This window comes from Haemaphysalis longicornis, unplaced genomic scaffold, assembly GCF_048455015.1.
Source record: "Haemaphysalis longicornis isolate Haplotype H1 unplaced genomic scaffold, Haemaphysalis longicornis Haplotype H1 scaffold_3, whole genome shotgun sequence".
In the NCBI taxonomy this organism is placed as follows: Eukaryota; Metazoa; Arthropoda; class Arachnida; order Ixodida; family Ixodidae; genus Haemaphysalis; species Haemaphysalis longicornis.
In genome coordinates, this window is record NW_027526335.1 from 213715999 (window position 1) to 213834613 (window position 118615).

A 118615-nucleotide genomic window follows, 5' to 3' on the forward strand; every position below is an offset into this window, starting at 1 on the left:
CTTCGAAAGACGCTCCCCTCCGTTTTCTTTCTCCCGACTCCTTCATCTCCGGCCCCTGAAACGCGTTCGAGAGGACCCCTCAGTGCTTGAGAAAGTTATTGAATACGCACTAACCAGTGGTCTTAACAAGCTGGTGTAATAACCTGGACCGACACCTATAAAAATCGTCGCACCTATCTTTTCACGGTTTTTGCTAACTATATGTTCACGGACTTTAAAATGCTATTCACCATTTCAGGTGATTGAACTTGAACATTGTTCTTTTTTCAATTATTCCCTCCCTTCCTTCATGTCCGTTTCCTTCTCCAAAAGGGCATTCATGCCCCCTCTGATAATAAAGGCATTCCTCCTCCTCCTCTCCCGACTCGCGGTCGGGCTACAGCGGCGGCGTCCGCCGCTCCAGCCCGGCCGTGGCCAACGCTGCTGCTGCGTTTGGGACGCCGCTCCCACGAGTAACGGCTGGCAGAATCTCTGGTTTCACTCTTTCTAGAGCCACGTGTGTGAATTCAAGTGACGTCACACAGGCAATTGTTGTGGGTGTCGTTTGAGGTTTTGCTTTCCAAATCACTTCCACAGCGTGGATTGGAACCTTTTTTTTTCAGTGAAATAAAAGACATCAATAAAAGCCTACAAACTTCTCAAGCTAGCAAAACTCTTATTACTTCGAAATAATATTCCCACTAACAAAAAAAAAACAAATAGCGCGACACGCACACTTGCCTTACATTTGTCGTTCCTATTGCATCTATAACAGAAAAAAAGTATCTTTTAAAAATTCTTGACCACTTGCATTTCCGCGTACAATATTTGCAATATTTTGGCTGTACCAACACTACTTCCATGCCTTAGACCTGTCCAAAGTTTTGCGACCTAACTAGAGTTTTTGTGCGCGCGGGTATAAATATTTGTGCGGCTTTTGCCTCACTCGCTAAGTGAACCAAAACCAGCCTTGCTCGTGGTAACAAATACATCCGCACAAATAGTGGCCGTCTTCTTCGCGAAGTGCGAGAGCTAACAAAACTGCTCCTCTCATAAACAATAAACTTGATATGTTTTCAATTCCCAAATGAAGTATTTACTTTTGTAGAGCGCTAGATTTAGTTTACTAGAAAGTAAAATGCTTTCAACAGCACATGTATCTGGTGAAAGTAGAAAACAGCGGTAGATAGGTAATTCGTGTTTTAGTGCATCATTTAGCTGTGGAAGCCGGCTTATAGTTGCAGATCCCTTTTATAATTCGATTCTCGATGTGCAGCAAGGCGCAAAATACTGGGCTGACATTCACGAAGCTGTTTGCACGTGATGTATAGTAAAAATAGTGATTATAATCTCCGCCCACCTGCGATCTTCAAAGAGAGCGATGTCACAGCCGAGGAAGCTGCTTTTCTATATCGCACAGTGCGCAAAACCCTTGTCTATAACATTGAGTTCAACTTTAACTAGTTATCTCTCAAAACTGCGTACTCAAACTTTTCACAAAAAACATTGAGGCCAAAATACATGGTTAAGACTTCAGAAAGACACAATAGTTTCCTTCAAATGCTTTTCGGCCGAGGCAAAATAAGGATATAAGTACGAAACCTGTGTTGTAGACAAGTGTGTTGCCCTCTGTACGAGCGACTAGCTTTGTAAATCAGGGCCCGCTTTTTTTACTCGCAATGCCAAGGACTGCTGTATACAACGGCAGTTGTATAGCAGTCCTTTAACTGTCGCGCGGTCTACTTCATTTCGATTGATAGCAACTCTATTTCGGAATCGCACCTAACTCCCTTACCCTGGGCAAACGTTGGTGGGAGTTCTTCTGTGGAAATAACAGTGCGAAACGCGACGCTACCACGCGCATTTGAAGGCGGCTCTGAGCGGCCGCCGGTTTTAGCGCGACCGCTTCAGTCCCATCACGCGGTATTTCTGCCACGACTGGAGCGCTGTCGCGCTGTCGCGCGCTGCTCCGAAGAGGGGTCAAACATGACATATAACACGCGCTTTTTGCGTCACATATCAATTATTGTTGTTTAATTTGGTCTACCACAACGAAAACAAACATCATGAAAGTATTACTGTTGCAAAAAAAGATCATCCGTTTAATCACCAACGTGCCTTTTCTATGCCCAACAGAAAATTTATTTGCCATGTACAACATTGTGAAAGTGGACCACATGTATGAATATCGAATTTTGGGCTCCTTTGAATTTTCTTCCCCCCAATAGAGAGACTATATTACTCGCCGGGCTTCTTTGCGACAAAGCGAAAACTTGGCTAGCACCCGCAGTTCTGATCCTTGGTTCATTCCGCATTTCGGAACCAATGATAAATTACAATCGCTACTACACAATCTCCCGTCCCTTCTAAGCAGCTATAAGCACAAGGCAAACTTTAATTTCCGGGAGTTGCGAAAATATTTTGTGACCTTGTAGATAAATTTGTAATGATCATGAAAGTTGCACATTTTCTTTTTTTTGTTCTCTGCAAGTTGTAAATGTTTGTGCTGCCTGGTTTTTATTCCTTGCCTGTATTGTTCTGCTGTTTGAGAGCAATGGATCAGCGTAGGTGGGCAGCTAAAGTTTCCAGGCACCTATACCTGAAAAGTGTGGACACGCTGGGCTAAGGAAGATTAGAAGGCTAACGATGAAATACGGAGAGATCAGTGGAGAATTCAAAACAGCCAAGGTAATCAAAAAAGAGGCAAAGCAGACAGAAACGAATAAATGAAAAGAAAAAAATGGAAGCTAAATGTCGTTAGAGATGTACAGGGGTGAGAAATTAGACATCAGAAAGGAAAATTTCTACGATAATTCCAAAGGCAGTGCTTTGCTTTTTGAGGCTATAGAGCAGGTTGCTTGCGAACTAAGAGCTTTGTAGGGAAGTATTCACAAAATGGTGGGGTATACGTGGTCTGCGGAAAAGAAACAGAAACAATGCGCCACATAGTGTTAGAATGCGAGGGTATCCACCCAAATCTACATGAGGGGAATATTGGCTTCCAGAGGCCTAGGATTTAAGGGTAGCACAGAAGCAGTTAACGCCAAGGCTGTCGAGCCAACGAGAAGGAGATTAGAATGCTGGCGGACGAAAAGCAGGAAGGAATATTGCCTAGGACAGTTACCACCTGTAATTGATTGATTGATTGATTGATTAATTGATTGAACCGCGGCCTACGATCCCGAGCCGGGGCGCGCTTCGGGAGAGACTTGTGCTTGTGCGCTGAAACCGGCCCGGCGCTCCGCTGGTTCTTGGGCTCCCCCGAGAGATGGCACTACCGGTCCGTGCGGGCATAGGCATAGGAGCGCGGGCGGCGCGAACGTGTGCGCGCAGGAGACAAGGAGAGTCTCGCCGGAGGCCCGGTCGCGTATTCCCAAACCATATCCCGTAGGGGCCCAGGCAGACTACACCCCATTCAAACGGCGACGTCACAGCGTGACGTCACTTTCTCTTCGTGCGCGACTTCATGCGACGTGGATTACCCCGGTCAGATCTCCCTAACGCCATCCCGGCAAACCTGGCAGGTATGCGGACCGCAATTTGTGAACGCTGGATTTAGCGAATTTATGGCCCGAAACAGCGTGCACCATCTCACAACTGCCCCGTATCATCCACAGTCCAACGGATTAGCTGAAAGAGCAGTGCGTACCCTCAAAGAAGGGCTAAGGAAAAACCCTGGAATGAACCTGAAAACACGAATATATCGGTTTCTGTTGCGATATCGTCGAACGCCTATCAAGGATGGCAAGTCACCTGCGGAGCTGTTACTGGGATATCAGATAAGAACTAAAATGGACTACATCACACCGGACAAGGACAGGGCAGAAATGCAACCGAGAGCGAGAAAGACTGAACTTAATGCCGGTGACCCCGTCTGCGAAGTTTTGGGTCAGGTCGACGGTGGATTCCCGGAGTTGTGCACAGTCACCAGGGCTCCGGGATGGTTACGGTTGACTCGGGAAAGGGACTTCAGCGACGGCATCTGGACCAGTTGAGAAGTCGGGCTGAAGAACAAGACTGTCGCTCGGGAGACGTTAACAAGCGGGAACCAGCCGCCGAGAGTACCCCGTCCTCATTGCAGAATGTTTCGACTTCATCTCCCGGTACTACGGCCTCATTGCACGATAGCCCGGAAGCAGCCGAGGCGAGAGCTCACCCGCCAACTTTGCGAAAATCGACAAGGCTCCGACGGCCCCCTGACCGTTACGGCTTTTCTCCTGAACGTTTTAGCTGTTAAGGGGGAAGGATGGTACGTCATCATCATCATCACCAACAATCAAGGAATCATCATCATCGGGATTTTGCTGAGTGGAATAAAACCGGCTTCCATCTTGCCATGTCGTTCGTGGCTGGTGCTCTCAGCCACGCTCGGAAGTGATGTAGCAGCTTGCTTTTCATTATTTGGGAGTGCTTGCCGAGTGCTCCCGAGCCGTACCTATTCTGCGCCGGATTTCTCTCTCGTAGTTGTGGTCAGCACTAACCATCTGTGCGAGGTCTTCAAGTGTCTCGTTTCCTAAGCAGAATAGGATTAGCCGATCTGAAGAGCTCGGCTAATTCAATCCGATCCGCCTTGCTTAGCACTTTCAGGTTTTTACGTTTGGCAATTAGTTCCTTCGTTTTCTTAGTTAATTTTTGCGACGCTGTTAGCAAGTAGTAATTTTTCGTGTTCGCAGCTCGCCAAGCACACCCACAAGAGAGCCGCCGACCCGCAAATCATGCTCGCTGCACACTGCACTTCAGTGTTTTGCTGATTCCTATGACAGAGGAATCAACCGCAGTTTTTTTTAAACTGTCGAGCGGTAGCCGCAATCTGGGCCAATCTCCCTTGTGGGTATGCTTGGCTTCAGAAACGTGTTCCGGGGACGCTGGGTGGTCGTTGCCACTCACGCACACCCGAGCACTCGGCATTTTCTTGGTTTTGTTAACTTCCGAGCATTCACCGCGAGGCCCTCTCTCACGTGCGCGCTATCACGCACACCCGAGCACTCGGCATTTTCTTGGTTTTGTTAACTTCCGAGCATTCACCGCGAGGCCCGCTCTCACGTGCACTCGGCATTTTCTTGGTTTTGTTAACTTCCGAGCATTCACCGCGAGGCCCGCTCTCACGTGCACTCGGCATTTTCTTGGTTTTGTTAACTTCCGAGCATTCACCGCGAGGCCCGCGCACGTGAGAGCGGGCCTCGCGGTGAATGCTCGGAAGTTAACAAAACCAAGAAAATGCCGAGTGCACGTGAGAGCGGGCCTCGCGGTGAATGCTCGGAAGTTAACAAAACCAAGAAAATGCCGAGTGCACGTGAGAGCGGGCCTCGCGGTGAATGCTCGGAAGTTAACAAAACCAAGAAAATGCCGAGTGCTCGGGTGTGCGTGAGTGGCGACGACCGCCCAGCATCCCCGGAACACGTTTCTGAAGCCAAGCATACCCACAAGGGAGATTGGCCCAGATTGCGGCTACCGCTCGACAGTTTAAAAAAAAACTGCGGTTGATTCCTCTGTCATAGGAATCAGCAAAATACTGAAGTGCAGTGTGCAGCGAGCATGATTTGCGGGTCGGCGGCTCTCTTGTGGGTGTGCTTGGCGAGCGACGTCCTGCTGGCGGGTCGTTTCGGCAAATGTGCACTGGCGTCATTTCCGTGACGGATATGACGTCAGGGAAATATTGGTGTATACCGGCATAAAACACTTTCGTGTTAAATATAAAACCCGAAAACGAACAACCCTAAGTATATCGTACTCTTTAGTACTAAAGGTTGCTTCCCCGCAAGAAGACCCTGTGTTCAGGGGTGCACCCTTTACAGGCCGCTTTCTTCATTGTACTGGCGTCACTTTTTTGACGGATATGACGTCAGCAAAATCTTCGTGTATCCGGGAATAAAACACTTTTGTGTTAAAGAACAAGAAAATAATTCCAATGCTTACAGTACAGACACACGAAGGATGAAGAAGAACGTTACACCACAAGCGTCGACATTTTTCTTCCTCCTTAATTCGTGTGCCTGCGCTGTAAACATTTGACATGAACCAACAAGCCCGACTGGTTCCAAGAAAATTCCTAGCGCTCGTGTGTACGTGCCTCACGGCGACCACCCAGCGTCCCCGGCGCACGTTTGCAAGACAAGCATACCTCTGAGGGATATTGGCCCAGATTGCCCCCCCCCCCCCCCCACACACACACACACAAAAACTCCAGCGTTCGCCATAATTGTGGCGACCTTTGCTCGGAACGAGAAAGACACGGCATGGCGTACTCCCCTCCAAGGTGGTGTCCAATGATTATCACTACAAAAAAAAAAAAAAATGAAGCAAGCTCACGCTTATTGCAACAATGATGGAGTAAAGGTCGTTGTGGCAGCGAAGAAGAAGCAAATCGGCTGCATTGGTGGACTTGAACCTTGAACTCTCCGACTCGTTGTCCGTGTGCATGGCTCTCTCATCAGAAACTTTACATCCTATTCTCAAAACGTTTTACTCCTGCGTCCCCACTCACGTGCGGGAGATCCGGCCCGTTTGGCTGCCCGGTCACTGTGGTTTAACCCTCAACGAAACCGCTGACATATTAGCTAAAACAGCTTTGGCTTTACCGATCGTCGAGGTTCTTCCCCCGTTTTCTTGAGTGTTGTTGGCACGTTATCGCCAATATCTGTTCAATCAAGATGCCTCCGATCATGGTCTGAACACTTCTCCTGAACTGGAACACCTCAGGTACCGCTGGAAGAGAAGTTTATGCCAAACTCACTTGTGCGAAGTATTGCTGACTTCTTTTCGTTGTGGTGTGCCGCCACTTAATCGGTATTTATATAGGGCAAATCTGATAACCTCCCCCTTGTGCCACTTTTGCCAAGAAATTGAAACCGAAGAGCATTTCTTTTTTTTTTTGCCGCCGATTTTCTAACCATCGGAGAAGGCTGCTGGAGATTCCCCTGCTACGTCTTGGACTGCCTTTGACTGTACCGGTGCTTTTGTCCTTTCGGGGGACTAGGCTAGGTCGATGCCGTAGGGACGTGTGCAACGCGATCCACTCCTTCATTTCGGAGACAGCTCGTCTGCAGTGTTAAAAACATTCCGATTAGGCTGACTTTTACTATAGTTTTCCGAGTCTTAATTCTCTCTGTTGTTTTCTTTTTTTTTATGTTTTCCCTCTCAACCATTCACCTAGAGCAAATTCTCTCTTCTGCTCCATTATTTTGCCTCGCATAATTGATTGTAACATAACTCTTCTTGGCCAATCCCCCTAAGTGCACCATTTTTCGCCATTTTTCCGGCCACCACCACCACCACCAACACCACCTTCTTGAAGTTGTGAAGGCTGCGTTCAGCTTCGCTACCTTCAAGTCTTACACATTAAAGTGAGCTTCCTTAATTTTTTAGATAGATTCTTTAATGCAAGGAGGGCAGACTGAGGTGTTTGGTGCTTACGGAAAGCAAACTGGTTTGCTGTGATTAGTTTTTTACTGCTTATTACATAAATACTGACATTGTAGAAGCCCTGGAACGTATTACTGCTTTGGATTTTCGCGGAAAAGTGCAGTAACCACAACCGCACGTTAAAAACATTTGCACGGCCATTCTTGTCAAGTATATTGAGTCAAGGAGTGATGTTTCTATAGCATATGCTATGGAAACATCGCGCGATTTGGAGTTGTTATGGCGTTGAGGGGGCGATGAAGGACAGCGAATGCGGACCGCCGCAGAGAAAGAATGAGGGTGGTAGCGAGGAGTTGGTGAGGAGGAAAAGGAAGGGAGGCAGGCCGGAAGCACGAGTAGGAGAGCGTAGGGGAGCAGCGAAAGAGGAAACACCGCGCTGCATGAGCGGAGGCATGTCTCCGGCGGCTAAGAGGGGCCCCGTTGGTATCCCCTTCATGCTCGTTCTATTCATGAGCCGACCGCTTACCCAATGCCGTATATTTGTTTGCGGGGAGAGCGTGCGCTGTAGAGGTAATGTTGAATTCAAAAGGCAGATCCGGAGCGGTCACCGTGCTCCACCGCGGAGCGCGCATACTCCGCGAAGAGCAGGTACTCCGAAACTGCCTTTGGGACGTAGCAGCCGCTCCCGCCGGAGCAAAGTGCCGAACTGTGACGGGAACAGGAAATCCCCAGCATCCTTTGCGTCGCGCCCTCCCAAAATCGTCTGGCTCCCGCGGGCGCGTTCATCTCGCCCTGCGTAGCTGGAGAAGGCAGAGAAGGAGAGCACTGGCGTTGAAATTGGCAACGTTACGCCAAAAGTAAGCGCCCTAGTGAAATCATTCTGACGAGCTAGTTGGTCTGCAATGATGGAAATAAAATTTCGCTACAAGGACGGGGCAGCAGAAGAGGACACACCACACTGCGCTGTGTGGTGTGTCTTCGTCTGTCGCGCCGTCCTTGCAGCGAATTTTTATTTCCGCCCTAGTGAGTTCCAGCCGACTCCGCCGATTTCAGCGGAGCAACTTTTCTTACTCCACAGAGCTATCGCGGTTGCGACGGCGCTCCAAATCTGCCATTGGAACGCGTCTGCTCCAGACAGAACAGAAAAGTTGCTCCGAAAGTGGTCCGGATCTTCCATTGGAATTCAACATAAGCTGGCAGGGGCTAGCTGTTGTGGTACGAAAATGGCTCTGCGCGACGCGAAGCCACCTTCGTTGGTATGCTGGTACGTGAGCGCCATGCAATCAGTTGCCCCCCTCTCATGCTACAAAAATATGCCCAAAGCTAACTTTTCTTACACCATTTATAATTTTCTCAATAATATTTCCATACTTCCCAGGCTTGATTGCTTGAACCTCATCATTTTGCCAATGAACGGAAATTCATATGTGGCACTTCTAGATGAAACGTAATAATGATTATGGTTATTATAATAATTATTAGTCATTCACCACCCTGGCCAGGAGGAGCATCATAAATTTTTTTATGGCAGTGCGTTTTCCCCTCTGCTCATCATGATCATCCTCATGATATTGTCGTCGGCGAAATCCCGCTTCAAAAGAGGTACCAGCATGGCACTTCCGGCCAAATGCACATCGGTAAATAGACGGGGTGATCAGAACCCTTTATCTAGATGTTCATTCTGAGAGCCTATTATCCGAGCAAACACCAAACATCTATTAGAGGCGAATCACCTTAGGGGATCGGGCTGTTGGCTTCTCCTGTAGTCGTCGTCTCATGTAATCACAGTAGTAGAACACTGGGACATTCGTTTTCCAACGACTCGCCCTAGAACGTAACGTGTATTAAAAGAACACACCGGGACACCAGTTTTCCGACGCCTCGTGCTAGAACGATTCGTGCTTCAAAAACACGAGACTTTTACGGCCAACCTGTATACCTCCACCCCCAACGGGTTTATCTCCGTGGGCAACAGCGCCAAGGCGCCAAGAATACACTTATACACTGCATGCTTCGCCACTCCCCAGGTTTCACGTTAAGGGAGATGGCCAGGTTTTTTATGGGACTGTCCTCATTTCCCGAAGTATCGCTCAGAACATGAAACTCCCCCAGAAATGACGCCATATGCAATCCATTCGAAATCATTACTGTTACAAATATTTATAAATAATTACTGCTACAAAGGACTTCTTTCTGTAGAGAGGACCTGGCACTACCTCCCTTAATTACTCTGCCCGCAACGGTTTTTGACCTTCCGTTCAAATAAATGTTTACCGCGCACCCTCGATAGTGCGCAAAGCTGACCTATCTATGGGTGGCACTGGGTGCATACAAAAAATCGCGAGAGTTGTAGCTATTTGAGAACAGATTATTGCTCGTCGTCGTCACCACAACCACCATCGTCATCACCATCACCACCAACGAATCCTCGCGGCAGCACATTCAAAGCGAGAGCTCGCGGGTCGCCATCGGACCGCGGTGACAGGCAATGTTTTCCCGTTCGAGAACCACGGCCAGGCCCAAGGGCGAGAAAGAGGGCCTGCCGTCACCCAGCGGCGCGGCCACGTCGACGACGCCTAAGAGGGAAGGGAGGTACGCACGCGCCCACGACACGGCACACTCGTAGGCTAGGCCAGCTGTGCTGACGTTCGGGCTTCCTCTCTCGCGCACCATACGGCCGTGACCAACAGTGATGGAAGCGTCCTGACACAGGCGGTCCGCAGACTGGGCAAATGCCCTCATTTCAGCCCGGCCCAAGTTAGTCAGGTTCCGAGGAAAATTTTCACATGAGAGAACCCAGGAAAAATTGAGCCCGATAATGCAGTCAGGGCCAGGATCGGACCGCTACTGGAAACGATATAATAGGCAGTAGAACTATAGCGGGGAACCGGTCACGGTACAGTGCCTTTGCGCGTGCGCTTAACCAGTTTCTTTTGAGCAAGTGCAGTGGTGTAAGTTGCCTACCAGGTACCGCAGCAGGACCGATTCTCCGCCCTGCTATATCTCTTTGCATGGTTGCTTGCTTAACATTGATTTCATTAAAATACACGATTATTTAATGCAATCGTTCTGAATGGTGACATTAAGGACAATACTATTCTGCGAGCAGTGAATAAAATGCCAGCCGTAACGTGGGATGAGCAAGTGAGCACCGACGCACACATCGCCGCGTCCGTGTCAGCGACCGCACTAGTCGGGGAGAAAAGAGCTGCTGTAATCGATCCTACCATGAGGGTACTGGAGAAGGTCTTACGAAAAGCGCCTCCTGGACGCCGGACGAGAGCAGTCAGTGGTTGTTGTTGTTGAACACGTTTATTTCACATTTTGATGCCAATATAAGGCTGCTGTGAAAAAAAAGAAGTAAACGTTTTGTCGTTTTATCACTGGCTTTGGTCATGACAGGCTGTAGTTCTGGCAGTGTGTCCGAGCCGGGAACCGGTGGCAGGAGCTTCTGCGTCATCTATAAACTGCTTTAGCGACCGCTAAAGTTAATTAGCCACCGCTGCAGTTGTACAGGGGGTGGTGCAGCCCAGCTCTGAAGTGAGTTCGGCCGCCTTATCTCACTCGGGATTGAGGCCAGGGCCCGAGCTCTGGGATCCGAGTACAGTGGCCAGAACCACAAAAGGTGTTCCAGGTCAGCCCGGGTTCCACGTGGGCTGCACATTCGCGACTGCGCGAATAGAAGTAAAGCGCGCGCTAGTCGGTGGGCACGCTCGTTTCCTGGTATTCCGGAGTGTTCTGGGATCCAGTGTACATGAAATTCGTGTTCCAGAGCACGGAGGTAGCTAACGTGGAGACGAAGTTTCTTGACAACGACGGTAGTAGTGAGAGTGTTTCTGCAGGCACGATAGGCTTCCTGCGAGTCCGTGTAGACTCGGTAGTGATGGGAGCGATGTTCCCCCGTTTGGTGTTGAGTCAAACTGACGTGCTCGGCAAAATCTACAATGGCGTACAGTTCTGCAAGGGAGCTGCTGACGGCTTCATGGGTGAGGTGGAGTTTGTTTCCTCGCATTGTTGCGTCATGGCTTCTCCATGCCGTGGTGAACATTGGCTGCTGCTCCTGCTCACCGATTGCTGCATCTACATAGATGACATCGGTCTTGCGAGTAGGGTCGTTTCCATCGATGAGTTGCCTTGCTTGGGTGTCGTGTCGTCTTGCGAAAGCTTGTCTCCTTGCCGTTCGTTCCTGTCCCATGTTCTGCGGTAGCGTCTTGGAGTCTACGATGTCGATGTGCTCCCAGGGGGGAGATATTTCTGGGAGCGGTGGTAATGCCGAGAAATCAAAACCAAATTTTTCCAGAGTGAATCTGCCTGCTTTGGTGGACTTTAATCGCGCAATATGCGTGAGTTCATGAGTAGACATTAGGTCCGCTATGTCGCTCAACGCGCTGCAGCTTTTGAGAGCTGGAAGGGGCATATATTTCGGAAGCTCGGTTATCACCCTCCTGGCTTCATTATTTAGGCGCTCAAGAAGGCTTAGCTGCGTGCGCGTGATCGGATAAAACGGTGCTCCGTATATGATACGGGAGTGTACAAATGCACGTACAAAATGTCGCAGTTCGTTCTCTTTGACTCCTCTCGTGCGGCTGGCGATCTTGCGTAGGACTTGGATGACTTGTTTAGTGACACGAACTGTCTGGCCAAACCAGGTGGATGCTATGCACTGCTCGTCGAGAAACATCCCGAGATATGGAGCATTTTCTAAGGATATGCCTTTTCCCAATTGTCGTTTGGCATTTGCCTTGTCCTCATCCTTGGATAGGGTTTTCCTGCCACCGTGGATGACCACAAGCTCTGTATTCTCGGGTGCCAGCGTTAGCCCTATCTGCTGTGTGTAGCTTTCGACAGTATCCAGAGCCGCTTGTAGTGCCTGCTCTTGTGCACCTAAAGAAGCTTGCTTGGTCCAGAGCGTCACATCGTCTGCGTTAATTGCAAGTTCGACGTTTTCGATGTTAGCCAGTCTTCCAGGAAGTGCCGCCAGCGCTACGTTGAATAACGAGGAGCGATGACAGAGCCTTGAGGGACTCCTACCCGGTTGTAATGAAAGCAACTGAGGGAACTTCCAACTTGGACCTGGAAAGTTCGATCCCGAAGGAAGGCGGCAATGAAATTGTGCATGTATCCCTTGATGCCAAGATCTCTTACGGCTTGCATGATCAAGGTGTGAGGAAGGCCATCAAAGGCATTCCTAATGTGAACACTTACTACTATACGGGGACAGGTAGACAACGGGTCAAGAACGCCTTCTTTGAGGCGTAACATGATATCTTGCGTCGTCACACCGGAGCGGAACCCGTATTGTGTGGGAGCAAGAACGCTACGCTCCTCCAGCCACCATACAAGGCGAGCGTTAACCATGCTGTCCAAAAGATTAAACAAGCATGACGTAAGGGATACCGGTCGCAAGTTCCCCAGGCAGGTAGGTTCGTTGCCCGGCTTCGGTATTGGTTTTACAATTGAGTGTCGCCAGTCGTCGGGAATGGAGCCTTCTTGCCAGACGCGATTAAATTCCGCAAGGAGAGTCACCTTGCATTCTTCTGGGAGGGTCTTGATGTGCGATCCAGTGATACCGTCTGTGCCTGGCGCGCCATGCGTGTTAATCCTGCGTAGGGCATCTTCGAGCACTACCATTGTGAAAGCTGGTTAAGTTGGTCCTCCCCAGCTGGAGTGTCGTCCTTCTCGTAGGTTAGGGAGTTGGGACTCGATGATTGTGGAAATAAGACCTCAGCCGCTTTCTCTGCGAACGCTTCAGAGCCAATGCCTTCTTTGAGAGCCACGCGGGCTGCCCCGTCTGCAGTCCTACGTTGTCCCAGAAGGGATCAAAGTATGCCCCAAGCTTTACGACAGCTTATTGAACCGTTGATTTTTTCGCACATTCGAGCCCACTGTATAGACGCCAGTTCAGCGGTATACTGCTCGATTTCTCTTTGGACTGCTTTCAGTTTTGCTTTTAGTGTTTTAGGACGTCCCCTGGCTCGGAAGGCAGACTGTATTCGTAGTCTTCTGTTCCATAAATTAAGGTGTCGATCAGGATCGGGATCATCAAAAGGGACGCGAAGTGTTTTGGTGGATTTGCGTTTGGAATTAGCCATGGCTTCTGTAAGCGCATCTATGCTCTGTATGGAGTCACATTCCCTCAGGAGTGCTCGATATTTGTCCCAATGAGTGACCTTGCATTCCCTTTTAAGCCTGTTAGACCCTCGCGTTGACGTGGTATCTTTCTTCACAGTTATTGCTATGAGGAGATGATCACTACCCAGCGGATCCTCAAGAAGGCTCCATCGAAATTGACTTGTTCGCGAGGCCCACGTCAGGTCCGGAGTCGTGTCAGCTTGGCGTCGGTCCTGTCCAAGTCTAGTATGAGCTTGTGGTAAATTCAGAAGCGTGAGTCCGTAGTGGTCGAGATCGCCTAGAATGCGCCTTCCGCGGGTGTAGTTCCAGGCTATGTGCTGGGCATTAAAACCGCCACAAACAAGCACTACGGTAGACTTTCTATAGAAATGTGGTATGAAGCTGAGGTCTGCCGGAGTGCGCTTAGACTTGTTTCTGGTATTTTCTGGATTGAGGTATACCGAGAAAACGACCATTGTTCTTTTTGACGTGAGTTGAAGTCTACATCCAGTGACGCTAGCGCTGCTTGAGCACCAAGGATCTGTATCCAGCCTAGTGTGTGTCAGAGTTCTATCTACATACATGGCCATACGTGCTGGTGTGGCCGGATCTTCTGGAAAACCATAGCCTTCGTAGCCTGGAAGACGTGGAATGGGTCCGTTTCCCTCTTGTAAAGACAGAACAGCAGGTTTGCGCCCGTTGTGTGACACTCCCCACCGTAATATCATGTCCGCTTTCTTTTTCTTTAGAGAAGGGCAGTTCCACTGAGTCACGGTCTGCATGTCTCCCCCTGCATCCCGACCACGACCTGAGGCGCTACTTTGAGAATGAGAGCGAGCCATGCTTCATGTTGAAGGGTTGGCATTCGCAGGAGAAAGGGAGTTTCCGTTGGACGGTGGGGTGGCCATGGAGCCCCCAAAAGGAGCGTTCCATTGAAAATGAGACGCTCCATGACAGTGCGAACGCATGTTTCAATTGCGCGTTCAATGGAGAAGCTCTGTTTAGAGCGCGCAGGAGCTTGTATGCTACTGTTTGCTGCACAGATGACGAAAAGTACCAGCAAAGCGGACACGTCAGGCGTAAAATGACTCGGAAGACTTTTTTGAAGTGTGGCGAAAAAATATTGCGAGTCTCAGACGCGGTAGACTCGGGAGACTTCGAGGACGCGTGTAATGGGGACGAAGCCTCGGTGACAAGCCGTTTTCGAAAAACGATGATGATAAATGCGCAAGACAGGGTTTGCAAAGATGCTCCAGTGCTTGCGTGTGAGGCGATGAGGATAAGTTGCGGGGATGACCAGTTCAGCGGCAGTTTGAAAACGCCGATGATGCTGGCGCGCACGCTGTTTGTATGACTGGCACGTATAGAATGAAAAGTGCGTTGTGGTAGTTTCTCGACATGGTTACAGAAAATTGCTTAAAAGCAGCCTGAATTAACGCCCGAAGCCACATCTGGGCTATAAGAAACCACGCCGTGCAGTATAGAGGGTCCCAGAGCGACTTTTAGTGCGGGACTTCCTCGACGAAGAGGGACGCTCGGATTCCTCGCCTCCATAAACGACTAGTGTTCAAAATATGTACACGAAATGCGCCCAATACGCGCAGGCATGACGAGTCTTCGGCGGAGGTGTCGCTGGTAGGCAAGGTGCAGAACTCGGACTCCGCAGTCGTGGTCGTGCTCGGCGGCATCGACCTCCAGGAACCGGGCGACACCACAGCCGGTACGTTTCACTCGGGTGGGTGGAAAATGAAGGTGACAAATCGACTCAGGGGCGGCGATTTTCAGCTTTGGAAATTTCAGAGAACGTCTAGGTGAGTGTGTGCAGACATGCCGGTGTCATCTATAGTCATCTCGCACCCGTCTCTTAGACGAGGCTGGTGCTGATCATGGGAATCGTTGGTTCATCAAAACATTGCCGGTCTACAAGCGCGTGAGGTAGTTACCGTTTCTCTATACCATTTGGCCGCGCTCAGGTACAAGCCCAAGCGCAATCTTTCAAAAAATGCATTGGTTGCAAGATAACGGTTTTCAGCTGAAACATGCGTCGTGGGACACAATTTGAAATTAAACCTGCGCCTCCTTAAAGTGCCTTTCAAGAACCCTTTTTTTTTGCACTGTCTACAGTGAATTCCTGCCTGCCGCAGGACGGCCGTAGGAGACCAAAGCGTGCATGCTCATCCGTGCGCACACAAAGCCTAACACTTGGCGAGTCAATACGCAACGCAAATATGCAGAAATCGTTTTGCGTACGAATTATACGAGGCGTACCGCGTACCGACCTAGTATAATGTAGACTTTTATTTTTGGGGCGTGGCATTGCCTGATAAAAAATTTTAAACTCGGAAACAATATGCGAAGTCATGCGGACGCCCGATTACTGTTACAGTCGTTATAATATTTTATTATTAGTAATAATAAATAACCTTTAATACATTTCCCTGTGCAGGTACCTCTGCGTTCGTGTTCAAGCCCCAGCTGAACCAGTGGCTCAGCCTGCCGCCCCTGCCAGAACCTCGAAATTACCACGCCGTCGTCTACTACGACGGTTGCATCTACGTGCTGGGCACGAAGGGAAAGGTGCCCTGCGAGCAACAGCGATACAGCGTGTTACGTCGGAAAGTGGGGTATTCTTTATAGAGGCAGTGAGCAGTATACGGTGGGCGTATACTTTGTTTGTGAACAAGCCGAGGGAAAGTGTAACCTCTGGTATGACTTGCACCGGCGGCTATTTTGATGGCAGTCGCTACCGACTCCAGCGCCATCGCAGCATGGTGACAGTGAGCGCTTCTAGAGCAGCACTAGCGTCGGACGCATCTCAGTGCTCGCAGCATCAGTTCATAACTTGTTTCCTTTTTTTTAAAGGGGCACTGACACAAAAATTTTGCATCTTGTTTTTTTTGTTGCGATAAGTAGCTAGTGACCTACTTATAACCTGTAGAAACCTCATTTGCTTCAGCGTGCGATGGTTGTTTAATTAGAGGCATTTTCAATGCGGCCAGTCGCAGTTTCGGTTTCAGCGAGTGCCGCGAAACGATGGATTTTGTGTGAACAAAGCTGACCACGTGACCGTCGGAGGGATATCACAGAGCAGAGCCGCCGTAGCACTGTCGAATCCGCATCGCCGGCAGTTTCTGCGAATGCCCCCACGTACTGATCTCGTGAGGCACTTAATTAAAAAGCGACCGTGGATGTGACGTAGGCGCTGCGAGTGCAAATGCTACCACGGCTAAAGAACGACGCGCGACGCTCGAGACGGTGGGTGGCAAGACGCGCGCTGGGAGCAGCCGGCCGGTCTGCCTACAGGTCCGCCTACAGATGTGTTCGGCTCAGCACTGCGGCGGATATTCGAGCGCCGCTCTCGTAAGCGGTGCAGATGACAATTTTTAATGCAACCCGCCATCGCATCATTAACTCCTTTCTCATGTAAGCCACCATGGTCGGGACTTGGGGACAATTTCGTGCAGCGGTAACAAGCTATCACTCGAGCTACCTGCGCCGGCGTGGGCCACTTCGCGGCCGTGGCCGCCGCCTGCACAGCGACCGTGCGGCTAGCTCAGTGAGCTTTTCGTGCCTCCGGCGCGTTTTCGCATCCAATGGTAATAAACAGTAATAGAAACAGAGTGCCTGGAATCGCTGTAGAACTTTGGTCGCGGCCAGCTGCCCGATTAGCTGACGAAATCACGGCGCCTCCGCCGCCAACGATCGGGTCGTTCGTTCTCGAGAGCAGAAGCTCCGCCCTCCGGCCCTCCGATTGGAGCGGCGAGCCGGGCGAGCCGGCAAAAAACGCCGGTAGTGCGGAAGCGGCAAACACAAACTCGTGACGTGTTTGGATGTTGTTTATTTACAATTGCGCGTGGTCCTCTGCTGGCTGCTCGGTTGCGTTTCGCACACTTCAAAATTGATTTTAAATATGTTCTAGGCTGTATTCGCCGCTGATATTTTGCAGATGATGTATATGTGGTCCCACCAATCTATCTCCGAAGTTATCTCGCCTTCAAAATTTTGTGTCAGTGCCCCTTTAATGCGCAGCATTCTTTGCCGTGTGCCCCCACAGCCAGGACCTGCATTTTCACAAAAAATGCAGATTTCGCGGAAGTCCCACTTGTAATCGTTATAGCGTAAATAGAGAAAGCTGGTAAAAAGAAATTTTGAAAAACTAAACAAATAAAAAAAAACAAAATTACTGAAAATTGTGAACCGTGTATAGCCCTGCATTTTCCCAATAATGCAGATTTCGTGAAAGTTCCATTTGTAATCTTCATGATAGCGTAAATAGAGATAATTGGTCTGACAGTACTTGAAAAAAATTACACCATCTTCCCGTGGGGAACCCAAATGAGGATGCGAAGCATCATGGCGGTTCCGTGTGGTTCCATTGTGTTGCCGTTATGTTGAGTGATCTGGTTTTTACTAGCGCCAGAGGGAATTCCGCGTCCGGGTCCACACCGGTGGCAAAGGCAACGCACGTGCTGTTGTGTTACGGTGAGTATGCGGTGGTTCTCGAGGCGCCGAAACTCGTCCATCATGTTCTTGTCGATGTTGTCTCTGTGGTAGAATCGCCCTCCTCATCGCAGCTTTGTCTTCTCGTTCTTCTTCTTCTCCGGTGGTTCCCCTACGGGAAGATGACGACGGTGGTTGAACGCGAACCTATCTTGTGATGGATTCTTTGGTTGGCCAATCCCTAGGGGCATCCTGCCACAATCAGCATCAGAGGCGCTGCGGACGGGGCTGGTTGAGCTGCAAGGCGCGTCCCAAGCAGCAGAAATTGCCAATACCAAGCATGGCAAATCATCAGTGGCCAATGTATCCGAGCTTAGCAATACCTCGGCCGCCATCATTGGCTGGCGCTTGGGAAAGGTGACAAGCCAACAATTGGCCAAGCACTGGAAGGCCAATATTGGACAACGCTTGGCAAAGTATGTTGCCATGATATTGCCTATAGGTGGACCCCAGGCTATTTCCATGCACATTTTTGGCTTTGTGGCCAGTCCTTATGACCAATGCATATTTTATGAGTTGCCTGGAGGCCCGATTTCTGCTTTATGCATGCCATTGTACAGGAAATTATTTAACGGGTGCGCATTGTTTATTTATAGCGCACTCGTTAATTTTTTTTTGTACAATGACATGTATAAAACAGACATGGGACCGCGAGACACAATAAACAAACTGCATCAACTTTGCGAAGCAATTACGTGACTTGTCAAAAACAATTGAGCAACACAACACGCCGAGTCTCTCTCTGTAGTTTTTTTATTATGCATATCAAATTTACAAGAAACCTGGCTTAACAGTGGCAAGAATACGCACACAAACACGAAAGCAAGCACACACAATAGTCGAAAAAAAATTTTAAAAAGCGCTGCTCATGAAGCGCGAACCGATTATGCTTCGTTTAACTGCTTGAGATGCCTACAAAACAGAAGCATTCAGGTAAATGAAAACAGGACCATTATCCCCGGTAATTCTCCGACCTGCCAAGATCACGATATGTTGTTCAACAGCACTATTGTAGAATAGGCCAGCTTGGAAAGCTTGTCTCGGCTGCATCCGCCACTTGTCCACGGTAAACACCTTTACGTCGTAGCGCCTGTAATAAGTAAAAAAATAGTTCACTACAATGCTAAATGCACGCTGCTTACTAAATACAGCACTTTGCACAAGCCTTACCACGTACATGTCCGTGTGAAAATATGTCCGTGCCTAAAGTTCTAGCTTGTTAACACTCGCTATGAAACATAAAACGTACTGCACTATTCATTTCTCAATACGTCGTTTTACGGTAGCAGTTACTTGGCTCGTTCTTGAGAAAGCAGTCCGGAATTTCACCGAAAATGGGCTTCACTCTTGTTGCAGTCACGCAAGGTAATTAAAAAAGTCCAATACACAAAGCAACACGACAGCGGTTCCGCGAAATTTTTTTGTGGCTACTGTACCCCATAAACATTTAATCGCGACTGAAATGTCGTGCCGTCAACGTTTTATTAGCGTAAGTTTTGTTCGCTAACAACGCGGGACCCAAAGACTACAAGGCAACGCACTATACACAATGAGTTCGGAACGCACGAACGTTCAGTTTTTTTTTTGCAAGGCATTTATGCCAACTTGGAGGTTGAATACAAACCTTGTGACCTTTGAATGCGTTATATTTTCAGGGGTAACAAAACAAAGCCACAAATAAAGTATTAAACTGGTTACGGTGTTGCTGTCGCCGTCGCTCACATCTGCCTCGTCAGACGCGCCAGATGCGAACGCAACCGACGGAGCCCAGCGGCAGTGTAATTACTTCGTCGCTCGAAAATATCTTTACTTTGCTCAAGAAAATAATGAAACGGAAGCTTCATTTATAGCTAGAGTTTAAGTAAGTCAGCTTAGAACATCCGCAACTCACTGCACACGAGTCTTGCTTCAGTGCAGTGCAGTGGGAGCAGTGGGAGCACGGCCGCTTGTTCGGAAAACACAAAGCCGGAAAAAGGATAGCTAGAACTGCCGTCACACAAATGGAAGTACGTGTATGTGACTGCTTTTTTCTTCGCAAGAACCAACAACGCTAAGCAGCACTCACGGGCGCCAGTTGTTATAAACGACAGCTGAAGTTTTAGCGGGAACGAGCGCGAGCTCTCCCGCACCGCGCAAGGAAAATGAAATGGTGACTTACGTTTTCAGCGGCGGCCACAGCACGCAAACGATGTTATTCCACCAGTCAGGTATACTTCACAGAGCCACCGACACCAAAACGCACCTCACAGACACGTACAGGAGTACTACCGCAGTTTCAATGCCACAAAAGAGACGGAGCCATCGGTGCAACGCGTCCGTCCACCGGCCCCGCCGCGGGTTCAAAGAACGCGCAAAGGCACAACGCTGAAGTAGTTCGACGGTCACCGTTGCGTTAGGTCACACAAATGACCCATTCCTACTGAACGTGTAACACTATCTCACGCTTTTTTGAACCCGCTGCACTTTAGTTTAAGTACGCTTTGTTTCATGGCTCGGTGCTGTGGCTCTTTAGGTAACTACGTTTTGCTGCGTGGTGGCCTGTTCACCCGCTCTAACCGTCGCCGTCACGGGCTCGGCAAGCTCAAGGCCAAAATGCGCTTTTATCCGTCAGCTGAAGCTCGGCTTCCGATGAGCCTTCCGTGTGACGTTACTTCCGGTCGCCGTTTGCTTGGCGCTCACTTGGCTCACTCAATCTTTCAGCCAAGTTACCGATGAGTGGCCGACGGCTCGGAAGCCAATGGGGACCCATGGGGGTTCCAATCATTGGCAATCGGCCTCGGCTGCTTGGGGTGGGGCTTCCCGCCACAGCTTTCCCACGGAAAATTCAGCATCCCCCTCTGAAGCTTTCAGTTCGTCGTTTCCGTTGACGTTCAGCTTGGCGTGCCTTCGTTGTATCAGTAGCTTCTTGACGTAGTTTGAATGAGTCAAGGACATAAGGCGCGTTCGTAGCACTTGCTCCTGTCCCGGATTTGTAGCGTAGTGGGAAGAGCACCTCGTACCTCCCGTTGCGGCCAGAGAGTCGTGGGATCGAAACCGGGCGCCGCTAACTATTTCTTTTTTTATATAGTGTAGTATCGCGGAGCTGTGGGTGTAAGGAGGAGAGTTGCGCATGCGCAGTGAGCGTGTGGATGGCGCCACCATCAACGACGGAGGACCAGGCGAGCCTAAGAAATGCTCCGCATTTAAAACCAAAACATCTGGCTGGCATAAGACGAGCGGCATAAGAATGCGACGCAATCGCTGATAATTCTCTGAATTTCGCCGGATTGTTTTCACACTGGCAAGTCTTCTGTGTATAGTAATCATGTCAGAATAATGAAAGTTCGAACAGTTACAAAACCTCTAAAAACCCGATTTTACGATTTCCCCTATTTTATAAACATTTCGATACCTCACTATTAGCGGGGCAGTTTTTAATATTCTTCTACAATTTTAGAAAATACTCGATTTCACAGAACAGCTAAATTGCTCTGCCCGTCAACTTTACGAAGAAATAATTTTAACTTTAGTAGCTGTATGAATTAGAAGCAACGGCAGAAACGGACATCTTTCCTACAAAATAAATTCGTGGTTCCAGTTGTGTAGAATATCGCAGCTTTTCTGGGTTGAGGCATTCGGCTTTGGCCGTTTCAAATTCTGATAGGGTATCGCGGAAAAGAGAGCAGGGAAATGTTTTCTCTCCACGCTGGTAAACAACTATTCGGGAAAGGACTTTTTCCCCCAATCATCAGCTTGCCGATCGACAGCTGCAACTTTGGTTTGCACATACTGAAATTTGGATTTCTAGCGCGAACCACGAGTGACACGCGTATCGCCTTCGTAGTATAGCAGGACCTCTGTGAGTGGAGGTCCCTTGAAAGGAGTTTGTGCTTAGTAAGGAGAGTGGCTGCATTGGTATTGTTAACGCGAAGCTTTCTTCGACTCTCATCTCGGTTTTCCTGGCTGCTGCTGCTGCTTTCCGGCATGTAGTGCCATTGGGTCTTATCTCGCACATCTCTTGTCTCTAACTCGCCCCAGGGCCTTGGAAGACGCAGGGTAGGGGGGTGGGGGAGGCGACAGCCGCAGCATCCGGGGATATCACTGCCCTCCGCGCATCGCGTCCGCGGGTGGTATAGTAGTAGTAGTAGTACCACCTTATTGTACATTGGGTTCAGGGTAGGGGGGTGGCGGAGGCCGACGTCCAGGGCTCTGTCCGTGACCAAAAAGCGACCGGCAGAGGGGAAGTTGCAGTTCATTCGTGTATCGCGTTCTCTGCCCTTGGACCTGGTGGCGACTTCGCCATGCAAACCGCTATTGTGGACGTGACGATCGAGGTGGGCAGGTGGACCGCACGGTTACGACCCTTGCGCACGACGTTTCCGCCTACCCGCAAGACTTCTTCCACTGTAAAGATTTGTCCGCATATCCGCTCACTTCGCTGCATATGTCGCTGGCAGACGATATTGCTTTTTTCCGCCGCGTGAATGCCTCTCCCCCACGCAATCCACCCCTCGTTTCGCTCCTCCCCCGATAACGACGGAGGAGATTTGCTAAATTCAATGCAATTCCCGCGGGTTTCATTGCTCCAGCGCCATCTATTGGAACATTTCATTAATGTTGCACTTGGAATGCCGCCTCACGGTCCAGGCTCGTCGAGTTCTGTCTTTGTATTTTTGGCTCAAAATATTTTTAACGCGTATTTTTTTTTTTTTATTATAGAAGTGCGTTTCCCGGTTTAGGGGTTTAGGAAAGTTTTGCCAATGCGAAGCTTCCGTTTAGCTATCGCGTTCACATTCTGCCGGAAGTCTATAACGGAGGGCCATACAGACCAAAATTTTCGGGTTTATACAGCCGAAGGAAGACTATCGCCTGTAAAACTTGAAGGCGACGATGTCAGTGAAAAAGCGCAAGTGTGAAGCTTCGCCTTACTATCCATTATCACCTCTGTGTGGGATCCGTCATTTTTTTCTATTTTGCGTTTATGGGATAAAGTGTAGCTATATATGGGGGGTTTGTTAGTTTGAAATATAAGGACATCGGCCTCATCTCTACGTCACAGACTAATGACACACATGGTTGTTGGGTAGAGACAACGATGTACTCTCATAGCGTAGCTACGCGAATCACCGCGCCGTCTCTAGTGCGCCGCAGAGGTGGCCGTTCAGGAGCGCGTAGCATTGCGCAATGGCCTTGGGGAGGCAGAAAGCGCGCGTGGCGAGCAGTACGCAAGACTCGGGAAAGAGGCGGAGGGGTTGGGGGCGCTTATGGTCAAAAGATCCAAAGAGTCAAAAGGTCCAAAGAGTCAAAAGATCCAATAATCACGTGACAGCCGAGTCAAAAAATCCAACGGGTCAAAAGGTCCAATGTCCGTCAAAAGGTCCAAAGAGTCAGAAGATCCAACGAGTCAATAGGTCCAAAGCGAGTCAAAAGATCCAAGGAGTCAGGAGATCAAAAGGGTCAAAAGGTCCAATAATTCGGAAACCACGTCAGAAGGTCCAACGAATTATGGGAACCTTCGAAGCCATGGCTGGGCTATGCAAGGTATAGACTGCGTCATTTTATTGTAGTTTTAGTGTTGTTTTGGCTCCCATATCTGAACTTTCACTTCTAAATGTTGAAGCTATGCACTTGGTGCTCCTGATTAAACCGTGGCTAATTTGGACGTTATGAACAACACCATTCAGCAAGCTTGTTTTTATTTCTCATTATTTTCTCAGGTTGTTCTCTTTTCTCGTTCCTCTGTCGTTGGATACTATTACATTAGAATAATTTGGTAGTTCTTGCTTGTGTAGAATGTGAGCTTCAGTGACGTCAACGAGCCACGACCCCACGTCGCTCATATTCGCCTACACCGCGCTGACTTGTATGATTGCTGCTGAAAAGATTCCGGACATATTAAATGTTCTTGCATCTTGTTAATCAAAGTCAACATCCATCAAATAAATGACCATTATATGGTTCATGATTATACCCACAAAAGAAATCAGGACTTCGAATATCAGTGCTACTATGCTACACCTTGGGAAGCTCGCTACTAGATTTCCAGGCGATCTGAGTTGAAACACGTCATGGTAACCTGAAGCTGCTAGTTGCTGTCCGCGTGCCTTTTTTTTGACACTCTCGATAATGTATTGTTAACCCCTGCTTGTGCGCCTTCGCTTCCATAGGGGATTTCTCCCTTTTGTACAGCTAAAGGGGTACAGGCGGTGGGGAACTGATGATGACATTGGTCTCGGATAAGAACAAAGCCACGGCCAAATTATGACCAGTATTCTTTGAGGAAGAATGCCGAAAATGACGAATCAGCTCTCCTTTCAGCAAATTAAATCTATGTATGTTCCAGAGAGCATTAAAATGTCTTTGGGTATTTTAAATCACAAACAGACTACACACACCGATTACCTGGAAACGGGGGTGGCGTCGGGACGGTAACGTCCGGTGGGGTAGAGAAAGTGCCCTTGGTAACGCATTGCTAATAAGGCATTATGTCCGTTGCGTTAGCAGTAAAAAGAAGAGCACATGGACGCAGAATGCCAAAACATTAACAAGCTCTTTGTCGTTGATTTAGAAAGCGACTGGTTGCTTTCCTCAGCGAAGGCGATCAATTACGCAGCTGTTATCACTGGTGCTTGAAAATGAGAAAAAATGTAACCTTCATTGATATTTAAACAAAGATATGGTGATAATAGGTCACTAGAAAGAAAACGATATATGCAACAATAATATCTCAGATCTACGGAAATTACGGCAATTATTCCGCAGATTAATAGGACTTCATTTGGTAAGGCCGCATAACATTTTCACTGCGTCAAAATAACGCACAATTACGAGCAAGAACACGTGTAATAAATAAGTACGATTTTTGTGCCTGCAACTGCCACGACGCACACATGTTGCTGCCTAAAACGCACGCTTGAATTGGTTTTTTGTACCGAAAGCTCCATGTACCGAAAGGCCCTGAAACCGAAATGCCCTATACTGAAAAGAGCGGAGCCGGTAAACGGCATTGTTAATGTGCGCTTAACCACTGCGATAATTTCCAATGCCCGTGACGCAAACGTATTTTTGTAAGAGAAAAACATGCATATACTTGAAAGAAAAACTACCATATGACTCAGAAATTGGTGCTTAGAACGAATGAATACGCTCCTTGTAGGGAAAACGAATAGGTAACGGAACTAGATTTGACCCTTAGAAAACAAAAGTGAACCCAGTTGAGGCCCGTACAGAGACTAGATCACTTGACTGGCCTTTGCCGCATCAAAAGATACAAGTCAGAACGTCTGATATTGGACTTCTTGACCCGTTGGACCTTTTGACTCGCCTTAGCCGCGTCAAAAGGTCCAATGCGAGCCAAAAGATCCAACGAGTCAAAAGATCCAACGGGTCAAAAGGTCCAATGCGAGCCAAAAGATCCAACGGGTCAAAAGATCCAACGAGTCAAAAGATCCAATATTGGATCTTTTGACTCGTTGGATCTTCTGACTCTTTGGATCTCTTGACTCGGAATCGGTTGGGGGAGAGGAGTATGAAGTGGGGCTGTCATTATGCTTCCTTCGTAGAGGGCCATGCGTCACCGCGCAGAACACGATGTGGGAAAGCCAGAAATACATTCATTATTTGCACGTCAGTACCACGTCTCTCCAAACCACTTCCGTCTTTTGGAGAATTCGCACCCTGGTATCATGCCACGCCCCTTCCGGCAGAGGTTTCTCCGCCCGGAAAAAACCGTTTCCCAGTATAGCAAAAATTTACGAAAGAATTAAAAAAACCCTAAGTCATCCATAGAAAATGGCTTCGATTGTCCCTGCAGGAATCTCTTCCCAGCAATGCATGCGGGTTTAGAAGTGAAGCTGACTTTAAGGGGATTGGTGGAAGCTTGCTCTCAGCAAACGGGCTTTTCCACATTGCCTGTTGTGCAGTGAAGCGTGGCCACCTGCCGAGGGAATGTGATTGCCGGGAACGGCTATAACTTGTTTTACGGGAAATATCCGGAAACAAATTATATGGCAAGAAGCTGCTAAGATGACTCTAACCTTCACGAGCTTGTAGGTAACGGCAAACCGTGCCGAGTTCTTCGCGATTCCGCAGCAACGATGGACGTGGTCCACCCGTCCTACGTCGAACCGCACCAATTCACGGGTGATTGCGCGTGGATAAAGCAGGCTGTAGAAGCGAAAAGCGTGTGTCTTCCGATCGCCAGGGTAACCATCGATGGTCCCTTCCGAAAGCTCGAAACAGAGGCCGCTGTCTCTCCCAGCCTTCCGGCGCAGTATTTGTATCTTTTCTCGAACAGGTCCGATCAGCTGCTACGCGAAAGGGGACTCGTTTTCGGGGAAGGGATAGTGTTCGCGCTGACGCGCTCGAAGGCTCGCGAACTCGGAGCAAAGGCGGCGGTTGAAAGCAGGAACGATTCGCGAAGAGGGGAGGTCGGGAAGCTTGCTGAGACTAGCGCCGACGTTGGTTCCGATCGCGGCCAGTTTGCCTCCTTGCAGGTTCAGATCGCAGGTGTCGAGCAGCAGCAGCAGCCCGCCGAAACAGATGACTCTCTGGCAGAGCTTTTTGTAGCACCGACGTCGGAAAGTTTATAGCGGTTGCTGCACGTCGTTAGTACGGCACTGAGCGCGGAGCAAAGAAAAGATCACACGCTGGAAAAGTTACTGGACAATGTAACTGAAGGAGTTGCGAAAAAGAATGCAAGGTTCCAGACGAGGGAGGAGATACTTTATCGCAAGTATCGAGACCGGAGAGGGGTGGAGTATGACCAATTAGTTGTCCCGCAGGTCTATCGTCAGGATTTGTTGCGTCTCGCACACGGCAACTCGTGGTCAGGGCACCTAGGCATACGAAAAACAAAAGACCGCCTATTGCAGGAGTACTACTGGCCAGGATGCTTTCGCGACGTCGAAAACTTTGTGCGCACTTGCGATGTGTGCCAGAGAGTGGGCAAGCCGGGAGACAAAACCAAAGCGCCCATGAAACTTGTGCCGGTTATGACGGAACCCTTTCGCCGTCTCGTGATCGACACGCTTGGCCCACTGCCCGCGACGACCTCTGGCTATCGTCTCATCTTGAAACTGCTACTAAGCTCCCCGAGGCCGTACCCTTGAAGGAGTTGAACTCAGTGGAAATTGTGAACGCCCTACTGTCAGTGTTCGCGAGGGTTGGCTTCCCGGCGGAAATTCAGCCAGACCAGGGTACAGTTTTTACGAGCGCACTAACGACGACGTTTCTCGAGAAGTGCGGAGTAAAGCTCATTCATAGTTCCGTGTACCACCCTCAGTCGAACTCTGTCGAGAAGCTGCACTCAGTAATGAAGCGCGTTCTAAGAGCCATGTGCTGCGAACGAAAGGCTGACTGGGACCTGTGCTTTCCGGCCGCGATGTTTGCTTTGAGAACGGCTCCTCACGAGACGACCGGGTTCACGGACGCTCGTTACGTTCCCCCTTCCGCATCCTCCGGGAATCGTGGGAAGATAGGGGCAAAGACCCGGTGGTTGTAGAATACGTATTCTCGCAGATGGACCGCTTGCACAGGGCACAGCAGCTGGCGGGCCAGAAAAAGTCAAAGCCCTACTATGACAAAGGAGCCAGGGCACGTCAGTTTGAGGTTGGCGACCACGTAATGATTTTGCGGCCGTCTCAACGCCATACACTAGAAGTTCAGTGGGAAGGCCCGGCAAAGATCCTTCAAAAATTATCTGATACAAACTACGTTGTGAGCGTTCCTGGAAAGCGCAAGCTCCAGCAAGTATACCACAGCAACCTACTAAAGCCCTACAGGCAGCGGGAAGCGGTGGTGCAGATGCTAGTTAACATACCCGAGGAGATTCCCCCCGAGATTCCGGAATTGGGGCCGCTTACCCATGACGGCACGAGTAGGCTCGTTAACGACCTAGTAACGAAGGCGGAGCTGGAGCCTGACCAAAAACGTGAGTTGCAGGCACTGTTAGAGGAGTTCTCGGACCGGTTTTCGGATAAGCCAGGCAGAACTTCCCTCTTAAAGGAGTACTGACACGAAATTTCAAAGCTGAGATAACTATGTAAAACGCTTCCTTTTTATCAGGAGATATCTCCCAGCAAGTTTCAACAGCAACCGTTCAGCGAAACATATTTAAAATCCATTTTAATCTTCGCCCGCACGAGAAAGCCCAGAGCGGGCCGACGTGACATCATCTGCTACGTGCCCCAAATGCTGCTGGCTGTGGTTGGCGCGCGCTGCTCGGGCGTGTGTACACGTCATGGTTTTGGGACTGACGTCATGCTGCCCGGGCCTGTGGGGACGGCGAAAACCTCGGCCGGTCTGGGCGCGCGCGTGCGCTCGCTCGCGCGCGCTTGCAGAGAGGCAGCGATACGGCAAGAATGGTGACGCCATGTAATACATGCTGTCATGGCGGCCGCTCGGCGTTTTTTTGTCGAAACTGAAACTGGCACGAATAAACGACGCCGTAAATGAGTGTTTACGCTGCGCTCGACCGTCTAATCTGTCATTCTATGATTAGTGGGCTGGTAGGCACGCATAGCAGCGAAAAAAACGTAACATAAAAATTTCGTGTCAGTACTCCTTTAACGCATGACATCGAGCTTACGTCCTCCCAGCCCGTGCGTTCAAAGGCGTATCGAGTGTCACCGCGACAGCGCGAAATTTTGGAAACTGAAATGCAGAAAATGTTGGCTCTGGATGTGATAGAGGCTTGCGAAAGCGACTATACTTCACCCCTGATACTGGTTGAAGTTCCTGGCAAGGATCCGCGACCATGTATGGACTATAGGAAGTTAAACCTTATCACTAGAGACCAAACCTACCCGATACCGAACAGAGAAGAACGTATCGAGAAAGTAAGCAGCGTTTGCTTCATTTACACTTTTGAATTAGTGCGAGGATACCGGCAGGTTCCGCTGTCGAGGGAAGCTAGCCGATACGCGACGTTTATTTTACCCATGGGGACCTTCCGAGCCAAGGTTTTGAGTTTTGGGCTGAAAAACGCGCCATACTGTTTTTCAAGCCTCATGGAAAAAGTGTTACGGGGGTTCGACGACTTTGCGTCGCCCTATTTAGACGACGTGGCATCTATTCCGCCTCGTGGCCGGAGCATTTGGAACACCTGCGCTCCGTGCTTTCACGTTTGCGTGAAGCTGGCGTAACAATCAAGGCACCTAAATGCCTAATGGCACGCGCTGAAGTCACTTACCTTAGTCACGTGATAGGTAGGGGTCATCACCGACCTTCTGAAGTTAAGGTAGCAGCAATCCGAGACTTCCCGCAGCCCCGAACCAAGACAGACATTAGGTCGTTCTTGGGAATCGCAGGTACATTCCGAGGTACTCTGAGCTGGCTAGCCCTCTAACAGATGCGCTTCGGAAAAACGAACCGCTAACAGTCGCGTGGGACGAAACAAAGGAGCAGGCGTTCGCCGACCTGAAAAATGATCTAACCTGCCACCCTGTACTGAACTCGCCAGACTACTCAAAGCCCTTCGTGGCCCAGTGTGATGCTAGTGACCGTGGGATGGGCGTAGTTTTGTGTCAGAAAGCTGACGACAATGAGGAGCACCCAGTATTGTACGCAAGTCGTAAGCTGACGATTCGTGAAGAAGCGTACAGCGCCTCCGAAAAGGAGTGTGCTTGTCTCGTCTGGGTGGTGCAAAAACTGGCCTGTTACCTCGCCGGCTCGAAGTTTATAGTAGAGACCGACCACTGCCCTCTCACGTGGCTGCACACGATGTCCTCAAAGAACGGTCGCCTCCTGCGCTGGAGTCTGGCTCTGCAGCGGTATACGTTTGAAGTGCGGTACAAAAAGGGGAAACTGAACGGCAATGCTGATGGCTTAAGTCGGAGTCCTTAAGGAAAGAGGTGGCCTGTAGACGGCTGACTTTCTCAATTGCATTATTTTTCCTGAAGCAGGTTTCGCCCTTTACACATGATTGCATTTCTTTTGTGTGGGACATTTCCAATCACCCGAAATGTCACCTTTCAGGTTTGTGTACTTGTCTAAAGTACTGCTGGGCTAAAATATAACTAGTGTAGTTAATTATTCGCATATTTTTTCGCAACTAAAAGCCTGTTAGAGCTTCAGTGTGGAATTGTCTTCGCACTTGCCAGCAACGATGCGGTTGTGTCTTCCTGTGTTGTTCTGTTGCTTGCCTGACCAAGCCAGAGACGTTCTTGGGGAGTCCAGTGACCGGCCCCGGTGAAGCTCCAGCCCGGTGTCGTACAGCCCAGGCCTGGAGTCGAGCATCTGGCGAGCACTTCTCTCCGAAATCATCCCTCCAGACAACGGTTGAAGAGCCTTATCCATCGGGATCTCGGACCCCCAGCGGAAAAGCTGTTACGATTCGGCCCGCAACCGTACTTTCCTGCAACACTCCTCGGCTGAGCGGCGATGCCTCCATGGCGTGCCGACGCAACAAGCAGGGACCTGTCCCAAGGACACGGAGGCCCCGCGTCCGCAGCGGAGTCCTCCTCTCTCCCCTCTCTTGGACTCAGCGTGCGCCGCTACTACCGACTGCTCACGAACTCTGGAAAGTGTTGCGTGTGTCTGTGACGTTCGTAGCGTGTGCACGATCTAGAGGGAACGCTTGTTTTGACCGTTAGCGCTTCGGGTAGAAATAGACCCCGCCCAAGCGCTGTAGTTTTATTCCTGTTTGAGCAGTGAATCAATGCTGTCACTGTGCTCGAGTCCTGTACTGTAACCTCGCCCGTCGGGGCATTGTCCTTTCGCTTCGGCTCATCTCTCGCTATGAAGTAAACGAGTTACGTTTTCCCTGCGGCTTCTGGACTTCTTCACGGCTGCAACATTGGCTGGCCGCTCGCTTTAAACCACGCTACCACACGTATGTCGGAGGCGACGGAGCTCGGCTCGGGTCGGCCTTCCCGTACGCAACAGCACTGAGTCTGCATTCTATGTGGGAAAACTTGCATGTCGGTTCAAAATGCCGAAGAGGATGCTCGCACAGTGCGAGAGTACTTTATTGAAAGCGTTGCTTATATAAGAGAATTTTATAGAATCATGCCGGAACAACCTGAGTGGTTACCCATTCTGGATGTTCTAGGGCAATTTGAGATGTTTTAAGCCACTCCATTCAGCCGATTGGTGGCTGGACCTACTAATTTATGTACTGGGCAGTGTGTTTTGTGTTGTCGCCAAGGAGGCAATAAAGAAAAACGCTTGTGGCCGAGTGGTCTGAGGCGCTAGGATTATTGTTTTGCAAGTCGCAAGTTCGAATCCCCGAGGGCACTTTTTTTTTGTAAATTGATTTGTTCCTTTACGGCCGATGTTTTCCAAACTGAGTTCACCATTTTTGGGCAGCAACGTTCACTGCTCCACGAGCGAGTTCGCAGAAAGCGCGCAGACTGACACTGCGCGCTAGCGACTCCTCGTTGGCGTACTGTTGCCATAAAGCACCGAGCGGGCAGAGGGCACAGGCCAGAATCAGCAGACCCTTGTCCTGGTTCGAACACGCCTTTTACGATACTGGCATGAGTGAGGCAAGCTCCGAATATGCGGGAAAAGCTCATGGCATTTGAGCGTCTGCGCTGACGCGAAGGGCGTTCATCCACTGCCTAGGCCTCGGCTAGTGATTGCTGAATTCCAAGCCGTCTTGGGAGGCTTATCTTAGGCATTTTACAGCCGACAACATGGCAGAAGCGCGCTACGATGATTACTGATATATCGAGAATGCCCATCCAACGATGCCGCGGAATGTCAAGCATGTTGTTTTACAGAACCGAAACCGAAACTTGTTTGAATGCTAATCTTGGACATCGTCCAATCACGGCGCATCTCCTCCCGTCGTCACAGCCTTTAGTTGGTGCGGCCGCCACAGACCACGCATGGTAGTTTTTCTTCTTTCCCGCTTTATAAAATAATTAGCGATTTGTCAACCGAATAAACCGTGAAAAGTGTGGTAACTTGAGCTAGTCTACGCAGTGCAAGCAAAACCGGGAGATTGACAAATTCACTTCAGTGTCCCTTTGAAAAAAGCGAACCGCTGTCCTTTGAGTTAGTATATAAGATTTTGTTGTCGATGATAAACCTCTCTGCCCTGTACCTATGTGAGAACGTTCTCGGGTCCTTCTTTTTTTTCGGAAAGCGGGAGCGAGGGCTTAAACACTCGAACTGAATTTTTTTTTCGCCACACAGTAATGTGCACCCGTGCATGTGAATTCCTATATCAGGCGGACCTTCTGTCCACTTTGCATTTAACCGAACTCGCTGGTGATGGTTAGTTGCTGAAACAGCTTGCGTGATTAGCAAACTTGCTGCCTTTGCGTACACCAAACGTTAAATTTTTGCGTCTCGCTACGCTCGTGCAGCGAGGACAGTTTAAGTAGAGCCAGAGTCCTTCAAGCATTGAAGGACTCTGGTAGAGCCGAAACGCCGCGAGCGTACTCAAGCTCCCCGGGGCATTTTCCGAGCCTGGCCACCTTGCGCCGCAGGCGGCTGCCGTCCCGACGGCAGGGGCGGGGCGCCGGTGCAGCGGTCGGTCTTCAAATTCCACGTGCGGGACAAGCGGTGGGAGCGGGCCGCCGACATGCTGCACGCCCGAACCTGCCTGGGCGCCACGGTGGCCCTCGAGAAGATCGTCGTCGTCGGGGGCAAGGACGACCAGGGAGAGTGAGTGGGCAACGAGGGAGGACCTCTGCGCTTGTGGGGACTGAAATGTGACTGTGAGAGCGGGCTGCTGCGATATGTTGCTCAGTTCTAGTCAGAATCCGAAAGTTTGATGGTTTCGAAGTGTCGTTGCGGCGAGGCCGCCGCGTGGCCGCGTGGCGCCATCCACCGTTTCACAGACACATTGCAGCGGTGACCGGCTAGGGAGATTTGAGGAGTAACCTGTAATTAAATAACACGGCAACAGCGCAAAAATGAGGACAAGAATTGGAGGGGGACACAGAGATCGCCGCCTCAGGGGCTAAGGCATTGTGCTGCTGAGCACGAGGACGCGGGTTCGATTATCAGCGGCGGCCGCTTTTCTGATGGAGGCAAAAAGCAAAAAAGCCGCCCACAGGGGGAACTCGAGTAAATGCGTCGCGTCTACTCGAGTCAAGCAAAGCGTCACGTCAAGCGAAAGCCAAGCAAAGACGCCCTTGACTGAATTCCGAACGCGCGCTCCGCCGCTTATATACGTTGAGGGGACTGCGTAAGCCGGTCCCAGTCGACGACGTCTGCGTACTTGTAAAGCGGCGTGGACTCTAGGTGTTTGAGCCAAGAGCGGATGTTGCTTCGCCGGAGAACGGCACACCGGTTATATGCGCACCGCGCCCGAAGGAGAGGAAACCGCGGAAGAGAGAGTACTGCACATGCGCCAGCCCCAGCGCGTCTGCCGCGGCTATGACGCAACGTGCCGCGGCTATGACGCAACACAATCCAACACAATCCACTTTAATCCAATCCAATCCGAATCCAATCCAAGCCAAGCCAAGCCAAGCCAAGCCAATCCAATCCATGCCAATCCAATCGAATCCAATCCAATGCCCCTCGCGAGAGAGTGTTCGAATCCAATCCAATGCCCCTCGCGAGAGAGTGTTCGCTATCGCCTCGACTCGACGCGCATGCGCAGTGAGCGTGCGGACTACGGACGCCAACGCGGGTGACATCGTGAGTTACTGAAATGCTCTGCATTTAAAACGCCCGTGTGTACGAGATTTCGGCGCACGTTAAAGGTCCCCAGGTAGTCAAAATTAATCCGCGGCCCTCCACTACGGCGCACCTCGGAGAGCGCCGCGCGTGTCCTTCCTTTTCTTGTCTTCACCTTCGCGCTGCATCGCCCAGTTGTATGTTTACACTATGCTGTAGCGTAATTGGACGCTGATAATGAGCATAAATCCTGATTAGGACACAGTTTAGTCACTGTCTGCGTATAATCCAAGCCTTCCATTTGTTTTGGCAGCCTAACGTCAATTACGCGGCGCAACGTTTTCGCCTCCCTGACCTGGACTTAGGTCGGTGACTGGGCAATAAATGTTTTCTCTCTCTCTCTCCCCTTCCGGCGACGGCAGCCACGGTCTGCCGAGAAACAGTGCGAGCACTGACGGGAGTAGAGCGAACTTTACTGCGCAGGTGCGGCCCTTGCTGACCCAACGTATCGTTTCCTTCGTATCCGCCGTAGTGTCATTGTAGGTGAGTCGCCCGCGTCCCCCTTTCCACACACTATTTGCCGCTGCACCCGATCCCGGCTTCAGGTGAACGCTCGCCCCTGGCTGCCACCATCCTAGTTTTAAGCGCAAAGCAATTCAGGGTCCCGCCTCGTCGTCGCAGCTCGTTCGCTGTGAGCGCGAACACAGGCGGCGCTGCGAAGCGCGCCTCCGTGACGTCAGCTTAGGGATTCTCGCATTTGTCGTCTGCTTCACTCAGGATCGCTCTCCCTGCTGTTTCTTTGCGCTCGGTCAACGTCTGGTGCTTGTCCGCACCAGAATTGGCGTGTGGGTAACTTTTTATCATAATAATAGGCTTAAAATCGCATACACTAGCTCATGGTGTCAATTAAAGTATAGTTTTGGATACCGCTACGGGAGAAACATTGCCGGCTCCACCCATTCCTTGCGAAGCCGGTCCTGTGCGGAGCGGGAAGAGTCGGAGCTAGGCGTCAGCTTCTCATGTAAGCATTCGAACAAAAGGAACAGTCAGCTGCTAATAACCGACAACAGCGAAAATGGAAGACCAAAACAAATTCTGGGCCTTCAGGGCTGTCGGCTTTGGCAGAAGGCATCACGATTCCCGGTAATCATATGTAAGGTAAAACAGTTTTTGCAACCTTGCCGAACGCTCGAACACGTTTTGTCACATCACTTTACGTTGTCAAGGCATGAAAGTTTGCCGACATGCACTATAGACTGCAAAAACAGTAGGTTGAGTTCCAAATAACCCAGTGTGTATATACGCGCGTGCTGATTCTATACCAGGCATCTAACCAGTATGGAGGTTTATTGAGAAAAACGAGTCACGTCTTCGTTAAATTTATAGTAACACATGTATGTTTGTTAAGACCCCGAGGGATATTTCGGAACATTTTGCACAGCCATATCTTCCCGATATTCGGATATGCGTTAAAGGAAAACTGCACTCAAGAGGAGGAGGAGGAGTAAGGGGAGGAGGGGAAAACTTTGTTTAACAATTAAATCGATCTGGTTAGTGGGCCGGGTCCTCAGTCCAGGACAAGAGAGTAAAAGTAATTTTCTTCAAATCGTAGAACGCCATCCCGAGTAGAATAGGATTTGTTCTTCGCGCCTGGAAGGGTTGAAAAGCAATAAAGAGCTACTTAGAATTCTTCGGTTTCGAGTCTTGTAATATATGCAGGTATACTATTTATTACGTTAGTTAGCGAGTATATCATGCCTTCAACACCGTAATCATGTCACCATTGTTCGAGTTGAGAGTCAGTTCGTTATGATAACGATATAATTACGATAGAAATTCGGAGCACAAAAGCCGCCTTCGAGTACTGTGGACCACGTTGTTTAGGGCGCGATCGCGGTGGCGTAGCACAAACCTTCTCATTGTATTTGCATGTGAATAAACAAAGCACGCTGCGGATATGCACCTTCTTGCACGCAGCCGTAATGAAAGCCAATTTGTGAAGAAGGGAATGTATGCCATACAAAATGAAGGAAATATCCACACGACCCTTGTGAGGCTCCCAAACATCCCGAAACCTCCTAATAAGAAGCTGGCGACGGCGCAGAAAAATTAATGCGTTGGGCAGAAAAAAAAAGCAAGAAACATTAATCCGATACAAGAAAACAACGAAAGAAACAGAAGAAAGCCGCTTTATTTCCTGCTTTGCGATGAGCGTGTAGAGGCCGCTGCTTGGTACGTAGTATTAGACTTTTGAGTCTTCATAGGAGCATCTCAAAAATACTGCAGGGAAGCCTACGCATTTTGAATACTTATCGAGAAGCTCTGATCGCTGATCCTCGCGAATAAGCAAGAAAGGGCGAGTTACACACGACCTTCTGACCGATACTCTGAAGAAAGTTGTTCTCTATCTCTTCGTGTGTTGCAAACTTGTGGGGGATACAGCTTCAAATTATTCAGATGCGTCAGAAGCTGGCAAAATAACTGAGTCGCTAGAAATACGCTTTTTAACGCACTACAGCAACGAAGCGGGCGATTTCTAGCCCAGGCACTGTTGCCCCTCACAAGCGGAGTGTAGCAGACGACAGCGGCACGAATCCCTAAGCCGACGTCAGAGCCAGGGGGCGCCACTCAAAGATCTCACCGCCAATACGCCTCGAGCACGGTGTAGGAAGGAGAGGTGACTCAACGCGGCGAGCGAGCGCGGCGAAACTTGGTTCGGCGCGGACGTACGCGCTCGTAGGTGGCGCTACTCGAACGAGGGCCATGCACTGCGGGTTTTCGGTAGCCACAGTGGCCACGGGCATGGAAACGCGCCTCGTACTGCGCCGTATAGAACGCGCGCTTGGATTTCAGTGGCATGAATTTATGGTCGCTTCAAACGAAAATACCCTTTCGAAAGAACAGAGGTTCTTAGGGACGTCTCGGGTTAGTATGTGAATTTTAAGGCCGAAGCGCATGCACGCTATTTGGGGCGCGACAGCGACCGTAGCTTCTACACTTCTTTGCGAAGACACAGCCACCTCTGCGAGTAATTTAAACAGCAGTATGGGCAAAAAAATGTTGCGGTGCACGGTGACGGTGCACGGTGCACGGTGCACGGTGAAAAATGTTGCGGTCACGTTGACTACGGCATACGAAGGCAATTTGAATTTCGCTGAACTCGGGCACACATGAATCAAATATCTATTTTAGTTTTGCGTTGTTACTTTTTGCAACGTGTTTTTACAAGCTTAATAAGCTTTTTCGAACATATATGCATGTCTATTGCACTGTTTTACACAAAATGTCCCCAACAAGAAATATTGAGGAAATCACACACCATCAAACAGCAAACTCTATTTAGGACGCTTGTGCCCATCAAACACCAAACTCTGTTTAGGGCGCTTCCAAATTTTCCAACTTTTGATTCATAAACACAATAAACCCGCCGCAGTCTTTGCTAACTATACGAATAAATCGGGACGGAAGCGTGCAGCAAGATATAATTTTTTATCACTTTGCGGAGTCCCTGCGATAACGGCTGCGTAAATGAGTGCCACCGCACGGGGAAAGGAACCTGTGATTTTATAAAGTAATGACGAAGACGTTGCAATTTCTAGGTATTCTGTGTTTGTGTGCGTTGCTTACGTGCCTTCCATAATGCATTGCTAATAATGCATAAGTACTTGCGTTATCAGAAGAAAGCAACGCACACAAACACAGAATACCTAGAAATTGCAACGTCTTCGTCATTACTTTATAAAATCACAGGTTCCTTTCCCCGTGCGGTGGCACTCATTTACGCAGCCATTATCCCAGGGACTCCGCAAAGTGATAAAAAAAATTTCTGATCTCACTGATTTTGGAAAAAAAAACAGGGGATAAGAAGTCATCAAAAACGCGTGAAAAACACAATGATACTTTCACTGATTTGTTACATAAGATATTGGTGATAATAAGTCACTAAAAAACGAAATAATGAACAATTATGTTGTTTAAGTGCTACAAATATCTCAGCCAATATTTAATACATAAACAATGTTATTTTTTCTAGCAAGGCTACAAAACCATCGCCTTGCCTAAAATAACGCAGAATCGCGAACAAGAACATCTGTAATAAACAGGTACGAATTGCGTGCTTGCAACCACCCCGTAAACAACGCGCTCCGCCTAAGCGCTTGCCGAAATTCGTCTTTGTGCCGAAACACCCGTACGTATCCCGAAAGGTCCGTGTCCCGAAACGCCCGTGTCCCGAAACGACCGTGTCCCGAAACGACCGTGTCCCGAAAAGACCGTACCGAAACGCCCCGTACCGAAACCTCATGTACCGAAAAGACCGGAGCCGTCCTAGCACGCACCGTTTGCGGCTCGCATGGCCCCGATACTCCCAGCGCCCTCTGGTAGAAAGAAGGCGAACCCGAACAAGTTCTCCATGGAGCTGCTCTGCTGCGCCACCGAGGCGATCAGTCACCTCTCCTTCCTACCATAGAGTTTCTTAGTAAGTATACTGTAAGAAACTCTATGCTTCCTACACCGTGGCCTCGAGCTTCGCGATCGCTGCGCCGCCTGCCACCGCTTCTCCGCAGCGTTGACGGGATTTGCGCTGCGTGGCTGATAGGGGCTCGTGCAGAGTTTTGGTTCTATTTCGTTTCTTTTCACATTTCCGCGCCCTAAAAAAACTTGTTATGGTGACGTCTATAGGCAAAGAGTACGTTTAGGTCCTTTAAGGAGCAGCTGCGTCTTCGTAGAGTACGCGATCGCCCGCAAGAGCTACCCGGGGACGCGGTTCTGCGCGCTTCGTCGCCGCTCTTCCGAGCGTCGGCGACGGCAGCAACATATCACTCATGTCACCTCCAAAACATCAGGCACAAATGAATTCTACTGACGCCTCGTTTAAACCTGATACTGGCAGAATGAGAGGTTGGCTTCATTTTGCAGCGTGGACAACGAATGCGGCTTCGTTTCACATATATACGACGCAGAAAAATTTGTTTCGGGGATGTTATTACCCAATCCCGGACAATAACTTACGCCTTTTATAAGAACATAAACAACGCGAAAATGTAAACTATATTCCAAGTGTGTGCGTCGTTAAATATGTGCTCACACACGCCATATATCAAGAACCAGGGAAAGTAATCAATGAAACCACGGAAAAATAAATGCTGTGCAAGTGCGGAATTAAGAAACATAATAGCTTTAAGGGAAATGAAAAAAAAAAACAGTGCAGCTTCAGACATGCTAAAGCCGTTCGTCTAAACTTAAGCCAGGTAGGTTTCACTGGACCAACTATACGCGGAATGCACTACTATTTCGCGAGACATCGGGGGGGGGGGGGGGGGGTGGAGGAGAACGCTGTGTACAAATGCGGAGCGGAATCAAGCAATGAACGTTTTAGTAATCCCACACACAAATCTCGCGTTCACTTTCCTTTTGTTTTTCTACTTCAAGGAAGAGCTGATCGTACGGCGGACGCATTTTTGGAAGTATACAGGGTAGGCTCTTCAACAAGCGGTGAAAGGTGTCGTTGGAAGAGTGTGGTATGGGATAAAACCCTCTGATTTCAGTTTCTGGTTTTTTCTGCAGGCTCCGTGTGCCACATGACGATATTTCGAAGAAGCATTTATTCGCGGACGCGGATTATATTGTAAGCCCGTCTCCGCGCAGCTCGCAGAGGATATATGTAGCAGATGAATGTCTGCGGGCCCTCACCTCACGACAAGACGACCTGATCCCCGAGTATAATTATGCATTGTCCATCGTACTTTTGTTGAGTATTCCCGAAATTAAGACAGACTGGCTTGTAAATGGTGGTGATCAATATCTGAGGTATAATATTGGCAAACGTAACTGGCGTGCTGTCAGGTATGAGTGCTCCGCTGATTATGTAAGCGCACAAAACCGATTTAAATCGTAGTGTATAGCCGTAGCATGAACATCTGAGGAACCGGTGGTTACGGAGACACGGCTAGTAAATTCAGGTCAATGTAACTACAATCGGCTCCATCATACGCCGGTTCCGCGACGCTGGCCTGTGACACATACCTGGCGCTTATACAGACCGAATATACCACACTAACATCGCGTCAGAAACATTTACACTCTCGTAAACACATCCCATTTGCGAACAGAGTGACTGCTCTACATAAACATAGATTTCAAACGCCCGCAAACGATAAATCTCAGTCTTGAACGTACCGCAAAAGCAGCGGCGGCACTGGGGAGCGGGGCGCGGACTCCCGCGGCTGCTTTCGAAACGGGCCGCTAGGGGTATTTCAGTGGCGCCCCTACAGGCCGCGCTCGAGGCGTATAGGCTCCGGACAGCGAAGTTTGCCGCGCGAGCGCAGCGAGACACGCGCAACTCCGGGCCGGTCCCGCCGCGCCGACCGCCTTCAGCGCCAGTGAACGCAACTTAGCGAAAAACGTTTGTTATAACGTTATTTGCGCGTATATGTACTACATAGTGCCACAAAGTCATGCAAAATGTTATGAAGTCAGGGGAAGCCTCCAAATAAAACGGGGCACTGATAAAATGCTGTCGCCTCGCTGCCGAGCCGTAGGCTAGCACAACTGGGAAGCATGTGTTCAAGGCTTTGCATTCTCCCGCTGATTCTTCTTCTCTGTTTTTTTTTTCGCAGATACCGAGCATGGTTACTGAATCTTGAAAGGCCCACATTAAGTGAGCGGATTACATGCTGCCGTGGTGTACGATCAGCTTGTTAGTAGGCTGGTTAGCAGGCGGTCAATACGCGCTCTGAATTTGGTAACAAAGAGGGCCCCCAAGCACAGTTATAGCATTGTAGCTTTATCACCCAGCGGTTCTACTCTGCTTCATCTAATATTCCCCGTGCTTACACCGCCGAATTCAATACATATAACCACATATGGGGCGCGGACACTTATAGGCGTTAATGTTCCCAAATGTTTCGCGAGCATTTGGATAGCATAAAATCACCCCCTCTTCTTGCAAAATAAACAATGAAATTGTTGTCTATGTCATGTGTCAGGGCACCCCCCAAAAGGGGATGCATGAAAACCCCCAAAAATGAGGAAAAAGAACAAAGCAACGAGAATTTTGAAGTGCGCGCCAAGAGAGCGCCAATCAGCAAGCGCCAGCGCCGACGCACCAAGGAATCCTGGGAAAAGGTGGCAGCACACTGGTCGGCCAATCAGGGAAGGCCACGCAGATGACAAGTGGCGAGATGGCCATATAAGGACAGGGAGGAAGCAAGAAGCCAATGGGAGTGCGCCACGGGAGAGCCCAGAGGGTATAAAAGCGGGGCGCACAAGGAGAAGGGGGAGGCAAGAAACAGAAGACAACCAGGAGGCGGCCGGAGCACGTGCGCTTCAACGAACGAGCCAGGGGGACGCGGCCAGGCCATCGACCACGCCATCTGAGCCTGGGCGGGAGCGGGCCGACTGCGCATCGGCACCGTCATCCTCGGTGCACCACGAACCTGTCTTCGTGGCCCCAGCGGCATCGGTCGGGCACCAGCGGCCAGCGTCCACGCTCCGTCGACGTTCGTCTCGACGGCCCCGAAAGGCGACGTTCGTGCCAAGCCTACCTGAGACCTCCAGCGGCAGCGGCTACCAGGGGGTAGCCACCGAGGAAGCGCGCCGCCGAAGGGATGACCGCGCGCGTCGAACGCCGGCATCAAGGACATCCAGCGGGAGCGGCTACCAGGAAGTAGCCGCAGAGGAAACGTCAGGACGCGCGGAGCCCACGCCGTCCAAGTAGTGACCGCGCGCATCGAACGCCGGCACCTAAGCGAGAGGAGGACGGCTACCACCGGGTCGCGGCCACGCAACGGGTGCGACACGTCAGCGCCGACGACAGCGGGGTAGGCCAGTCCATTAGGGACATATTCGTAGGATACAACTAGGGAGTTGTAGTGAGAAAGAGATCAAGTAGGACTTGACGTAATGAGTGAATTTAGACTGAAGGTGTAGGACGGTATTGTAGAGACTGTTGAGTTTTGATTTGAATTGTATATTGCGCTGTGAAGTTAGGGGTTTGTATGAGTTGTGTTTTGGGTTAGTTAGAGATGTGGGTGTTTATCGTTTGTGTGTAGTTTAATCATTGAGTGCTTTACGTGAGGGTTTTTTTTGTGTGTACATTAAATGTGTGTTATGTCGAACTCACCAACGGCCTCCCCGTGTCCATTGCTCCGAGCTGGTTAAGACCACCCCACCATCCGTTCACGTGACAGTCTAAGCCACTGAAAAGCAAGAAAAATAGAGCTAAGACGTGCCACAATCAAAGTTGGAACAATATGTACACAGGAAAAAAAATTTCGCGTTCGGGGAGGAGGAGGAGGACAAACTTTATTTATCCCATCCGTTGTGATTGCGGTCACTCCGGACCAGTGAGGGGTGTACTCAGGGAACTAAATGTTTTCTCCCGTGACTTTTGTTGCAAAAGTGTTGACGGTAATAAAAGCGCTACTATTCCTTCCTAACGGAGGTCTCCTGCCGAACCCGTTGGCGTGGAGAGAAAAAAAAATGCCCGAATATGAATATTCCGTAATTTATTCCGATACGCCTATTAGATGTTCTGCTTACCCCTCCCCCATCCCATCCCTGCCCAAAGGAATTTCTTGTGATAGCCTTCTCGTGATAGATTCTTTTTTGGGGGCATGTTTACATATATGCAACTAACGTACTGGGCTACAACTGGAAGCCCAAAAGTTTCTCGGCGAAGCGGGCACTTATTAACGTCCGCACTTTCGCTATACCTCAACAAACGTGAATTTTATACTGTTACATGTATGGGGCATCACATTCGGATCAAAGACATATATATGTAACTCCCGTGTGGTTTAGTTAGTATCTGCAGTCGCATGCAAGTGCACTCACATGAATGGAATACCCCGCGCGGAAACATCGCGCAACGTCTGATATATTTGCAGGCAAAGCCTCCTCTTTTGTGGAGTGAACAATATAAATTACGTTTTTTTTTTGTTTTTTGAAGGGAAACATGCTGATCTTGAGAAAGGTTTGCCCAGCAGGCAGGAAGCGTTTCTCTTCTGGGCATCACGGCTATGCGGCCTTTATATGCCTTCTCATACCGAGTTCGACCGAATAAATCCTTCTCCATTCACATGCACTATGTGGCAGGATTACTTTACAATCTCTTACTTCGTTTTAAGCCCAAAAGGGGCGACTAATATGCTTAATCCGCGCTGCAAAAAGAAGAGCGCCCCCGAGCGGCTTGCGGGGACCGACCCAGTGTTGCGCATACTGCCGAAGGGGGCGCTGGGTGCCGCGGGCTCCGTGTCGCCCTCTGGGCGCTGTCCGGAGCCTATACGCCTCGAGCGCGGCCTGTAGGGGCGCCACTGAAGTCCCCCTAGCGGCCCGTTTCGAAAGCAGGCGCGGGAGTCCGCGCCCCGCTCCCCAGTGCCGCCGCTGCTTTTGCGGCACGTTCACGACTGAGATTTACCGTTTGTGGGCGTTTTAAATTCATGTTTGTGTGGAGCAGTCACTCTGTTCGCAAATGGGGTGTGTTTACGAGAGTGTAAATGTTTCCGACGCGATCTTAGTGTGGTATTTTCGGTCTGTATAAGCGCCAGGTGTGTGTCACAAGCCAGCGTCGCGGAACCGGCGTATGATGGAGCCGATTGTAGTTACACTGACCTGGATTTACTAGCCGTGTCTCCGTAACCACCGGTTCCTCAGATGTTCATGCTACGGCTATACACTACGATTTAAATCGGTTTTGTGCGCTTACATAATCAGCGGAGCACTGATACCTGACAGCACACCAATTACGTACGTTTGCCAATATTATACTTCAGATATTGATCACCACCATTTACAAGCCAGTCTGTGTTAATTTCGGGAATATTCAACAAAAGTACGATGGACAATGCATAATTATACTCGGGGATTAGCACACGACAGAGTCGTCTTCTCGTGAGGTGCGCGCCCGCACACCTTCATTTGCTACATATATCCTCTGCGAGCAGCGCGAAGACGGGCTTACAATATAGTCCGCGTCCGCGACTAAATGCTTCTTCGAAATATCGTCATATGGCACAGGGAGCCTGCAGAATAAACCAGAAACTGAAATCAGAGGGCCTTATCACGTACCACACTCTTCCAACGACACATTTCATCGCTTGTTGAACAGCCTACCCTGTATACTTCCAAAAATGCGTCCGCCGTACGATCAGCTCTTCGTTGAAGTAGAAAAACAAAAGGAAAGTGAACGCGAGATTTATGTGTGGGATTACTAAAACGTTCATTGCTTGATTCCGCTCCGCATTTGTACACGGCGTCCTCCTCCCCCCCCCCCCCCCCCCGCCCACCGATTTCTCGCGAAATAGCAGTGAATTTCGCGTATAGTTGGTCTAGTGAAACCTACCTGGCTTAAGTTTAGACGAACGTCTTAAGCATGCCAGAAGCTGCACTGTTTTTTTTTTTCGTTCCGTTAGAGCTATTATGTTTCTAAATTCCGCATTGGCACAGCATTTATTTTTCTGTGGTTTCATTTCCTTGGTTCTTGCTATATGGCGTGTGTGGGCACATATTTAACGACGCACAGGCTTGGAATATACTTTACATTTTCGCATGGTTTATATTCTTATAAAAGGCATAAGTTATTGTCCGGGATTGGGTAATCACATTCCCGAAACATATTTTTCTGCGGCGTATATATATGCGAAACGAAGCCGCATTCGTTGTCGTAGCTGCAAAATGAAGCCAACCTCTCATTGTGCCAGTATCAGGTCTAAACGAGGCGTCAGTAGAATTCATTTGTGCCTCATGTTTTGGAGGTGACATGGGTGTTATGTTGCTGCCGTCGCCGACGCCCGGAAGAGCGGCGACGAAGCGCGCAGAATCGCGTTCCCGGGTAGCTCTTGCAGGCGTACGCGTACTCTACGAAGACGCAGCTGCTTTTTAAGTGACCTAAACGTACTCTTTGCCTATAGTCGTCACCATAACAAGTTTTTTTTAGGGCGCGGAAAGGCGAAAAGAAGCGAAATAGAACCAAAACACTGCACGAGCCCCTATCAGTCACGGAGCGCAAATCCCGTCAACGCCGCGGAGAAGCGGCGGCAGGCGGCGCAGCGATCGCGAAGCTCGAGGCGTATACGCCTCGAGCGCGGCCTGTAGGGGCGCCACTGAAATCCCCCTAGCGGCCCGTTTCGAAAGCAGGCGCGGGAGTCCCCGGCCCGCTCCGCCCTGTCGCCGTTGCTTTTGGGGTTCGTTCAAGACAGCGATTTACCGATTGTCCGCGTTCGAAATACGGAATAACGTGGAGCAGGCACTCTGTTTGGAAGCGTGGTGTGTTCACGAGAGTATAAACTTTTATCACGCGATCTTAGTGAGATCTATATGATCGCCGGGCGTGTGTCACAGTCCGGCGTCCCGAAGCCAGCATTTGCATGCAGCTGGTTGCAATTCCGCTGCCCTGAAATTTAGTGGCAGTGTCTCCGTAAGCAGTGTTTCCTCCGATGGTCATGTTGCGGCCATACACACTATGATTTCAATCAACTTTGTACACTTACAAAATCCAGCGGAGCACTCATACCTGCCAGCACGCAAGTTACGCCTGCCGATATCACATATCAGATATTGATCAGTACCATGAACAAGCCAATGCGGCATAAATTTCACAAACATTGTACCAAAGAAGTACGATGGATAATGCAAAATTACACTCCGGAGTCAGCACACGACGACAAATTTAATGCTGGGTCGTCTTGTCCCGAGGTCAGCGCTCGCAAAGATTCATCTGTTACATTTATCCTCCACGAGAAGCGCGAATATGGGCTTATAGAGTAATCCGCGACCGTGACCAAACTCTTCTTCGAAACATCGTCATATGACACAGGGAGACTGCAGAATCTAGCATAAACCGAAATCAGAGACCCTTATCAGATACGACACTCTTCCAACGAGCCTGTGTGTGCGAGATTTCGGCGCAGGTTAAGGATCTCCAGGTGGTCAAAATTAATCCGGAGCCCTCCACTACGGCGTGCCTCACCGTCTCCGTTGCGTCGGCGCGTTAAACCCTGCAATCAATCAATCAACTCTTCCAACGAAACCTCGTATCGCTTGTGAACTGCCTACTCTGTATTCTTCAAAAAATGAATCCGCCGAGTGATCAGCCGTTCGTTGAAGGCGGAAAACAAACGAAAAGTGAACACGCAGCTTGTGGTGTGTGTGTGATTACTAAAACGTTCATTCGTTAATTTCGCTCCGCATTTGTAAACAACGATAGTTGAGCGTCCTCCTCCTCACCCCCCCCCCCCCCGTGTCTAGCGAAATATCAGTGCATTTCGCATCTAGTCGGTCTGGTGAATACTACCTTGCTCAAACAAACGTCTTTAGCATTCCAGAAGCTGCACTCGGTTTTTTTTTTTATTCCCGTACGACTATTCTATTTATTCCTGACTTGCAGACCATTCATTTTCCCGTGGTTTCATTAACATATACCTTGGTTCTTACTATAAGGCATGGGTGGGCACATATCTGACAATGCACAGCCTTTGAGTGTACCTAACATTTTCGCGTGGCTTATATTCCCATAAAAGGCACAAGTTTTTGTCAGCTATTGGGTTATCACATTCCCGAAACATATTTTTCTACGACGTACATATTCGAAGCAAAGCCGCATTTGTTGACTGCGCTGCAAAACGAACCAACCTCTTACAGTGCCAATATCAGGTCTAAACGAGGCGACAATAAATAGAATTCACTTGTGGTGACGTGTTCGAAGGTGACAGCGGTGATATGCTGCTGCCGTCGCCGACGCCCGCAAGGGCGGCCAAGAAGCGCGAAATACCGCCTCCCCGGGTAGCTCTTGTTGGCGTTAGAGCGCTCTACCAAGACGCAGCTGTTTCTTTTAAGTGCCCTAAACGTGCAGTTAGCTTACAGACGTCACCATAACAAGTTGTTTAGTGCGCGAAAAGGCAAAGAGAAGTGAAAGAGAACCAAAACACTGCATGACCACCTATCAGCCACGCAGTGCTAATCCCGCAAACGCCGCGGAGAAGCGGCGGCAGGCGGAGCAGCGATCGCGAATCTCGAGGCGTATAGTACAGTGGCTACTATTCTAGCCACTGTACCTATAGCCACTGCCGCAATCAGGCCCACGGCGTCTTCGAAAGCCAAGCGGTTTATATAGACATAAGCGTTCGGAACTCCTCAACCGCTGGCGCTCGTCACACATCTCCCCGTTGTTTAGGGCAGAGAAAGCTGCAGGAACATTTGAGGCAAAATCTTTGCAAATAACCGGCAGGCCCCACGTCCATTTAGTTAGGAACGGCCGTTGGGTTGGTTTTTACGATACTAAGCGAAAAAAGTGGCCGCCAAAAAACAGCGCGTTCTAAAGTCCGCAGTTAGGCTCCGGCACGTGCGAGGTGAAAGCAAGCACAAAAAGAACGGAACTCCTGGCAGAGAGCTCGCTAGCACTGTGAAGACGGTAAAGTTGAATTGCGTTGGACAAAACATTTGTTCAATTCATCTAGATGGGAGTGATTAAGGAGGGGGGGGGGGCGTGAAAGGTGATAGTAACGAGCCGATAACGGCACCACAGCGTGGCGGATTAATCCCTGCTGTGCACTTCTGACCGCTTTCACGCTGATTGGAACTGCTTCAATTTTTGGTTCTCGGCGACGACGTGTTCCCGCGAACGCAATATTGGATGGTTAGCGCACGCGGAAAGTCGCTGTAAGAGCCTACTAACGCTCTTGCGTTAAAAGCTGCCTGTTCACGTGGCTCGCAGCAGCAGAAGGAAGGGGGTATTTCCTTCGCGGGCGCAGGTGACAGAGAGAGAGAAATAACTTTATTATGTTTGTTGGGTAGTTGGACGTTGTCCAGGGCTCCAGTCTCCAAGGCGCCGGTGGCTGCTCTGGCGATCGTTCGGCACTGCTCGTCGTAGTCGGCGCTAGACAGTGCCTCACTCGACTGCTCCTCTGTTAGAGGGTGTTTGTGAATTTTGTGGCACCCTGCTGCCGTATGGTAGAGGGTGGCTACTTGGTTGCACTTGGGGCACAGCTTCGGGTATTGGGTTGGGTACAGTTTGTGTAGACGGGAGAGGTGAGGGAAGGTGTTCGTTTGGATTGAGCGGAGTGCTGTTTGATCCTGTCGTTGCAACTTGGGATGAGGATGTGGGAATTTAATTCGGGTTGCTTTGTAGTAGCTTAGAATTTCGGAATATATGGGCATAACAGGAACAGGAAACTCTGCTTGGAGGCTGTCAGCTCGGAGAAGGGAGGTGCAAGCCCAGGCGTGAGCCTGTTGATTGCCCTCTAGAGTTTCATGGCCAGGGGACCATATGATTTTGATTGGATTATTTGATTTGTAGCCGATTGCTAATCTGTGGGCTGTTTTGCCGATGCGCCCTCTCGCCCACTGCCTGCAGGCGTTTTGGGAGTCAGAAACAATGTTAATTCGTGCATCCTGCTGACCTGAAATGATAGCTAGAGCGATTGCCGCTTCTTCTGCTTCAATAGGTGATGATGTCCGCACGCTAGCAGTTATGGTAGGTTGCTGAACTGGGCTGTGCGCACAGATGGCGGCTATGCCACCGGTACTCGCAAATTGTATGGCAGCATCTGTGTACCACGTGTACGATGGATTCCCGCATATTCTTTCGATATTACAGCATCTGTCCAAGCTTCTGCCGCAGTGGAGTGTAGGGTTCATGTTTTTATATGGGTGCTACTTTCAGGGCCCTGGATATGCAATCAGGAACTCGTGGGTGGTTGCGTGCATGGTGTCATGTACACGGTAGCCCAGTCGCTTTACGGTTACCCTGCCAGTGTGGCTGGTTTTTAACCTCTGAAACTGGCCTATTCTATGTGCCTCGAGTATTTCTTCAACTGTATTGCTAATTCCGAGTTCATTTAATATCTGTGTCGACGTCCTTTGGGGTAATCCTAGCACCATTTCGATTGCCTTCTTAAGTACTGCGTTGAGTGTTTTGATGTTAGTGGCTGTTAAACATAAGTACGGAGCTGAGTATGAGTATGCGACTCGTGAAATTATGAGAGCGTTGACAATTTTTAGAATGTCCCCTTCTTTCATCCCGTGTCTTCTGTTGGTTACTCGGTTGATCATTTGTAGTGTTTGTTCTATTTGTTTCATTAAATGGTTTAGGGCTGTTCCGCAGCCATTGTCCTGCTGTAGTCTTACCCCAGCACTTTTAGTGTCTTTACTGTTGGGATAGGCTTCCCGTCTATGTTGATTTTCATCGGAGTGGGTGGTACGCATGTTTTTCCCGGTGTTCTTTTTAGGTTTTGGAGTAACTCTGATTTTTCCACCGAGCATTGTATTCCGCACTGGTAGGCATGCTTTTGCACGGCCGTTGCTGCTGTTTGTAGGGCTTCTTGCTTTTCTTCGTCTGGCCCCGTGGTTGTCCATATGGTTATATCGTCGGCGTATATTGCATGACTGATATTGGGGATTTTGTTTAAGGTTTCTGGAAGCTTGTGCATTGCTACGTTAAAAAGCATTGGAGATATCACCGAGCCCTGTGGTGTGCCTTTATTCGGTGCTTTGTGTGTGTCTGTGCGTATATCCCCAATTCCTATCGTGGCCGTCCGGTCCTCTAAGAAATAACACACATAGTTAAATATTCTAACTCCGCAGTTTAGGTCGTTAAAGTTGGATAAAACTGTTTGGTGGGTGATATTGTCGAATGCGCCTTTTAAATCAAGAGCCATGATGACCGCTTGATTTACACAAGAAGCTGCATCTAAAACTCGTTCCTTTATTTGGAGTAAAATATCCTGGGTTGACAACTTTGGCCTAAAACCGTATGTTGTGGTAGGGAAGAGATGGTTAGCCTCTATGTAGTTCTGCAGTCTATCCAGGACTACATGTTCCATTATCTTACCTACACAGGAGGTTAGCGATATTGGCCTCATGTTGCCTATTGACAATGTTTTGCTCCACAAGGGGAGAACGTGGCGGTTGCTCCGTCACCTCCTGGACGAGACCGGCACCAAGGGTTACCAGCAGCATCGCCTCGCGCAAGTCATGCACACGACCACCAAAGCGCTGGGAAGGGAAGAGACATGCAGGCGCATCGACGCGAAGTAACTCCCGAGCACCCCCAGCGAACGCCACGGAGAGTACGCGGGCGCAGACAATCCCGTTCTCGACCGCGACATCGAGGAGTGGGAGGCAGGGCCGTGCTGCAGACCATCAACTGCAAGTCGGCGGCCGGGCCGGACCGGGTGACGAACAAGGCCCTGCGGAACCTCGGCGACGGGGCCATCGCATCCCTGACGAGGTACTTCAATCGTTGCTGGCGAGCGGGAGCGCTGCCGCGCCAGTGGAAGACGGCGAGAACGGTGCTGATACCGAAGCCGGGCAAGCCGCCCAACATCGAGAATCTGCGCCCGATATCCCTAACGTCGTGCGTGGGGAAAATTCTCGAACACGTGCTGAACAACAAATGGCAACGCTACCTCGAGACGGAAGGGCTATATACCCGACACCATGTTGGGTTTCCGAGAGAGGCTCAGCACTCAAGACGCCATGATCCAGCTACAACACGACATCCTGGACACGTCCGTCCGCACCCAAGACAATAGGGCCGTGCTTGGGCTGGACTTGCAGAGCGCGTTCGACAAAGTCAAGCATTCCGCCATCCTGGAACAGGTCGGCAGGCTCGGCCTGGGCAGAAGATCCTACAACTACATCCGAGACTTTCTCTCGGAGCGGACCGTCGAAATACACGCGGGAGACCTCCAGCTGCCGCCGAAGAAGCTCGGGAGCACGGGAACCCCTCAGGGCTCGGTGATATCGCCGCTGCTTTTCAACCTCGTGATGATCGGGGTGGCGCGCAGACTCTCGGGGATCCCACAGGTCCGCCACACCATCTACGCGGACGACATCACGCTGTGGGTCCCCGGGCAACGGCCACATCGAAGACGGGCTGCAGACGGCGGTGGACGCCATCGAAGACCACCTCGACGGTACGGGCCTGCGGTGATCGCCGCAAAAGTCGGAGCTGCTGATCGTCCCGCCGCCGAGCAAGTACCGCAAGAGGGAGGCCGAGGACTCGGCGAACATCAGAATCAGAACGAGGGACGGCGCCGTCATCCCCAGGGTAGCCACGCTCCGGGTCCTCGGCATGTACCTCGAGGCCAGCAGAAGTAACAAGACCACGGTCGACCGCCTCGTCACCAACATCGGCGCGGCGGCCAGACTCGTCCGACGTGTGGCGACGCGGCACAGCGGAATGAAGGAGGCCAGCCTCCTCCGACTGCTCCAATCTTTTGCGATGAGCCACGTCGCCTACGTCGGCGCGTTCCACTACTGGCTACGGCAGGAGCGGGACCGCATCAACGCAACCATCCGCAAGGCTTACAAGACGCCCCTGGGCTTGATATGCAGCACCAGCACGGCCAGGCTACTCGAGCTGGGGGTGCACAACACCCTCGAGGAAATCAGCGAGGCCCAAACGACGGCGCAGCTCGAGCGCCTCGCCTCCACAAGAACGGGCAGGCGCATCCTGGAGCGCCTCGGGATGGGACCGAAGACCACGGACTCGCATCGGCACGAGACGACGCAGCTCCAGCCGGAGGTGATGCAGCGCCTCCGGATCCTCCCGCTACCCCGCAACGTCCACCCCGACAGCAACCGCGGCCGCCGAGAAGCGAGGGCGCGCGCCCTCACCGCGACGCACGCAAACGACACGGGCGCCCTGTACGTGGACGCCGACAGACCCGACGCCTACGTTGCGGTGGCTGTCCGCGCCACCACGGGTGAAGTGTACAGCGCCTGCAGCGTCCGGGCCCCGTCCGCCCGCCAGGCGGAGGAGACGGCGATCGCGGTGGCGCTGACGGACCCGCGATGCACCACGGTGATCAGCGACTCGCGCTCGGCCATCGCGAACTACGCCAAGAACAACGTGCGTGAAAGTGCAGTGCGCGTTGTGAGGTGTCGTGCAGTGATCAGTGAAGCGGTGCCGGCCACCCACCTCCGGTGGTTTCCGGCGCACACGGAGATCAGAGACGTGGGCAGCGGTCTCCCCAACCGCAAGGCCACCGAGCTGCCGGCGGGGCCCCCCCACCTCCTCCGAGTTCCGCGGCGGAAGGCCACCGAGAAGACGACGACGACGACGACGACGGGTGGGACCCGGAGCCCCTCCTCACGTACGGGGAGGTGCTGGAGTGGTACCGGCTCGGCCGCCGCACCGCGCCACCGCCCCACCCGGGACTCACGCGTTCGCAGGCAGTGCTGTTACGCCAGTTACAGACACTATCGGTAATTACGCCGGCACTCGCACGCCACGTGTGCCCGGACGTCTACGTCAGTGACGTGTGCAGTGAATGTGAGCGCGAACGCGCAACTTTGACCCACATCCTGTGGGACTGTGCAGTGCATCCTGTAGAAGCAGCCGACCTCTACGGCCGGTTGCCGGACATCATCGTCAGTGCCGCGAACTCACCGGACCTGACATCACAAACCTTCGCCGTCCAGCAGCTCGAGGCTGCTCTCGCCAGGCAGGGGTGGAGAGAGGCGCCGACGGGGGGGAAAGGGACGAGTTCCCGAGTACCTTTCGCGCGCCGCTCTCGCCGACGCCGGCGGGGCCAGGCGGGGCCTAGTCCCGAGTGCGACGTAAACGCGTCGGGGGGAGGGAGCGGCTCTGCGTAGCCCGGACCTCCCCTCTGCTGGCATTGAATAAAGTCTTTCTTTCTCTCTCTCTCTCTCTCTCTCTCTCTCTCTCTCTCTCTCTGTTTTGCCCGGTTTGGGGACAAGAATCATTTCTGCGTGCTTCCATTCTGGTGGCATCGTTCCTTCCCCGAGTGGCTATTGTAGTAGTTTGCGAGGGCTCCTATAGATCTGTCGTCTAGGTTTTTCAAGTATTTGTAGGTCATTCCGTCTTTGCCGGGTGTGGTGCTCTTTGTTATCTTAGTAAGGGCCCTTCTGATATCCGCTTCCGTAATTGGCCTGTCTAGGGTTGGGTTGGCGTCGCCGCTGTACGTGTAGGCTTGCGGCCCAGTCCGTGTGGGGTTTCGGAGATATTTGTCCACGAGTGCTGTTTTTACTTGTCCCTGTGTTCCCGGGAAATTGTGTATAATCTTGTTTACATTGTGTTTTTGTTGCTCGTTGCTTTCTACTGGGTCTGCTAGTTGTTTAATTAGTGCCCAGGTTCGAGAGAAGTGCAGCGTACCTTGTAGGTTGTTACACATGTTTGCCCAGTTTTGGTTGTTTAGTTCTCTCGCGTATTCATTTGCTTCCGCTGTTATCTTCGCTATTTTAATTTTGAGCTTCCTGTTGGGTCTTTGCCTATTCCATCTCTTCTTCAGGCTCCTGCATGCGTCCCACAGATGGAGTAGTCGTTTGTCAGCTGCTGGGATGTCTTCCGCACCCACGATCTCTCTCGTGTGCTTTTTTACATCCGAGACTAGTTGCATTGTCCACTCCTGTATGGGTTCACTATCGGTGGATCGATCCTTACGGACAGTGTCCCAGTCTGTGATTTTGTTAGTTCGGATCTTTCGGTTAGGTGCTGTTTTCTCTATGCTAGTAATTAGTATGTGATGGTCGCTACCGAGGTTTTCCCCCGTGTTTTACCAGCTGACCTGAGTTACGTTTTTAGTGAAGGTAAGATCCGGACACGTATCCCTGGTTATACTCGTTCCCATTCTGGTTGGGAATTTGGGATCGGTATGCAGTGTCAGATTGAGTTGACTGGCTGCTTCATATGTCTTCCTTCCCTTACTGCATTGTTTGAAATATCCCAAACCCAAGTGAGGGTGTGCGGCATTAAAGTCCCCTAATACAATTAGGGGGTCTTTATTTGCTATTTTGGCTGTAGCCGTCATTAATTGGTGTATTTTGTAGCTTTTCTTCTTGGCGGGGGGGCTATAAAGGTTAAGTATCCACGTCCTGGGTTGGCGATTGTTTCCGGGAAGAATTTCGATTAGTGAGTCGATACCTGCTGAGTCGATATTGTGCTCAATTGCTGTGTGCGTTTTCTTTACGAGAGTAATGACTTTGGTGGGATCTGTGCCTGGAAAAGACTAGAATCCAGTTATCGCCACTTCGGCATTGTTTTCCTGTAAGGAGATAATATCGGGGGTTTAGCGTTTGTTTGGGCATAAAGAGAGAGGGCGCTTCGTTGCACTGCCATATGTGGAACATGTTTATTTCCTTTCTTTTTTTACGTTTGCCCATTATGTTGATTCGTTTCGGTTTCCATGGTGTTTTCGTTCGGGGATTTGAGTTTCTTTCTTTTTTGGTCATCGTTCTCATTCAGTTTGTCCATGATGCGTTTATACAGGACGAACAACTGTTGGATTTGCTCTCTGAACTCGTGGAAACTCTGTGCCACAAAGACAGGGTCAAGAACAGCTGGGGTTTGAGGTTAGGGATTGAGCGGGATTTCCATGTGCGGTGTTTGTGTGAATGAGGTTGGCACGGCTGGTGTGTGAGGTTGGGCAGCGAGTGGGATTTCATGGATTGGTTTTGTTGGGATGAGGGGGGCAAGGTTGGTGTGATGGGTTCTGGTTGGTGATGGTTCGGTTTAGCCATAAGCTGTGCCCTAAGTTGTTCGTTTTCCTTTAGTAATTGCTTGTGAAAGTCTTTGGTTTGCTGCAGTTCGCTTTTGAGTTGTTTGATTTCTGCTAGAGTTTGACTTAAAGTTGGGTCGTTTTTGTTGGCATCATTTTTGAGAGCAGTGGAGATGAGGCGGTCTGCCCAGCTTACCGATGATGATCGCTGCCCTTGGTCCGCCTTCGGGCCGTGCCTGGTTCCTGACGGGGATCTTGGTATGGATCCGACTCGCCGTCCGTTGTCTCCATCCTGGGCCGTCCCTGGTGGTGCTGTGGTGGATGATGGGTTGGCTGGTTTTCTTGTTTTAGACCTGAACCGGTGTCGTTGTCCGGTTTCTGTCTCCAGTCCTGTTTTCCGGGTGCCGGTGGTTGAAGTCTTGTCGTCAGTGGTTTGTTTCGATTTTACAGGCGGTCTGTATCGCTGGTTGCAAGCCTTGAACCCCGTTGAGTGTACTCCTTGACAGATGGCGCATTTAGGAGTGCACAGCTGTTGTGGGTTGTGTTTTTCTCCACAGTCACCGCATGCCCCCTCTGATGAGTTCGGGCAGACATTCGCCCGGTGTCCCATCTTCCTGCACACGCGGCATACAAGGGTGGATCTTCTGTACGGGTAGCATCGGACGTATGCACCCCAGTAGCAGATGTGGTGGGCAGAGTTTTGCCCTGGAATGTGATCACTGCTGAAGTGGAGTGTCCGAGCATTCTCGCTTGGATGACGTTATATCCGTCCGCCCGTATCTGGCCTCGGAGCTCTTCCTCTGTGGTCCTTTCTGGAATCTGCTGAATAACTCCCTTAATTGAGTTGTCTGGAGCCGCTAGATAGGCGGTTACTTCACACATTTTCCCATTGATGTCGACAGCTCGGAGGTTTTTCAGGTATAAGGCCGCTTGAGCGTGTGGTGTGCTTACAATGCCGATGTTTTGGTTTGGCTCGATGATGACTGTCCAGGCACTTGAAATTTCTTTCGGTGCTTGCACCGTTTTGCTCAGCGCCCTCGCTAGTGCTACCGTTCCAATGGCATTTAGTTGTAGGCCGTTGCGTGGTCGTGACTTTGTGTTCGTCTCGCGGTAGCAGTGGCTGCCGGCTAGACCTCAGAGCGGCTCCCGCGTTGGACGTGTTGAGCTTGCTGACCGGGATGTATTTCCCATTCACGACGGTGTGCCATTCGTATGACGGGTTTTTCGGGGTTTCCGGAGGCGCCGCGGTTTCGTCGGGAGGTTTGCTTTGGTCCATTTCCCCGTCCCCAGGATCTGGTGGTTGCAACATCCTCGCTTGGTTCCCTGGTTGTGGCCAGGCCTTATGTTAGGGCTAGCAGGGCCGCCACCTTTGTGAGTTTTCGGTGCTCACGGAATTCCAAAAAAAGGTGGCTCACCGAGCTAAATGTGGTGTCAGCAGGTTCCGCAGGGAGAGTTCTCTCCGTTGGCGTGGATTCTTGCCGGCTTTTGAGCGAAATTTGTTGCTGTGATGGCCTGAAGCAGAGCCGACGTGGAGCGCCTTCGCCCTCCTTGGCCCCCTGGTATGAGCCGCCGTAAAAGTTATATTTTCCTCAACAATTTTTGGCACGTCACGGTATTTTTCCCGCAAGTTCCAATAAATGGCCTGTCTCTGGCGTTAATGTCATCACATAATAATCACATCGGGAAGGTTTTTAAAAATCTAAAGCACATTTTATTAGACTGACTCCGGATTGTTTCAAATTGTCGTTGTCTAAGGTTAAAGGAGCCATGAAGAGAAAATACAACTTCGTTTACTTTAAAAGTACTAGGATTCAATATCTCACTCAGCTCCATTAGAGCACAAAAGATGTTTTTTAACGAAAAAAAAGCAAGAAGTATTCAAGAACTTTCAAATTTTGCGCCACAATGACGTGTTTCGAGCAAGAATGACGTCATACGGGCCAGCAATAAAATCTAATTTTCAGTGCATTAACTGCAAGTTAGCATTCAAGTGATGCGGTCAAATGGAACTAGAGGCCCCATTATAGACGTCCAGTCATGTGTCGTCGTGACAGGTCAGTTAGGCGGCCGCCAATCGCACAAACAAGGTTATGTGACGTCATAGAAAAGTTGAGGGAAATTGGCTAGGGGGTCGCCACGGCTTCACACGTTTTCTTTAATATCTCCGTTATTTGTTCGAAGATTGAGATGATGTTGGTATCATTGTTATCGGGACTAAGCAGTCTTTCTAATAAACCCAACTTGTATTTTGTCTTCATGGCTCCTTTAAGGTTGTAAACAGGCTGTCGGTACCACCCCTGATTAACCATTTCTTGAGGTCAGTGAATCCGAAATTGTCAAATATGCCAGTCCACGCACCCGTGCGAAGAGTTCTGATACGATTCGCGGACGGCCGCTTCGCATTTAACGCTGGTAACAGTGAAACGCTTCTGCTGTATCTCATTAAACGTTCCGAAAGGCCTTGGACGTTCCTCCAGCATGAGTGCCTTTCGATCCTTCTCTTTCCCTCGCCTGATTTTACCCTTGCACACTCGCCAGGATCCTGTCCTCGGTGGAGGTGTACAACCCGGCGACGGACTCGTGGGTGCCGTACCGCAACCTCCCGCTTCCCCTGATGGGCTGCGGGGTGGGCTTCCTGGACGGCATGGTGTACGTGGTGGGGGGCGTCACCACCAAGAAGCAGGTCTTCACTGGCATGATCCCCAACGAGGTCCTCTCCGAGGTGCACGCCACGGACCCCGAGGAGCGAACGTGCGTACCCGATGCGCAGCCGCTGCGGCACCGACGAGCGGTCCATGTTGGCGCCTCTTGGCGATTGATTCGAGCCGTCAGAGAGAGGGCAGCGGCAGATGTGGCGCGTTGCTTGCGAAGTGGCGAGATGGCTGAACTGGCAGTCGTGTTTACAATTCATAATTTAGTCTCTGCTAAGCAGCTCCGGGCCTCAGCGGCGTGTGGGAGGCGCTTGGCCGACACGCTCTCTTCACGCCGTCCGAAAAAAGAGCGAGAACTGGGAGGGGGCGAGGAAGTGCAAAGTTTTGACATTGCGGCACTGATTTTTGTGATAGAGATACATGAACGATGTAATTTTTCACCTGAAACTGAAAATTTATTCACACTTTCGTGAACCTTTAGGAATACAGACGTTTTAACCTATTTGGAGAATGACCGACGCTCTTCGCGGCACAGTGGACACGCAGTGTCCGAAGTACGTGCTGCAACATTATTCCGAATGGCGTCTTCCCAAATATGTGCGTACACAAACATGTTTTCTCACCGTGACCTGTGGTCCTTTCAGGAATCAGGTTTTCAGTGAGTAACGATAATCGGAATGTCCGTGTGCATATCCTGTACATTTCACCCATAATAACCGGTATTTTAGCTCCTTACCTCCCCTACCCGAGTGTTCTCTGCACGTGTCGCGCTTCTGCTCAAACGCATTGCCGTGGCCGGCGGCAGGTGGGTGCGGCGACCGAGCCTGCCCGAGCCCCGGGCCTACTGCACGGCCCTGGTCATCCACCACGAGCTGTGGCTGGCGGGCGGCCTCAAGCCCTCGGGCAAGGACCCCACGGGCTTCTCGAACGTCGGCGACGTCCTGGCGTACGACTCGCTCAGGGGCCGCTGGGAATTGCGCTTCAAGCTGTCACGGCCCCGACACGGAGTGGCCGCGGCCAGCGCCGACGACCGCGTCTACGTCATCAGAGGCATGGCCTGCCTGACCGGCGCGTCGGTAGACGAGGTGGATGTATACCACCGGCAGAGGCTTACCTTTCTGGACTGCGAGTTCCTACCCAAGAGGCTCACCGGTGAGGAGCCGGCTGCCTGGTGTCGGGCTTGTACAATCCCAAGTGTTGGCCCTATGTCAGTGCAGGACGCTCGACATGCTGCTGGTCGCTCAGATGTGACCTTGGCCCTTTAGGTCTCACTACTGGAACAAAAATGCGGATATGGCAACACTGTTTCAGCATGAAAATTATGGAAAGGCATAAACGGACAGGAATCGCAAACGAGTGCTTACTTCATAGTGAATGATACGCCTTAAAGGCGTGTCGGTTATATTGTGTCCAAAATGTAAAGAATAGTGAGAGTTGAACAATTGAAAAAGGTTGATGATTACTACGGGCCGTACTTTGAGGCATTAAAAAAAACCGTTTTAGGCGCCAAAAATAGGCAGAAAAAACGGCACTTTAGTCCTCCAACGTCGTAAATATCGGAACCATAAATTATTAAATAACTGAGAATAATTTCGAACGAAGAACTGCGCGACCTGTCTCTACGTCAGGAAAACCACAAAATATTATTGTTTAATTATGGCAAAAATGCGGCGAGAGTTCCAAAAAGCCGTTTAGTTGCTCCATAATACTGCTGTACTAATGGCGACCCATTGCCTTAATGCCGCAAGCGCACGTATGCTCACTTCCGTGTTTAATGGGCTTACTCGAGCGTCGAATTTAGTGAAACAGGCACAACAAAGAATACTTGAGAGTTGGAAATACTGATTTATGAAAGCCCTGCTTCACGTCGGCTTTGACGCAATTAAATTACAACGCAACAAAAACAGACGATAATAATAAACGCAGGAGAGACGACGATCTATCAAGAAATTAACACGCTCTTAAGGAATTTAAGGTACAACTTTGGCAATTTTTTTATATACAATGATATTATCCGAATTTTTAAGGCAAGATGTCCCATTACTGCTCATTACACTTGCACATATTTGAAGAGCATTTTTAAAGACGTGTTAAGCAGCCGAACAGATTTTTGATAGAAAAAGCGAGTTTGAGAGCCCGTCGGCAGTGTCAGTGTTGCAGCGTGAGGAAATGAACCTGCTCAGTGATGTTTCGCCGTTGGCTCTTCAATATGGAAATCATCTGCTAACAAATGCGTGTTCGATGCCCGACAGTTGGCAGAAGGTCTGTTACAACGCTAAATGGCCTGCCGCAGACATGAGTTAGATTTGAGTATATGCTTTAGAAACGGGGATGTGGCGGCACATGCTTGAAGAAGTCTGGAGGGCACGCGGAACTTACCGTTGTTTAATATTCACTGTGAAAATTAAGGGAGCTATAGCGAACTACCGCCAGCTCCAGATTTTTGCGCTTAAAGTTGTGCCTCTAGTCCCTGCAGAATAAGCGCCCAATTTTTCTGCCCCTATAGCGGTTGTTTTCCGTGAGTTTGTTCAACTAGAGCAGGGGTCGGCAACCTTTTCAGGCAGACGGCCGGACAGCGAATCGGGTGGGAGGAGACGGCCTTGCAGTCAGATAAATAATTCAGTTAATTTCCAATAATATTTGCAAATAATTGACAATAGTGTGGCCAAGTGTGAAGATGGGGGTCAATGCCAGCTGGAAGCGATAAATTCTCTGTTGTTGTCCTCTGTCTAACCCCATTTGAGGTCAAAACTGGCGTGTCGGCCTTCAGATGGGAAGTGACAGGGGGAGGGGTGGGGGCTCTAACGACGCGGTGGTTGCCGCATAATACTGCCTCGCGGGCAGCGGGTTGCCGAGCCCTGAACTAGAGAGCCAGGGCAACCTCGTAAAGTTCGCAACAGTCTTTGTTGCTCGGTATTATGGCTAACGATCCCTCAAAATGCACTCGAAAGTGAAACTTGGCCGAAGTAGTGCTCATGTCGGTGCCGGTTTTGCTAATAGGCTTTTGTAGGCATTTTGGGCAGAAACGCCAAAACAGGCGCTTATAGGCACCATAAAAACATCACAAACGCCCTTCTTAACCTCTAATTCATGCTTATACATTAAAGTTTGGTTATAGGAACGCATGATAGGAACGCAAATGGGCATTTACCTAAAATCCGGTCTCTAGTGATTACATCCAGTTTAATAAAATTGACAGTTGGGGTAGTTGGTTTTGATTCATCATAAGTAGCGCTTGAAACGGGACACAGAAGAGAAGACACACATGACGGCGCTAGGATGAATCTAGCCCAACTAGCCCAACTGTCAATTTTATTGAACTATATTTCTATTACATCCAGCCACAATCTTCACTCGCCCTGTCAAAAGATAAACATTCCAGGGTGGTAGAGATGTAGATATAGCTCTGATTTTCTTTTTTCTCTTTTTAAAACGGTTTATTTCAGGAACTACTTCTTCAAATTAGTCAGACTGTTGAGAACGTTCTTGCATTTTTGCACATTTACGTGGTGGCAGAGCAAATTTGACGAACCGTGAAAAATATAACGATCTGGTTGCAGCATGTACAAGGCGGCCATGAGTGGAAGCAGGCCAGGCAATGCGCCAGCCACAGGTGCTTCGTCATGGGGGTGAAACCACAAGGCCTTGTCCCCCTGCTGGCTCGTTGTCCTCTCATAACAGCATTTGTGAAATGGATAGTCTGTCCAGTGCAGCCTTCTATAAAATGGACACTGATTTTGGGCGCAGAAGGCGCATTTCGTTCGTCATGCCAGCCAGCCTAAACTTGTTTTTCAATTATCGACCTGGTGGCCTTTCAAGCATTCTACAAACACTAGCCGCTGTTAAACACACCCTGCCCAATTCCTGAGTCTAAATTTAGAAGCTGCTTTCGTCATTGCCCTGAATAGCGTAAACCGACCTTAAAGGCACAGACAACCAATTTTTGTGGAGAATCTACTCTCTGTCCAATTTAAACGGCATCCCTTAAAATATGTCGAACCGGAATGGCTGCCCAAATAGGAGCCAAGAATGTCTTAAAGCGAAAATTTTTGATATAGGGTGTATTCACAGGGCTTTGGGCCGCGTGGCGGCGCTACCTGCGCGGCGGCCACGACGCCATATTTGAGATTGCACTCCGCCGCGCGGGCAGCGCGTTTCCCGAGTCTTCCCGACACGAAACGTGGTTTGCGGCGTGGTGCTGGCAAAAGCGTTCATGTGGACGGTGTTTTTTCTGCGTGCTTCGTGGGGTTGAGAATGCCTTGTCGTAACGAGTAGTCAGCATTGTTTTCGTCGCGAAATTCCGGATGCGCTGTTCACGTCTCCTACAACCGCACACCCGAAGCAGGCCGAACGACAAAATCAAGCGCGCCGGGTATTTTTTCCCTTCGTTGTTTCGAAGCGATGGCTAGGGCAGTGCTTGAAGGCTTTCTGTCTTCATTAGACGAATTCCCAAAGAAGTTAGCGATAATATGGCTAATCAGTACCGAATCTGTTGGAGCCCGTTTCATTCAGGTGGGTCCCGGCACGATGGGCGTCGTAGCTTTCACCTCGCACCTCGTGACATGTTTGAAACATAACGCAGTGCTTAAAATGTTCACAAATGAAGGTAGCCGGCGTCCTTTATGGATGAGACGAACCATACTGGGCACCCAGCCTTAACATGGGCTACTTCGAGTGTTGTGGTGAACGCACGCGTACATGCAATGTCGCTCCCCAGGTAATTGCGGGCAACCGATTCTTCTTCGTCGCCTTCGACTGTTCTCTAATGAACAAGCGTGTTACGGGATCAGATACTAAAGCTGGACGCTGAGTACACAGTTTGACTACTTCAGAAACAGCGCAGAGGCGAAAACGTATGCAGGGACAAACTAAGCACTCTTTGCCACTTGTCTCGCGCTGCTTTCGAAGTAGCCAAAGCGTGTTACATAATCTTATAATTTCCACTTCGTCTTTACCGAAAGAAAAAAGACTTAAAAATAATCGGTGGGATCTTTGTCGTCGCCACCATACCTAATTGTATCACGTACTTACCTCGCGATGGTTTCCACCCAGACCCTGTGCGTAATTGTTCCACTTCATTAGGAGCTCAAACGGACGACCTTCGTGCGTTCAACGCACCGAACGCTGTCGCCAGAGAGCATCGCCGTCTCTCATACTCCTCAAGAAGAGCGCAACATGCCTGCAGGTGGCACGGTAAAACCAGCTCCTCACCGCACACGCCACCACCACATCAAATATCCTCGCAGCCTTGGGTGAAGAAATTTCCTCAACTCGCGCCACGGTCGCTTCAAGCAACGGAGGAAATACGGAAATGGCGCACGAGAATGACACCGAGATAGCGCGACATCGCCGAAACAGACCGGGTTACAGTTGCATTCGTCGCGCGAAATTATACCGTCTTCAAGCACTGCCCTGGCCTTCGCTTCGAAACAGCAAAAGAAGAAATAAATACCCAGCGCGCTTGTTTTCGTCGTTCGGCCTGCTTCGGGTCTGCGGTTGTAGGAGACGTGAACAGCGCATCCAAAATTTCGCAGCGAAAACAATGCTGACTACTCGTTACGACAAGGCATTCTCAACCCCACGAATCACGGAGAAAAAACACCGTCCACATGAGCGTTCTTGCCAGCACCACGTCGCAAACCACATTTCGCGTCGGGCCCTGTCTCGGGAAACGCGTTGTCCGTGCGGCGGAGTAAATCCTCAAATATGGCGTCGTCGCCGCGCGGTCCAAAGACCTGGGAATACACCCTATACTCCTCCTAATTATGATTCAGAAAAGAATGCTGGCAACTACGAGGGTGACCCGCACAGCAACGCGGGATAGAAAGAGGTATCCAAAAACTTGTCCCCGGGTAAAGCAATCATAAAATGCAGTCGTTTCGTTTCCTTTGTGCAGTTTTGAATCACGCATTGAAACCAACCAAGCTGTTTGTATTCGTACGGTAGTTCCACGGTTAGACACTAGACGGCGACACTTTTCAGTCTTCGGAAAGTTTAGCGCCAAATCAAAATTGTTTCCGCCAATTCATTAAGAAATCCATTTTGTTCACCCAAATATATAAAACACTGGATTTCATATGAGCTAGAGGACGTGCATTCCACGAAGATCGGTTGTCTATGCCTTCAGGTGGAGGTAAGTGAACGGGCGCGTGATTTTAGTGGGATCGGAAGCAATTATACAGAAAACCGCCAGAACGAGGGCACTCTGTTAAGAGAAATGTTCCCGCTGTAGTGCACGAATTGGTTTACTACAGTCCTGCTTCAAAATTATTCCAGGACTCGCAGCGGTCACGGTGCCTCCGGAATCAACAGATTCCCGGTTGAAGGTAAGAAGCAGCATTTACTCTTTGAAACCGAGGCTTCACGGGCGGAAAGTATGAATAGAAACAGGGAGCACGGTGAACTAAAAACTCAATAAACGACGTTGGCTGTTCCGGAATTCTCAAGCACAGCGCAGTTGTGAACTGGTTCTTTGGCAGATTTCCGCTGCTGTCAAACATCGGCGTCGTCGCCATTGAATTTTACGCAGCTTGGCCCACTTCCGCCATCTAGCTACTGTGGGCATAACTAACCGTACACTGTTCTGGCTGAATTGTCGTACTGCGTCGACGGTAGATAAGCTAAAGCACAAAAAAATATTCTTTTTTCGGTTACTATGAGAGTTTCCTTGCTCGCTTTTAAGTAGAAAGCAGCACAGCCTATAATAGTACTTCAAACGTCACTTTCTTTCGTCTTAATTCGTCGAAGTTTCAAAACAATGAACACCTAGAAATATGAAGTTGTACTTTTGAAGCTTTATGCATTCTGGGGAAGATACTGTACACCTGTGGTGTAATTTCGCCTATGTGGTGGAATTATACAACTTTACGATTGCTAATGTCAAATTGTATATGCAAGCTCATAAGAATGCGTATCTGTTTTTTTTTTGTTTTTTTTTTTTTTTGCTCTTCGCTGCTCTCTAAACAGGAGCCTGGCAAGCAAGCCTAAAAATTTTTCTTGGTCGTTGTTCGCCGTAAATTCAAATAAACGTGGTTGTTTAAACGTTGCATCGTTTTGGATGTTTGTTTCAGTGGAATCTCGAGCACCTTGGGTACACACAGCACGCTGCCTCTTGCAGTTCTTTTCTCTTCGTATACAAAAACAGCTCTCAAGACGCGGGACACGAGGAGGAGGCTACACACATACAGCGTTTTCTCTTTCAAATGTTGTTCTTTATCAACCAGAGTGGGACGGGATCGCCGGCACCATCCTCTACGAAGCTCGGGAAGGGGGACCAGGACATGAAGAAGAGGCCGCCGAAGATGCATAAAATAATGGTACGTGCGATGCATTCCTTCGACTTGCGCTAGTCGCAACATCGAGTTCGTGCTATACTGGTCCTCGCTCCCCCGGCATCCATCCACAGCACAGAATATCACGGAAACAGGCCGTTGGGCATTTCTTGTGCAATAAGTGGAAGAAAATGGCGAATGCTTATTCCATCCAATAACGCGAATATTCCGCGCAACAGCACGATCATTCCACGACATCTCGAAAACACCTGTACCGCACGGTGACATTTTCACATTGCGTCAATACTTTTGGGAGAATCTGTTACTGCTGCGATAACTTTTCGTTTTATTACGGTAATATAGGTATATGCACGTTTATTGTCCATCAGTTTAACGAATTACGTTACTGCTGCAGGGTATAGGACTTTCTTGTGATTACTTAGACACGGCATAGGCGTCATTACGCGTGAAGGAAGAGCGGCAGCGAAACTGCTGCACAGGGACCAATATGTTCCGCTGGACTGCGAACAGCGCAGGTCGGGGACAAGGACCGCTCCACGGAGGAGATCCAGGTGCGACCGGACGTGCGGAAGGGTCCGCACACTGTCCCGACGGACGCCGGTGACATGGAGGACGCCGAAGGGGTACGATATAATAAATTGCAGCGGCCAAAACATCAGTGGAACAAGGGTTAACTGGCGAGTATACTGCCTGTAAGGTCCACTTATGAGATTAGCGGCCAGGCGCCCGGGCTGCGCGTGGGAACCCGCCACTCTGTCTGGGGGCCCAGCACGGTGGACTCTACGCTGCAGCCGTCGCTAATTCGTCACGGCGCGCACGGGAGACGGATCGTCTGGCCCACCGCATACCACAGGGTTAATCCCCCATTGAGAGAGAGAGAGAAAAGACTTTATTCACAGGATCCTGCGTGGGGTAGGTGCCGGCCTCGCAGGGCGCGGTCTACCCTTCTAATGTTCTAGTCTATGCAGTCCTAGAAACACTGGGCCTAGAACTCGAGGGTTGAACCTGACCCGACAGAGGATACTTGGGTTCCCGCGCCCCGCGCTTGCGGGTCACGAGTTCCCGTTCTCCTCTGCCTGGCCAGGGCCCCCTCGAGCCGCTGGATCGCCCATTTCTGAGATTGGCAGTCCACCGAGCGGATCCACCGCTCCATCTGCGCTGGCAGTTCTTGGCGGGCGGTGCTGTCGTCGGCACCAGTTTCTCCGCCATGAGATTCCCCAGCCCTGCCACACACATCACCGTCGGCACCGTCGCACAAACCGCCGCCCGGTATCGCTGCACTGTCACACCTCACTATGTGTTCTAGTGTCGCCAGTTCTTGTTCACATACACTGCACACCGGGCTTGCGAACATCTCGGGACATATGTGGCGCGCCATCGCCGGGGTTAACGCGCACTTCACTTATAGGTGAAGAAGCAACACCGACTCCGCTCGGGAAAGTTCTCGATGCGGGGCCGGGTATTCTCTTCTTCCTTCCCTGTGCCTCCTGAGTATCGCTCCGTAGTCGACCAGGTGTTCGGGGTCTTGTTCGTCGCCGACACCCGCGGCGATGCTCTCGCTGTCGTCCCGGCCCCTGATGAGTTCTCGGGCCGCTGCGTCTGCATCCTCGTTGCGGTTGTCCACGTTCGGTAGGTCCCCCATGTGGGCTGGGAACCACTTTATGGTGATGGTTGGCCCGGTCGGGTGACGTTCCGAGGTTCGCGAGGCTCTGGGGAGCCCCACGATCCGCTCCGCCTCCCTCCAGAGCGTGCTTCTGGCGTAGTTCCTGACCGCTGTTTTGGAGTCGCTGAGGATCGTCCGAATGTCTGGTACTCCCATCGCCAGGCCGATTGCTGCCTCCTCTGCCTGGCATGGGGTCTTCGCTTTAATCGTACCCGCGTTGATCAGCTCACCCGTTGACGCCCGGATGACTGCCATCGCGTACACGCATCTTCTCGTTGGATGTTTAGCCACGTCGACGAACGCGGCGTTCTCGTCGCTCTTGTACTGCTTGGCCAGGGCCGCTGTCTCGCCTTGCGTCTTTCCCAGTCCTTCTCCGGGTTCACGTTCTTTGGCAACGGGAACACTATGATGCCCCTTGCCGCTTCGTCTCTCAGGGGGACGTGGCTCTCCAGTTCGTCGTCTTCCGCACCTCCATGAGCGGACGGGTTGATTCCCACTCTCTCCAGGATGCTTCTGCCCGTCTTCGTGCTGTTCAGTCGAGCTAGCTGTGCCGTTCGTTGGGCCACGCCGATCTCTGAGAGTGTGTTGTGCACCCCCAGAGCCAGCAAGGCCGACGTTCTCGTGCCTGGCAGTAGACCCAGGGCGCTCCTGTAGGCCTTCCTGATGGCGGCGTCGATCTTCTCCTCCTCCGCTCTGGTCCAGCGGTGGAAGGCTCCCGCGTATGCTGCCTGGCTGACGACGAAGGCCTGCAACAGCCGCAGCAGCCCCCTCTCGTTCATGCCTTGGTACCTCGTCGACACCCGCTTCACGAGGCGGGTGGCGATCCCGATCTTCGTTACGATGTTCTTCATCGCCGTGGTGTTCGTCTGGACGCCGTCCACGAACATCCCCAGGGTTCTCAGCCCAGAGACGTGCGGGATAGGCGCCCCGTCGCCCGTCCGGACCACGATGTTCTCTGCCGCGGCCTGGTTGGCCGCTTTCCGGAACCGCCCCAGTGGTGGCAGGATCAGGAGCTGAGACTTTTGCGGCGAGCACCGCAGGCCCGTGCCCGAGAGCGCGGCCTCGACAGCGCACACCGCATTCTGGAGGTTCGACTCGATCTCCCCGTCGCTGCCGCCGGTGACCCAAATGGTGACGTCGTCAGCGTATAGGCAGTGCCGGACCCCCGGGCTCAGTGCTTCGAGGCGTTTGGCTACCTCGATCATTACTATGTTAAAGAGGAACGGCGAGATCACCGAGCCCTGCGGGGTCCCGACGCTACCCAGCCGCCTCTCCTCCAGCTTCTGGTCGCCCAGCTCCAGCCGGGCTGTACAGTCCGACAGGAACGCTCGAACGTAGTTGTAAGACCTCTCACCCAGGCTCAGGCGAGAGATCTGCTCCAGGATTGCAGAGTGTTTCACGTTGTCGAAGGCCCCCTGGAGGTCCAGGCCCAGAATGGCTCGGTTGTCTCTCCCAGGTGGCCCTCCCGGGGGGTCTAGGATCTCTCGTTGGATCAGCAACATGGCGTCCTGGGTACCCAGGCGTGCCCGGAATCCGAGCATCGAGTCCGGGTAGATGCCGTGTCGCTCCATGTAGTCGTTCCACCGGGCGTTGAGGACGTGCTCCAGCACCTTGCCCACGCACGACGTGAGCGAGATGGGACGCAGGCCCTCTATGCCCGGTGGCTTGTTGGGTTTGGGCAGGAGAATCGTCTTGGATGCTCTCCACGCTTTCGGTAGGGTGCCGCTTCTCCAGCACTCGTTGAAGTATCTCGTTAGCGCCGCAATTGATGAATCGCTTAGGTTGCGGAGCGTCTTGTTAGAGATCTTGTCCGGCCCGGCGACAGATCGGCCGTTGAGGTTCCGCGTTGCCAGGCGGACTTCCCATTCCTCGATGTCTTTGTCTAGATGGGCGTTGGGTTGCCCCTCGTAGTTTCGATGACTCTCCCGCTTCGTTTCCGGGAGGTATCGGTCGTTGAGTTGTTTGTGCAGTTCTTCTTCCCCCAGCCGTCGCGCCGTGGTATGAAGGATCTGCGCCATGCGGGTGTGTTGGAATTCTCTGCTCTTGGTTTCGTCCATGAGCTGTTTGAGGATCTTCCATGGGCCGCTGCGATGGAGTTGTCCATCGACATGATTGCACAGGGCGAACCATTGCTGGTTACACAGATGTTTGCTGTGCCTCTCGATCTCTCTGCCGAGCTCGGCAATCTTCTTGCGGAGCTTCCTGTTATATCGCTGTCGTCGCCATCTTCGCTGTAATGCTCGTCTGGCGTCTAGGAGATGTGCGAGCCTCGAGTCCATCATTTCGACGTTCTCGGCGGCCTCCACCTCTTTCGTTGCTTCGTCCGCGGCTTCGCGCAGTCTCTTGGACCATTCTTCGATGTCGGTGATATTCCCTAGGTCGAATTTTCTGAATTCGTCCCAGTTCACTAGTCTGTGTTTCTTGATCTTGTCCGGGTTGCCGTTGGTGTGGGCTAGCGGGATTTCTATCTCTAGGATGTGATGGTCACTTCCTAGATTGATTCCGGTATTTCTCCATCTCGCTGTGCCCCCTTCGGGAAACAGCGCAAATGCGAGATCGGGGTTCGTGTCCCTGGCCGTAGACGTGCCTATTCTAGATGGTTGCGCCGGATTCGTTAGCAGAGTGAAACCGGCCTCTGCGGCATCTTCGAGTAGGTCCCTGCCTTTTGCAGTTGTGACCGTGTACCCCAGCTCTTCGTGTTGGGCGTTGAAGTCCCCGCAGATCATCGCTATGGCGTTTCCCATTTTAGCCATCTCTTTCCCCGCCGCAAGTCTGGCGGCTTTGACTTTTCCAAAGAGGGCTTTGAATTTTTGCCCGCTATGCCTCGGGTTGCTGTATACGTTAGCTAGGAGAAGCGACGTCGACGTCTTTCCTTTCCTACTGCCCCGTGAGCGTCCTTTGCCCGTGAAGGCGAGCTCCGTGACGCACATTTCTATCGCTGTGCTTCTGTCACCCAGGAATTGTTGGTGCTTGGTGTGCGCCAGCCCTTTGCGGATTAGCGTGCACACTCCTTGTGCCGCGCCCTTCCCACTTGTGCGGGCTGAGGGCGGGCTGTCGTGCGTTCTGTACCCCATGAGTTTTGGGGTCTCTTCTAGATGCGTCTCCTGAATGGCGACTACGTCGGGCCTTTTCTCTGGCTCCAACGATCTAATATGTTGCTGTAGGACAGCTTTGCGGCATCTGAAACCATTTGCGTTCCAGTGCCAGATTCTGATTGTGTTATTGCTGTCCATCCTGGGGCTTTGGTTCGCTTCGATGTTGTTGCAGCATGTTTGCGAATTGCTGCAGCATCTGCTTTTGTAGCTGCTCAAGTTGTTGAGCCATTTGCTGTTGCATAAGCTGAGTACATCGTTGGATGATTCTCTGCTCCATCGCTTCTAAGTTCCTATCCCATTTCTTGTATGTGCTATCTAGCCTCGTCAGTCTGTTACTGAGGCCCGCGTATCCCACGGGTTTCGAGGCCCTCTCTCTGCTTTCTAGTCCTGTGGCCGTTGATAGCGAGTCGTCGTCTTCTTCGACGCCTTCGACTTCGCTCTCGTTGACGTTCTCGTCGTCGGATTGTATCTCGATCCCTCTGGTCGCCGCAACGGCCGCCGCTCTGGACTGAGGTCTACTTCTGACTGCTTGTGTCGCTCTTGAGTTGGGGTTGTGTGCCGCTTGCGACTCCCCCCCTCCTGCTACGACCGGCTCTTCAGTCGCCATTTTCTCCTCGGCTTCTTGTATCCGCCGATCTTTGTGCCCGTCTCCTCGCTGGAAGCCTGTAATTATGGCATCCTGTTTGCTGATGTGTTCGCGCTGTTGTTTGATGGTGAGCTGTAGCGCCGCAACCACCGCCTGCAGGTCTTGGAGTTCCTTTTGCGTCTTCTTGATCGTCGCTTTGAGCTCGCGAGTTTCTGCTTTGGATAGTTCTTCGCGTTTGCTCGCTTCGCCTCCGCTCTTGCCTGGCCCTCTCTCTGTCGCCCTGGCAACGTTCCGCGGCTCGGGGTTCGCCGGCCTGGCGCTGACGTCAGACTTGTTTACCGGCTCCAGTCTGTTCTTGGAAATCGAGCGGCGCCGCGATGCAGACCTCCCGCTCGACTTCGAGCGCTTTCGTTGCTCTTTTCCGGATGTGACGTCAGCCCACGTCAGCCCATCCGGCCTGTTCTTGCTCTTGCTCCTCGTCTTTCCTCGTGACGTAGGAACTTCTCGAACCTTCTGTGCGAGAAAGTCGTCTCTTCTAGAAGGCCTGGTGGCCGGGCGGGAGACCGGCGCCATCTTGCTTGACGCCATCTTGCCTTCTATAGTTCCGTTTTTTAATTTCGCCGCCATCCGTTTCTTTATCTGCGGTGGCACTTTGAATTTGTTTTTGCAGTTCCCTGCTCCCGTAACGTGAGAGCCGCCACACAGTTTGCACCGTGGCTTGCAGTGGTTTGCGTGTTCTTCGTCGGTGTTTCTGCGCCCGCACGCGAAACACACCTTGACGTGGGGTGTCGGACACACATCCTTCCTGTGCCCGATCTGCCCGCACGTGCCGCACACTTCGCGGTGTTGTCTGTACAGCGTGCACTTCGCTACTACTCCGCCGTACTTCACGTAATATGGGACTCTATCCCCATCAAACAGAATTACCACCGATTCGGTTGTACCGAGTCTGTGGGCCGCCATGATCGTCGGATTTTGTTTGTTGACTAAGCACCGGGTGATTTCTTCCTCGGTCTCGTCGATCCCTATCCCATTTATCACTCCTCGCGAGGTGTTCTCCGGGGTACTCTTGTATGCGAACGCTTCGTACGTTCGATCTCCGATGGTAATGCTCTTGATCGATCCGTAACGGAAGGATCTCTCTTCGCTCGGCGTACTGAGCACGACGATGTTTTGCGCGGCGTTTGGAGCGATCGAGTCGTCCTGCGCTTCCTCCCTGGTGATTTTGGCTGCCGCGGCGATAGCGTCGCGTAGCGCCGATATTCTCACGTTGTTAACTGCGAGTCCCCCGCGAGGCCTAACTACCACCCGGTGCTCGTCTTTCTTGGCGAACGTCGGCATTCTGGCCGCTTTCGTCATATTGGCGTTTACCCGAGCCACGTATTGAGCTTTCAACACTCTACGACGCTCCTCTTTGCTCTTAGCAATTAAAGCCGAGGCTGGCTTGCCTGGCTTACCTGCAGCCGGTGTTCCTCGCTGCGATGAGGTCTCCGTTTCTAAAAGCTTCTTCCCGCGTCGACGCGGACCCACAACAGTCCACCCCGCACACGAGTTCACTGGGTCACAGTCACTGTCCGCACCGAAAATGTCCCCACCGGCCTCGTCGGCGGCCGGACGACCGCTTCCGACGCTCGTTGAGGCGCCTCCGTTGCTTGCGTGGCCATTCTCCCTCGTTGGTTGAGTCGCTCGCTTCGTAGCGGCGGTTAGGCGTAGCTGGCCCGGCCGCCTTTCGCGTTCCGATTCCGCTTCATTTTCGGTTGACGAGGTATCCATGACTTGAAATCCGTTGTAGATCACCTCCGCTTCTCCTCCGTGGTCGATGAAGAACTCCGGTGAGGTCTTTAGGGCCGCGGCAGGCTTCGCATCGACCGAGCACATGGTCGGCGCTCGCCGGCAGTCGTTAGGCTTAGCGGGGCGGCTCCCGCTTCGCACACGAAAACAGTCCTAAGATCCCCAAAAATGGGTCCTCGGGCCCAAATTTGGTATCGGGTTGCTCCGCTCACTTAGCTGAACAAGTATGCACCAAAATTAATTCACCCGGGGCCGATGATCCGCCAAAAAAGGGCATTCTCTGCGGAGCCGATGTGAAGCACGTCCGATCGCTCCGCGCGCTCGCAGCCATCCCCCATTGAGAAAGCAGACGGCGCCGCCGGATTCCAGGAATCACCGTCGGCGTGACACGCGGAGGTGGTGGGATTACCGGCGTCGAAGCGCGCGCCCTGCGAGAAGCCATGGTTAAAGCGCCCCCCCGGCGCAGGGCACTGTCGCCGTCTTTCGCTTGCACCCCGCGGGGTCGCCCGCCCCTGCTCATCTGCGAGCGTGCCGTTGACCCGAAGATGGCGGCGCCTCATTGAATATTCCGTGGCGTGCTGAGTGACAGCTGTCTACGTGAATTTGGGCACTGCCATACGCGTGTACGAACGCTACAGGGGCGTTCCAGAGAGAGGGTGATCTCGAGGTTTTATAAGGCCGAACTTGGCCGTTTGAAATCGTTTTTGTCTGAGCGCTGAGCTGTGCAGTTCCCGGCGGGACAAGGAGTCTGGACCGTTAAAGCTAGGTTGGGATTTGTGAGCCCCCTGGTCGAGGTTAAGATCGCGTCGGAGGTTTAGGGTGCAGCGCCGTACCGGGCAACTGGACGGATCTTGCGGCGAGACGGAGTCTCGGCCGTGTTTTCTCGATCGGTTTGTGTACGCTCCGAGAATAGGAGAGTTAGACGAAGTTGAGGGGCTCGAGTGATTTGTGCGCACTCGGAGCTAGCGTCTAGCTGAAGTTTGAAGTTTTTCTTTTCGTTACTCATGTACCCAGTTTTCCTACTGTAAATTGCTGTATATAAACTCCTCGTTTAATTTAATCAACCTCAACGCCTCGAGTTCGTCAATTCGACCGCCGTCTCCAAGAACTTCGACACCATCGCCCTGCCAGCCTCCTGCCAAATCAACCGGAGCCCGGGCGATTGGGTTCCTGATCGACACCAGACTTCGGGGAAACGATCTTTACTCTGCCCCTGCCACATTTTGTCAACCGAAAAAGCACGATAGAGGTGTGAATGGTCTTCAAGCTGACTCTTAAAGGAGCAGAGGGCCTTCGAGCGAAGAAAGCTTTAGAATTTTTGTTCTGTCATCCCCATAATAATCAGTGCTTCAAGGATCCCTGGTAAAATGCAGTGGGGAGAAATGCGATGCAGAATCGAATGTTGCCAGTAAGCAGTGCACCGATTGGAATGACGCTCAAATCATTTAAATCAAGGGTCGAGTTAGAATTCAAAAGTCGGTCGACCGAAGCGGTGATGGACTGGCTCTGTGTCGATGGCACGTGGCAGACGGTCTACAGTAAAAAAAATGTACAGCTGATTGAAATGTGTTGTTTACAAAGCATACGGTAGGAGATCAGAGCCCACTCCCAACGGGGCTCCCCTCTCCCCGCTCGAAACGCCAATCACCTCTATTTTATTCTGAAAATACGCCCTCCCAAAAGCTATGTCACAACAAAGAGCGAGAAGGACCTATCAATTACCCACGCTAGGCCACTGATTGGCCATTATAACAAGCAATTATAGGTTTGTACACAAATATTCACGTGCCCCAATTCTCTAACTCATGCGGAAACGCCAACGTGCTCATCAAAAACATGCAAACGCTCAAACACCAACTGAAAAACTCGCAGTGCTCAACCGTGAAACCTCGGACGGTCCATCTCTGAAAGGGACGACGATAATTGTCCTTTGTTAGCGCACGGCGAATACCGAGAATGCGGTACAGGCCAATGATGATGATGATGATCATTAATGGCCTCTCCTTTGAACAGGGGTGACGGCATGCGTCATCTCGGCTACAACTCCTATTTCTCTTTAATTGTGCCCTACCGCGATCTCTGGCTATTAAGACACTTTATCGACTTCTTCTTTGCCTTTTTTTCCCCAATACTCTAGCCGCTGTTTAGTAATATCTACTTCTCACCTGCTAATGCCTACACCAAGTGCGAAGCCCAGGGCACCAGAAAGTGGGACTTTCACCCCATTTCTGGCTTGCGGAATATTTCGGCATTCCGTTACTACGTGGTTGTTTCTTTATCCCTGCCGCATCCCACACATGCCTCATTATTGGGCGAATATTTGCTCATGTAAGTTCTAGTTCTCAAGCAGCCTGTCCGGGCCCTCAAAGAGCAACGCACTACTTTTATTGTTGCCACAAGAATTCTTGTTCCGAATCTCTTGTCGGCGCTCAGACCGACCGCCCTCTTCAATGACGCCGCAGCCGAGGCGACACATTCAGACGCGGAAAGAATTTGTTTACACCGTGTATACCTTTCGGCAGTAGGAAACGGTACTTTCTGACCCCTCGACTGACCTCGCAGTCTTCGTCAATCTACCCAGGGCCTCTAGTACCATGAACCATATTCAATACACACACAAATTATCGGCCCTTCCCATGCCATACACAGGTGCCGCTCAGGCCTCGAGAAAGGAAACACAGTTGACTATATTTCTAGGCCGCGAATACCTCCAGCGGCTTAGCCGGCGTGTCTCCGCCCGAGTGTACTGTACGCCAGTACAGTACACTCGGTACATCAGTCCGCTGTACATCAGCACAATACACTATTCTGGAGGTCTGCGAAGCCCTACCCAAAACGCGTATCTCCTCTGCCTCGCGGGCCCCCTTTCCCCATTCTTTTTCTTTTTTTTTCCAAACCTTGCTGGTATTGCACATAGGTAGCTTCGCTGCACGACTTTTATATTTCATTTCTTTGTGTAGGATATCCTTTAACGTTGACTATTCGCGCAACACGCCAGCTACGCGGAAAAGCAACACGCGCGCGCGCACACACGCACATAGGCGCCATATAGGTGTTTCGATACCTTTAGCTGCAAGAGTAAATTGTGCAACAATATGACACGCATGAGCATAGAAGTCGAATAGGCAAACGGGCTTTGGTTAAGAATGTAGGCCACTTTATCTGCAACTGCCGATTGTTTTACGTCATTACACGGATCAAAATTTGCAAACCCGAAAGGGGTCCCGGACACACTCCATGGCTGCCAACCACTGCTGTACACCATAGCCCCCGCCTCGCGCGCTCCAATGCGGCAATCACCCTCGTTAACCAGAAAGGAGACATTCGGCCCTTTTCACAAAAAACACGGGGGAAGAGCGACAATCGTTCCTGGTGTCTCGGTCTCCTCCAAACGAACTCGCCGGGAAAAACGCAGAGCAGTGAAAAACTCTCCTGCGGTTGCCTTTTGCGACCATTGCACGCTACGTCATTCCGGCAGGCATGAACACCAAGAGGCAAAACAAAACCAAACCAGATGCGACATGGTAAACGAGCTGGCCCTGGTCAGCATTAAATAAGCGAGGCACTCCAGTATGACGTACACCACCGAACCCAGAGAGTGCCTCCCTCGCGCAGCCGCAGTGGCCCCCCGGCCGGCTGTTCCTGGACTCTTCCACGTTCCTGGGCGTGGGCGAGCTGAAGCTGCGCACCCCGCTGAGTCGGCCCAGTCTTCCGCGCTTCTACCACTACGTGCCGGTGCAGCCCATGAACGACCCGCACCACGGCATCACGGTGCCCGTGGACGACGACTTCAAGAAGACCAAGTGAGCCTCCCCCTCGCCTCTCGGCAGCGCTGCAGGAAGTCGACGCCTCCTTTCTTTAACGGGAGCTGTCACATGACGGAGCGGAGATAATCAATTTGGCGTTTCTTTTCTCGTTCATGTTTATGCTGTTGCCGCCCGTACTAACCCAGGGACACGTACTCTGTCGTGAGACGAAGACAGTGACTTCTTGGGAATCCTCCTTCCAGGGAGGTGCTGGGGTTGCGAGACGCCGTCGGGCTTCCCGCCTTTGCCCGGAAGCTGCGTCGAGTGAAGAAGATCCAGGACGACACGATCCCCGTCATCCTCACCTTTGGCGGCCTGGACCCGAGGGAACCTCTCAACTACGCAAACGGCAAGTTCGGCTGCTGTTTGAAATTGTATGCGTTCCTCTAAAACAGGAACGAAAGCTCGTTCTTTCCCAATTTTAAAATTAGTTCCTGTTAAATGTATAGATGTACGGATGGCCAAGTGGCAGAAAGTGCCTACCGCGAACAGGAGTAGGACATCAGGCCCGCGAAAGACATGAGAACATTCCGGGCCGTTTCCCAGAACGAACTGTTTATTTTCACAAACCGGCCACTCGCCGCTGTGCCAGGCTTGCACGGCTGAACACAAAATTATCAGCGCCACGTGGGGGCGCTGCACATGAGCTAACATTGTAACACTCCTCCCTTCTGAGGAGGAAGACTATGGGGAGTACCTATTCACTGGTTTCCTAGTCCTCGTGCCACGTCGCAACTTTGGTGGGCTAGGCGTATACGCACGATAGAGCCACTGTTCATGTGCACACCACCGTTGAGTACACTCTTGTCGCTGTCCATGGCACAGCTACTCCCAGAGAAGCTATTTCCAGGTGGCTGTTCCTGATAAGGCACTTCCGGAGCAGCTGGTGCATGGAGAGGCGGCGACTCCAGCTGTGGTGGAGCTGCAGCGATAGCAGTTTCAGCAGAGGTCAGCAGTGTTTCTGTCGGCACAAGGCGCAAGTGGTCGCTGTGTCGGTTTCCCAAGACCCCATCTTCAAAACGGACATAGACTGATGACGGAGTGACGTCCACAACACTGGCAGGCACCCAAGGTGTACCCCTGCGGACGTTTCGCGCATACACGTCATCACCTGGCTGCAGTGGTGGAGCCTGCAGGGACCCTCTGTCGGCATACAACTTCTGCTTGAGTTGTTTTAGAAGTACACATGCCTGCAAGCTTGGTCTCAGGACATCCAACGGAGTCTTGAACATTCTTCCCGTCAAAAGCTAACACGGTGGCCGACCTGTAACTTAATGTGGTGTGGAATGGAACCTGGAGATCTGCGTTTAGAAGTTCCCAGAACCAGACTTCTTGAGTTTGTTCTTTACAGTTTGTACAACTCGTTCAGCTGCACCGTTTGAGGCAGGGTGATACGGCGGTACGAGCATGCGGCGTATTCCATTTCGAGTTAATAACTTAAGGTACTGGGCACTGGTGAAGGCAGGACCGTTGTCGGAAACTATGACGTCAGGCAGGCCATGCTGAGCGAGCGCAATTTTCAAGGCAGCAATGGTAGCTTCTGCAGATGTGGAAGACACAGGAAAGACTTCTATCCACTTTGAGAACGCACCCACAATAACCAAGAACGTGTGACCTAGGAATGGTCCCCCAAAGTCGATGTGAAGCCTTGACCAGGGTCGCCGTGGAAAAGGCCACGGCGTCTGCTGAACCGGACGTTCAGCTCTATGTTGAGTCTGGCACGTAGCGCAACTCTTCACACTGCTGGAATGTCATTTTCAATGCCTGGCCACCAAACATAGCTCCTGGTAATCATCTTGCTCTTCTCGATACCCGGGCGGCTGGCATGAAGAACACCAAGAACTTGGGCCTGAAATTATTTTGGAATCACGGCTCTTGATCCCCAGAGTAGGCAACCCTCATGGGGACTGAGTTCTGAGCTTCTGTTATTGAAGGGGTTCCACTCTGGTCCCACTGGGAGGCTTTCTCCTTTCATAACAGAAAGAACAACATGACAGAACTGGATCATTTCTTGTGGCTTGGGCCACAGCACCAGGTGAAAGGAGTCGCCGGTATGCCTCCTCCAGCAAAAAGATTTCAGCAGGTCGTGGTAATACAGTGGTGTCAGTTGGCAGAGGCAGTCTACTAAGAGCATCGGCGTGGTAGAGCTCTTTGCCAGGCTTGTATACAAGTTCGTACTTGTACGCAGAAAGCTTCAGAGCCCACCTGACCACTCGAGGCGAAGCTTGCACGGGAACGAGCTTGTTGGCGCCCAGCAGTCGAAGGAGTGGCTTGTGGTCAGTGTGTACTTCGAATGAGATGACCCACAAGTACGGGGAGAATCGATCCAACCAAACACTAAAGTCAATGCCTCCTTGTCGAGTTGACTGTAGTTTTGCTCTGCTTTTGACAAGCTCCTCGGGGCAAAAAAATGGGATGTTCCCGGCTATCAGCATCTTTGTGCGCAAGGACTGCACCTATACCATAAGGAGATGCGTCGCAGCTGAGGCAAACAGGCCTGGCAGGGTTGAAATGCACAAGAACTGGAGCTAATGTCACCAAGTGCTTGCAGGCAGTGAATGCATCTTGTTGTTCTTGTCCCCACTCCCATTTCTTTCCTTCACAAAGAAGCAAGTGCAGTGGACGAAGGAGTGACGAAAGATTGGGTAAGAAGCGCCTGTAGAAGTTGACAAGTGCCAAGAAACTCTGAAGTTCTTTAACATCTTGAGGCACAGGAGCATGCAGAATGGCTGCTACCTTGTCAACGTTAGGGGAAAGGCATTGCTTGCTGATGATGTGCCCTAGATACTCAACGTGGCACGAAGAAGTGGCATTTTTCAAGTTTCAGCTTGAGGCCAGATTCCAGAAGCTTGCTAAGCACAGCACGGAGGTTGTGAAGATGCTCAGCATCGTTTGCGCCAGTTACAAGAATGTCGTCAAAATAGACTGCTGCGTGTGGCAGTCCCCTGAGAAAGTTCTCCATCTCACGCTGAAATATGGCAGGAGGAGGTGAGACGCGAAAAGGCAACCGGGTGTACTGAAACAACCCTATATGCGTCGAAATGGTGACGTACTCTCTAGAGGCCTCGTCAAGGACAGCTTGCTGGTACGCATCTTGCAAATCCAATTTTGTGAATTTCTCACCTCCAGCAAGCACAGTCCACAGGTTCTCGATCCTTGGAATGGGGTACTGCTCCACTGTTGCCACTGGGTTTATAGTAACACCAAAGTCTCCAGAGATTCTGATACGTCCATCCCTTTTGGTCAGAGCAACAGGTGCAGCCCACTTTGCTGTCTTCACTGGAACATGATTGGAATCTCTTCTTAATCTTTGTATTTCTTGTGTGACTCCACCTGTCAAGGCATGCGGCAGTGCGCGTGGCTTGAAGAACCGAGGCGGAGCATCTGAAGGAACATGTAGAGAAGCTTTAGCACCCTTGAACGTACCCAGGCCTTCTTCAAACACTTCGGCGTAGTCTTGGACTAGGTTTTTGACACCGGAAAGTGCATGAATGTTCACTTCAACGTCGGAGACACCGGTGCCCATCTCGCGTATCCAGTTGCGTCCTTGAAGAGTGGGCAATCCATCCCCGATCAAAAAATAGGTGGGTCAGCCTCCTTGCCATAAAACTTCACGCTGACGTCAGCTTTGCCGTGAACCCTTTTCAGTTCCCCGGAATAGCTTCGCAGAATGTGACGGCTGAACAGGCACCGAAGGCAAAAGCTGAAGAAGACACGACTTGGCCATAACGGAGACACTTGCACCCGTGTCCACTTCCATGCGGAGCGGCTTGCCGCAAACTTCAACAGTCACGGTGAAAGGCGGAGGCGGCGTGGTGTAGTCAACTTGCCACATGTCGAAAACTTCGGAAGATGAAGTTGTTGCGGCGTCCTCATCGCGGACAGTATTCACACGATGACGGTTGCTCGACGACGGTGAACTGCGTGCCAAGAACGAACGTTCTTGGAAGGGCTGTTGCTTCGGGCTTGGCTGTCCTTTCGTCTCGAATTGCACACCTTCGCCAAATGACCTCGTTTGTGGCAGTAATTGCAGATTGTCTTCACATGCTTGCATTTTGATGCAAGGTGTCCGTCCCCGCAGCGGTAGCAGTGACGCCCACCGAGCCTGACGAGACACGGTGAGTCTACAAATTCGGCACGTGTTAGCTTGGGCTATCTCGCCTGCGTGCTTTTATGCTGCTTCCATTGCAAGGGCGGTCTGCACGGCGTTGTCGAAGGTGATGTCCGGTTTTTACAGCAGTCTTGTTTGGACGTCCGCGCTGTTGATGCCACACACGATGCGGTCGCGGAGCATGTTTTCGAGTTCAGCACCGAAGTTGCAGTGCTAGGAAAGTCTTTTTAGTGTGTGCGATGAAGTTGCTGAAGGATTTCTTGACCGCGCGAACGCGCGAGTTGAAACGAAAACGCTGCACAACGGCAGATGGCTTCGGACAGTAGTGGCTTCCAAGAACTAAAAGAATCTCCTCCAGCGTCTTGTCACTGGGCTTGGTGGGCTTGACCAAATTTCGGAGCAAAGCATACGTTTTCTGCCCACAGCATCTGAAAAATACGTAAGTACGTTTGTCTGGGGCGACATCATTGGCCAAGAAAAATGCTTCAAGCCGGTCCACGTAACAGCGCCAGTCGTCTCCTCCCCCCTCGAACGGCTGAAGGTTGCCGAAATTTGGCATTGTGGCATTGTGAACCCCATCCTCGTCGCCAGTTAGATGTGTAGAAGTACGGATGGCCGAGCGGTAGGAAGTGACTACCGCGAACAGGAGTAGGCCATCAGGCCCGGGAAAGATATGAGAGCATGCCGAGCCGCTTGCCCAGAACGAACTGTGTTTATTTTCACAAACCGGCCACTCGCCGCTGTGCCAGGCTTGCACGGCTGAACACAAAATTATCAGCGCCACGTGGGGGCGCTGCACATGAGTTAACATTGTAACAGTTCCCGTTACAAGCATTACAAGTTCCTTTATCGCGAAAGAAGCGCGTTCCAGTTCCACTTCGAACATTGGAACGTGTCGTTACATTAACGTTACATTTCACTTCTTTAAATTAAAATATGGTGTCTGATAATCCTGAGGCGAAATGAAGTGAGAAGTTTAAAACTCACATATTATTCCAGTAGGAGCACCACCGGCAGAAGATTAGCTGGAGATAAAAAGAATACAAAGAAACGCTCCTAGACGAATTTTTTCAGGGAGCACTGGACAAATTCCAGACATGTCTAACAGCGATTTTGGTGCTCGTCTATTAAGGGTGCAACACATATGGCACTTTCCAGTTCGGTCTTACAAATGCGCAGTAAGGTTACTGCGCTTCAGATGTGCAAATAGAAAGTTACTCACATGCAGGAACATAATTAAATTTCTTGCATAAGAAACTATGTCGGAAGGAACTGTTCTGAATGGGCCGAGGACCACGCAGGCAGGCAGTAGACGAACACTGTTTAACACGTCGAAGACTATATTCAACAGGATGGAGGACAAGCACAGGACGTGAGCATAGTAGAGGTCGGGACGTAACAGACAGGATGGGTTTGGGTCAGACGTACGCACAGTCTACAGTTCAAAGATACACAAAATAACCTCGCAGTTCACAAGGTCCAAGAGCAATGCCCAATAGGCCAGTCAGCTCACTCTCAGTCGCGACGTGTTCCTAGCCACTTCAACAGCAGGAACGGCAGCGCCCAACAGCCGGAATGGCGCGTCAGCAGTCAGCGCACCAGCACCTCAATGACGGCGCCCAGACGAGCTCTCGAGCCTTGGCGAAGGGTAGCGGGGTCCCGTCTAAGGTGGCCCAGGCGTCTCACGGGGTGGTTCCCACGGACCGCGCCCTGTTCCGCCACTTGGCTTCCGGCCGTTGCCGATCCAGCCACCCCGATCCCTTACGCGCAGCTCCTCTTCGTTGTCATCTTCTCTGTCCTTCTGGCTGGCTCACTTGCGCGGCCAATCACTCACATGGCCATTCATCACAGGAACAATACATAGGCGTTTAATGAATGGTTATTCAATATTGCTGTTTATTAGAATTTCGTTCGACCAATTATCTGCATTTGCGGTGTTACGATTACATTTGGAACTTTCGCGAAATCTGCATTTTTGTAGAAATGCAAGGCGTCACACGCTCCTGGCTGTGGGGGTACTCGGCAAAGAATGCTGCGCATTAAAAATCAAAGCACAGGTTAAAACCGACCAACTAAAGCAACTCTGGACGCTGGCCGTCCACGTTTGGGCGGCCTGTTTCAGGTATTGTCCATACGGCACGCGACGAAATTATGCCCAACAATGACAAAATTCCTGCCCTTTGTCAACACGACGGGTGCAATACAAAAGGACATGGCACTGCCGTCGACCAATTCCCGCCAGATCGGCGCCAGAACTCGCCGTTACGAACTGCGTGCGTACCCTGTAACTTCTAGCATTACCCTTCGAATGGCTTCACAGCGAGCGCGAGTCCCCCGGCAGCAACTCACCCGCGCCTCGCGCGCCCTAATGCGGTAATTACCCCTGACAATATACAGATACGCTTGTTTCACAAGGGACCTGCAGCGCCGCTCTGACTTAGACAACCTTTCCCCGGCACGGAACAATTGTATCGGCCGGACGCGCATTCTGGCCTCTCCAGACAAACGATGAAGGGCGAAAAGCCTTCTCGCGACTGCTCGCCTGTTGAACCGACATGAAAGCAAGCACAAGCTGCGGCCGGTCCCGCTGTGTGGTTATTCTTCTGCCTTCGAGGAACCACGTTCCGCTGAAGGGAGCGGGCACAAGGAACGCCGTTCCTGCCGTTCCTTCATAAACCTAACGAGTTACCGTTACAGTTCCACCGACCCTTAACGGAACGGTGGCGTTCCTCCGTTCCTCCAAAAAGGAACTAGTTTCCAGGAGCGCCGTTCCGTACAACAATGTTTGAAATGCGCCGCCGTGGCCGCACGTCTGCGCAGTGCAATACAAAAGGACATGGCATTCCGGTCGACCTATTCCCGCCAGATCGGCGACAGAACTCGCCGTTACGAACTGGGTGCATACCCTGCAACTTCTAGCATTACCCGAGACTTTGGGGCGCGCCCAGTCGGCTAGTTTGGCTAGTGGGCTAGTTTGTTTCCGAAATCGACAGAAAACAGTGCCGAACGACTGCTTCATTACAATACACTCATCAAATTGTGCATCTTGTTCCTGTGCCCATATTTTCTGTGTCGAGTCTTTTAAATACCTAGGTGTACATTTTGATGGGGATATTTCGTGGAACACACACATGGCTCACATATGTAAAAAGCTTAGAACTACTGCCTGTATGCTGTACAACTTAAAAGTGTTTCTGCCTTTCTCTGTTCGAAAAATACTAGCTCAAACTTTGGGTTATAGTGTTCCTCGTTATGGCATGTGCTGTTTTTTTTTTTTTTTTTCAATTTCTCCGCTACCTGGAAAAAGAGAGTTAACAGTATTTTAAAAAACATAGCCAAGAGTGTTCTTCATAAGTCCCACGTGCCAGATTCGGACAGTGTATTTAAGGCAAGTGGTTTACCGTCATTCGATACATTGTTTAAGCAAATCGTCGTGCTAAAACATTTCTGGTGTACGGATTACCAAACTCCCAATGTTAATGATTGACAAACCAGCGCGGAAAAAACACGGTACAAAAAAGGAACGAGAAGTAGACAGGACAGCGCTACTTCTCGTTCCTCTTTTGTGCCGTGTTTTTTCCGCGCTGGTTTGTCAATCATGAACGATCACCAACTCGCCCAAATCACAGTCCTCCCAATGTTAAACCTATACCTCTGCGGCACATACCTCGATATATGACACCAAGGGTCCGTACCCATTACGGAATGGCTGCGCGGTCACATTATGTTCCTGCTATCTTCAACGAATTGCCTGACGAATTGTTCTCTTCAACAACGCGGAAACACTTGCGTGCTGCTATGCTGGCATTAGAAATATGCTGAAGTATGTATGTGTATGCGGTGATTGGTAGCTATTTCTTTATTCTCTAATTTTTTTTCTTGTGATGAGGAAAATGCCACCCATGCATGTAGCTGAAACCCATGTTGTATTATTGTATCTTTGTTTGTCTGTTTGTCTTCTTCTCTTCTGTTCGTCGGTTGTTTGCTTTTCTTTTTTCTTTCCTCCCTTTAATTTTTCGTTCTCTATTTTTCTCTTTTTTTCTTCTTCACTTTTTCTCCCTTTTTTCTGTGCTTGTCTTTTTTTTTACCTTCCTGTTCAGTTACCACTGTCAATGAGTGTTTTTTACAGAAGTGAAGGCCGTTGCTGCCGGGCGACGCCGCACAAGCCCACCTGTAGGCTTTGGCGGCCCCATTTTGCTTCTGTATGTACTCCTTGATAATAAACAATGATTGATTGATTGATTGATTGATTGATTGATTGATTGATTGATTGATTGATTGATTGATTGATTGATTGATTGATTGCGGTGTCAGTTAATCTATTTTATTTTTTATGCAGACTTTTTTTATAGAGGCCGCTTTTTTATGGAGGCGAATAGCAAAATCTCGCGTGGGTTGAGGTTGCGCCGCACGCTAGAGAACAGCAGGTGGTCGAAATTAACCTGGAGCCCTCCACTACGGCGCGCCTCATAGCGTAGCTTCGGCGCATTAAACACCACAATCAATCAACCAGCGCCCGACGCGTCCAAGCTCTCCCGCACCTTCAACGCTGCTTAACTCACCGTATTTCATCTTATTTCATCAGCGCCTTCTGCGCGGATGCCAGCCATGATCTCACCCGAGTCAGCATGAGAATGTATGAATGCAGTTTAATAGTAATCGTCATTCTGGCAATTATTCTTGTTAGCGGTGCCACTACCACTTCATATCTCTCTGACGCTGCGTTAGAAGCTACTAGTGATCGGTGACAAATGCCACGCTCTAATTGAATCTCAGGCGCACAGCGTCGTTCTCTCCCGTGGTTTACTCGTCACGGGAACATCTTTTTCAACGAACACTAGAGAGTTTTAGCATAGCGGGTACCGTCCGCTACGCTAAGGTTAGCGAATAGCGGGGCCTGACTGGGAAGGTGCAAATTCGTTCCAGTGGGGGAAGGGGGGGGGGGATTAGTTCCGCGGGCCGGGCATCGTAGTGCCCGCGCATTCGCTCTGCTGAGGGGTAATTTCCTCGTCCTCCCCTCGCGCGCCTGCGCAGTCGGGTTCCGCTAACCCGCCGCCGTAGCGTGAGCCTCCGCAAGCCACTACGCTAAAACTCTCTGATTGTTGCCGTGTGCTCCGCTCGACACGCAGGCCGCGTCGTCCTGCACTACCACGTGATGAAGGACCGCTGGGACTTGTGCGGCATGATGCCCGAACCCCGCAGCTACCACGCGGCCACGCTCATCGGGAACGCCGTCTACATCACCGGTGAGTTCTTCGTCCAGCCACTCACTGTGGCTCTCCGTTCAGGGTCATTCGCTTTCTCTCCCGCCAAATGCGAGTTTCGGAGACAAGGGGTAGTTTTAAGTAGCCTGCCGAACCGGAACCGAACCGAAAACCGAAAAGAACCGGTATTTTTGGTGAAGCTGAACCTGAACCCAAACCGGTATTTTTTTTAGTCCAGAGAACCCGATCCGAAACTGAACCAATAAAGTAAATAAGGTTACCGCTCCACGACGAAACAGTTCGACTAAATGTCCAGTCAACGTCAGTAAGGGCTTTCCTCTTTCACGAAGGTAAACTTCGTTCTCTTTCAGATACTTTTCCACGTTGCAGAAATCCCAACACTATTCATGTTGTACACATGGCCGCAACACGTGAAAAGGTACGCGCACGAATGTTCCAGTGGTATGTGGCTGCTGATCGCGTGGGTGGAGAGCAAAGCTGGGTTAAAGAAATGGCACATTTTCGACATTTCCTGCAGGCGATATGAAACATCCACTTTGACCTTCCTTCGCTTCGACTGTATAGGGGCAACCAGGCCGCAAAGTTGCCGCACTGCGCAACGGCGAAGGCCCTCACCCTGAACGCGCCTGCTCGTAGAATTTCGTAATTTTGTTTGAAATGTGGCAATCCTGGAAAGCTTAAATACTCGACAAAAATTTACGCAGGGGCGGTTCAGTGCCAACGGAAAAAAATCAGGGAAGCTTGCACTCACGCACAAGGCTTGAATGGCGAAGCTGTTGCGTGTGAGCGTTGCCGGACACATGGTCAGGTTTCTGTATTATTGTTTATTTGCATAGTTTCGGTGCTAGTAATCGTCGTCATGTGCATCGAAGAGATCGTCGTCTTCTTCGCGGTGAGTGGTGGATGCCAAGTCATCGTCGGCATCGTAGACTTCTACCAGCTCTTCGTCATCGACTCCAAGCAGCGGTGGCGGGATCTGCAAGTCGTCTCGGGAAGGATTGGCGCACTAGTAGCCGTGTCTCCAATTACTCATAATGGCTTCTAGAGAATGAGGCGGCCGCGGTGACCTCTCCCAAGCGGGGTGCCTTTTCATCTTTAGCATTGGCGCTCGAGGTTTTTTTTTTTGTTTGTTTATACATGCCCGGTAGCGCTTGACGACCGCGCTGAGGGTTTTTTTTTTCTTTTTTTCTAAAGCTACTGCGCGTGCCGAGGACGCGCCCACAAGCGCTAGGCATTTTCTTGACATTTTTTCCTGCGACGGCGAACTTAATGCTCGTACGACACCTCGGCTGTTAAAATGCGTCCCGCGGTCGCAATCGAGCGTTGATCCATCGAGCCACGACGTCGGCGTCTATCCGATTGCACCATTCCGGCAGGGTGGAAGTGGCTTGGATTCCGAGCATTGATTTTGACTGAGGTTGCTTGGGGGAAAAGCCTCGCGTTCTAACCATCTTTCTCTTAAGAAAGGCGGTTTGACTTTTCTTCGCACCAAAGTGTTTTAGGGACCGACGAAGATCTGACTGACGCCATATCCGTCACGGAAATGACATGGCCAGAAAAACGCGGCTGCGCCAGGATTCGAGCCGGGAGCTCCGTCGCCGCAACGGGGGGTGCCACGCGCTTTAGCGACTCCGCTAGGAGCTCAAGCGCACACAGCCGTCTGGACGCACTATATGTCTTTCCTACAACCTCCTCTATTTCGATGCTGCTCACGTATAAGAGAGTTGAAGCGAAGTAGTGCATCACGGTGCTATTGAGCGCCGACAGTTGGCGCCAGCTGAGCTCGTCGTAACGCAACCGTCTGCCGTACACTCCACGGAGCAGGGACGCAGTGGTCTTTGCGAGGCGCGCCAGCAGGTTGTCGCTCGCCAAGCACACCCGCAAGACCGCCCCACAAATTATGCTCTTTCGCTGCAGCGGACCGTTAGTTCACCAAACGATTCGCTGGCAAACCGTTCGGTTTCGTTCGCACGGTTTGCGAGCGCGTGTGGTTTCATTCGGCTTTACGCAGTCCTCCGGCGCGTGCAAGCCAATGTTTAATGTTAATAAGTCTGACCATGTCATACCGACGAAATATAAATAGCGATGTGCAAGTTCATAACGATGCAGAATAAACATTCAACTGATCCTGTGAAGGCACATCTCACTTTCGTGTTTTACCGATATGAAAGAGGGATCAACCACATTTTTTTTTTGTAGATGTCCCTCTCTTTGTCCAACCTTCCACTTAACCAAACTTGTTATGACTGCGAAGGCAATGGGCGCCGTGGTGCGTGGTACAATGGCTGGTTTCTCAGGAAGCGAAGGCAGGACAAGTTTGTACCGGTCATTTGTCGTCTCACGTTAATTTGAGAAGTTTGTTACAAATTGAGCCGTTTTTTCCCATAAACTAAAATTTTGATAAATAATGGTAAATGATGCGAGTATAACACTAAAGCATTGACCTCGCTAGCTTGTTTGCATGCAGAAAAAAATGACCTGACATGCCGGCAATTTTTGAAGATGTGTCATGTTTGTAGTCCTTGAAAAGAATTCCTTCAAACCTAAAATAGATATGATGACGTCATCAAAAAGGATTATGATATCTTGGCTTGTTTAACACTATGCAAAGTCCTGACGGAAACAAATCTGTAGCGGTAGCGTTAATAGTTTGTGCGTTTAGAGGTAAAAGCTTCAAATTTCGTGCCATTCGTCCAACCCACCTATTGCCCAAGCCGGCTTTGAGTTTCTTTTTTTTTTTCACGGAAGGTTCTCCCCTGCAAACTAACGTAAGATCTCATGCTCTCTGTATAACCAGATGTATATTAAGTTTCCGTCAAAATTAAAAATGCCGAGCGGACGCACCTGATGAAAACACAACAGACTAGTCCCTAGAATAGCATAAGAACGGCGAGAAAGTGTTTGGTGAATCGTCGCAACATCATCTGTCTGCCCTATCATGCAGCTCAATTGTTTAAATTGCACCGTGGCTGTTAGGGAAAAAAGTATCTTGACATGTCGTCTGTTTTTTTTGTCTTTTGGGTCGTTTTAAACTTTTCAACATTTTTTCTCACTTCGCTGATAACTCAACACATCGAAACGGCTCGTGAACGTGTTAAAAGCTTCCGAACCGTTTTGCGAACTGGTTCGGTACGTGATTTATTTGAACCGGAACTGAACCGGAATTGAACCGGAACGAAATGAATTCTCCCGAACCCGAACTGGAACCTAACCGGTATTTCTTGGACAAACTCGCTCAAGCCACCTTGAAATTTGTGTGCATGAACTTGTAGCTCACACGGCCAGCCTGCTACCGGAATTCTCCACATGAGTTAGAACGTCGGTGTAGGGCCTGGGAGCGAGTGAAGCTTTTTCTCCTTTTAAGTGCAGAGCACTTTAGGCGCTCGCCTTGTCGTCCTAGCTCACTCGCTGGAACCAAGCATATCGCATTGGCGTTACGGTGTAGCCTGTCACGGTCCCTTGGCCGCGGCGTAACCCAGAGGCTTCGAAAGCCAAGCGGCTATGCCAGGATATACGTAGCGTGAGATAAGGTTCAGCTGGTTATTTTTAGTTTTCCTGGTTGTCTATAGGATTAGCTAATTATCATGCTTACTGCTGCTTATCATCCAATCCAAAACCAATCCAATCCAATTTTCGTGCTTGCGCAGCTCGGTTCTTCAGGAGATACGCGAAGGCGGCGAAACTGGTCAACCTAGGCCAGTGTAGCCAATCCAATCAAACCCAATCCAAGTAACGCTGTTGTTCGCGGCTTACCCCAAAGGCTTCGAAAGCCAAGTGGTTTATATAGTCATAAGCATTCGAAACTCGTGAAACGCTGGCGCTTGTCATACATCTTCCTGTTGTTTAGAGCAAAGAAAACTATAGGTACATTTGAGGAAAATTATACATAATTAACCGGCAACGCCCGCGTTCCTTTAGTTAAGGACTCCCGTTGGGTTGGTTTTTACGACGCAAAATGTGGCAGTGCAACGCCGGCACGTGCGGGGAGAAAAGCACAAAGAGAACAGAACTCCCGCTGGCGCAGTTTCAGGCAGGGGGCTGCGCGCGAGCACTGCGAAGGCGGGAAATTTAAATCACATGGGGTAGTAGCCGTAAGCGGATAACGGTGGTATACAGCCAATTATGACGAATCACTGCTCTGCACTTCCGGCAAGTTTCACATTGAATGGAACGGCTTTAATTTTTTCTCTACTCAAACTAGTTAAGCTTTTTCTCCTGGTGTTATATACTTTCTAAGTGGAAATAAATTTATTATTATTATTAATTAAAGGAAACTTTCGGGAACGCATATCTCTGCGTACAGACCAAATACCGAATTATTATCAAGTGATAATTTTTTGCGTTGCCTGTGGAGTCGCCACTCTTGCAACTGTTTTCCCTAATACTATTTTAATTTATTGTTTGAAGCTTGCGATGCGATTGATGTGATTGTTATCGGGACACAGCAGTCTTCTTATTAATGAACCCCACTTGCATTGTGTCTTCACGGCCCCTTTGAAGGCTGCAGCGTCTAGAGTGTCGTCCGACAGCACTGTGGGCACTGCACCAAAGCGACTCCCACCGGCGTTTCGCAAAAAAATGCCGCGTCTGGCATTGCTACGCTCCCTCTATCATAATAGGGGGAGCATGCCTAACCTTTCATCTAACCTTTCATCTAATCTTTCATCCAACATTAAAACGCTAGCCGAAAAATGCGATGACTCAGAGAATCGCCTCCGCCGGTGCAACCTGCTATTTTTTGAAATACCCGACGTCATTAACGAAACATGGGCCGAATCAGAAGCACGTATAATCTCGTTTTGCACCGAAAAACTTGAAGTCCCAATTAGCTCCGCAGATATTGAAAGACCACACAGACTAGGCCGCTTTCAAGCCAATAAAAACCGCCCGATTATAGCCACCCTGTCCAGATTTAAGGATAAGGCTAGAATACTTTCCGCTGGCCCGAAACTGAAGGACTCGTTATTCTCGGTACGCGAGGATTATTCAGCGCGTGTAAGATTGGCAAGAAAAAAGCTTTTGTTGTATGCGCAGGAAAGAAAATTAGTGTCCTTCAAAATCCGTTTCGACAAGCTTATCGTTGACAAAAAGCCTTTCGTGTATGATGCCGAATCGGACAGAGTTATAGAGTTGAAGGCATAGCATTCACTGTGTGCTTCCAAGGTTCTGTCCTCCCCTCCTTTCGAGTCCATTCCAACTAGAATGGCTCCTCCAGTATATCAAACTACGTCAATCCTGCTTACGAATATCCCTAGCTATATGCCCAAAAAGGAAGCGGTGCTAGCTCTCCTTGAGGACACCAGCACTGACATCGCAATCTTAACTGAGTCATGGCTAACCCCTGATATTCACGATAATGAATTACGTCACAACAACACCCATTTCACGTCTTACAGACTGGATAGTAACAGACGCAGAGGGGGTGGTATTTTACTTTTCGTGAAAGACAGCCTACCCTCCCAAACTGTGACAATCAGTATGAAGTTTGAAATTCTTTGCATTGAAATACACCTTCCCTCGTGCAAAAACATTCTTGTAGCCTGTTACCGCGCACCCGACTGCGACCACTCTTTCACAGATGACCTTCAAAGTGTTCTTTTTTATCTGACATCCCGCTTTCCTCACGCTAACTTCTTGCTTTGCGGGGACTTCAATTACCCTGATATCGACTGGGACAACTTGTGTGCTACTTCACGACAATGTAAAGATTTCCTCGAACTGTGTCTCCTTTTTAATATATCGCAATCAGTCACAGCGCCAACTCGTGGCACAAATACTCTTGATCTTGTTCTTGTCTCCAACCCAGATCTAATTCAGTCAGTGTCATGCATACCCGGTCTGAGTGACCATAATGTTGTATTGTTTTCACTGTCCATTGCCTTACCTTCGCGAAGACCTTCGAAAAAATGAATACGCGACTTTAACAATGCCGACTTCTCGACGATTAACCTTGAACTTAATACATTTTTGGTCTCCTTCACCCTGTCTGCCTATACCCGAACAGTTGACCAAAACTGGTTACTGTTCAAGCGGAAATTATTAACCCTTATAGATAACAACGTCCCCCTTATTCGTGTTCTAGGCGATGATCAGCGACCTTGGTATTCTAATCTCCTAAGGAAACTTTTGCAAAAGAAAAAACGTCTTCTTCGCACTGCTAAAAACTTTCCGTCAATATCCAAATGGAACAGATATTTCGCATGCCTTCGTGAATACACTCACTTGCTGAAGCGCTCCAAAAAGAAATTTTTTCATGATGACTGGCTTAACATGGCCCGAACTAATCCAAAGAAATTTTGAAAACTTCTCAACCCAAAAAATAACTCGCACAATATATCCTTAACCAACTGCGATGGTTCTCACGTTCCTCTCCCGCTGCGGGCGGACGTTATGAATACTTACTTCACTTCAGTTTTCACTTCTGAACCACTTCATAGTATTCCAGTCATGCCAAGATCTCATTTTTCACAAATGCTGCCCATTGACATTACCTCCGAAGGCATCAGCAATCTGATAAAGAAATTAAAAATATCCAGCTCCCCCGCACCTGACAATATTCCTGCCAAAGTCTTAAAGACTACTAATAGCATATCTAGCAAATTTTTGCAGATAATTTTTAAACAGTCTATTTCCGAAGGTTCAATTCCAGAAGATTGGAAACTTGGGAAGGTTGTACCGGTTTTTAAGTCTGGCAAGCGATCTGACCCATCTGACTATCGCCCCATTTCACTAACGTGCATCGCTTGCAAACTTCTGGAACATATAATATATTCACATGTTGCTCGTCACCTCGATGATCACTCTTTCTCTTTTCATAAGCAGCATGGTTTTCGTTCAGGGTTCTCATGCGAAACACAACTTTTCGAATTTACGACTGATCTTCATCTAAACCTTGATTCATCATTTCAGACTGATGTAATTTTCGTTGACTTTTCAAAGGCCTTCGATCTCGTCCCTCACCAACGACTTATCAACCAACTTTCTTCCCTTTCCCTCGATCCCCGCACCTTATCCTGGATTAAGTGCTTCCTAACCCGCCGGTCGCAATTCACTGTTATCGGTGGTGCCCATTCCGATACTACTCCAGTAATATCTGGCGTCTCTCAGGGCTCGGTTCTCGGTCCACTTCTCTTTTTAATCTACGTAAATGATCTTCCTTCCGGCATTTCATCAACGCTTCGTCTTTTTGCTTTTATCGATTGTGTCATCTACCGTCGTATATCAACTCCCGAAGATCAACTAATATGTACTACAGCAAGACTTACACATTATTGATAACTGGTGCGCTCAGTGGATGATGAGGCCGAATATTTCCAAATGCAAGTTCATGCCTGTCTCACGAAAACACACTAACGTCATCCATCCGTATTCATTAAACTCAGTAGTGTTATCGCAAGTGGATTCTTACCGATACCTGGGCGTTGTAATTACAAGCAGACTAACCTGGACCGAGCATATTAGCAAACTAGCTGCCGATGCCTCAAAAACTCTTGGCTATCTTAGGAGGTCATTGTCATTATCACCTGCTGGCCTTCGTAAATTGGCCTTTGAGACTTTTGTTCGTACAAAAATGGAATACGCATCTGCGATTTGGAGCCCTCATCAGATATACCTAATTAACATTCTTGAATCCGTCCAAAATCGTGCCGCCAGATTCATCTCCACAAATTACGACAAACGAGCAAGCAACAGTCAAATAAAATCATCCCTCGGTCTCCCTGCTTTGTCAGCTCGACGCAGAATTTCACGTTTCTGTCTTTTTCACAAACTATACTACAGCTTTCCTCACCTACATGGCTCACTTTTACTTCCGCGTGTCCGAACATCTCGTCGCTTATTTAATTCCATGAGTATTCAACGTCTGTTTAGTTCTACTAACGCTTTTAACAAATCATTTCTTCCTACGGCTATTGAAGAGTGGAATGGATTGACGGGTGCTATTGTCAGCGAACAAGTTGCTTTTAAATTTAGAGATTTAATACTAGCCACCCTTGACTCTTAATCGCTGTTCTTCTTTTTTCGTTGTTTGTTTCCTGCCAACTGTATATTGCCGCGAACCATACATTGGGTTTGTTTATTTGTGTTTTGCTTTTACCGCCCGGCTGCGCCGGTCTGTGTTATCTCTGCGCCAAGGGAAGCGCGTGTTCCATTCTTTCTTTTTGTGCCGCATCTGTTATCTGTCGTGATAGGGAGAGCATTCCGATCTAACGTGAACAGCCCAGAATAATCTTCTTGGATCTACTATGTTCTCGATGTGAATCGACGTTTCGAGAACCACGCGCACCGAAAGATAAAAAGCCTGCAGTGCGGACGCCGGGGCATTCGATTCTGCGACGCTCGCTGACGCAAGTCACTTTGTTGACCGCTGCTTCGCCGCCTCTGTATTCTTTTGAGTTGTTAGGGGAGCACAAGTTCGCTCCAATAAACTTGTTTCTCCTGCAAGACAACTGCGTCGTCCTTGGCTTCGTGACATCTGGTGGAGGTGCGGGGTACGCACCCTTCATGCCCACTGCAACCTCGGGAAGCCGCCAAGCCAGTCCAACAAGAGCCAGCCTCCGCCTGCAAGGTTTACCACCCGAGTTCGGTTTGATGCCAGAAGGGCCCAAGAGAAGGAACGCTGCAACCAACACCATGGTACAAGAAACAACGTCGCCAATCATGCTGCAGCAGCCCCGGGAACCGCCATCGTTCCGGGGAGCCCCCGCTGAAGATCCAGAGGAATGGTTGGAGAAGCTGGAGCGCGTGCGGATCTTCAACAGGTGGGACGATGAAGAAACCTTCCGGCATGTTTTCTTTTACTTGGAGGATGCAGCCCGAACTTGGTTTGAAAACCACGAGAGCGCCTTGACCGACTGGACGCAATTCAAAAGCGAGTTCCTTAAGACCTTCACGACCGTGGTGAGAAAAGAACGAGCTGCGATTTTACTGGAAACTCGAACGCAACACCCGAACGAAGGAGTCGTAATCTTCGTCGAGGAAATGAAGCGACTTTTCCGCCGTGCGGACCCAGGAATGACGGAAGAAAAGAAACTACGGTTTCTGATGCGAGGTGTGAAGCAAGAGCTCTTCGCGTGCCTTGTTCGCAACCCCCCCAAAACCGTGTCCGAATTCGCGTGTGAGGCCGCCGCGATGGAGAAGACGCTCGAAATCAGAACGAGGCAGTACGACCGCCCAATCAATGCGCTGGTTTCGGAGACGCTTGGTGCCAGCGCTATCAACTCCGACTCACTACGCGACACTATCCGCGAAATAGTGAGGGAGGAGCTGCGGAAACTGCTCCCGACGCCGCCGCAACCACAAGTCGCTTCTCTTACCGACGTCATTAGAGAAGAAGTGCAGCAAGCGCTGGGAACTTCAACGACGCCAGTAGCACCTCGCGAGCCGCAAGCCATGACCTACGCGGCTGCTGTACATCGCCCTCGCCCACCTGCACCCTATCGTCACGAGGCTCCGTACCGTCGTCCCCTCTCGCCGGCCCGACCACCTGCGGCGCAACCCCCTGCCCCAAGGAAGACCGACGTGTGGCGAACGTCCGACAATCGTCCGCTGTGCTACCACTGCGGAGAGGCCGACCACGTCTACCGTCGCTGCCCCTACAGGAGGCTCGGTTTGCAAGGGTTCTCCGTCGACGCACCCCGCCCCCGAACTGGCCAGCGCCCATCGGAGATCGAAGAGTACCTGTCCAACACCAGCCATCGACCAGCCCGTTTCAACCGTTCGCCGTCACCCTACCCATACCAGTCGCCGAACCGCCGTAGCAATGCTGAGTTCTCACGTGGAAGGTCCCCCAGCCCACGCGGGGGAAACTAAAAGCAGCAACTTCTGGAGGTAAAGTTGCACGATCGCGGAAAAATGAAAACCCTCCAACGACGCAACGACTCGCGGAAAACAGTGACTCACAACATGCCCTCATCCCGACGATCCGACCCAGACCTGACGAGACTTCCGTACACGACGACAGCTATACGCCGCGACGCGCACCCGACCGGACCGAGACGTCCGCTGAGAAGACGATGACAACGACGACGCACAGTGCCCGACCGTCAACACGCACAAGCCGAGATGCGACGCCCCGACGCACCCGGAACTCGAGGAAGGCGGCATCCGACGTCAAGGTGTCCATCGACGGCTTTGATGTAGTCGCCCTCGTAGACACGGGAGCCGACTACTCTGTGTTGAGCGGACCATTTGCGTCTAAGCTGAAGAAGGTTATGACCAGATGGGACGGTCCGCACATACGCACAGCAGGAGGCCACCTCGTGACGCCAAGTGGAACGTGCACATCGCGCGTCACCATAGACGGCACGACGTACCCTGCGGTGTTCGTCGTTTTGCCCAACTGCTCCCGCGACGTAATTCTCGGAATGGACTTTTTGACGGACAACGGCGCAATAATCGATCTGCAGACGAAGTCGATAACGTTTTCCTCCGACCACTCCATGACGCCGGAATCGAACCCCGAAATCCGTGCAGCTGTAAGGATAGCCGATGATCATGTCACCCTGCCACCCCGCGCAAGTTTGATGATCACCGTCTACTGTGAAGGTGCTGCTCCTGACGTTGACGCTATCGTGGAGAGTGACCAAAGGTTGCTTCTTGACCGCGGTGTGTCTGTCGCAAGAGGCATTGCGCGCTTCAAGGAACACCAATCCCACATTTTGGTTACTAATTTCACCGAGGAGTACCAGCATTTAAACAAGGGCGCGGCAATTGCATTCCTCGAAGAAACGCAAGAAGCAAGTGACGTGATCGCGGTCGCCGACTTTGAACGCACCCCCGTAGAAACCTTCAAGCTCCCGCAGCCCTTCGACGTGAATCCGGCGCTACCGCAAGAACAACGGAACAAATTATTGGCTTTGCTGCGTCGCTATAGCAAATGTTTTTCGTCGAGCGCAAAACTACGTCAGACCCCTCTAGCGAAGCACCGAATAATAACCGAAGATGGAGCCCGACCTACCCGACAGTCACCGTACCGCGTCTCTTCACACGAACGGGAAGCCATCCGGACTCAAGTCGACGACATGCTCAGCGACGACATTATACAGCCATCGAAAAGCCCCTGGGCTGCGCCCGTCGTACTCGTAAAGAAAAAAGACGGCACATTAAGGTTTTGTGTTGACTACCGGCGACTGAACAAAATCACGAAAAAGGACGTGTACCCCCTCCCCCGAATCGACGACGCCCTCGACCACCTCTGCCACGCGAAGTACTTCTCATCGATGGACCTGAAGACCGGCTACTGGCAAATTGAAGTGGACGAGAGAGACCGAGAGAAGACTGCATTTATAACCCCAGACGGCCTATACGAGTTCAAGGTGATGCCGTTTGGGCTGTGCACAGCACCAGCGACGTTTCAAAGAGTCATGGACACTGTGCTAGCTGGCCTTAAGTGGCACACCTGCCTCGTATACCTCGACGACGTAGTGGTATTCGCCCGGACTTTCGACGAACACCTTGCAAGGTTGGAGTCTGTACTCGAGGCCATTCGTACGTCGGGGTTGACGCTGAAGCCTGAAAAGTGCCGTTTCGCATACGAGGAACTCAAGTTCTTGGGCCACGTCGTCAACGCCGCGGGAGTCCTACCTGACCCGGCAAAAACTTCAGCTATCGCGAACTTCCCTAGGCCGAAAGACAAGAAGGGCGTGCGAAGATTTCTCGGGCTGTGCGCATACTACCGGCGCTTCGTCGCAAACTTCGCACGCATTGCAGAGCCACTCACGCGCTTGACAAAAGACAGCACCCATTTCAGCTGGGAAAACGACCAAGAAAAAGCATTCTGCGAGCTGCAAAAACGCCTGCAAAGCCCGCCCGTGCTCGCTCATTTCGACGAAAATGCCGAAACGGAAATGCACACGGACGCCAGTGATATAGGCTTGGGTGCCGTCCTTGTCCAAAAGCAAAGCGGCTGCGAAAGGGTAATCGCCTATGCCAGCCGTGGTCTGTCGAAGGAGGAGAAAAACTATTCTGCCTCTGAGAAAGAGTGCCTGGCTATTATATGGGCGATTTCAAAATTTCGCCCATACGTGTATGGAAGGCCATTCAAGGTTGTAACAGACCACCATGCGCTGTGTTGGCTCGCCAATTTGAAGGACCCCTCTGGCCGTCTTGGGCGGTGGAGCTTGCGCCTGCAGGAGTTCGACGTTACAGTCGTTTATAAATCCGGCAGGAAACACTCCGACGCCGACTGCCTGTCCCGCGCCCCCGTCGACCCACCACCACAAGACTCTGATGAAGACAGCGCGTTCTTCGGGATCGTGACGGAGAGCGACCTAGCCGCCCAGCAGCGTGCCGACCCCGACTTACGCGCCATAATCGAGTACCTCGAGGGATGCAACGTTGCCGTTTCTAGGACCTTCAAACGCACCTTACCAGCATTCAGCCTGAGAAACTCCGTCCTCGTGAAGAAGAATTTCAGCCCCGGAACAAGAGCGAATTACCTTCTCGTCATCCCCGCGGACCTTCGTGACGAAATTTTGGAAGCGTGCCACGACGACCCGTCTTCCGGACATCTCGGCACAGCCCGCACTATTGGAAAAATCAAGGCGAGGTACTACTGGCCCGGCCTTACCGCTGACGTCACCCACTACGTCCGGAGCTGCCGTGACTGCCAGCGACGAAAAACGCCGCCGTCAAGACCCGCCGGACTTCTACAACCGATCGCCGTCCCATCGAGACCATTTCAACAGATTGGAATGGACCTTTTAGGCCCGTTCCCTACACTCTAAGCTGTGTAACCCTTAATAGAGGTATACATTTTCGAATTTTTGTAACCTATAATTTATAAGGTACAAATGTAACCTATATCTTCGTAACCCTTATATACGTATACACGTAAGGGTTACTCAGTTATCGGTTACTTTGCCGCTTTCAGCATGTATACCTTTATATAAGTTACATCTACCGCCGTCCAAGGACACACACCTGGAAGCTGTCATGTTGAGCGCCAGGCGCGCTTTCGCCGGCGCCGCTGTGGCGACGCCCCGAAGACGCCTTTCCCACGAGGTAAACAAATATCGCGTTAGTGGAAGACGATATGTGCGACCATGCTGTCCATTGCGCCGTCTAAACTTTTGCGTTGGGTGTCTTTTGTTCGTCCCTTGAACAAACTGCCGGCCACTGGGCTAAAAGAGAAGTTACTTTTATAATTCCTACAATTGCGGTACTAAAAAGGTTGAAAATGTTGTCTTAATATATATGAATTGCATTACCTGTTCGATAACCGTTACCAAGGTTGTCACCCAAAAATCTTTGTGAGTATTGGCAACGCTTAAGTCTTATAAATAGGCATAACTAAATTTGATGTTTGCATCAGCTTTGTGCCCTTTAAGAAACCAGTATCAAACATGCATGATAGGTCTTTTAATAAATTGCGGGCATAAATTATAGCTTTAGTTAAACAACATTAGGCTTTAGTGAAACCAAGCTTTAGTGGAAACATGCACTTAATAGCATACTTCAAAACGACGCCAAAGTTATGATAACATAGCCTTAAGCCAAAAATTCTTGTCTGACAACTTAGGCCATGATTATCAAAAGAGAATTGCAGTACATTCACACATATTTGCGCATTTAACAGGAACACATTTTAAGAAGTTCGGCGTCAGTAGTTTTGAACATTCACATTTATTATTATGAAACACCTGTGGGCTATTTATTAAAAAGCAAAGCTGCGAACCACCCCAATGTAATTATCGTTCCTTAATGAATATTAGACGAGTGCGGATTCCTGGGCGAACTGGTGTTTCCTATATTGTTTTAGACTTCCAGGTAAAACTCGGTTTATTCATATATCCTTATTAAACCTATTTAATAAATGTTGCGTGAACAGCTTCACAAACGGCCAAATATACAGATTCTTTACCTCAATATTTGCACGGATGTCTGCAATGTATTTCAAATTGTTTGGTACTGCAATTGAACAATTTCAGACGAATTAGAGTTTGAGCTACATTTATAAAATGGTTCTCAGAGGTGCACTTTCCCAGTACAGCGTTATTGTCATGGTTCCCCACAGAAAAAACGCAGAATGTGGGAAAGTAGAAACAACATTTATTACAAATTCACTGTGTCATACAAAGCAGTGTTTATGGCTATGTTCCCTGCATTCTCTGTTTCACTCAGAGTCTAATATTACACTTGGAATTCACTTGTCTTTACGAATCCATCTTTACACTTCCCTCTTAGGTTCCTCTTTACAGTTCCAGCTGAGTTGTGATTCCCACGCCAAGTTATCGTTTTTTATGCAGCACTAACAAGTTTCTAGGCCGATTGCAATCTGTCTTTCGGACAAACTTTAAATTGGATCCATAATTTCCTGCATGAAAAAAGGCGCTTGGAAAAATTCAGAGATAAGCTTCGCAATTTATACGTAGTACACATGCAGGCACAAAATCAGGGCACGCTGAAGATTTCCCCGAGGTCATCTGAATGACTTGTTCCCTGCTGCCGCAGATGGAGGCATATATGTGAGGGGCCGTCACTTGCATTTCCCCACGTTGAAGAGCCATCTAAAGAAATTTTCAGAAAAAGAACAAAATCCAGTGCAACCATAAGCCCCTCACACGAAATCTGAGGCATGTGAAGTACGAAAAATATATTGCACGAAAATGAAGACGGAGACCAGAGAATGAAATGAAAGGCCACACGAGAGGAGTGATTTACGGCCTTTCAAATAATTTTACATCATTTCAGTAATCGTTACACAGAGAAATTCGGCCGCATTGTTCAGAACAACGCGAAGCCACTATAGTCATACCGGCCAACCTTCCAGAATTTTAATCGTGCCGTGTTCCTGTTTATCTCGCGAAATGTTTCTGCATGCTCACCCAGAACAGGCAGAAACTTTGGGCTACGAGATAAACTGACATACGTTTGCAAAAGAGAAAGCAAAAACATTTCCGCGCCTTCATGTGGAATCACTAGTACACGCAACAGAGCGAACGTCGCACTAAACCCAGGAAACGTGCTTTCACTATGCTGACGCCATCTGCGGCACATTTTTGGCTGTACTTAAACATCTGCCTCCCCCCCTTGCACTGGCAGTTTCATTTTGAACGAGGATCCCACGTGGAAGCCGAAACGTTTTTCATTTCAGTAAGGTGTTCTTCTACCGGTGGTTTCTTCCTCGGCTATTCGTAAAAAGGAATCGCCAACTTACATTTTTTTCTTCGTTCAATTGTGTTGTGGGATAGGATACATCTAGAACTTGCACCGATCTTCAAGTGGCATTCCCGGGAGGTCAGTACCTGTAATGCCTCAAAGGGTTATTTGGGTTAATATGTAATAGGCTTTAGAGCTGGGCAGTTGGTATACATTCATAGTGAGAGAACACCTCAAACTTGACAAGACGAAGAAAAGAACACAGCACAAGTCCTCACTAACAACTGGAGCTTACGTAAAGAGCTCTTTTCGAAAAAGAGTTCTTCTTGTTGGCTCTTCAAAACCACGCATCTTATAGAATAGGTAGAGTTGCTTAATAACTACAAAGCTCCATGCTGGGGACATCGTTATGTGAATTCATAAAGTTCATGTGGTAACGAACTGATAGAGTCACTAAACAGGAGGCAAAATAAGATACGAAATATAACATCGTAACACTTAAAGTAAGGCCTCGCATTTTTGCAAGTGAATCATACTTTTGTGTGTGCAGGCCTGGGTGCCATCTTTACAAAGAATATTTGAATGAATGAGTTTTAGTTATTGCATTTTCATACCGTTGTTTCCACGGAAATCAGACTTCATTTCAACTTGTGTCATACGCAGGGGAGTCTTGGGTGTCAGCTCAAGGAACACTGCCTGCAAAAAAAACAGTAGTGATCATAAGTCATAGCATAGGTAGCCAGATGCAATCACACTTTTCGAACAACCAGAAACCGATGAGGGTGCAGCACCCATTTTTACACCTGCACTTGTCTCTGTGTAATTCGTCACAATTTCTGTATCATCAAAAAAAAACAACAATCAAGCAGCCTGCATGCTGGCTCATACATACCATCATTCTGTAAAGTCGCTTTACTTCACTACACTAGTATCACGCGAGACAACCGTTTGCCTTGCAATACCACGCGAATAAATAAACGACTGGTTTGTGCGAATTGGAATAATAAACCCACTTAACATGGTGACAATGCTCCGCTACCTCAAAATGACTAACACCAAATTTACCCAATCAAGGAAAAGAATGACAAAAATGAATAGTGTTGTAGATATAAAAACTTTTTATTGTGCGGTAGGGCAAACTTTCACAAAAAAAGAGGCTTGTGCTGGACAAAAGTGAGTTTAGAAATTTCGGGCAGCATTTAGTGGACTACTTTTCTGCAGCACACACCTTGTGTTTATCCGGATATATTACTACAAGACCAATAAACTAGAATCCATTCCGAATATATGCAGCGAGAAAAATGAATATTTCCCGATGGCTGAAACAAAATGATAATACCCAGAGAATAGCGCGATAATATAAGACTTTATTGGGAAAAAATTAAAATATTCAAGCAGAGCTACCTGACAATTACATGGGCCAATAACTCGTCAAGTGCGCCCGATGCAGCCAACAGCGTAAACAAAACGCTCAACACGTGACGACGGCGCGCAGAGCAGAAAGCATGTCACGAGCGCCGTTATCTGTTATAATGTACGGGCTTTCACGATCGTCCGCTCTCGTCTGACGCAACGAACGCAAGCCCGTGATTTCATTCAATTGCCGTCGCGGGCAACAGAAAACGTCCAGCGAAGCAACCAGTCGGGTAACGAAAACCCCTCTCGAATGCTGCAATTTCAAATTGAAAAGCCTCCAGCGAAAAGATACATCCAATGAAAACACGGAAACCGTTACGGGAATATACTCACCGAGTTCGCTTTCACTGGCGCAGGGGCATTGGTCCAACATGCGAACTTGACGCTGGTCGTAGAAGAACGGGCCGTGTAGCGCTGCCAGTCACAAATGGGCTCGCCGCAGCCTCCGCTACTCACGCCGACAAATAAGTCTTGTAACAGCAATCCTCGCTTCATCGTAGGGGTATCACAACAGTAAAAAAGCTCGAGTGGCGCGAAAACGCGGCCACCCGGCCTGCGGGCGCCGCCATTTCTCTATATCCCGTCATGCAACAGAGAAATCAACGGCCGCCTGGAGAGAAGGCGCGACGAGCATCTCTTATAGGTTACAGGGCGTTTTATAGGTTACAACGCAAAGGTTACATGACAGATTTTGTTGATGTAACCTATAAATCATTAATGTAACCTATAAACCGCTTTTAACTTCACGCTTGTAACCCTTAGAATGGACTGGGATAAAGAAAACATCGAAATGGATCCATTGTAACCTTTATTTTATAGGTTACATCCCTTTAGAAGTTACATTATGGGTTACCAGGATTAGAGTGTACGTCACGATCACAGAACAAGTGGATTGTCGTAGCGACAGACTACATGACGCGCTACGCAGAGACCGCCGCTCTTCCGAGAGGGACTGCACAAGAAGTGGCAAAGTTCTTTATAAGCCAAGTTGTGCTGCGACATGGAGCCCCGGAAGTCCTAATCACAGACCGCGGAACGGCATTTACTGCGGAGCTGATGCAAGGAGTATTACGCTACAGCAACACGGATCACCGAAGAACGACGGCGTACCACCCCCAAACGAACGGACTAACAGAACGTCTGAACAAGACAACGCAGATATGCTGTCAATGTACGTTGACGTTGAACATAAGACTTGGGACGAAGTGCTCCCGTATGTCACGTTTGCGTACAACACGGCTATCCAGGAGACGACGCAGCTGACGCCGTTCGAGCTTGTCTACGGTAGAAGGCCGACTACGATGCTCGACGCCATGCTTCCGCACGTAGAAGACGACGACCTCAACGCCGACGTCCACGGATATCTTCAACGTGCGGAGGAGGCCCGCCAGCTCGCTCGAGTTCGTATAACGGACCAGCAGCTGGTGGATGCGGGCCGCTACAACCTCCGACGCCGAGACGCCGAGTACCAACCAGGGGATCGTGTGTGGGTTTGGACTCCCATCCGACGACGCGGACTCAGTGAGAAGCTCCTGCGACGGTATTTCGGACCCTACCAGATTCTACGACGTGTCGGCCAACTTACCTACGAGGTGATCCCCGATGGTGATTCCGGAACATCACGACGACGCACGCGGCCCGAAGTCGTCCACGTGGTTCGCTTAAAACCTTTCTACGGACGATAACGAATTTTATTTTTATTTTCGGACTGTCGCTTATGTTAGCATCGGGTCGATGCACTCTTAGAGGGGGGGTAATGCCGCGAACCATACATTGGGTTTGTTTATTTGTGTTTTGCTTTTACCGCCCGGCTGCGCCGGTCTGTGTTATCTCTGCGCCAAGGGAAGCGCGTGTTCCATTCTTTCTTTTTGTGCCGCATCTGTTATCTGTCGTGATAGGGAGAGCATTCCGATCTAACGTGAACAGCCCAGAATAATCTTCTTGGATCTACTATGTTCTCGATGTGAATCGACGTTTCGAGAACCACGCGCACCGAAAGATAAAAAGCCTGCAGTGCGGACGCCGGGGCATTCGATTCTGCGACGCTCGCTGACGCAAGTCACTTTGTTGACCGCTGCTTCGCCGCCTCTGTATTCTTTTGAGTTGTTAGGGGAGCACAAGTTCGCTCCAATAAACTTGTTTCTCCTGCAAGACAACTGCGTCGTCCTTGGCTTCGTGACAATATTTTGGACTGCGAATTGACTGCTAATAATTCGTTTTACATGCTCTGTGTTCTGTTTATTTGTTCCTACCTGTATGTAATGGTAATTCAAAAACTGTAACCATGAACTGCATTTTCTTTGCCATTTGTACTTTGATTGTTCCCCCCCTTATGTAATGCCCCGTGAGAGGCCTTTAAGGGTAAAATAAATGATGATGATGATGATGATGTAGCCTATAACCTATCTTAAAATACACTGAGGAAAAGTAAGCGATCATTTAAAACACCAAGAACTAACCTAAGCCATGAAAATTGTCGTTGAAATTAAACAGACAAAAATAAAGCAGGGAATAGCCGCACTTAACGCTCGCCCTTGGTATCAGGAAGCTCTATTCCACGACGGCAGACACACTACCCAGCGCCAGCAAGTCTTAAAAATTCGAATGTCGTCGAACGGCCCTCTAGCGATGGCTGCAGCGCTGATCTGGAGCGCAATTGGACGACACTCTAGACACTCCGTAACATAAGCACACGCATGCGCAGGCAGGCAGGCAGGCCGACTGACCGATCGATCGACCGTCCCACATACCCACTCGCTCACTAACTCGCCCACTCATCAGGAACTCGCCAATTCCTCTCCTACACACTCACTCTCTCACTCATTCAGTCACTGGCTACTCGCTCGCTCACTCACTCACTCACTCACCTGCCTGCCTGCCTCTCAAAGAATTCTAAAAACTCGGGGACATTGGAACCCAACGAAAGCGCGCGAACGTTATGACCGTCGCCGGGGCATCTCACTCAACTGGTGGCACCCAGAGACATCCTACAAGTACAAAACATCGATGCTCACGCGACGTAATTTTGGGTGGTTCCTTGAAATTCGAAACCAGCGCTTCGATAGTTTCGATACTTCCTCTGTTCATTGGCGATGTTCCAATTTCCCTCGAAGAGTTTGTGTCCCCTTCCTCCAACGCCCGGCACAACAAGGTGGCTGCTGGCTGCTATGGTTTCTACTTCAGGGGCGGAATTCGAAGTTGTGTTCGCTTCAGAAATGTCCCTTTCGAGTCCGTTTCAATCGTGACGCATGTGCACTTGTGAGGCCTATCACAAATTCATCCACAGAAACCGACGCCTTGCCTTGCTTGTGCTGCGTCTTGGCCAATTCGTCTGCTTTCAGCCAATCAAAGCTCACCCGAAATGAATATTTCCCAACGGACATAAAATGCCCAAAAACTGAGACGTCCGCCCCGGGATAGGGAAACAGCATGGCCTCAGGCGTCGGGTAGTTAGGCGGTGGTCCACGCTACGGCGCTTGATTCAATCAATCGAGCGCTCCTAGCAAGTACTCCTACGCACGTATGTCGTAGGCATACTTAGCTTTCTGGTCACACCTCGTGGTGCGATTAGGCCTAAGTAAACCAAAGAGCAAACCTCTTTGATGCCACCATCACGGTAACTGACAAAAGAAAAAAAATAAACACCCTGCACGTTCGATTAGACACGCCCAATCGTTGTCGGCAGGTGGCTTCGACCCGGAGAGGCGGAAGTGCGGCGAGCTCGTGGCGTGCAAGACGACGTACGCCTACGACATCGACTCCGTGGAGTGGAGCCGCAAGGCAGACATGAACGTAGCGAGGGCGTCGCACGGGGCGGCCTGCTGCGGCACGGCCGGGCTAGAGGGGGAGCGGCGCGCCGCTCCCCCTCTAGCCCGGCCGTGGCTGCGGCGACAGGCTGTTCGTCTTCGGCGGCAGGGGGCGCCTCGGACGGTGAGTGCGCAGAAGCGGTACTGTATACGACAATCAAGCACTGCCAAAGTATCCACCTATTATGAAATGTAGGGAAAGAAAACTTCCTGAAGTACTGCGTTTTAGGGTCGAGAAAACCGTGAAGTGGTTCGGTGTGAAAGATAGCCAAAAGGGATTACAAAACTCGCAGAAAAATTTCTTTCGTCCATTGGCAAAAAGCAGGCAAGGCATGGCCGTTACAATCACAGGAATTAAGCTTCAGCGCATTATGAATAGGTTAATATATTCTTAGTTAAAAAGGGTAAGGAGGAGAATTTTAATTACTCGGGCGAGATGATGTGCCGTGAACCCGATTCAAAGGACGCTTCCTTCGAACCTCACCACCATCATCATCATCATCATTACAGCGAGATTGCTTTTTCCAGAGGCCATGTTCAGCTATGGTGGCTAGAAGGCCACCATAGCTGAACACCCTTTTAGCCACCATAGTTCAGCTGTTTGGTTTAATGAATTCCCCTCCTTGGAGAAGCGCCCACAAAAAGCTTACAGTTTGCACACAACAAACTTTAACCTTAACAAAGTTTCGTAAAAGTCCCCAAAAATCAACGCTTAATCAGTCGTCAGGAATGGCTACCGATAAAGGTTGGCCACAATTTCGCTTAAACCTGCTAAAAAAGGTGCTACAACGATCGTCAGGAATGGCTACCGATAAAGTTTGGCCACCATTTAGCTTAAACCTGCTATAAAAGGTGCTACAACAATTAGAACATTTTGTTTTACACATGTTTGTGTCGCTCGCGGCCTGAATCATCCGGACGTCATGCATCCCGGCGCCGACATGAAATGTGTGTGCGGCCAGGTGCAGTGCGAATACAAAATGTATACCTCCTGTCACGTAGTCATCTTTATTTTCGGGAATCAACCTAGAATAACCTAATCTACATGCATCTGGTAGCTAATTGGAGCCTCGATGCCTAGGCGGCCGCTGCACGCCCGCAGTCGGCAGTCGGGTCTCCTCAGACAGCGCAGGATGAACCCACGGACCCCTGCTCACCTACTGACATTAAAGGGGCCCTAAATAAGCTTCTGAAAGTCGCCATTTCAATCACGCAATCACTAGAGTGCCCCTTCACGACAATGTATACCAAATACTACACCTCTGCGTAAAGCAGGGGCCGCACAAACATGCAACAAAGATGCTTTCTTTCTTTTCTTGCTCACCTACCGCTTCCTTGCCGCCACACTGCCGCACTCTGACGTGCGACAGACTGCTTGTGACGCACCCTGTGACGCAAGAAGCTCTGAACAGTACGGCTGTGCTATTGTTGGGCCCCGTTAAATGCTGTAGCCAAGCAGCGTACCCGGCTCTGGGGGAAACGCGGTTGCGCGCGGTGCTTCTGCACCGGCGGCACGGCGTATTCGCCCTGCACCGGTGGCACGGACGAATGTAGATCGTCGCCATCCGTTACACGAGCTTAGCTGAGTTTGTAGATATAGCGCGTCGTTTGCAAGGTATGAATAACGCTGAAAAACACGGAGCGTATCTGCGGGCACAAACGCCCGCTACACGCGCGACCGCGGCAAACATCTGCCTGCACGGTCGACAAGCAGCCCACTGGGCGGCATATGCACGATACGGCATACACCGCACGTGGCCTCCGCGATCGGCTACCGGCGGCAAGCAACGGCGCGCCGCCGGCAGCCGATCGCGGAGGCCACGGCTTGCCGCCGGTAGCCGATCGCGGAGGCCACGCACCGGAGAAGCTAAAACTTGTCACCGCCGGCCAGAGCGGGACTGTTGCTGAAAATCAGCTCGCAAATACGTGAAAGGGGGTGATAGTGCAGTGAAAGATATCGCGGGCGATGGTCGTTGTCGCGGCCTCGCAAAGCAGTGTCTGGATAACTGCGGCGATGCTAAGCCTTTTCCGAGACCTCGGTGGGACCAGTTCACCGCGACAGCGCCGCATGCCGAAACGCTAGCGAGCCGCGTCGGGGGTGGCAATCTTCAATTATTGTCGTTAGCGAGCATGTTGTTGTAATAGCGGAAACGCTCGTTTCCGTTACTATAAAACTGACGTGCCGACGCGTGCACGCCGGCGCGAGGAGCCGTTCGATGCGGGCCGGCCACCGACCGACCCCGCTGAAGCGGGATTCACACGACGGAGAAACCCTCTCTTTCTGGCCCGCGGGACCCGCTCACGTGACCAGTTTTAGGCTCCGCCCCTCGGTGGGGATCGCCCGCGGATGCTCCGGGAAAGAAAAAATTGGGCCCATCTCGAGCTCCCCGCGAGGGGGACTCGAGTAAATGCGTCGCATAGGGGGTAGGTGTATTGCGTTAACGTTTAGTGTTTGGGGAGTTGGTGGTAGTGAATGCGTTGTATCAGCAGCTTCTTGGCGTAGTTTGAACGAGTCAAGGATATAAGGCGCGTTCGTAGCCTCCCATTCTGTGTCGGCTTTGGTGCAGTGGGTACATTGCGTTCCGCCCGCAGGGTCGAGGGACCGAAACCAGGCGCCGGATAGTATTTTTTTTATATAGTGTAGGGGGAGGGGTGCGGACAACGACGGTGCGGACTACGACGTACGTCAACGCGGGTGACATCGTGAGTTACTGAAATGCTCTGCATTTAAAATGCCTCCGCATGTTTTCGCTCGGCGGCGGTGGCCCTCGGCGGGGAATGGAACCTGTTTTTCGGCGCTTTCGTCTGCTTGTCACTCCGCGTAGCTCCGCACGTGTGGATGCGCCGCCAAGCCGGATAAAGCCGGATAATCTGGTCACGTGCTGTTGACGTCACATATCTGTCCGCCTCCGCGCGCCTCCTCCACCGTCGTGTGAATCCCGCTTGAGCAGTAGCGGATGTAGTAGGCGGAGCTTGGCCGTCGTCTGCTAAAAAAAAGAAGCGTGACGTACCGCCGAGAGGAGCCAATGGCTGCGCGCATCTCGAACCTACCCTGTTTGTCTAGGTGGTCTTGCGCCTGGTCGGTGACGTCACCGCTTCCACAGTGCTTTGGGGGCGCGGTGAAAGAGGAAATGCGCCAGGCCTCGTTGCGAGCCCTTCTTAATGAAGGATAACTTAATTGGCTACTTGGCTAATACTGAACGCTTTTAAACCATTTTTGCGGCGGGACGTTCTTTGAATAGTACTCCAACGATTGCGCACGTAAAATCGCTACCTTTGGAACCCTGTTTAGGGCCCCTTTAACATTTTTGCACCGAAATGTCACGACAGCGTGATATCGCATCAGTGTCGTACTGGTGTCTGGGGCAAGACCTACAGAGATCACCCAAGGGCATCGTCGGGCGTAGTCGGTCCACCCAGGGTCAAGTGGAATTTGCATGGAGAGCAATGTGGTATCACAATTGAACTGAACACGAGTGTGCCAACCGGCCTTTATGTGGAGTGGGAAATATTTTTATGGCCGAGATAAGGTACGCTCGCTTCGTCTCAAGCGAAAATTCGCAAAAAAAATCGATCACCACACGTAAACTAGTGTCCCGGGAAAAAGGATAGTTCTGAAGAATGTATACGTTAGTAGCATAGGTTTAGTTCGGAACAAACTTGTGCAGGAACCCCAAGCGACAGCAGTTTGCTTTGAGTTGGACTCTAGCCTGAAACAAAGAATGCTAAGATGGAGGGGCGTCATGGCGTAGGCACGCACCTACGGACACGTTTTCTGCTGCAGACATTCACATTCTGTGCTAACAGATGACCTCCTTCCCTTCCAGAGCGATGTAGTATAGTTGCACAAGGGGACAAACACGATACACGAGGCAAAAATACCTAGCAGGTATGGCGCACTGAGAGCTCTATTAGACGGCCCGTCGGCTGCGGGACGGGATCTTCGAGCGGGGAAACGAGTGCCCAAAGGCGTCACTTTCCTCGCACATGCTCCGCCCTCACCTCGTCTAGAGTGTACTTTGTTTTTGGCTATGTGCCGCTACGCCTGCGCGAAAAGCCTATCCATTGAAAGATGAAGTGGCGGGTTTCCCGACGAACATATATGCGCCAGCACAATTTCTTCGCTGGTGGCGGGGGTATGAATCCATTTCACATGCGCACGTCACGTCATTAGATATTCCCCTCCTCTTCCCGCGGACCTCAACGTACCTTGAGGTGGGTTAAGGGAAGGGAGTGAGAGCATGAATTTAGCCCGGGGTCCTCGCCGGGAGAGACACGTGCGAGCGACGTCACCGACTGGGAGGAAAGGGAGCAGCGTCCTTCGTCGGCCTATATACAAATACCACCGAAGCTGGAACTGTTTGTGTAGCAACCATCCACCGTCCCGGCCACGCAGTAGCCACCTTCGCTTCTGCTCTCTGCCCCGACAAATTACGCATAGAGGTGGAACGTGGACCTACGTGATACGCGGCGTGGTGAGAGGGGGATTAGTTTCTTACCCCGGGTGAAAACTGTGGGGGACAAGTGCACGACAGTGAGTTGAAACTCAGGCCTTTCTCTTATTGGTTAGGACGTAGAGTCGGGTATCAGAAGCTGCAGTGGCAATGCCGATTGCTGCAGTGCCGTGGCCACGACCGAGGAGTACGACCCTGTAGCAGACATCTGGAAGGAAGCCACGCCCCTGGACGTTCCGCGCATGGCCATGGGGTGCGCCGCAATCGGTGACGTCATCTACGTGGTCGGTGGCATGACCCCGGAGACCGACGAGCTGTATCGGGCGCTGGACAGGGTGGACATCTACGACCCCAGGAATCACTCGTGAGTTCGCGCAATTGCGTATGTTGCGTTTTCAGAACCTGGTATTCTTAGCTTTCGGGCCGATATCGCAATTTTTACAGTAGAAATAATTGGATTCCTGTGCGAAATATCTGAGAATGCATGCGGTACACTCTTAATAAAAAAGGTCGTGAAAAGGTTGTAACGGCCGTATTTACTAACTCCTTACGAACCGTACTACCCCGCGGTTTTGTACGTAGGCTCTGCAACTAACAGCTGCATGGTTAGGAAATTAACTGAGTGTCGAAGATTACGTTCGTGCTTTTAACTGGGTTATACATGGCCAATTAGTGAACGCATGTAGCTCAGAAGAGTGTTATCGCTAGGACTTTACTAGGGGAGGTAGTGGTACTTACTACTTGCTTCAGTTAGTAACCTTGACTAGTTCTAAATTTACTACTTCTAGTTATTAAGTACCTAGTGTATACTGGGACAAGTAACTTGTTAGTTTTCCATTAGTTAATGCCCCGACCTTTTCTTTAGTTCGTTATAACGAACTCTCCGCTGACTTGATAGCAAAATGAAAGGCTCTGCAGGACTATTTTCCCTCCAGTTGGTTTAACAATCGACACTTGTAGTGTTGCGCTTCTTAACACCCCTATACGCGTAAGCAGAGGTCGGCAGACTCACTACTAATGAGTCCACTCACTCATCCTCATTTGGGTTCAAACTCACGTGTGATTTGCAGTTTGTGTGCGCATCAGACTAGTGTAGCGTCGTGAGTTTGAACCCGAGTGATTCCGAGTGAGTTTGAGCCTGAGTGAGTCTGAGTGCACAGTGAGCCTGCATGAGACCGCTTTACGTGAGACTGCGTGATGCTAAGTCCGTATGAGGCAGAAAGAACTGAGCCGGAATTTGGGTAGGCATGGGCATCAGTGAATTTGCTCCTGCGTGAATTAAGCAACAGTTTTCATGGACGTTAATTTTCATATGAAAGCCGCATTAAATCTACCAGTTCAAATGAGCCTATCAAATTATTACACGGACAACGGGCAGTTGCTGATCTTGTCTATTCCACGTGAATGAGGCCACTCTTCGCCATTTTGTGACCCGAAATGCCGATGTGACAGAGAGAGGGCGAGAGAGAGAGAAATACTTGATTCATATCGGCCCTTGTTACGGATATCGGGCCAACGAGGTTACGGGAATAGGCTTAGGCTTCCTCTTGTTTTTCTCGTTGTCGCTTGTGCCATGATTTGCACTGGCTGGCGGAAATTCCGACAGTGAACGGTAGTGCGAGGTTTGCTTTAATGCAGCGTTAGTGATTGGCAGCTGCAGTGCATTTTTCTTTTCACATTTACGTTTTCTAGTGATTTAAGTTTCCGAGACCTGCGAAGCATTCGTTTGTTGTTGGGATTTTACGACGCCCGGATTTTATGACGCTTGGTGCCACTTCGAGAAAGTCGTATAATCGGGGTTCTACTGTACTTACATTTGCTGGTAGGCGGCGCTGGTTGTCAGGGACTTGCAAGTATAGCTGTAATAAATCTGCAGCGCAAATTATTTCTGACCTGATTAAAGTCCCGAGATCGCGTCATAAAAAGCCCAAGAATTTACACGAGTTTGAGCCCATATGATTAGTGAGCCCGCGTCAATTTCCATCTTTGAATCCATATCAGTTTTCAGTCCACCTGCGATCTGAGCACATTTGAGTTCCGAGTCGACCTGAGTACATAGTTCTGAGCCCGCGTGAGTTCCGAGTCGTGCGCTCGCTATGAGTTTGTGTGTGAGTGAGCGTAGATGAGTTCTAAGGGTGAGAGGTGGTTCCAAAATTAATTTGTGGGTGAATCTGAATGAGCCGGTTCAACTTTGCCGAGGTATGCGCGTAAGAATATTTTGCGTGCCTTGACAATAGTAAGCCCAGTTCTACGGGAGGAGCCATGTGTCCGGTCTGGTGGACGTACATTGTACGACGCGCAGGCGTACCTATATTGGTGCACCTATTTTTTTTCTTGCAAGCGGGCGAAACGGCCAGAAAACCGCAAGATGTAGACTACGTGTTTTTGGGGTGCTTGCCCGTCTACAAGGACCTACTGGTTGTATTCACAAAGAATGCTATAACTACAGCCTTCAATTTCGGAGCACTTAGAGTGACTCCACCTGGAAAATTCCGACTGAAAGAACTGAGTCTGACACGATTAGAGTTTTAAAAATGCCCGCATATCTGCTCCTGTCGGCGTAAATGTCGACGAAAGACGATTTCGTGGACATTTGCCAAGTACATGCCTCCCTTCGCTTTCCCGCTCACCTCTCATGCTGTTCCTCTCCCGTCGCGCTCCTCCCAAGGTAAACACGCTGAAGGTTTGTTCAAGTTAATTGAAATTTACCGCGTTCCACTGCTCCAGGCCGGGTGCCTCGATGCCACCGGTGCCGTACGGCGGAGGCGCGCGTGAATCGAGGTGTCCTACTACAACGTTCATAGAAACACGTTAGCCTTGTCCACGTTCGTTCCAAGCGGAATGTGGAACCTATCTAGTGGAACCTTTCGTTGCTGTTGCAGTTGGATTTCTTACAGGAGTATTGACACAAAATTTCAAAGCGGAGGTAACTATGTAAAATGCTTCCTTTGAACATGAGATATGTCCCAGGAAGTTTGAACAGTAGCCATTCAGTATAACATATTTTAAATCCATTTTAATCTCTGCCCGGACAAGAAAGCCCAGAGCGGGCCAGCATGACATCATCTGCTCCTTGCCCCAAACTGCCGACGTCGGGGCTCCCGTGACGTAGCCGACGCGCTGGCTGCGGTTGGCACGCGCTGCTACTTCATGTGTACACGTCATGCTTCACGGGCGCGCGGGGATGGTGAAGACCATAGAGTTTCTCAATATTACAAGCTAGTGAGAAACTCTATGATGAAGACCTCCGCCGGCCTGGGCGCGCGCGTCCAGATCGGCAGCGGTGCGACAAGAATGGTGACGTCAGGTGCTACCTCCTGTCATGGCGGCCGCTGGGCGTTCGTTTTGTGAAACCGAAACTAAACGACGCCGTAAATGATTGTTTACGCTGCGATCGACCGTGTAATGTGCCATTCTCTGATTACTGGGCTAATAGGCACCCATAGCAGCGAAAAAAACGTAACACGAAAATTTCGTGTCAGTACTCCTTTCAATGCCGCCAGGAGCTACAGTAGCGCGGGCAACAGCAGGCGGCCGTCTTCTGCAATTGATGTAGTATTTCGTTTGTTATCGCAAAGACCAGGCATCCGTGAAGTTTTTAATGAAGGAACACTGCAAATGTCACTTATGTATTGATTTGCTGCCTTATATTTGCGTAATATCTTGTTCTTGTTCAACAATGCTGACAAGTATGAACATTGACACCGGGCTTAGACGTTTAGATTTGGCTGTGGGTTTATAAGACCATTGTGCAGCTTCTGTTTCTCTTTGGCCGCGTGGCTGAATCAACTCACAGACATACAGACAGACAGGCAGACAGGCCGAAATTCCTGCGTTTAAGTAGCCCAAGAAATACCATCGTCTTTAAAAGGCACGCAAAGTGGTGCTTGTACAGGTGGAGCGCGGGTCCCCCTCTGCCCAAGCCCCGCGCCTTCCCTTCGGCGGCCTCACTGGGCGAGCGTCTGTACTTGTTCGGCGGCTGCTACGACAACTCTGAGCCCGGGCTGCCCCTGGTCAGCCTCCGCGACGTGGACGTGCTCGAGTCCAGCGGGTGGGTCCACGTGGGCTGCACCGTGCACTCAAGGCACGCGGCGGCCGTCGCCGTGGCCGGTAAGTGGCTGCAACTGGCGTTGCCGGAGTGGAGTCAGCGGGATGAGTCATTGAGTAGAGCCGTAGTCTCCTCCAGAACTTTTGAGCCTGAGCGATGGGTGAGTATATGACGTCCCTGGACTCCTCATTTTCCTCATTTCTACTGTTCTCCTTTTCGTTTTTATGTAAAACTTCCGTAAAACGGCAGTTTTCTGCTTGTGTCAGTGGCAGGCTTACAGTATCAGACTGCACTCGCAGTACATGTATCGTCCCCATTGTGTACTGATGCGAGAACGATAATCGGCACAGAATAGACAAATGGGCTGGGCTGCACTTGGCAAGCTCTCCCAAATATTGTAAAGTAAGCTTAAAAGAAAAATTGAAAAAAAAAGAAAAAAAAATTGCACTGAAACGAAAAATTGCAACCAATGAGTCCTGCCGTTGACGACATATGGAACGGAAACTGCTTGGCGCCTTACAAAACTTGAAAGCCAACTTAGGTCGGCTCAACGGGCCATGGAGCGAATAACGATAGCAGTAATGTTAAGGTATACAGGAAACGAGATTCCTGGATCAGGGGATAAACTCGAGAAGAAGATATAGTCCAGGCAAAGAAAAAAATTGCACCATATCCCCGAAGGAAACTATGTGGTGATGCAAAGCATGGGGGTTCCGTGTAGGTTCCACATCGGAGCAGAACCGGCGCAGGCGGTGTCTCGGAGCAGAGCAGACTGAACGCCGCGCAGCGCGCGCACCTGCTTTTATACAGCTGGAGGAGAGGGGGATGGCGGAGAGACGCGCAAGCGCAGTGGGGGTGTGGACGGCGCAACAACAAGGGAGGGACATAGCCCCGACCATGAGATGGCTCCTGGAGCGACAGTGTCGCCGGTGTCTTCCTGGGCCGGCACGAGACGAGCACGCTTCCCCTTTAAGGGCTCCTGGAGCGACAGTGTTGCCGGTGTCTTCCTTAGCCAGCACGAGACGAGCCGAGCGGCGAGGAGGAGAGCGGCGTTATCACAGCTGGCGTGGAGAGGGGGACGAGGAGGAGAGGTGCGGACGCCGACGGATGACGGAGGGTCGACTAAGAGATGCTTTGCATCTAAAATAAATTGACTTGAGGAGGGCATGTGGTGAGATGAAATGACAACCTCTTTACCCCCAGGGTAACGGAGTGGATAACTAGAGGCGGGACTAGAAGGAGGGGAAGGCCAATAACTCGACGGACGGACGAAGTAAGCAAATTTTGGGGAAAAAGAATCGGGTTGAGCAGCGCAGTACACGAGCGGTTATGAGTCAATGGGAAAGGCCTTGGTCCTGCAGTAGACTGCAGGAGGCTGTTATTGGTGATGATGATGATAATGATATGAACGCTGTCCTTTACGCACCTGGCGTTGCATTACTGGACACTTACTCTGGTCATGTTATAGCACGTCATGTTGAAGCACGTCGTTAACCTGACCATGTTAAAGCACGTTGTTAACCCAATTAGGAGTTAAACACTGCTCTTCCCAAGCACGCCCTCCCGGCGACTTTACGCACTTAATCTGAACCCAAATTGTTGGAGACGAGGCAGACAGAGAGAGCAAGTACTACAGCCTTTGTCAAACTTTTCAAGTTCATGCGGAAGGTGCATAGGCCTGAAAAAAATTCTAAGTACAATCTTACCTCTCGAGCGAGGCTGAAACATTTTTTACCACAAATCTGGAGAAAACAGCTTTCTTTCGTACTGTTGTCAAACTAATTTGGTCACATTTGAACGTAAAGCTTTTGCCTCGGATTCTTTGTGAACACAAACCTAAAACGTGGCTTAGAAAATTTTGACAAAGACTGCACCTTTCAACTGTCCCAATGGCCGGTTTGGGCTTGTTTCTTCGCGTGGCTTGTCCTGGTCCACAAGGGTCAGTCATACCGGAGGCCATTACGGTGACGCCTACACGATGAATCGCGTAGGGTGCCTCGATTTACGCGCGTCCGCCGTGCGGCGGCGCTGGCATCGAGGCAGCGTAGAACTGCGCAGGGTTGAGCTCTCCAATTCATTTGCTGCGAATTAACCGATTTCCCGTACATCGCATGTACGCACGTGGACGAATGAGAATACGTTTGTTTCTGAAGACCAGCGTATGGAGTGATCAAGCTTGTCAACTACTGAAAAGCAGATAAGTTGGACTGGAAGAACTGCACGTTTTCAAGGATTGTTCTGGCGCAGACACACCTAGTGTGCTCAGAGAACTTCTTAAGGAAGGCGTTGGTCGATGCCAAGGTTGCAGCGTAGGATATTCTCCAAGGCTAGCTCAGGTTACGCCACACTCCGGAGGGCCACGATGGCTTCGCTCCTGTGGTGACTCTGACCGTCAACGACGAACTGGATGTGTACGCAGTCGGTCTTGAGCTTCCATGTGTTTCAACTCCTCCTGTTTTTTTTTTTTTTTTTTACTTTATACTGCCGCATCGCTTTCATCAACCGTTCCTTTATTTAGGTGTGATAATTCCTTCCCACGGTCGTTTCAGACACCAACATCTACGTCATCGGCGGCACCAGCAGCGTGCTGAACGGTCCACTGAAGAGGCCGGAAGTGTACCTGCAGGTGGACGACTGCTACCGCTTCCCGGCCGAGTACCCGGAAGCCATGACCGGCGTGGCCGCGGTGTGCGTGCCTCCCGCCACGCCGACGTTTCGCAGCAAATCCCTCACGTGCATGATCAAGGAGAGGCTGGCTGAATGAGGCACTTTAGTAGGCGATAGTTACACAAAATGTCGACCCGCACTCCAAATTTCTATGTATATATATAAACAATCCAGCTCAATATATGAGCACCGTATCACAGTTGTCATCGTTGTCGTTTCTCGTTGCTAATGACGACGACGCATTTTGTATGCCCAATGGTGTGAATGAGTCGTTACCTACCCGTGTTCGGTTTAGCAAAGATAAGGGCTGAGCGTAATGTGCTAAGCACATGTCCACCCTAAAAAGGAAAGTCGAGGCGAACCAACACCACGACGAAATTCGAACTTTTAAGTGCTAATGCACTTCTTAAGCGACCCTGAACCTGCGTTCACCGGCGATGTCCGCGCACGTGGAGATGGGCGCGCGCAGCCTGGCCGCTGACATGGCACATACCCACGTGGGGGATTGGCCAGGAATCTCCTCGTCTTCCTTGGCAACGGGGGCAGATGGGCGCGCGCTGCCTGGCCGCTGACATGGCACATACCCACGTGGGGGATTGGCCAGGAATCGGGCGTGAGAAGGGCTAATGCACCCGCTTAAAGGAGTACTGACACGAAATTTCAAAGCTGAGATCCGCTCTAGCAATCAAGTACAACGACAACACAAATAGGATAGGTGTCTGTGAATAAATGCATCTTTCTTTCTTTGTAGTTATGTGTGTGTGATCTCTCTTTCGCGAACATTACCGAACCGCGCAAATTCAACTCGTGCATTCGCACTTTCACATTCTTCCCCTCGGGGAAATGCGGGGAAATTTTTAGACCAGCAGAGCCTTGGGTAAATTGGACATCCTGCCGTTTAAACTGTGGGTCATAAGGTGGATGAGCCACAGTCCCCGCACCCCGCACTGCTGAGCTACTTATCACGAATGCGTCTATCGATCATTACCAAACAAATAGAATTTGACTCAAATCTTTCACATTTTAGGTACAGAAGGTTCTTTTTCTTGCAAACTTCTTGCGGCTGCTTCTGTGCAGTTATGCTTGCTATTTATAGCTTTGAAAATGTACCTGGGTTTAGTGTGTAACCGGCCCCTGTATGTAAATAAATCGGTGTGGTGTATGTTTAACTTGTGCGTTTTTATTTGGGAAGCATGTGGGGGCCCAAACGAAGTTGATGAACTGAAAATTATTGAGAAATGCTATGCATGCATACGCAACATACCTGCCCCTCATTTCCGTCAGTGACGGCTGAAAAAAAGTCAAAGGACGATGTGTGGCACACTTGCTATAGGTGCGTAAGCTTGGATTCGTGCTTTTATTAATGCCCTGCCGCATGAATGCTTTCTGTAATGCCCTGCTGACACATGGACTTCCTCACGCGGCGAGAGCTGCCACGGGCTCCGCCACGTGACGCCTTCGTTTTGCACACAGTGCGCGTTTGCCCCGAGGCCGCAGGAGTGGGAGCGGTTTTTCGCACTTGATATCACCCCCACTGCTCTATGCGCATGCGCCCAGTTGCTATAGCAACGGAGACGCGTCGTCTGCTTCCAGGACTCGGCTGCCGCGCCCCGCGGCCCCGAAGTCGAACGGGAGGGCGCGGCACGCCGCTCATCGAAACGCGCCGTCGTGGAGGGTGGTGAAGGACACGATGATGCTGACGTAGGAGGTAGATGATGAAGAAAAAGTCTGCATTTATTTACAGGAGACGACGAAGCATGAACATAAGGTAACACAAGACAATGAAAACTGGATTACAATTTAAAGGCGCCGCAGCGCACAAGGGGGATATCGTGGCACGATCCCTGATGGGGGCCCGGACGCCAAAAAGGGTGCCGAACCACCGCGCGGTTGGCTAAAAATTCGCAGGGCTGTGGCGCCCAGACACCGCCACGGGAGCAAGTCTTGATGCGATCGCTCTGGGCCGCAGCTCCGGACAAACTCGTTGAATGATGCCCGAGCAGGGTGCAAGCAAAGCCGCCTCCCACCGCAGCTCACATGCCAATTAGGGTTTTGATCTTTGCTCCCCCCCCCCCTCACCCCCTGTCCGTCCCCGAAGGTCAAGAGGACAGGAAAGCCTACCCCGACGCCGTGTAAAAACCCGCCGGCGAGGCCCATTTGCGACTCGCTGGCGTCGGCGGCGGCCGCCCATCGTTCCCGCCGAAGGAGGGGGACACGACAAGGACAAGAAAAGGGGGGGGGGGTGTCATCGTCCTGACGGGGTCTGTCGGCGCTGTCATCATTACAGCGTTCATATTATTAACAAACGTTTCTAAGAAAACGCACGTTAAACATATGACTATAGTAATTCGCCAACCGCGTGCTTGGTTTCCTTCGCCCGAACTTTCCACTCGCGCCCAGCTCACTAAAACTTGTCCAGCATTAGTCAGGTCCGAACTTGACTACTCCTGTCACGTGTGGGATTCACAAATTGCATCATTCATAAAAAAACCTCGAAGCTGTACAAAGTCGCCCTGCTCGTATCATTTTATTTGTTACGCCCGAACATAAATCATTAAAAAAATTCCTTAAATATTCTTTGCCTAACCATCACACTCTGCACTTTCACAAAATTTTCTGCAACGACGTACCAAATTCTAAGACAGTATCTTTCAGCCTTCTAACATATCTCTCTTCTTGTCTTGACTATCGCCTAAACTTAAAGGAACGCGTGCCGAGTAGTCCAGCACTGCCCGGCATGACCTGCAACTGCTGCCCGCCGGACAGCGTCCGCCATTGGAGTCGAGGCTGCTCTGCCCAGCCCCTTGAGAGCAAACACCACCACTACCGAGTAGCAACGAACCTTTACCTCGGCTCATTCTTGCCGAAAACCAGCACGGCCAGCGTGGACCAGTATACATCGTATATCGTACATCGTACATCGACCAGTAACCATC

General features: G+C 50.4%; 1 protein-coding gene across 1 annotated transcript; it reads left to right on the plus strand.

Moving 5' to 3' along the window:
• Positions 1 to 9829: 9829 nt before the first annotated feature.
• Positions 9830 to 116065, plus strand: LOC144175692 (beta-scruin-like). The gene is made up of 20 exons (XM_077704731.1): positions 9830 to 9933; positions 13094 to 13165; positions 15057 to 15172; positions 15899 to 16015; positions 23085 to 23112; positions 23379 to 23387; positions 32392 to 32547; positions 56508 to 56720; positions 57426 to 57772; positions 62897 to 62946; positions 63844 to 63936; positions 64428 to 64535; positions 74663 to 74850; positions 75057 to 75202; positions 84094 to 84210; positions 104390 to 104522; positions 104584 to 104634; positions 109131 to 109328; positions 112860 to 113074; positions 115562 to 116065. Exons 1-20 carry the CDS (start codon positions 9830 to 9832, stop codon positions 115774 to 115776), a joined length of 2676 nt encoding a protein of 891 aa, XP_077560857.1. The 3' UTR covers positions 115777 to 116065.
• Positions 116066 to 118615: the final 2550 nt, after the last annotated feature.

Coding starts and splice junctions, on each gene's coding strand:
- LOC144175692 (XM_077704731.1), top strand. CDS start 9,830: ATGTTTTCCCGTTCGAGAACCACGGCCAGGCCCAAGGGCGAGAAAGAG. Junction 57,773..62,896: donor CCTACCCAAGAGGCTCACCG/GTGAGGAGCCGG, acceptor AAATTATTCCAG/GACTCGCAGCGGTCACGGTG. Junction 74,851..75,056: donor GACGACTTCAAGAAGACCAA/GTGAGCCTCCCC, acceptor TCCTCCTTCCAG/GGAGGTGCTGGGGTTGCGAG.